This window comes from Sarcophilus harrisii, chromosome 4 (assembly GCF_902635505.1).
Source record: "Sarcophilus harrisii chromosome 4, mSarHar1.11, whole genome shotgun sequence".
Classification (NCBI taxonomy): domain Eukaryota; kingdom Metazoa; phylum Chordata; class Mammalia; order Dasyuromorphia; family Dasyuridae; genus Sarcophilus; species Sarcophilus harrisii.
This window is the reverse complement of record NC_045429.1, coordinates 322,520,844-322,629,266: the sequence shown is the minus strand read 5'-3', so window position 1 is coordinate 322,629,266 and position 108,423 is coordinate 322,520,844. Positions and strand designations below refer to the sequence as shown.

The window sequence follows — 108,423 nt, the reverse complement described above, 5'->3', positions numbered from 1 at the left end:
CTCTTATAATGATGATGGTCATGATCGCTAGTGTTTATAAAGAATTGACAGGGCATTTTGTCAGCTGAGAAGATCAAGGATAAGAAGCTCCCTAAGATGAGTCTTGAAAAAGGGGAGAATTTTGAAATTGGAAATAAGAAAAGAGTGTATTCCAGGTGGGGCAGCCTGAAATGAGGAAGACTCATCTTCCTGAATTCAAATCTGGCCTTTTACTAGTTATGTGACTCTGGACACATAACTTCACCCTGGTTGCCTCAGTTTCCTTATCTGTCTCGCCCATCTTGACTCTTCCCCAGGGTGGCAAAGAGAAGGAATGTTTCTTCGTTAGAGACTTTAGTCTTTGGAATGATGTTAAGATGATTTGAATTTAGAATAGGGGAGAAAAGATAGATCAAGGAGAATGGCTTTATTTTCTTAGTAAAACATCAAATAAAGTCTTTAATTTGGGAGGGTAGAAAGATTGGGAAGCTTGAGGAGAAAAGAGAGTATTTGTAATAGCTACTGTGGGACATGTTATACACAATCAGGGAAGAACAAAACTTTGCTTCTCTGCAGAGAGAGTTCAGGTGATATTAGATAGCACAGTTATGCCACTTTCTTTTTTTTTTTAAGCTTTTTTATTTTCAAAAATATATCAAAAATATGCATAGTTTTCAACATTCACCTTTACAAAACCTTGTGTTCCACATTTCTCCTTCCCTTCCTTTCTTCTCATTCCTTTCATTCCCTCTCCGAGACAACAATTCTTCTAAACATATTTTCACAATTATCATGCCAAACAAGAAAAATCAGATCAAAAAGGGAAAAAATGAGGAAGAAAACAAAATGCAAGTAAACAACACAAAAAATTGAAAGATGCTACAGAAAGTGATATAACTTAGAAGTTATATCACTTTCTGTAGCATCTTTCAATAGCCAATGAGTTGTTACTGTTGTTCTTTCTTCATCTTCTTTTTAAAAGTTATTATCATTATTTTTTTTTCAAGGCAATTAGGGTTAAGTGACTTGCCAAGGGTCACACAATGAGTGTTAAGTATCTGAGGCCAAACTTGAACTCAGATCCTCCTGACTTCAGAGCCAGTGCTCTATCCACCATGCCCTATAGCTGCCTCCTATTAATTATTTAGGGTCTTCTTAGCAAAGACATTGGAATGGTTTGCCATTTCCTTCTTCAACTCATTTTACAGATGAGGAAACTGAGGCATAACTTGCCCAGGGTCATACAGCTATCTAAGGATAGATTAGAACTCATGAAGATGAGTCTTCCTGATTGCAAGTTACCACATAGCTGCCCTCTACTTTATTCTGAAATCTCTTATTTTAAAAAAATGATAGCTTTTTATTTTCAAAATACAAACAAGGATAATTTTCAATATTCACCTTTGCAAAACCTTGTGTTCCAAATTTTCTCCCTTCCTTCTCCCCACCCTTTCCCTTAGAGAGAAAGTAATCCAATATAGTTTAAACATGTGCAATTCTTCCAAACATGTCTCCACATTATCATGCTACACAAGAAAAATCAGATTATAAAAGGAAAAGCATGAGAAAAAAAAAGCAAGCAAATAATAATAAAAAGGTGAAAATACTATGCTGTGATCCATATTCAGTCCCTATAGTTCTCTCTTTGGATGCAGATGGCTCTCTCTATCACGTCTATTGGAACTGCCTTGAATCACCTCATTGTTGAAAAGAGCCAAGTCTATCATAGTTGATCATCACATAATCTTGTTGCTGTGTACAGTGCTCTCTTGATTCTACTCACTTCTCTTAGCATCATTTATGTAAGTCTCTTCAGGCCTCTCTGAAATCATCCTGCTGATCCTTTCTCTATATAGAATAATAATATTCCATCACATTCATATACCATTACTTATTCACCCATTCTTCAACTGATGGGCAACCACTCAGTGAACTCTCTTATTCTTATACAAGTGTCCCACAGCAATGGCTTGACCAAATCAAGACTCTGTATAGGCCCTGCCCAAACTCAGTTCTGAATGATTGATGGCTGAGTTTTCATGATGGAAATAGGCCTTATGCAAGGCCCTAGAAGAGGCAAAGAATTCTTCTTACATAGGAAAGAGGGAGAGAGTGGGGTAATGTTCCAAGAAGAATGAAAGAAAGAACACATGCTAATGTCTTCCAAAGGCACGGCACCCATGGTTAACCATGGAAATCTTTATAAGTTCAAGGTCCAAGATCAGAAAGACACTCACTGTACACTCTGAACTGTGCCTTTAACTCAATCAGTGGATTTTCTGCATAGTTGGTTTCCATATTTTACTTTCCTTACAAAATTGGAATATGTAACCATTCTTACCACATGAAAAGAAAATCCACAGGATTTTATAGAGCATCAGAGAGTCTTCGGTGAGCAGCAGTGAGCATTGTCATTGTTGTTAAAAACCTGGGCAGAAGTTTCAGGTGAAAAATAGTGTTTACTTCTGAGCTCTAATAAATCCTAAAAATCAAAAACAGCACAAATAGTCATATAGAACAGAAGATCTATAAAGCAACATTTGAAAATGAAATAAAAAATGCATTTGAGAGAATAACACAATGTCAGCTTGATGTTATTGTTGTTTAGTCATTTAAGTTGTGTCTAACTCTTTCTGACTCCATTTGGAATTTTCTTGGGAAATCCTAGAGGGGATTGCCATTTACTTCTCCAACTCATTTTACAAATGAGGAAACTGAGGCTAATAGGGTAAAGTGACTTGCCCAGGGTCACACACATGTAATAGTTTGTCATTTCATTCTCCAGCTCTTTGTTTTGATGAGAAAACTGAGGCAAACAAGCTGAAGCAATTTGCCCAAGGTCACACAGAGAGTAACTGTGAAAGTATTTGAAAGTAGATTTGGACTCAAGATGAGTCATCATGATTTCAAATCCAGTGCTCTATTGACCTAACTAACAGAAGGTTAAATAATTGGAAGTAAATGTGGTGGTTGTTTGTCCTTTGTTCTTGAAAAGGACCAATGACATCACAAGGGTGAATTCTTGACTTGTGCTGAATTGGATTTAAGTGAGGCAGGGCTGCTCAAAGTCATCAGCCTCCCTTTCTCCTTCATACTCATAGCTGTCCAGTAACAAGAACATAAGTCAAGATCACTGGTGATGGCTCTGGGAGTAAATAAGTGATTCTTTAATGAATCTGGTCTATATGATTCTAGGTAGTCCCAATATCTCTTGGTTGCTCTATGTTAGAAAGAGCAAGAACTACCTACCAAGATTCAGTCTTATAGCAAGAGCATAAATGAGGAAGAAAATGGCCAACATCATATATACTTGAATGTTTTGCATTATATATGAAACTTTTCCTGATTCTGCAGCTGTTAGTAGGTTTATCCCAGCTACTAGTACTTTCCCCCAATCTAATCCCCACTTCAAAATTACCTTGTATGTGATTCAGGATAGTCCCAATGGTCTTGTGATGAAGAGAGCCATCTGCACCCAGAGAGAACTATGGGGATGAATGTGGATCACAACATAATAATTTCACTTTTTTGTTGCAGTTTGTTTGCATTTTGTTTTCTTTATCATTTTTTCCTTTTTGATCTGATTTTTCTTGTTCAGCAAGATAATTGTATAAATATGTATATAAGAATTGCACATGTTTCACATATATTGGATTACGTGCTATCTAGGGGAGAGGGTAAGGGGGAAAAGAGGGAGAAAAAATTTGGAACACAAAGTTTTGCAAGGGTGAATGTTGAAAATTATCTATACATATGTTTTGAAAATAAAAAGCTTTAATAAAAATTATTTATTTTTCATATTTTTACATACAATGAAATCCAACAAGCATTTATTAAGTGTCTAGGCACTGGGAATAAAAGGACAAAATAAAATAGTCTCTGCCTCAAGGAGCTTATATTTTATGTAGGGGAGAGAATAACATATATATGTATAAGTAAATACCAATCACATACAAAGCACAGGACACAGGTATCATATGACGGACAGTTTCTTAACAATAGAACAAGTGTTCCAGAGGGCACAATAAAGGATAGGAAAGAATGGGAGAGGGGAAAGGATATGGAGCTGACGTGGATGGGTATAAAGATAGAGAGAATGATGATCAGAGAAGCAAATTTGGGCTTAGCCAACCTACAACTCAAATGTCTGGGAATAGTGAGTAGCATCATAGGGTAATATCTATATATACACATACACTACTACTACTACTATTACAAGAGTTATTCCACTGAAAGAAACTGATCTTGATGGCAGCTAAAGAGAGAGAAGTTCCCTTCCCACTCAATTGGAAAATAAGCAATGGTGGGAAGTGGAGAGAAAGGAGAGGTTAAGAAGAAAAGAATGTTGTTTTTCAGTCCTATCTGACTCTCTGTGATCCTATTCAGGGTTTTTTTTTTTTTTTTTTTTTTTTTTGTTTGTTTGTTTGTTTTTGTTTTTGTTTTATGGCAAAGATATTGGAGTGGTTTGCCATTTCCTTCTCCAACTTATTTTACAGAGAAGGAAACTGAGGCAAAGAGGGTTAAGTGACTTTGCCCAGGATCACACAACTAATAAGTATCTAAGGTTAGATGCGAACTCACAAAGATAAGTCTTCCTGACTCCATGCCCAGCATTCTGCCCACTGTGCCACGTAGGGAGAAAACATAGCTCCTGATCTAGAAGGTAGGGATTATAAGAGGTGGGTGGAGGAAGTAAAGAACTAGAATCTAAGAAGGGCCCATTAGTTGGAAAATGACCTGGAAGTCTGTGACATGATGAATGTAATGGGATCTTGATTTTCTCAAGGCAATCCTGGAAGCTACCACCTACCCCCATGATAAAACATGGCCATGATGGTGCTCTCCAAAGCAACTTCAGTTGAATCCAATGATCATTAAATAATAAAAATAATAGCTGACATTCATGCAACACTTCAAGGTTTTTAAAAGGCCATTACAAATATTGTCTCATTTTGTCCTCACAACAACCCTGGGAAAATAGATGCCATTGTTATCCTGATTTTAACCAATAGGTGTCTGAGATCGACTTTGACCCAAAATCTTATATTATAAAAAATGAAAAAAAAAATGATGATTTCAGAGAATCTTGGTTAGTATAAACTGATCCAGATTGAGGTAAACTGAACCAGGAGAATACTTTTTTTTAAACTGTTAATAAATTATAAAGAAATTTATTTTAAAACAATTATTTCATATACTTATAATTTTACCATTTATTAAAGACAAAAGCAAATTTGCATACTAATGAGATACATGTGCTTGTTTTTATCAAGAATTAAATCTTGGCAGAATACCTGATAGCTTTTACTGTTGCCAAAATTTATAAGCCCCACATTCAATTATGTGACCCTACGTAGGGTGCAACTCACAGTTTAAGAAGCTTTGTCCTTCATATATACATATATTGTATTTAACATATATTTTAACATATTTATTAACATGTATTGGTCTACCTGCCATCTGGGGGAGAGGTGGGAGGAAGGAGGGGAAAAATTGGAACAAAAGGTTTTGCAAATGTCAATGCTGAAAAATTACCCAAGCATATATCTTGTAAATAAAAAGCTATAAATTTAAAAAAGGAAAATTAAGTTGAAAAAAAAAAAAAAGAAGCTTTGTCCTTGAAGTAGTACAGATATGATTTCAAATCCCATTCAGGAGAACACTTTATATGACATTAGCAGCATTTAAAAAATATTTTTCTGGTTATATATGTACATTATATATATATATATATATATATATAGAGAGAGAGAGAGAGAGAGAGAGAGAGAGAGACAGAGAGAGAGAGACAGAGAGAGACAGAGAGAGAGACAGAGGCAGAGAGAGAGAGACAGAGAGAGAGAGAGAAAGAGAAAAATAGAAAGAGAGAGAGAGCAAGAGAAAGAACGCGCACGCCTTATGAATCATATTGAGAGAGAAAAATCAGAACAAAAGGGGAAAATCACAAGAGGAAAAAAAAAGAAAAAAAAAAAGATTTACATTCAATGTCCATAGTTCTCTCTTTGGATGCAGATGGCGTTTGCTATTCAAAGTTTATCAGGACTTTCTTAGATTACTGAACTGCTGTGAAGAATCAAGTTTTTCATACTTGATCATCACATATTTTTTGATGTTACTGTGTACAATGTATTCCTGGTTCTACTTGTTTTGCTCAGCATTAGTTTGTGTAAATCTTTCTAGGCCTTTCTAAAATTAGTTTGTTCATCATTTTTTATAGAACAATAAGATGCCATTATTTTCATATACCATCCAGCCATTCCCCAATTGATGGGTATTTTCTTGTTTTCCAATTCTTTGCCATCACAAAGAAAAGCTGCTTCAAACATTTTTGCACATGTGGGTTCTTTTCCCTCCTTTATTATTTCCTTGGGATACAGACTCAATAATGACACTGCTGGATCAAAAGGTATGCCCAGTTTTATAGCCCCTGGGGTATACTTCTAAATTTGACACTATTTTTTATATATTTTAGAAATGAATCTGTGGAAAATTTCCCCCAGATTTGTGCTTTTCTTTTAATCTAAATCTTTGTGTTGGTTTTGTTTGTTAAAATCCTTTTTAATTTAATGTAATCAAAGTTGTTCATTTTGCATTTCATAATGTTCTCTAGTTCTTCTTTGGCCATAAATTCCTCTTTTCCCCAAAGATCTGATAGGTAAATTATCCCTTGCTCTCCTGATTTGCTTGTGATATCACCTCTTCTGCCCAAATCATGTACCCATTTTGACATTATTTTGGTATGGGTGCATGATGTCATTTCTGACATATTATTTTCTAGTTTTTCCAGCAATTTTTGAAATAATGACTTCTTTTCCCAGAAACTAGAGTTTTGTGGTTTACCAAACACTAGATTTCTATAGTCATTGATTATTGTGTCATGTGAATCTAACCTATTCCATTGACCCACTACTTTATTTCTTAACCAGTACCATATGTTTTTGATGTTTTATAATATATTTTTAGGTCCGGTACTGCTAGGCTACTTTGTTTTGTTTTCTTTTTATATTAATTCCCTTGATATTCTTTTTCCAGTTGAATTTTGTTGTGTTTTTTTCCCTAACTATTTAAAGGACATTTTGAAAAACAATTTTGAAATGCTTCAGAGCACTGATCATTACAGTGATTAACTATGTCTCCTGAGGATCTATGATGAAGTATATTTCCCATCTCCTGATAGAAAGGGTAAGGAACTCAAGGTATAGTAAGAAGTACGTATTTTGGAAATGGCTACTGTATGGATTTATTTTGTTTAACTGTGCTTATTTGTTACAAGGCTTTTGTTTTTGTTGCTTCCTTTCTTTGTCTCAATTTTTATTTAAGGGAAGAGGTAGACACCATAATTATGCCCCCTTCCCCAAAAAAAGGTCATTGAAATGTATTTTTTAAATGCACTGAAGGAAACTGGAGAAATTTCAAAAGGAAGCATAGAAAAACAGAACAATTTTGAGAGTAATGTGTGGAATTAGTTATTTTTATTTTTTGTATTCAATAATATTTTATTTTTCCAATTACATATAAAAATAGTTTTCATGATTCATTTTTGTAAGATTTTGAGTTCCAAGTTTTTTCTCCCTCCCTCCCTTATTATTACTATCCCTTATTATATTATTATTATATTATATTATATTATATTATATTATATTATATTATATTACTACTATCCCTTCCCAAGACAGCAAGCAATCTGATATGTTATGCATGTACAATAATTTTAAACATATTTTTACATTAGTCATTTTGTGAAAGAAAAATCAAAACAAAAGGTAAAAACCACAAGAAAGAAAAAGCAAACAAAAAAAGGTGAAAATATTATACTTTGATTCACATTCAGTCTCCATAATCCTCTCTCTGAATGCAGATGGCATTTTCCATTACAAGTCTATTAGAATTGCCTTGAATCACCTCATTGTTGAGAAGAGCAGTCTTTCACAGATGATCACATAATCTTGGTGTTACTACTTACAATGTAGTCTTGCTACTGGCTCAGTTCACTCAGCATCTGTTCATGCAAGTTTCCCCAAGCTTTTCTGAAATTAACCTGTTCAGAATTGATTATTTTTCTTTTTTCTTTTTTCTTTTTTTATTTAATAGCCTTTTATTTACAGGATATATACATGGGTAACTTTACAGCATTAACAATTGCCAAACCTCTTGTTCCAATTTTTCACCTCTTACCCCTGCACCCTCCCTAGATGGCAGGATGACAGTAGATGTTAAATATATTAAAATATAAATTAGATACACAATAAGTATACCTGACCAAAACGTTATTTTGCTGTAGAAAAAGAATCACACTCTGAAATATTGTACAATTAGCTTGTGAAGGAAATCAAAAATGCAGGTGTGCATAAATATAGGGATTGGGAATTCTATGTAATGGTTTTTAGTCATCTCCCAGAGTTCTTTTTCTGGGCATAGCTAGTTCAGTTCATTACTGCTCCATTAGAAATGATTTGGTTGATCTCGTTGCTGAGGATGGCCTGATCCATCAGAACTGGTCATCATATAGTATTGTTGTTGAAGTATATAATGATCTCCTGGTCCTGCTCATTTCACTCAGCATCAGTTCATGTAAGTCTCTCCAGGCCTTTCTGAAATTATCCTGTTGGTCATTTCTTACAGAACAGTAATATTCCATAATTTTCATATACCACAATTTATTCAACCATTCTCCAACTGATGGACATCCATTCAGTTTCCAGTTTTTAGCCACTACAAAAAGGGCTGCCACAAACATTCGTGCACATACAGGTCCCTTTCCCTTCTTTATAATCTCTTTGGGATATAATCCCAGTAGTAACACTGCTGGATCAAGGGTATGCACAGTTTGATAACTTTTTGAGCATAGTTCCAAACTACTCTCCAGAATGGTTGGATTCGTTCACAACTCCACCAACAATGCATCAATGTCCCAGTTTTCCCGCATCCCTCCAACAATCATCATTATTTTTCCTGTCATCTTAGCCAATCTGACAGGTGTGTAGTGGTATGTTAGAGTTGTCTTAATTTGCATTTCTCTGATTAATAATGACTTGGAGCATCTTTTCATATGACTAGAAATAGTTTCAATTTCTTCATCTGAGAATTGTCTGTTCATATCCTTTGACCATTTTTCAATTGGAGAATGGCTTGATTTTTATAAATTAGAGTTAATTCTCTATATATTTTGAAATGAGGCCTTTATCAGAACCTTTGACTGTAAAAATATTTTCCCAGTTTATTGCTTCTCTTCTAATCTTGTCTGCATTAGTTTTGTTTGTACAAAAACTTTTCAGTTTGGTATAATCGAAATTTTCTATTTTGTGATCAGTAATGATCTCTAGTTCTGCTTTGGTCATAAAGACCTTCCCCTTCCACAGGTCTGAGAGGTAAACTATCCTATGTTCCTCTAATTTATTAATAATTTCATTCTTTATGCCTAGGTCATGAACCCATTTTGACCTTATCTTGGTGTACGGCATTAAGTATGGATCAATGCCTAGTTTCTGCCATATTAGTTTCCAATTTTCCCAGCAATTTTTATCAAATAGTAAGTTCTTATCCCAAAAGCTGGGATCTTTGGGTTTGTCAAAGACTAGGTTGCTATATTTGTTGACTGTTTTATCCCTTGAACCTAATCTATTCCACTGATCAACTAATCTATTCCTTAGCCAATACCAAATAGTTTTGGTAACTGCTGCTCTATAATATAATTTTAGATCTGGTACAGCTAAGCCACCATCATTTGATTTTTTTTCATTAATTCCTTGAAATTTTGACCTTTTGTTTTTCCATATGAACTTTGTTGTTATTTTTCTAGGTCATTAAAATAGTTTTTGGGAGTCTGATTGGTATAGCGCTAAATAAATAGATTAGTTTAGGTAATATTGTCATCTTTATTATATTTGCTCGCCCTATCCAAGAGCATTTAATATTTTTCCAATTGGTTAGATCAGACTTAATTTGTGTGAAAAGTGGTCTGTAATTTTGCTCATAAAGTCAGAATTGATTATTTTTCAAAGCAATTTAAAAGCAATTTTAAAAGCAATCTCCTTTTATAAAATGGAGATTGATAGTTTCATATACAACTTTCTTTTTGTGTTCTGCCATATATATGAAAGTGCTTTTGTGTGATGGTTTAAAGTTTATTTTTATCTTTAAAAATTTGGGGTTTTTAAATTTTATTTTATTTTCTGAATCTTTGTGGCTCCAATTGGAATTTTCTTGCAGAGATAGTGGAATGGTTTGTCATTTCCTTCTCCAATGGATTAAGGCAAACAGATGTTACTTGATTTGCCTAGGATGATACAGGTCACATTTGAACTTAGGTCTCCCTGACTTCAGAACCAAAGAGCTTCCTAGCTGCCAACAGAAGTAGTTAAGAGATGAAAGGCACTAGAATTGTTGTTGTTGTTATTTGTTGTAGTTTTGGTGTGTGAGGCAATTAGAGTTAAATGACTTGTCCAGGGTCACACAGTTAGGAAGTGTTAAGTATCTAAGGCTAGCTTTGAACTCAGGTCCTCCTGACTTTAGGGACACTGCTCTATCCACTGTGCCATCTAGCTGCCCCTGGAAGGAACTAAAATTAAGAGGGGTTGGGGAGGGCTTCCAGCAAAAGCTCTTAAGAGAAGGTAGGGAGGTCAGTAGGCAAAGCAGAGGAAGGAAGGTGTTTCAGTCATGGGGAACAGCCAAAGAAAATGCCAAGAATGGAGAAATGTAGAATCTTGTTTCTGGAACAGTCAGGAGATCAGTGTTAACTAGATAGAAGTATCTGACAGGGAATGAAGTGTAAGAAGACTGGAAAGGTAGGAAGGGGATAAGTTATGAAAGGTTCTGAATGCCAAATGGAGTATTTTTATTTGATCCAGAAGCCAATGAAGTTTACTGAGTAAGGGGGACAGAATTTGATGTAATCAGATGAGCTGTTAACCTAGCCCAGATAACAGGAACTATGAGTAAAAAATGGGCAGAAATTCAGAGTCAGAGATCACAGGATTTTTGTTGGTATATGCACCTAGGGGAAGGGTCATAGAGTATGACTAGTTGAGTAATAACTGTCAAGGGCAGAGCCATAACTCAATAGGTGGGGCCAATAGGGATTTTTGTCCTAGGACTCAAGATTTAGAAAGTAATGATAGCACTGAAGCACTTCAGCAATTCCTCTGGAAGCATAGAAATAACAAAGCTTAGCTCCCAGTTGGCAAAAGTAATCACTTAAAATAGAAACTTATCAGGTGGCAAGCTAGGGCGAATTCTTTCCCTGTCTCACCCTGTTCCTTCTTTAACGGATGGAGTGCTTTTAAGTGTGGTTTTAATACCTGGGGGGAATTACAGCTCTGGTTGAGAAAAGAAATTAAAACCTAATAGTGGAAGTCCTTTCAAATGCCCCCTCCTTTCACCTAAACTCTTATTAGTGAAGATAGAGATTAGACATAATTTTCCTATATTATTGAGAGAAAAATCCAGGAATGTGGCCACCCAGCTGCATGAATTTGCTTATTCCCCTCTTCCTTAAAAAGAAACCATTCAGTATCTACAAAAAAAGAGAAAGAAAAAAAAAGAGGAAAAGGACTCATATACAAACATACTTATAGGAACTCTTTTTGTGGTATCCAAGAATTGAAAAATAAAGAGATGCCTATAAATTCAGGAACTGGCTTTTTTCTTTTCAGTCTTTTGCTTTCTCTTCTCCTCTGAAAGAACGTGATAAATGTGGTATTCGTAAATAGCTATTTATTATGCCAAAAACATGATCTGTTCTTGGGCATGAACAGAGAGCAGCACCCATGACTGCACAGGCAAATAGATATGACTGAACAATCCTATTCACTGCACCCCTGCTACTCAGAGATGTCAACTACAGCCCAGTCGACCAATGTGAGGTCTTGTCAGTGGATACTGGGTTGGATATGGTGGGCCTTCCTGTGTACCTTATATATGGCAGTCTTCTTGCTTCTCTTCTCCCTTTCTTCCTATATCAGGAGACCTAAATATCTCCCTTCCAGGTAAGAGTCAATTTTTTTTCTTCTTTCTAAAGAGATAAGCAAAGCTGTGTGGCTTCCAAAAATCTGGGTTGGCAAATACCTGGGGATCTCCCTTGGGTTATATGAGCATCTAAGCAGTCATGAATACCATAGATTTTCCTGGAGAGGCCTGAACAAGCAGTAAGAAAAAGGCCCAAGGAACTAAGGACAAAATAAAGACAATAGTCCCTGCCTTTGAGTTACTCATGTCCTACTGGGAGCCTAGAGAGATTTTAGGAAACAAAGGGCACAGATAAAAACTTTTCTTCTGAATGTATGGGAAAGAATTCCAAGGTAAATCTACCTATGCAGTACCTGGGATGTGTGCACATTGGCCTTCTAGAGAAACCGAATGAATAATAAATAAAACAATAATAATAAAAAAATAACAAAAATAATAAACAAAAAATAAAAACAATAACAATAAAAAAATTGAGACAAACCATGCTATCTGAAACCTCAGTAGGTCAACAACTATGTAGAAAATGGATGAGAGTTTGGATTAGAGCACTAAAATCCTTTGACAAAATATACTGTCATGATAGAATTTAATAAAAGTAAATTGAGGCACAGAATTCCAAGTTTTAACAGTTTATTAGCAGAGTGTTAATAAAATAGATCAGGCCAGTGACCCAGAGGAGAAGGTATAGCCCTTTTTCATAAGCATAGAACGAATAACAGAACTGGGTAGGTGAGGAAAATGATTCAGTTGATTTCAGGACTGGCAGCATTATAGGGTTGGGAATGAGAGGCTAGCAACTCCCTCCTTCCTGCCTGTGACTAAGAAATGTTCATTTTTTGAGTTCTTCTGCAAGATTAGAGATAATGGACGAGATTTATTTATTTAACAAACCAGACATCATTGAATGATAGATGGATGGTGTAAAGGTAACAGATATTAGATTTCTTGGCACCCACCTGCAATCTCTCAGAGATAACAGGAGAACTAAACTTGTAAACTTAGTTTAGACAAAGAAATATGGCTTCAGCAATCATAAAAAATGGGGTAGAAATACAGAATAGGATCAATTACAGATGTTTTTAATAATATTTTATTTTTCCCAATTGTATATAAAAACAATTTTTAACATTTTTAAAATTTTTGCATTCCAAGTCCTCTTTTCTTCCTTAATCCTCAGTAAGCAATTTGAAGTAAAGCACAATACACATGTGCAATTATGCAAGATGTATTTCCATATTAATCATATTGTAAAAAAAAAAACAGAAGCCAAACATACACACACACACACACACACACACACACACATACACACAAAGAGAGTGAAAAATAGTCTGCTTCAATCTGTATTCAGACTCCATTAGTTCTTTCTCTGGAGATGGATAGCATTTTTCAGCATAAGACCTTTAGAATTATCTTGGATAGTTAACACAGAACAGAATTAGTTATAAAATAATACAAAATCAATGATAAAATGATACTAAATCAATTTAATTTAATCAATACCTTTGATAATGTGTATGGTAACTCTTTCTCTTATTGTGCCAGATTTGAAATTTGACTCAGGCACAAGAATAAGGGCAATTTATATTTCTTCCTACCTGCTTTAACCTAGAATCTTGATATTTTGTTTCATGTTTTCTATCAACATGTTAAAGTGGACCCTAAAGAGAGGCTGTCAGCATTCTCAATGAAGGTCAAGTTCTTTGAGCCAGGAAAAGGAAGGAAAAGGAAAGCAAGGGAAGAAAAAAGGGAAGAGAAGGGAAAGGAAGAAAGAAAAAAATTATTAAGCACCTATTATGTGCCACAAATAAATCAGTTAATCCTCACAACAACTCTTGGTGGCATTATTATGCCTATTTTGCAGTTGAGTAAACTGAAATAGATAGAAATCAATTGACTTATTTAGGGTCACATTGTTGGTAAGTATCTGAGGCTGAATTTGAATTCAAGCCTTCCATCTTCCTGACTAGGTTCAGAGCTCAATTCATTGTACTATCCAGGTGGGAAGGGCCCAGTCAGGACAAGGGGAGAATTACAGGTTGAAATCCTGCCTTTTTCAGGAGGTCTTTCTGCATTTCTCCAGCTTCCCCTCCCCTATTACTTTCCATGTATCTCATTTGTACCTAGTTATTTCCAAGTTGTTCCCTTATTAGAATGTATGCTCTGAAGCCAGGAACTATGGCCAGGCCATACACACTTTCTTTGTATTCCTGGTGTTTAGCATGGTACCTGACACATGTAAATGTTTAATAAATGCTTGTTTGACTGACTCATTAGTCAGGATGAGGAGATACACAGAACAGAAGTCCAGGAGAAGAAGATATTGACAATTCTAACACCGCTGCCAACCAGCAAGAGTGCTCAGATCACCAGTCTAGCTGCCTCCTTTCAGAGTCCCAACCCCATGAGCAAGAAGAGGCTAAGAGTAGAATATTTCCAGGTAGAACCCCGCTGGAAATTTGAGGATGAATATAGATTGGAAGAAGGAAGCCTACAAACGGTGAGTCTTCCCAACAGCTTCTGAAATCCTCACATACTTGTTTATGTTTTATTTTCCTGACTGCAGCCCAGGATTTCTTTCTTAGCTTTTTAGGTCTACCATTGTTTGAGTGTATCTCTAGTGTTCCTTCTGCCTTTATCTGTTTTTCCCTTGTGATGATATAGATAGCTACATATAAAAAAATTTAAATAATATTTTATTTGTTCTTCAGTTACATGTAAAAACAATTACATGTTTTTGTTTTTGTTTTTTAATTGAGTTCCAAATTTTCTCCCTCTCTCCTTTTCCTTAGTTACTTTCCTCATTGAGAAAACAAGCAATTTGATATTGATGAAACATATGCAATCACACAAAACATATGTCCATGGAGAACATCATTCTATCAGGATTCTAAGCATAACGTTGGTGTGTGTAGTGGTGGAGTTCCTACTTCTCTTTTGCATGAAATCAGTCACCATAACACCATTAACTTCAACATAAATTTATTAAATAAGGCAAATGAAATAATAACCATAAAATTTATTCAGTAGAAAAGAAAGACAAGAACAATTATTAATATTTACTCAATCTAAGGTAATAGTAATTAGCATAACATTTAATCAATAAAAAATAGCAGGAATTAGCAAAAGAAAAAATTTTCCCCAAAAACCTGGATCACACTCTCCCATTAGTGTACATGATAAATATGTAGGAGAGTAGACACACATTTACATAAACTTAGCGTATGAGTATGAGTATGAGAGGGGCAACCAATATACTTGGGGAAACTCATGAGTCTGAATAGCAAGCCTTGATTTCCTTAGTTTTTAAAAGAGAAAACATCACTTGCAGGATAAAAATTTATTTTCTGCTTCCTTCTCTTATAATCCTCATAGCTTTTCTACTAGCAAAACTACTTCCTTACTAACCCCAGGCTGTTGACGCAGTTACAAACTCTTTTAGAACACAATCACCTTTGGCAGGGTGCTGAAAAACTATTTCCGAGACAAAGAGTTCCCTTAAACTAAATAATTGCTAAGCTCCTCAAATCTGTTTTTGGCAGATGTTTCTTTCCCCCCTTTGTTTCTCCCTCTCAAAGCAGAGGACAGTAGTAAACAACAAAGCCCCCCAAGCTGTCATTCCCCCCCCCTTTTTTTTTTTGGCTCTGGAGGGCTCTGGAGAGCAAAAAGCCCAGATACTTCACAGAGCAACATTGTTGTTGCTACTGCAGTGGTTGCTGCAATTTGTTGAAGAACTTGAAAGGGCATTGCTTCAGCAAACTGAGGTCTCTTCCAGTACATCTTTTAACAGCTGCAGAATCAATCAGATATTAATTAAATTGCTTTCTACTGACCTCTCATTTGAGAGGGAGAAACAAAGGGTGGGGGGAACTATCTGCTATAGGCAGATCTAAGAAATTAGCAGTTTTTTAAGGAAGCTGCTCCTCTCTGAAATACTTTTTTACCCCTTATTTCTTGTTGTATTCTGTCTTCTGCAAGTATCTTCTGTCATTGCCTTCTATGCCTTCTGCAAATTATTTTTGCTATACTCAGTCTCTTCGTCCTCCTCTCCTCTTCTTTCTTTTCCTGCTCTGCCTCTCCTCCTCTCTCTCTGTCTGTCTCTTTCTGTGTCTCTTTAGCGCTCTCTTTCTGTTTCTTTTTCTCTGTGTGTCTCTTTGTCTCTGTCTCTTTCTGTGTATCTGTCTGTAAGTGTGTGTGTATCTCTATCTCTCTTTCTCTCCCTTTTCTAAATCAGTGCCTTTTTACAAGCAACAACCCACCTTTAACTTATAATGAGATATTCAACAATCCTACTTACATGACTTGAGCAACCCTTACATAATCATTCCATAGTCTCCAGTGATTTGATTTATAATTCCTCATTTTGGTTTGGCAATTGTTAATGCTGTAAAGTTACCCATGCATATATCCTGTAAATAAAAGGCTATTAAATAAAAAAATATATATATATAATTCCTCATTTTAATATTGTAAAAGTTAACTTACATTTTTATTCTGAACAAACAACACCAAATAGAATGATCATTTACAAACATTTAGTAAAATAGGGGGGAAATTAGCTATTGTTGGCATTTGTATAACATCCAAAAATTTGCAAAGCATTTTACCTAGGTTATCTCACAACAACCCTGGGATATAAGTGTTATTATCATCCCCATTTTGTAAATTAGGAAATTGAAGCTGAGGAATATACTTGTTAAATGATTAGTAAGTGTCTGAGGCAGGATTTGAACTTGTATCTTCCTTACTCCAATGCATATCCTATCTGCTTATGTTGATCTGATCAGCCAGACACACTATACCTTGACCCCAATATAGTGATGTCATTTTGATCCTCTATGAGAATGAAGAACAACAACCAACTACTTAGCTGATACTCTATTTAAATTGCAGTTTTTCATGATGCACAGCTTGCTTTCCATTTGAAGTTTATAAAATCAACCTGTAACTTTTAGAACTAGTCTAATTTAACCATTAAAAGTCACATGCAAATGAACTATTGGCCACAATGCCCTATAATCAACCTTCATTGGGCCATTCTTCTGTCTTCAAACAAGTCCTCAAAAGTATATTTACCTGAGAGAGAGTTCTCTTTCAAGTCTTCTTCCTTTTTTTTTTTTTTTTTTTTTTGGCTGAGGCAATTGGGGTCACACAGATTGCCAAGGGTCACACAGCTAGAAAGTGTTAAGTGTCTGAGGTAAGATTTGCACCCAGGTCCTCCTGACTTCAGGGCTGGTGCTCTATCCACTGTACCAACTAGCTGCCCCTATTTCAAGTCTTTAAACAGTCTGGGTCTTGTTGGGGTTCAAAGGAGTCCCCAAAAAGGTTGGGGGTTCCAGACTAGTGGCATGAAGTATTCTCAGAAGAATTTGCAGGCTCGGATCCATCTCCAAGTCATGGATCAAGGTTTATTGTAATTATAACACCAATTGAAATGAGCTAAATTCCTAAAGAATTTAGCAAAGAACCAAGAGCAAGAAGATAAATTTATAGGAAAAAGAGATCTGGTGCTTCATGTCACTGATAGTATAATTTTGTGGTTCAGAAGTATAATTGAGGAGTGGTCTTAGAGATGAAATTGAGGAATGGGCTGGTATGCACCTCATTATCTCAGAAATTTTGTTATTACTGATCAACAGATAATAAACTGATACCTTGCAAGGTTTGTGGAACTACAGCATTCCCAAAGCCATCTGGCTTTAGGATTAAGGTCAAGAAGCCTTAGGGTTATTGCTTCATCCTCCCTAGGAGCTACATCATAACAGGTCTCTTCAACATTTTAGCTTGAGAGGCTGCTTCTTCACAAGTAGATTTTTATCAGTCTTTCTTACACAAATATTCATTCTCCTCCTCCTTTCAGCAACTAAAATGTCCACACAAGAAAGAAGCAGTGTCTTATCCATAGATAAGGGGATCCTAATCTTTTTTGTGTGTGTCCTGTATCTTTCTGATAATCTGAAGACTAGGAACCTCTTTTCAGCATTCACCTTTGCAAAACTTTGTGTTCCAATTTCTTCTCCTTTTTTTCCCCTCTCCCTCCTTCTCCTAGACACCAAGAAATCTGATATAGGTTAAGCATATGCAATTCTTCTAAACATATTTCTATATTTGTCATACTATGCAAGAAAATTGGATCAAATTGGAAAAGAAAAACATAACCAACCAAACAAACAACAAAAGGTTGTTTGTGAAAATGCTATGCTTTGATCCACATTTAGTCTCCATAATTTTCTCTCTGGATGTGGATGGCACTTTCCATTACATCTATTTTGTAATTGTCTTGAATCACCTCATTGTTGAAAAGAGCCAAATCCATCATGGCTGATCATCACATAGTTTTCTTGTTGTTGTGTACAATGTTCTCTTAGGAACCTTTTCTTAGAAAAGTGTTTTTAAATCCATAAAATAAAATGCCAATAATAGTGAAATAGTTATCTATATATGTACGGATATGTTTTTCTATAATCTCCTCCTATTCTCTCTGTATGTATGTATTATGTATTTGTTCCAAACTCCAGATTAATTTCCTGAATGAAGGACATGGTCAAATTTAAACCTTGCCCATCCCAAGGAAGGCCCAGAGCTTCAACAAATTGGGTTGCTCTATGTGGCACCTGGCTTGGGCTTTTGGTTATAAGAAATATCCTTTTTGTGATCAGTGGGAAATACTTCAACCTTGTCCCCAAGCTTCACCTAATGAATACTCAACCTTTATTTCACAAAGTTATAACCCTAAAGCCCAAGTTATACCCTCTACTCCATTCCCACATACTGAGTCTTGGCACTCTGATTCTATTGATATCTATGACCACACTTATGCATTTTTATTCATGCATATAGTTGATTGCTGTCCTTACTTCTTGAAAAGGACCAAAGGTGACATTACTGTGTTAAAGTCAAGTTACAGTGTGTCTGACTGTGGCTGATCAGATCACTACAAACTCAGAATGTTCTGCCACAGGTTCATATAAACATTTGAAGTGGATTCTCTAACTGCACACCTCGAGTTTCTTCTGAGCTAATTCAGTTCTGCTTTGCTCATAAAGCACAGTACCTTTTCTGAGAAGGGCACGCCATGCTGGGTGGTCTTGTGCCAGTGTCTCCCAAGTTGTACAATCAATCTAAAGTTCTTAAGAGAGACCTTGGGAGTGTTTTTGTATTGATTTTTTTTTTTTTTTTACCACCAGGTGAGTGCCTCCTCTGTGTGAATCTCCATAAAATAGTCATTTTGGCAAGCATACATTTGGCATTCCAACATTGTGGCCACATAAAACCCAATGTTCCATGCTGATTTATTCCCATGTGTACTCATTTTTAGGAATATACTAACCTATCTCTATCTCAAAGCTGCCTCTTCTCTAACTATTAGCCAACAGGATTTTTAGTGGATTCAATACATTCATTCATTCCCTGAGCATTTATAAAGTGCTTATAGTATGGAAGATATTTTGTTAAATACCAGAAACACAAGGACAAAGACAAAATAATTCTGTCCCCAAGGGACATTTTATTGGTAGAGAACAAGTACCCAGATAAGTACATTTTATATTGGTAGATAGATTATATAACATATACACACATACATACAAATACACACACATATAAAACACACATATACATATGACATGTGGGATACTAACTACTTGGGGGAAAGAGGGAATCATAGGTACTTTACTGTAGAAGGTGACATGAGCTGATTCTTGGGGAAAAAAAACCTAGGGATTCTAAAAAATAGAGAAGAAGGAGTGATTTACAGGCACAAAGATGGAAAACCAACTATCTCATTTGTAGAATGATAGATCAATTTGGTTGGAATACTGAGATTATGGAAGGGGAGACAGATGAAATAAACCTGGTAGGTTAAAGTGTGATTGAATTTAGATTCTTTTCTGGACCTATACAAATTGCAAAAAGAAGATAAATCCTTAGATTCTGAGAATAAAATAGAAGCTGAGCCCCTGGCAGATCAAGGAATAGGAACCAATTCCTTTCTCCAGTCCAAGAGCCCCTCTCCCTACCTTCCTCCCCATCCCACCCCACCCCCACTGGTCTGACATTCTGACCCTATCTGCCTCCTTATGCCTTTTCATGCCCAACTTCGATCCTGCTGCTCCAGAATTGTCCTGATTCTGTGAAGGTCAAAGCTGCTCAGTCCTCTTGGCTCCGGGAACTCTTTCTACCCAACCTCACGCTCTTCCTGGATTGGGAACATTTCAACCTCAGTGAGTGGGATCGGCTGGAACATTTTAAGCCTCCATTTGGCTTCATGGGCCTTAATTACTCCAGTGAGTTCTTAAAAGGAGGGGTTGGGGGAAGTAGTAGGTCTGGGGAAAAGAAAAGCTATGACAAGGAAGGGGAAGTAATTGTATTGGTAAGGGACTGGCAGATGACAACAGATGTGTCCTTTCCCTGGTACCTTTACCAGAAATTTGTGAAACAGCCTCTTGGGTCTCATCAAGGGCCCAGAGTAGAAGCTCTCACTCTTCTAGTCATTCAGGAAATCCTGGAGAAGTTCCCACCTGTCTCTCAGCAGCAGATTCTTTTGGCTGCCCACCCCCAACCCGGGAGCTCCCATTGTGTTAGCTGTGCTGTGGTGGGGAATGGAGGCATCCTGAAAAGGTCTCGCATGGGCCAGGAGATAGACAGCCATGACTATGTATTCAGGTGAGAAGACATCTTATTCCCTCTAGAAACCACTCGTAATCCTGAATCTCCAAGCACCTCTTCTCCATCTATCCTGAAAACTTTTGGGGGAGAAGATTCTAAGCAATGGCATATTCTCCCAGGGCACACAGCAATACCCTATTTCTGAAGCAGTAGATTCTTAAAAGGTAGAGACTCTGAGATTCCATCAAAACTCCAAATGGATGATGATGATGAGGGAGACAACAACGAGGGGCATAGCATCTGAGATTTAGAAGGGGTCTCAGAGTTCACTTCATTCAACTTCCTCATTTTACAGAGACCACCTGATTTTTCTCTGCTCCTCTCTTTACCTCCAAATGTGTTCTCAGTTTGAAATGGTCTCTCTGCTCTAGGGTGAATGGGGCTTTGATCAATGGCTATGAGCAGGATGTAGGTGCCCGGACTTCCTTCTATGGTTTCACCTTCTATAGTCTGGCCACATCACTCAAGTTGTTGAGGAATCAGGGTTTTCACCAAATGCCAATGGAAAAGGTGAGCCAGGTGGAAAAAAAGACAAGGTCTTCAAGGGACAGGGGGAAAGAAGTCAGACCTGGTCCTGGTGTCGCAGATACTGATGCTTCATGAGAGTCTGCTGCTAATCCAGAGCCCCAGACATCTGATGAAAAAGATGCTGAGATCACAGATTTATTTTTAAATACTATTTTATTTTTCCAAATACATGCAAAGATAGTTTTCAACAATTCACCTTTGCAAAACCTTGTGTTCCAAAGTTTTCTCCCTCTCCTCTCCTTGGGGAAACCCTTCCCCAAGACAGTAAGCAGTCCAATATAGGTTAAACATGTGCAGTTCTTCTAAATATATTTCCATATTTGTCATTCTGCTTAAGAACAATCAGATTAAAAAGAGGAAATAACACAAGCAAACAAACAACAATACTATGCTTTGAGCCACATTCAATCTCCATAATTCTCTCTCTGGATGCAGATGGCTCTTTTCATCACAAGTCTATTGGAATTGCCTTGGGTCACCTCATTGTTGAAAAGAGCCAAGTCCATCACAGTTGAAGATCATAGATTTAGATTATCAAAAGTGATCACAGAAATGATCTAGAACCATCACTCATGTGACAGATGAAGAAACTGAAACCTGGGGAAGTTAGAGATATACCCAATATTACACGAATAATAAGTAGAACAATATTTGAACCCAGGTCTTATAATTCAAATCTAGTACTCTTTCTACTATGCTATATGAAATAAGGCAGAAAAACAGACTAGAGTTGGGGAAGGTGGGGTAGGAATGTTGGGTAGTTACTCATTAGAATGTAAACACTTTAATAGCAGGGACTATTTTAACTTTCTTTTGTGTCCCCCAAACTTAGCACAGTGTCTGGTACACAGTAAACAATATAAATTTTTGTTGACTGACTGATGGAATGCCTTGGGATCTAGTCTCCAAGGATGAAACTCCCCATTAATACCCTGTATCCCTAGGACATCCACTACTTGCACTTCCTTGAAGGGCATAAGGATTTTGAATGGCTGAAGCACATGCTACGTGACCAGATAATGGAAAAAGCTGTCATGGAAAGACCTTTACGGTAGGAACCTTGACTCCTCCTCTTTTTCCATGGGGTTACAGTAGTGATACTCGGAAATGTTTAACAATTGGCTCTCTAGATAAACATGAAAGCAGAACAGTTTTAAATTTAATCTGAGAGGGAGAGAGAAAATTTGGAATTCAAAATTTAAAAAAAGAATGTTTAAAACTGATTTTACATTTAATTGGGAAAAAATAAAATACTATTTAAAACAAACAACAAAGCAATAAAAAACCAAAATAAATATCTCAAAACAAAAAATAGATTTAATCTGCATTGTTAACATTTTCTTCATTACTTCCAGACAATAAGCAAAGCAATCAATCAAACCCTGATTTGTACCCCTTTGCTGATTTCTAAAGTGTAAATGCTCACACTGAAAATGTAGCAATCAGTGTTTATTAACTTTGAAGAGTTGATTTGCAAATACTCTCTGGGCTGGAGAAGTAGGAGATTGGTTAACTTTCATAATGCTTGTTTGAGAGACGATTGGGAGAAAGTTTTGGTTGGAGGAACCAGCCCGCATTACCTCACTTTACCCAGCTAGATGCCACTCTGTCCATCTCAATTTCTTCATCTATAAAGTGAGAATAATAATATTACTTATTGCCCAGGGTTCTTATGAAGACTGAAAAAAATTACAATTTAAGACTTTTGGGACATCATATTTCTAAGATTTTAAAACATTACCTAAATACCAGTTATGATTATCAGTATTTACAATCTGGAAGTGGCATGAGCTCTCCCACACTAATTTCTCCCAGGGAACCTCACTGTACTATAAGAAAGTAAAATGCAAGCACATTCTTGTCACTTTCTAGATTTCAGTTTTTCATGTGTTAAACGAGGGAACTGGGTTAGATGACACCTAACATCCCTTCTTACCCTATCTGTGATCTTGTGAATCTTAGCTTCTCAGTGGTCAGTCCCTATTTCCAGCCCGAATGGCCTGATCCTGACCATAGATTCAACCCCCAGGATGCTTTTTCTTAATAAGACCTTTTTCTTTGGACAGATATCTACTGATACACCCAGACTTGCTTCGATATGTGAAAAACAGGTGAGAAAAAAAGGCAACTGGAGGACAGGGCCATGGTCCTTTCCCTTCAGAAATTAAGCTGTCCCTGACAGTGTTGAGACTGACTTTGTTCACAGGTTTTTGCGGTCAGATATCCTAGATACTATCAACTGGACTTTGTACCGCCCCTCTAATGGTGCCTTTCTGCTACTCACTGCAATCCAACTGTGTGATCAGGTAAAGCTAAGATTTGGGGTGGTGGAAGGTAGATCCCTTCAAGCCTTCCCAGCTGAGAACAGCTGTTTGCTCACACCTAAGGGGAGGGGTGTGTGAAAGTGAACAGGGGTAGTGTACCCAGGGCAGGGGGAATTGAAAGAAGGGATCAAGGCAAAGGCCATCCATGACATAAAAATAAAACCCAAGGAATCATAATCTGGACTCCCTTTCTTTCCTCAAAATCCTCTTCACAGGTGAGTGCCTATGGTTTCATCACCAATGATTTTCATCAATTTGCTGACCACTATTATGACCCAGAGTGGAAAAAAATGTTCTTATACCTCAACCATGACTTCATCCTAGAGAAGAGATTGTGGAAACAACTACACAATGAAGGTATCATCCAGCTATACCAAGGTCCCAAAGCCATTACACAACAGAACTAGGAGGTGCTCAGAAGGGGCAGGTCTGCTTTGTCACAGTATTGGTAGGAGAGAAGGTATATTATGAAAGAAGAACAAGGGGAAAAGTTCCAAGCCTTGGTAATTATTTTAACTGTCCTCCTCCCTAACCAAGTAGTAAGGGCTCACTTCAGCCCAAGACCATGAGGATTGAACTTTATGCATCTTTTGAGAAGAAAATAGGAGGGTCTGATGGGTTCCTGGATTTGACCCAGATGGTGTTATAAATAAAGAGTTAATGCTAAGATTTACTGCCAGAAAGTACACTTACACTTTTCTTCCCTGTGTATATTCCCTCCCCTCCCTCCACGCATACATATCATTTCCTTTCCAGAGCTTAAAGCACAATGACACAGATAATCACACTTCCAGGATCAAGCTGAAGTGCTTCAGAGTGTTGGATCCTGCGACTGGAACAAAACATGAGACTGACAATAACATTCTACCTCAGCTCGGAGAGGAAAGTGAGGCACGTGACCTTTGCACAGCCCTCCTTCACTTAAATTCAATTTACTTAGACGTCATGGTATCAACTCCTCAAGGTCATGGCCTTCTTAGAGAAGGAAAAACAACATAACGTTTCTACATCCAACGATAAAATGCCTCAGGTCCCAGGACCAAGGCCAGCGGGAAGAGGGGGTGGGAACCGAGGGCTGGAGATTTATGTGGTGCAATACCAGGATGAGGCACGAGGGGTCAGCATCTCTTGGTCTGAAAGCCCATCCGAGTACATCAGACAGCCCCTCTCTCAACAATTTCCAACTTCCCACAAGTAGAGCAGAATAAACTATGTTCAGAAGAGCCCCTCGGAATCACCCTTGTTCTGAGATTTTGGGAAGAGGGGTAAAGATAGACTGCTTAGGGAGGACAGAGCGGAGAGCGAGCCAGGGATTTCCTGGGAACTCTGCTGGAGAAGGGCATGCTTAAGGGGCACATCCGCGGGGAGGGTGAGTCGAACTGGGTTACAGTTCCCTCCGACTTGGGCCCCTGGTTTCGTAAATCAGAAGCGCCTATTTCCCGTCTACCCCACTCCAGTCGCGATCCCAGTAGCTCCCTCCTTTTCCTCCTCTCTCCGCCCGCGGACTCACTCCCTCAGAGAAAGGATGGAGACCCAGGGGGTTGGGGTGCATGGGGAGGGGCGGAAGGTGAACGCCTTCAACTTGAACTGCTCTTTTTCCTGAAAAAGTCCGCCGAGCAGCCAGTCCAACCCCCTGAAGTGAAGGAAAAGGAAAATGGGGAGAGGAAGGGAAGACTAGGGAGCAGTCCAGCAGAGGGCGGGGAGTGGAGGTCAGCACGGGAACTCCTCTCCCTCCCTGCCCACCTTGTGCTGGCTACTCCCTGGCTCTGAGACCAATCCCAGGAGAACTCTACAACGCAAGAAGGCAGCCCCACGGAGCTCCCCCGGCCTGACGGGATGCGGACTTCAAACGGGATGGTCCTCTGGCTGTTGCTCCTGTTCTCAGCCGCCTCTTCGGGGCTGCTGTTTGCCTTTTACTATTCAGCCAAGCATTTGACCAACATCCCCGCGCGAGAAACCAGGTAAGGAGATCCAGAAAGGGAATCGCTGAACCCGGGAGTACAAAACTGCGACCTGGCGCTTCTTCCCAGCATCCTTCCACCGGGCAACAGCCTGCCTTCCTCTGGAGACCCCTTAGAACTCAGTCTCTTCTGTTTTCCCTGCTCCAGTGTAGGTGGTGCCCATTCATCAAATTCTTCCCCAAATTCCATCTTTTCAACGTAGCTCCCCGGAACAACTTGTAGGATGAAAATCTGACTTGCGGAGGGTCGACAGAGGTCAATGTGGGAGTGGGGGGCAGCCTGTGCCCATGGGGATGTCAGAAGGTGAGAAGTCAGAGCTGCTCTGATCTGCTCAAGAAGAGACTGAAAAACAATGTTTTTGAGTGTTTCTTGATTCCTGCCTTTTTCTATCCCTTTCTCCCCCTTCCCCCATCTCAATCTCCAAAATTCATGGGACTTTGCAGGACATTGTGACCCAAAGCTCTGGACATATGCCATCCCGAAAGAACACAGCCTCACCTCACTTCCCCTCACTTCCTAGGGAGCAATAAATATCTATATCCTAGAATCTAAGAAAGAGGAAAGACATTTAGACTGGAGGTGAGAATCCTTGTTTCCTACAGTCTTCAAGATTTCAAGCCCCTACAGGGCCAGGGCCCACTTCTTTGTAATCCATTCAGCATGTAGGCTAGTGCATAGGGCTCTATGGGTGCTTAACCAATATTTATTGAATCTTTATCCAAATCTCCGGAGTCTCTTAATCAGGGAGGCAGGAACTGCAAGCTCAGCCTTCACAAGGTTTGGTTTGGGAAAATTCCCCTTGGTACTTACTGATTAGAGATATTGCTTTGAAGATTGCAAGGAAAAAAATTCGATTTGAATCACAGAATCACACAGAGCTGAAAAGGACCTTAACAGCACTGACTTGTACATGGATAAGGGTTTACCCAATCTCTGCTTGAAGACTTGCTAGGACAGAGGAACTCACCATTTCCAAAAGCAGTCATTTCCACTTCAGTTTAATTTTTGTTGTTGTTGTTGTTATTGTCTCCTATTTTTTTCCTGATTCTGTCTTTTGGGGCTAAAGAAAATAAATCAACCCCCCAAACATTGGAAAATCTCTGCCACAACCCTTACAATTTTATACTAATTTTGAAACAAAGGCAAATTCTACAGTGACATAAAACTAGACTCACAAAGAAAAGTTTTAGTGTTTTAAAATGTTAATTTTGAGAGCTATACTCTTAAGAATGTTATATTCCTAGAATACCAAGTTCTAGTCAAAGGGTGTAATACTAAACTTAGTACCAACTCCTTTAGTTAACAAAAGTTCTTGGCTACCTCCTTTCGTTGACAAAAATGCTTTCCCTCTAATCTTGATTTCTGGGGATCCCAGTCCCTCCCTGAACTTAATTGTCTTATAAAAAGTAAGTTGGTTAGATCTTTCATTCAATTGAGATTTAGGATTTTACATTAGAACCCTGAAATATTTTTTTAAAAAATACATTTATAAAAGGCATATATATTTCACAATCATAATTGAATTTTTCCCTGATATGAACTTATCTCAGCCAACCTGCTTCAAGTAAAATCACTCTATATCTGAAGATACAAAGAAAGGAACTAGATGCTTGTATACCCCTGGTTTCTAAAATCTGATTTTTTTCTGTCTTCAGCATCCCCATAATTTCCTTCCAGAGATTCCCCATGTATCCATTCTTCCTTCATTCTTATTGCATTCATTTCTGAGACTTCATTCAAATGCTATTGCTGATTGATGAATTCTTTCACTTCCTCCCCCTACTAGTTTCAGTGGCAGGAGGGCATGGGTCTCAGTCTATGGATCTAGACTCAGTATCATTTTAGCTTCTTCTTTGCCTTCACCATTGCTCGTATTGTTCACAAACAGGTTATTATAGAGCAGAAGTTCTTAATCTTTTGTGGTTCATGAACCTTTCTGTCCCCTTGGCAGTCTGGTGAAACTTAATACTACTGTAGTTTGTTGCCTACATTCATAATTGAAGAAAATGCTAAATTTCAGTTAGAGGTCAGTGAAAATAAAGATGTGGGTTTTTTTCTCTCATTTAAATTCATGAAACCCCTCCTGAAATTTGTCCAGGGAAGAATTCCTTTATACAGAAATAATCCCTGCTCTTAGGGAATCTATCAGACTAAAGAAAAAAGTGCAAATATATGCAAATTAATAAGAACAGATGATAACAGTCTACAAAACACACATATGTGTTGAAACGCTCCCCTTCCTCCCCCTCTAATATTAGGAATCTTTTTTTCACTCAGTATCCTAGTCTGAAGCCTAAAAAAAAAAAAAAAAAAAAACCTAATATTTTCACAAGAGGAAAGGTGAGGGGAGGATGTTAGTAAGCTCACATACATTTTTGAGTCAATATAATACAGAGTAGAATGTCATACAGGCAAAGGGGAGATCTAGGCAAAGTTCTCAAGGTAATTTGAGAAGGGAAAATACATTTTCACTGAGAGAATCAGGGAAGGCTTCATGGAGTAAGTGATACTTCAGCGGAGCCTTGAAGGAAAGAAGCTTTTAACCTTGCAGAGATGAAGGACTACAGACCAGCCATGAAGAGTGCATTGATGGAACATAGCCAGCTAAGATGAGGTGATAACTAGTAGTACAGTTTGACGGGTCTCTAAAACAGAGGAAGAAGACCCAATGTGGTAGGTTGGAGCAATGCTTAGAATCAAGGAAAAGTTTCAGTGGGGAAGTGTATTTTGAGCCAAAGGGGTAAGAGATTGATTGATTGGAACAGAGGGAAGAAACTGTTCCAGAGAAAGGATATTACATGTTAATACAAGTGGAAGTCTTAGAGCCTTTGAATGTGGGGTGTGATGAGCAGGCTTATCTCTTTGCAGTGGGAATTACAGAGAGGAATAAGAAATGTGAGAAATAAGATGACAGAAGTGACAATTTGCCATGAGACCCGGAGGCCAAGTTGGCTGCTCCTAGTGCCAGGCACAGGGTGAGGTCCAAGTAAAGGGAAGTTGACTGACTTCTCCCTGGCAGCAGCAGCTTCCCATAGGGGTTAAGGTTTCCAAAGGCATTTGTCCTGGGGTTTGCATTTGCTTGGAAGCTGAGTTGGCAATGAATCCCAAAGCGAGTGCTGAAAGTCTTTGGGAGCAAGTTCTGCATTACCTGAGTTAAAGTGAAATGCAAGCTGACAAAACCTAAAGAGTTAGAAATGCCTCCCCTCTCACGCCCTCCCCCCTACCCCCCAACTGATCCTTTCTTCTCCTTGGAGTCTTATCTCCAGGTCTGTTAAAATATTCTTCCTTATTCCTTCCCAGAGGGCACTGCCTTTGTTCTTAAGGAGAGGGATCTGGTTTCCAAGGACAGATTCCCTGGCTTATTGCTCCACTGGTCTCAACCTGCTCCATCTCCTGGAGGCAAACTCCAACAAAGCAGTCTTTGTTTCCCTGACAATAACCTTTTCATCCAGGCAGCTGTTTCAGTAAAACATTTTGGAGCATGCACCTACAATAAATGCATACTTAGTTACCAATATATTATATTCATGTGCTACTGTAATCATATATTCTGCACATTATAAGATATACCCACAAAATAACTTGAAAGGATGAGATATAGATGAAATAAATAATAATTTAAAAATATTTTTACTTTATTAATGGAATAAAATGCCTTTTTGCTTTCATGAAAATAAAAATAATAATTTTTGGTGAGAGCAATGTGATATGCTTCATCACATAAAAAATTGTCTTAACACTTTGTGACACCGGAGTCAAATGTCTGATTCTAAGTTTACTGTTTCAATAGTTGTAATGACTATAATGACTGAAAAAGATACATAGATCCAAATGGAAGAAATGCATTATTTGCTACTAAATCATGATTTGAATTTTTTCAACTCCATTCATCAATTATGCAAAGATTTATTTTGAAATTCTAATTAGCTTTCATCTTTCCTGATTTCAATGTTGTCCTGTGTAAAAGAGTTGAAGTGTTACATTTTGCATTGTTAACAAAACTGTTCAATACCATAGAAACTTTCTCTTTAGAAAGTTTTTAAATAAGTAAAAGTTTTTTAAGTGTATAAACATAAGTGTTTTTATTGGTGACATATTTACATTGCTTTCAGCAACAAAATCCTAGTTTTTAAATGTTTTCTTAACTGTAATGACTTCATAGTCTCATTAGATAATATCTCAAAACACAATATACACACTTAGAGCAAGATTTATGGTTAATAATAGTAGATAAAAAATTATAGTTCAAATTTTTTTTAAATTAACAAGCATATCTCTTCTCTCTCTTCTCTCCCCAACTAAACAAAAAAAAAAAAAAAAGAAAGAAAGAAAGAAAGAAAGAAAGAAAGAAAGAAAGAAAGAAAGAAAAGAAAGAAAGAAAAAGAAAAAAATTAAATCTAAAATTCAATATGTAGAGTCAAGCAAAGCAAAATTCCTAATTTGGCTGCATCCAATAATGTATATCATTGTGTCTCTTGAGTCCTCACCTCTCTGTCATGAAGTAGAAAGCATGTTTGATCACTGGTTCTCTGTAGTTGTGGTTGTTTATTATATTGATTGGTGTTCTAAATTCTTTACAAGTTGTTTTTCTTTTTAAAAATTAAATTAAATTAATTTGGGTGACATTTTAAGTTTCCTTTCCTCCTCACCCCTTACCAGAGAAGAACACCATTTGACATATATAGGTAAAACTATACTGAGCATACTTCTTATAGCCCGAGGCTTAGTCCTCTGAGTCAATTAAGTTATTAAAAAATAATTTTATTGAAAAAAAAAACAAAAAAAAACTATACTGAGCATACTTCTTTTTATCAGTTCTTTCTCATGAGGATAGCATGTTCCTTTGTAGTTGATTTGTGGATTTATAATATGCAAAATAACTTGGTTATTCAAAGCTATTCTTTGAATAATATTCCCATTAGAATATACTATGTTCTCTTGGTTCCACTTATTTTTCTCATCATTATTATTTCTTGAAAATATTTCCATGTTGATGCTGAGTGAAATGAGCAGAACCAGGAGATCATTATACACTTCAATAACAATACTATTGATGATCAATTCTGATGGACATGGCTCTCTTCAACAATGAGATGAACCAAATCAGTTCCAATTGTTCAATAATGAAGAAAACCAACTATACCCAGAGAAAGGGTATATGGGAAATGCGTGTGCACCACAACAGCATTTCCACTCCTTCTGTTTTTGTCTGCGTGCATTTTTGTTTTCCTTCTCAGGTTATTTTTACCTGAGAAGTCCGATTTTTCTTGTGCAGCAAAATAATTGTATGTATATGTATATAATATTGTATTTAACATATACTTTAACATATTTAACATGTATTGGTCTACCTGCCATCAAGGGGAGAGGGTGGGAGGAAGGAGGGGAAAAGTTGGAACAGAAGGTTTTGCAAGGGTCAATGCTGAAAAATTATCCATATATTTTATATTTTAATTTTATTTTTTATATATTTTATATAATTTATAATTATATATTCTATATTTTATTTTATTTTTTATATTTTATAAATAAATTTTATTTATATTTTATGTTTTATATATTTTATATTATATATATTTTATAAATAAATTTTATAAATAAATAAAATAAAATATATTTTATAAATAAAAAGCTATAATACAAAAAATAAATTTCCATGTTTTTCTAAAATCAACTAGTTCATCATTTCATATAACACAGTAATATTTCAATTGTTTTTCTTTATAATGTTATCATTTCTTATATTCTCCTGGTTGTATTCATTCCATCTTGACTCACTTTTCATGGAGACTATCCATTTTGCCATTTCCTATGATGCAACAATATTACATTACATTCATGACCCATAATCTGTTTACCCAGTCTCTAAAAGGTGATTATAACTCAAGGGTCTAATTTTTTGCTACAATGAAGAGCTGCTCAAAACATTTTTACTACACATAGACCTTTTCTTTTTCTGATCTCTTTGTCAGCCTATATGCTTTGTAGTAATGCAATGGGTCAAAATCTATGCACATTTTATGTACTTCAAATAATCTTGATCATTTTGAATTATTTACCTACTTGTCAGAATGGATTAGACTGTAATTGTGGCTTTTTTTTATCCTCATGATATGGTTGATGAAGAGTTTATATTGGGAATAGAAGCATCAACTGTTCCATGTTCTTAAAGCCATGATTTCTTTGCAAGAATCATTTAAAATCATTTTTCCATTTTGTGCAATTGGTTTAGTTGAAACTAGGTAATATAATCTTTAAATCTACTTACCTGGACAAATGTGAAGTCTGATATGCTATAATATGGTGAAAACCAATGAATAATTAAGGGTCTAAGAATTAACCCCAACCATATTGTGGAACTTCTACCATTCCCTCAGAATACTTGAATACCACACATGACATAGGACCAACTTGGGTACAGAGCAAGAGAGGGTACTGACTTTGATTCATATATTAAATATATACTAGTAAAGCTAGCACTTCCAGGTCATGGGACCAATAAGATTTCATACCAGATGCTTTCCTTAGCCCCCATTAATTAAAAAAAAAGACTCCCCCAAACCCAAGAATTATGCAACTAATATAGAATAATTATAGTTTTTGTTCATTGTTTATTTTAAAAGAGGATCAATGACATCACAGGGTGATGTTTTTACTTGTATGTGAATTGGGCTTAAGTGAGGTAGAGTAACACAAAATCAACAGCCTCAAGCTCTCTTCCTGAGTCATAGAAGTTCAATGGTAAGGCAAAAGGTCAAGATGACTGGCAATGGTACAGGATACAGTGGATGACTTTAGCATCTTTAATGACTGACAAAGCTCAAAGAACTCCACAGTGTCTACTTCAACTGCCTTCATGGTCATTAGAACAAATCTCATCTGCTCATTCCACCAAGGAAAGTTTTCATATGTTTGAGGTAGAAACCTTTTTAACTTATCAGTGGGCTTGAAACCTCTTGGTTATCCTCAGGCTGGGTTAGTCCATCTGTGGACACAGTTTTACCAGGGTGCAGCCATAGTCTTGCTACAGCTTTTTGGATAATGGTGAGACAACATGCCAAAATTTCTGTGATGTGGCTAAAGGCAGTCCTCAGGAAAATTTACATCCCTAAAACATAACTGCCAAAATAGAAAAAGAAAGGATCAAAAATTGAATATGTATTTTAAAAAATTAGAAAACCAACAAAGAAAACTAAATAATTACAAAAGAGGAAAGCTTGAAAATTAAAGGAAAAATAGATTAATTGGCTAGTGAAAAGACTATCTAAAATTCTTGGATGAGAAATGCTTTGTACCAATGCATGTCAGCATCTTCTTTGCAACCTACAGTCTTAGAAAAGTACCCAGGGCACTGAAAAATTGCATAGGGACAGGACTTGAAAGCAAATCTTCCTGACTCTGAGGCCTGCTCTTAATCTATTAGGTTAACACTGAATCTCAGAACTGATAAATTGACAGAACTAATAAGCAAAATTAAAAGCTGATTCTTTGGAGAAAAAAATTAGCAAATTTAGTCAATCTAGGTATTGACTGAAATGAGGCAAGGAAATTGAATTAACAAAAAGTTTTTTAAAAAAGGAACAAGGTGATATCACAACAAATAGAAGTAAAAAGAATTACCATAATTTACTTTAACAGTTTTATACCAATAAAATTAAAATTCAAAAATAAAGGATCATCTATAAAAATATAAATTGAGAGTACACCAAATAGAAATTTAGCTATAAGGAGTTAGGGGGTGGGGAGACATGAACCCTGGTTTAAATGGTTTTATGGGATAATTCTATCAAGTTTTTAAGGGACAATTAATATCTAGAGTACAAAAAAATTCTTTAAGAAAGTATTCTATCAAATTGATTTTATGAATCAAATACAGACCTACTTAAGTTGGAGGATAATGAAAAGAAAGAGAACTCTAGGTCAATAACTTTAATGTATATCCATTTTAAAAATTCAATAAAATCCTAACAATGCATGGAAGAAAGTAAAGTGTAAGAAAGGAAGTGGCAGAAAAGAAGAAAAAAGAAAAAGAAGTCTTTGTATCAAATATCTTTGATAGAGATCAGATAACTGAGATATACATTCAACTAATAGAGATAAACAGAGATTATCCCAATAAATGACCAAAGAATATTTTAAAAGTTCTCAAAAAAATCATAATCTATTAACAACTATATAAGTAATTGCTCCATCACATTAATAATTATAGATGTGCAATTCAAAACAACTTTAGGTTTCATTATTCAATCAATCAATAAACATTTATTAACCCCTTACTGTATGCCAGATACTATACTAAATATTATCTAGCAAATGGCAAAGATGACAAAAGATGGGAATAATCAATATAGGAGTTATAGAGCAATACTGGAAGCAATATATAGAACAAAATGGAAGATAAAATGTGTAATGTCAGTTTCCAAACATCTGTCTAATTACTTACATTTTTCACTCTATTTTTTTCTCCACTTCCATACCAGTACTTTGTTAAATCTATGAATTGGTTCAACAATTTTGAAAGCAATATGAATGAGAATCCAGTGCTACACAGTGGTGTTGAATTAGATAAATGTCAACAAGAAAAGCTTCAATACACAAAAATATGTATAGTAGCATTTTGTGTGGCAAAGCACTGGAAAAAAGTAGATGTCCATCAATTAGAAAATGGCTACATAAAGTATGGTACTCATGAATATAATGAAATGTAAATGTACTGAAAGAAATGATAAATGTAATGAGCACTGAGAAACATGGGGAGAAATTTGAACTAATGCAAAATAAGTAGAACCAGGAAATAGAAAAAGCAAAATAAATGTAATGATTGACCACAAAATAAAAAGGAAACAAGCATTTATTAAGTACCTGCTACATGCCAGGTATTTTGCTAAGCACTTTACAAATGTTACCTCATTTGGTCCTGACAGTAACCCTGGGAGGTAGATACTATAATCATGATGCCCATTTTACAGTAGGGGAAACTGAGGCAAATTGTAGGTAAGTGTTTTGTCCAACGTTACACAGCTAGAAAGTGTCTGAGGAAAGCCCAGAGCTCTACCAACTCTATTGCCTCACTGCCCCTGTGCAATATGAGAAGGTACTTTCCCCTGCTTCTTTGCAGAGGTAGGAGATCATAGGTTTGGAATGGCAGATTTTTAAAAATATATATTTTAGCTAGTTTTGCTGGACCTTTTTTTAAATTCTTTATTATGAGATGATTTTTCTGAGGAGTGGGGAGGAGGATACAGTGAAAAATCATGTGATTGTATACTTTAACATATTTAACATGCATTGGACTAACTGCCATCTAGGGGAGGAGATGGGGGGAAGAAGGGGGAAAGTTGGAACAGAAGGTCTTGCAAGGGTCAGTGCTGAAAAATTACCCATGCATATGTCTTGTAAATAAAAAGCTATAATAAAAAAAAGAAAAATCATGTAATTGGACAGATATTTGGAAACTGACATTCTACTTCTTACTTTTTAATTTGTCTTATTAACCGGGGTTGTTCTCCTCAGACAGGAAGGTCTTTTGCATCAAAGTTGTGATTATTATTCTTTTCTGTGTAACATATCTATATGTAAGATTCAAATAATTTTTCTAAAAACTTTTGAATTATTTTTATTCATAGATTAATAGCTTCTAACAAAGTTAAAGATAAAAGAAAATAAAATGTAGGTGATGCAAAAGGTATCAGCAATCATTTTAAAATACAGCATTTCCCAAAAGTCTTAATGCATATTTGAGCTTTAATTTGGACTAAGACATCTCGGATACCCTGAAAATAAATAAGCCTTATTTTCTTTCTCTATTTTACTCCAAAGTAATTGAATCAAAGATACATCTTATCTTCACTAAAGGATTGCCCCCTTGCCACTTTTACTTATCTTAAATCTCTCCCTATTAATCTCTCCATATGCAATCTCTCCCTGTTGCTATGCTGCCTACAAGCATGTCTTCTCCTATCATAAAAAAGTTACTTGATCCATCCATCCATTCCCATTAGCTATAGTACCATATCTCTCCTACCTTTTGTGGTAAATTCCTTGGGAAGACTATCTACAATAGATTCCTCCATTTCCTCTCCTCTCATTCTTTTCTAAACCCTCTATAATCTGGCTTTTGACTTTATTGTTCAGTTGAAACTACTCTCTCCAGAAGCATTCTCAATGATCTCTGAATTGCCAAATCTAATTTTCAATCCTCATCTTTCTTGACTTTTCTGCAACTGTCAGCACTGTCAATCATTGTCTTCTTGTTACTCTTGTCTTTCTAGGTTTTTGTAACACTGCTCTCTCCTGGTTCTCTTCCTTCTGTTCATTCTTTCTGTCTCCTTTTCTGTATTTTCGTCCATGTCTCTTTAATGAGAGTGATCCACAAAGCTCTGTCCTGTGTTTTCTTTTATTCTCCCTTTATACTATCCTGTTTGGTGGTTTCTCAGCTCCCATGGATTTAATTATGATCTTTATGCAGATGATTCACAAATCTGTTTATCTAGCTCTAATCTCTTCTGTGACCTCCAGGATTATATCTCTAACTGCCTATTGCACATCTCAAACTGGATATTGCAAAGATATCTTAAAACCAATATGTTCCAGACTGAACTCATCTTTCTTCCCAAATCCTCTCTTCTAAACTTATTACTACTGAGGACACCACCATTCTTCCAATCACCCAGACCCTCAATCAAGATGTCATCCTCAATTCCTCACTCACTCACCATCCCCTCCATCTAATCTGTTGCCAAGTACTGTCAATCCTACCTTCATAACATCTCTCATTTATGCCCCATTCTCTTCTTTCATATAACCATTACCTTACACCTGGACTATTAAATTAACTTTATAGTTTTTCATCCAGACTCAAGTCTCTCCCCATTTCCATCTATCTCTCAAACAGTTGGCAAAGTGATTTTCCTAAAAATAAAGCATAAATCTGATTATGTCATCTCTCTAACCTCCAATAGTTCCCTAATACTCCTGTAATCAAATATGAATGCCTTTTTTTTAAGCATTTAAAGCTCTTCACAACTTGGCCCCTTCCTACTTCCAACTCTTCTTCCATAATATTCCTGTCTAATTTTTTATTTTGTTTAATAGTTCATTTGATGTTTCTCTCTTCCCCATGCTTTTGCCCAGCCTTTCCTCCAACGCTTTTCCTCTTCACTTCTTAGAATCACTAGCTTCCTTCAAGATTCAGCCTACATGCCACCTTCTGCCCTCAACTGCTAGAGACTTTTCTGACATTGCCTTGCTTATATCCTGTATATCTTGCATGCACACACCCACCCACTCACACACACACACATACACACACAAAGAGAGAGATATGTGTGTGTATATGTGTGTGTGTATTTCATATGTATATATTCTCCCTTATTAGAATTCAGTTTTCTTGAGAGCAGAAATTTTTTTTTGATTTTTCTTTGTATAATTATTGCTTGGCACAAGGAAAGGTACATAAGACTTATTGGTTGATTTTTAGATAAATGATAAATAGAAATTCTATTATTTTCTTTTCATAACCCAATAGATCATCTTGTATGCTCCATTTTAGGAACCATTGCTTTAAAGACTAAGTGTATTGAATTTTACTTATATTTGTATTGAAGTGGGGCAGAGAGAGGGTGTATGTATGTTTGAACTGGGAAAGTAAAGCAGATGACTTACTTCTAGTTATTTACCTAATTACAGTAGTCAGTGTCTTTGAGTTCTGGTTCTTTACTTTGCACCATTTCTCACATGTCCTCTCATATTTCCTTGTATTTTTAACATTTGTCATCCCCTGGTACAATAATATTCTATGACTTATAATCCATAGTTTGCTCAGCCATTAACCAATGTTGGATATGGACCATGTCCAGTTTTTTGCTATTACAAATAAGGATGCTAGGAAAATTTATGTAGATATCATGGGAAATTAATGAAATCTCTGACAAGTTTAGCCTCCCCACTCCCAATCCACCTGATGAAATTATAGGGTGTGGACTTTTGTCATGTTGAATAAAAAATATTAACACTAATATACTCTGCATCTTAGGCACAAGTCTACCAGAAACAATTTTATCTGATTTAACATGAATCTAAATCCAATCTAAACTTCTAGTTTGGAAAAAGAAATGTCTAAACTGATATAATCCACTCATGTTTTTAGACATTTCTTTCCCTGAGAGGATTTGAGGTATAATTTATAAAGATCTTGAACAAGGAAAAGGTCATAAAATGTTAAAATATAATTTGGGGTTAATATACTAATAGTATATTTAGAACAATAGTAATTTAACTAAAAATATTCAAACTAATGAATTTCTTCCTAAACTATTGCCCTCAAAGATTGAAAGGGCTTCCTATGATAGGGCAACTAGATGGCAAAGTGGATAAAGCACAGATCCTGGAGTCAGGAATACTTGTGGTCAAATCCAGTCTCAGACACTAGCTGTGTGAACCTGGGCAAATAACTTAACCCTGATTGTCTCTGTTTCCTTATCTGTAAAATGAACTGGAAAATGTAATGGCAATCTGCTCCAAGATCTTCACCACAAAAACCCCAAATGGGGTAGCAAAGAGTGAGACATGATTAAACAACAACTTATACAAAATATCTTCATCTTTAAATGCAAAAAAAAAAATGTACTTCAGTTGGATATTAGCACCAATTTTCAGAAGGCAAAGATCTAAGGAAGATCATAAATAAATTTGGTTATTACCATTAAACCAAACAAAAGGAAGATGTTAGTTATTACTGTACTTTTTATGCATTTTTCTAAAAGTAATGCCTGGAAAAGGCTTTTAGACTAAGGAAAATAGTATTTATTAACATTTCCAGTTGAACTAAAAATGAGGGTTTTTTTTTTAATGTGCCATAGCCCAGAAATGGGCATTTCCTGTGGAGCTAGATATCAGTTATGGCTCAGAACTAGGACATGCACTTTGGGATGACTCCTAATTAGCATCTATGTGGCCCCATGCCTTGAGACTGAATCAAGTGAACCAACCCACTACAAGAAAAGCTCCAGGAGTGGCTATAAGAGGATCTGTTTAGAAACAGCTAGACTCCTTTTGGAACATGCTCAGTGCTGACTCCCTGTTGGGCCCCCAGAAAGGAAGGAGGAGAAGAGGATTTCTCTCTCCTTGTCATGCAGGGCAATGCTGCTATTAACATATAACAATTATCCTTGAACCAGGCTCCATGGGAAATGCATCTTTCTGACAAAGGCCCATGCCCTCTAATTTCATCAAGTAAACTGGGGAGCTTAAATGAACAGGAGTTATCTGATCAACCACTTGGCAATGTACAGATACGTCTTTATTTTTTTCTTTTATCAATAACATCCTTAGTCTATAGTCCTAGAAATGAGATCATGGGGTCACAGGTTATAAACAATCCTCCAACTTGTATTATATAATTTCATATTACTTTTCAAAAATACTCTATCATTTCAAAGCCCTACCATAAGAAACCACTTACAAAATATTGCATATTGTCTCCTTTATCATCAATAAAGTAACAAGAGACAAGAGGAGGGATAATGACTTCCACTGAGTCTGGGTGCCTCAATAAGGGTAATATTTCAAATATAAATAATAATATATTTATTATACATAGCACAACTATAATACCCTTCTAGTGGTCCTCTGCCAATTTACTGCTGGCAATTGGTTGGACCCCTAGAAGGTGAATGATTATTTTCAAAGTTTGAGGAGTAACCTTGTAAAAGGCTATTCCTATTGTTTTAGCTCTTGTGCTTCTACCAATATGTTTTCCTTTAACAATCAACCAGCAAATTCAATTAATTAGTAGCAAAGAGATTTACAAAGATGGTATAGTTAAAACAGTTGGTAAGATACATTCTTTCTCTCCCATAAATATGCACAGCATCCATGAGAACAGTAGCATCTCGTGTAACTCAAAGGGGTAACATTGCTGGAAGTCCTTTTATCCCTTCAGAGTCCTCACACAGCTTATTTTGGGTCAGTGTTTCCAGCAGTACTTTCTTGAAGGAAGGAGTCATATTCTCTGAAGCTGCTGTCCACCATTGAGCCTGAGTGTGCCTTTCTACTTCCAGTGCAGACACTTCCACTACCATTAGCCACTGTCACTCTGGAAACATTGAAATTTCCCTTTGTAGGACTCCCCACATGTTCAGACCTTTTGGAACTCACAACATCACTTAACTACTCCTAATTCAGGATACTTATTTGTTCATCTAAGATCAGGAAATAATAAAGACAGAGACAGATGTTCTCATGACCACCGTCTCCAGCAGAGAGTATGGAATCAATTGTCCTCCTCCCAGATGTTCAAAGACAGCTCAGATAGAAGGCTAGTTTGCTCCTTTTATATATCTAATGAGCCCCACACCACTAAGCAATTGGAGGCCTCTTCATTATCATTTAGTGTAAGCCTCTTTCATCATGGTCAGAAACAGATTCCCTTCAAGTTTTCACTGGATGGACTAGAACTATACAGGGAATATCTTTGTATGCCTTGAGAAATATCTATCGTCCCCATAGACCATTTCACCCAGATTGCACAGGCATAAAAAATAAAAGAATATCCATTATCTGCCCCTAATGACTCTTGACACTCAAAGACTTGAAGGTCTTCCACAAAGATGGCACAGTTTGAAAGAAAACCAAATTTCTCAAAAATACTCTTCAAAAGGTAAAAAAGAGAATGAACCAAAAAACAAACAAACAAACAAACAAAAACACCATTACTGGAAATTCAAGGAGAAAATTTAAATCTACAAAAAATATTTTTATAATAAGCAAACCAAAGAAGCGCCTCCAGCACAATTGAAGAATAATATATCATATAGTAAATGAATAAAAGGGAAAAAAACATCAGAAGAAATGAAAACTGAAAGAGAATGACTTAAGGAAAAAAATATGTTTTATAGCTGTATCTAAAAAATACTTGTCCAAACCTACACCCTGAATTAATCACCTTTGTCCCTTTCAGGGAGTGGATTATGTATTTCATAATAGGTCCTCTGGAATGTGATTATTCATTACATCTTCAACATAAATTAGAGAAGAACTGAAAAAAGTGAAACAATATCCTCTGCTCATAGTTAGGTTGAGCTAATATATTGTTGGAATGGACCAGGTTTGGTCCTTCTCTGAAAACTCACCTGCCATCAGCCATTTTTGAATCAGCTTATAGGTACAATACAATACTAATCAAAATAATTTTCTAAAATTAGGTAAGACAAAAAAAACTATATATTAAAAAACAGATTTGTGAATAGCAAGAGGAAGACTTCCTGATCAATTCCCATTGTGCTGACTGTGATCTAATCTGGCCATCATCCTCATTTCTCCCACATACACCTCCCAGCCCTGCTAAATCCTGAATTCTTGTATTCTGTTACTTACCTGAGATTTCTTCTTTTCTCCTGCACTTAGCACAGTGTCTAAAGCATAGTAGGTGCTTGATAAATGCTTATTGACTGACTTTTGCCAGGAACTGGGCCTCCATGCCATTTCCCAGCCATCCCTGGTTGAGAAAAATCAAATTAATTCTGATTCCATTTTGTAACCAATTCTATTCTATATCACTATCAACATTTTGTATAACTATCCCAAGGCATATTCCTTTATCATTAAGTTCAGAAGTTTAGAAGTTCAACAATGACACAGAAAAAGTTTGAGAATCATAATTTCTGGGTAATTAATTATTTTATTAATTATGCTAGTGAATGATTAATAAAAGGGGTCAGTGGCACATTTGAATGCCTGAGACTCTTCCTGGAACCCACTCAATGCTTATATGCCTTTGGAAGAGTCCCTGAGGGTGACAATCAACTCTAATTGGTTAACAATTTATGAGAAAAAATGAATATTTTTGTACATGCAGGTCCTTTTCCCTTCTTTAGTATCTCTTTGGGATATAAGCCCAATAGTAACACTGCTGGATCAAGGATAAGTGCAGTTTGATAACTTTTTGAATATAGTTCCAAACTCCTCTCCAGAATGGTTGGATCTGTTCACAATTCCACTAACAATGCATCAGTGTCCCAATTTTCCCACATCCTCTCCAACATTCGTCATTATTTTTTTCCTGTCATTTTAGCCAATCTGACAGGTGTGTAGTGGTATCTCAGACCTGTCTTAATTTGTATTTCTCTGATCAAAAATGATTTGGAACACCTTTTCATATGAGTAGAAATAGTTTCAATTTCATCATCAGATAATTTTCTATTTATATCTTTTGACCATTTATCTATCAATTGGAGAATGGCTTGATGTAAATCTCTTTTAATTGAGAGAAATCCATTATCTCTATATCAACAGCTATCCTTGACCAATGAGAGGAAATCTGTTCTCTTTCTAACATAAAAACATAAACAATTTGTCCCTGTTGAGACTTTTGAAATTAATCTTTGATGGTGGGGTTCTTCTTTGCTGGCTTATAGTTGTCCTCGCCAATTAAAAAAAATAAGTTATTATTCTTTTTTAAAAAATATATATTTATTTAAAATTAAATGCAAAATAAGAAAAAACAAAAGAGAAAAAAAAGACAGAAGAAGAAAATAAAAACAAAACAAAACATTGTCATGCACCCAGAACATCAAGGATTCAAAATATATAACAATAAATTTCCATTTCAAGAAATCATATATAATAATAGAGATTATATTATAATAACAAGAGATTATATCATGATTGTCCATATTTTCTTTGCTTCCTTGTAGATTATTCCTTTGTTCTCTGATGTGCACTTTTTACTTTATTCTTTTCTTCCCTTTCATCCCCTTACCTCCCCAAACAAGTTATAATTAAGCATGAAAATATATGTATATATTCACACCCACGTATATATCTTTATGTACATACATACATCAACATACATATTTATACCTATCTAGACATTCATCTAAAACAATTTTAATATGGCTGATATATAATGTAGATTTCTCTCTTGATTGAATATTTAAGTTTGATTTTGTCTGAGATCAATGATTACTAGACCTACTTTTTATTCTCTAATAAATTCTACCCTAAATGCTTGTTGTAGTATTTCTCTTCTTTCCTATTCTTTCTAACTCTTCTACTTTAATTCTACTCTTTAACTTGCCTTGCTATTATTACTTGATCTCCCTTATCCATGGATCCCTCCCTTATTTTCTACCACCCTTTCTTTCCCTTTTTATCCCATTCCCATTAACCTACACACTTTATCCCCCTGCTATAAATCTAAACACCTTCTGTACCCCACTTTATGCTAAACCACCCTTTCCCTCCTTCTTTATCCTTTTCCCATTAATCTACACACCTTGTTTCACTGCCATAAACTTTCTACACCCTTTTATACCCCACCTTATTTTTTATTACTTTTATTACTTTATTACTTTTATTACTTTCCACTTTATTATTTTATTACTTTATTACTTTTATTACTTATTTATTATTACTTTTATTACTTTATTATTTTATTATTACTGTAGATTACTATTAATCTACACACCTTGTTCCCCTGCATAACTCTACATGTTCTTTTAAACCTCATTTTATCCTATTCCCTCCCTGCCTTTTGGCAGGTTTTGGAGGGTGTTATACCCTTCACGGTATACATACAGAATACATGACATACGTATATACATACATATGTGTGTATGTATGTGTGTAGTGTCCATTATTTAGCCTATTCCTGATGTGATTAGGTTTTCAGATCTACTAGCCCTCCTCTCGCCTCTAATGCCTCTGCGTACCTCATTTGTATAGCATAATTAGTACTTTTACCTTTTCCCAGTTTTGTTTTTTAGAACCAGATTGATGGGGGAACCCTGAAACTGTCCTATTTGACTTTTGGGGTGAGCCCTGAAACTCTCCTGACAGGGACCCACCTTTGGGTCCGTTAAGTGGTTTCATTAAGATTGTCCCAGGACCACTCCCTACTTAGCTCAAATTTAAGTGGTCTCATTTAGCTGGAGATCTAGATTTCTATCAACCTCTATTGAGCTGAAAATTGGCTCAGGACCACTCAGTAAGTGGTCTCATTCAACTGGAAATCTAGGCCTGGGACCAGTGACAACATTAAAGTAATCTCATTCAATTAAACCTTCAGATCTCTTTTAAAAGGCAACTTGGGGCTCATTTCTTTGCAGAGGCCCAAAGCAGGATCATGCCTTGTTAAGGAACCCTTCTCTCTCTCCTTGGCATAGCTGCCTGCCAGGACCCTGCCCATTGATAAGACACCCTCTTCTCAGTGTTAACACCCCTCTATCTCTCTCTTTCTCTCTCTGCCAGGATTTCTCTGTCAGGACCTTGACACTAAGGAAATCCACCTCCTAGCAAAAGCTGACTTCTCAGTGCCAATAAATTTCTTTTTGCCAGTCTAACTTTTTGGGTTCCTGAATTCTTTCCAAAGGACCTGCATCAACCAGAAGGGCAACTCTCTGCCCTGCACCAAACCTCATCAAGATCATAACGTGGAAAGACTGTGCCAGTCTTTCTTTTGAGCTAACCAATTAGTGATGTCAATCTGAAACATATGGTTTATCTTTCCATATTAAAAAAAAATAAATAATTTGTCCTTGTTAAGACCTTTGAAATTAATCTTTGATGGTGGGGTTCTTCTTTGCTGGCTCATTTTTAAAATTAAGAAGTATTAGTGTAAACACCTCTAATTCTAGTTCCTCTAACTAGGAAGCCCAAACCAAACCAAAAGTCCCACTTTCCAGCAAGTGCCTGCAGCCAGCAGCATTCCTGCCTCCCTGCCTCTACACTCATGTGTGTGCTGGTTCCTTCTCACCCAGGGCTAAGTCTCAGCAGTATAGCTGGTCCTGACATTCCTAATCAGCCAAGGTTCCCTCAGTCTTCCTGGACTCAGATTCTGACCCCACAAACAATCCAGGAGGTGAAAGTTTCTGTGATTCCTGCTGAGGCTCCAGCCACACCTAGCTTTCTGTAGGGCTCCCCATTTGGTATTTCTGTGAAACTAGCCCAGAGGTATTTGCGCTTTACATGGATTAATCCTGACCCCATGTTTTTAGTCAGATCTTCTCTGGTTGTATATAGAAGACTCCTGTTCTACCCCAAGTCTAATTGACTTTTCATGAGTTTATGTTTGCCCTGACTTGCAAATTTGTTCTATTTGTGGGGGAAATTGGGAGAGCTTGAAATTTACCAACACACTCCACCATCTTCCCAGAATCTTCCCCCTGTTGTTTTAATAAGGTATTTCACATTCTGTTCTATTTTTTATTCTTTATATATTTTTTTAAGTCTCTGGATCTCCTTTTCTAATTAACTCACTTTCTTTACATAATCTTCTGGGTGTTTTCAGCTGGTTCTTATTTTAGTTTAGTTTAGTTTTTCCTCAATGGCTCTCATTTGATTTTTTAAATCTTTTTTGAATTCTTCTATAAATTCTTTTTGGGCAGGTAGCTATTATGTTGGAGAGTGACTCTTACCCAAATTAAAATCAGAGATTCTCAAAGTAAAAAGCACAAAAGGATTTATTATGATCTCAAAAGAAAAGAGCAATTGACAAATTGTCAGTGGATAAGTGTAAAGCACAAACTTCAAAGCACAAGAACACCCTAAACCAGAAGTCTCCACCTTGCTTCTGACATTTTCTTCCATTGGTTGGAGAGGTTTAATTTACCCAGACTAAATATCTAGCCAGAAACAAAAAATATTACTCAATAACACACTCTTTACTGTATTAGGTACTTAATGCTAATGAAAAGATCAGATATTTGGGGGGTTGTCAAATACTAGATTTCTATAGGCTGTGCTTATTGTGTTCTGTGTATCTAATCTATTCCATTGTTCCACCATTCTGTTTCTTAGCTGTTACCAAATGGTTTTGATTATTGCTAAAAACTATAATATATAAGTTTGAATGCTAAGCTACCATCCTTTGTATTTTTTTTCATTAATTTCCTTGATATTCTTGACCTTTTGTTCTTCCAGATGAATTTTGTTATTATTTTTCCTAATTCTACAAAATAATGTTTTATATATTTGAACATATTTAATGGGTATTGGACTATCTGCCATTTAGGAGAGGGGATGGGGGGAAGGAGGGGATAATTTGGAAGAAGAGGCTTTGCAAAGGTCAATATTGAAAAATTACCCATGCATTATGTTTTGTAAATAAAAAGATTTAATAAAAAATAATAATAGTTTCAGTGGGGGGGGGAAAAAAAAGCAGATCTCAACCCTTAAAAAAATGAACAAAAAAAAAAAAGAAAAAAAATAATGTTTTGACAGTTTGGTTGGTATGGCAACAAATTGGTTAGTATAATATACCATATTGGTATAATATAATATACCTTAGCTCATTCTAGACATGAACAATTTATATTTTTCCAATTGTTTAGATCTTATTTTATTGTGTGGGAAGCATTTTGTAATTGGATTCAAATAGTTCTTGGATTTTTCTTGACAGGTAGACCTCCTAGTATTTTATTTTGTCTCCAGTAATTTTAAATGAAAATTTTCTTTTTATTACTTGATGATGGCCTTTGTCAGTAATATATAGGAATGCTAATGGTTTGTGTGGGTTTATTTCATATCCTGAAACTTTGCTAAAGCTGTGAATTGTTTCCAGTATATTTTTGGATGATTTTCTAGGATTCTCTAAGTGTATCATCATATCATCTGCAAAGAGTGATAGTTTTATTTCCTCATTGTCTATTCTAATTCCTTTATTTTCTTTTTCTTTTCTTATTGCTAAAGACAATATTTCTAGTACAATGCTGAATAATAGTGGTAATAATGGACATCCTTGTTTCACTCTGATCTTATTAAGAATTAGTCCAGCTTTTCACCACTACAAATAATGCTTGTTGTTAGTTTTAATTATTTTAAGGAAAGCTCTCTTTATCCCTATGCTCTTCGACGTTTTTGAAAGGAATGGGTACTGTATTTCATCAAAAGCTTTTCTGCATCTATTGAGATAATCAAATGATTTCTGTTGGCTTTATTATTGATATAATCAATTATGGTAATAGTTTTCCTGATAATTAAACCAGCCCTGCATTCCTGCTATAAATATCCCTTGGTCATAGTGTATTATCCTGCTGATAAGTTGCTGTAATCTCTTTGCTAATGTTTTCTTTAAAATTTTTGCATCAATATTTATTAGGGAGATTGGTCTGTAATTTTCTTTCTCTGTTTTGGTCCTTCCTGGTTTAGGTATCAGTACCATATTTGTGTTATAGAAGGAATTTGGCAATATTCTTTACCTATTTTTCCAAATAATTTACATAGTATTGGAAATTTTTCTTTAAATATTTGGTAGAATTCACTTGTGAATCCATCTGGTCCTGGAGATTTTTTCTCAGGGAGTTCATTGATGATTTGTTCAATTCTTTTTCTAAGATGGGGGCTATTTAATATTTTATTTCCTCTTCTGTTAACCTGGGCAGATTTTATATATATATAATTTTATTTTATTTTTATTAAAGCTTTTTATTTAGAAACTATACGCATGGGTAATTTTTCAACATTGACCCTTGCAAAGCCTTCTGTTCCAAATTATCCCCCTCTTTCTCCTCCTCCTCCCCTAGATGTCAGGTAGTCCAATACATGTTAAATATTTTTAAAATATATGTTAAATCCAATATATGTATACATATTTATACAGTTAGCAGATTACATTTTTGTAAATATTCATCCATTTTGGTTATATTGTCAGACTTGCTGCCATAGATCTGGGCAAAATATCTCCTAATTGTTTCTTTAATTTCTTTTTCATTGGTGATAAGTTCCCCCATTCATTGTTGGTGATTTGGTTTTTTTTCTTTCCTTTTTCTGATCAAATTAACCAAAGATTTATCTATTTTGTTAGTTTTATTATAAAACCAACTTTTAGTTTTTTTATTAGTTTAATAGTTTTCTTAGTTTCTCTTTTATTAATCTCTCCTTTGAGTTTCAAGATTTCTAATCTGGTATTGAATTGGTTTTTTTTAATTTGTTCTTTTTCTAACTATTTTAGTTGCATGCCTAATTCATTGATCTCTTCTTTCTCTATTTTATTTATGTAGCTATTTAGAAATATAAAATTTCCTTTAAAAACTGCTTTGGCTGCATCCCGTAAGTCAGGTATGTTGTTTCATTATTGTCATTTTCTTGGATGAAATTATGGTTTGTTTCAGTGATTTGTTATTTAATCCATTCATTCTTTAGAATTAGATTATTTAATTCCCTATTGGTTTTTAGTCTATCTTTCCCTGGCCCTTTATTGAATTTAATTTTTATTGTATTGTGGTCTGAAAAGGAAGCATTTACTAGTTCTGCCTTTTTGCATTTGATTGTAAGGTTTTTATTCCTAATATATGGCCAAATTTTGTGTAGGTGCCATGTACTGCTGAGAAAAAGGTATATTCCCTTCTGTCCTTATTCAATTTTCTCTAAAGGTCTATCATATATAGGTTTTTTTAGGATCCTATTAACCTCCCTAGTTTCTTTCTTATTTATTCTGTGGTTAGATTTGTCTGATTCTGAGAGGGGAAGGTTCTAGAATAGTTTTGCCATCTATTTCTTTCTATAACTAGCTTAAAATCTTCTCTAGGAAGTTGCCTGCTTTATAACTTGGTGCATACACATTTAGTATCATTACAACTTCATTATTTATGATATCCTTTATCAAGATGTACTTTCCCTCCTTATGTCTACTTCAGCTGAAGCATAGTAAATTCTGTTCCAGTCTTTTACCTTTACTTTGTATGTGTCTTTCTGTGTCAAGTGTATTTCTTGTAAACAACATATTATAGGATTTTGGTATTTGCTTCCATTTTATGGTAGAGTTCATACCATTCACATTAACAGTTATGATTACCTGTTCTGTATTTCTCTTCATTCTATTTTCTCTCCTTTATATACTTTTGTTCTCTTTTCCCACCCTGTCCTTAGTCATGTTTTTTTTTACCCACTCCACCTACTGCCTTATTTTCTATCAATCCTTCCTCCCTTTTCTTATCTTTTCCGCTAGTATTTCTTCCCTCCCTTCTATTCTGTCCCTCTCTTTTCTTTTCCTCTTCCTCTTCCTACATCTTTATAGAGTTAGATAAATTTCCATAGCTAATTGAATGATTAAGTCATTTCCTCTTAAAGTCAAAACTGATGAGATCAAGCTTCAGACAATGCTGTTTCCCTAGATTGTAATAGGTCTTTTGCACCTCTTCATGTGAACTAATTGTCCCATTAAACCTTCCCTTTCCTCTTTTTTCCAGCACAGACTGTTTTCTACCTCTGTCTTTTTTTTTTTATGTCATCACATCAGAATCTATTCACAATCACACCCTCAGTCCATCTGATGCCCCCTTTTGTCTGCCCCAGCATTATGTACAGTTTGCAAGAGTTATAGATATCATTTTCCCATCTACGGATATAAATAGTTTAACCTTTACATATATATTTCACACACATACACACACACCATTTACCTTTCTATGATTCTCAAGTCCTGCTATTGTGGATTAAATTTCCTGTTTAGTTCTGGTTTTTCAATAGAAATGATTGAAAGTTTCTTCCTTCATTGATGATTCATCTTTTCCCTTGAAAGATGATGCTGAGTTTCACTAGGTAGTTAATTATTGGTTGTAACCCTGGGTCCTTTGCCTTCCAGAATATGGTATTCCAGACTCTTGGGCAATCCTGACTGTTGCTCCTTGATATTTGAATTGTTCTTATTTGGCAGCTTGCAGTATTTTTATTTTGAGATTATAGTTTTGGAGTTTCGAAACAATGTTCCTTGAGTTTTCCTTGTGGATCTTTTTGCAGAGGTGATGAATGGATTCTTTCAATGAGTATTTCCCCCCTCTGTTTCTAGAATACAGGGACAGTTTTCCTTAATGAAGGAATTCTTGTAGAATGCTATGTAAGCTCTTTTTCTGGTCTTGCTTTCAGGTAGGCCAATAATTTTTAAATTGTCTTTTCTGGACCTATTTTCTATCTCCTAAAATAGATTGGCTGTTTGCCAATGAGGTATTTCACATTTTCTACCATTTTTTCATTCTTTTTAGTTTATTTGTTTGATTCTTACTGTCTCACAAAGTCATTAGCTTCCATTTGCCCATTTAGTTTTTATTGTGTGATTTTCTTTAGGTATCTTTTATATTTTTTCCCCATTTGGTTTATTCTACTTTTTTAAGGAATTATTTTCTTTAGACAATATTTTCTCTTCCTTTTTCAAACTGTTGACTTTCTTATGCATACCTCTCATTTCTTTTCTCATTTTTTCTCTTATCTGTCTTATTTGCCTTTTGAAGTCTTTTATGAGCATTTCCAAGAAACCTCTTTGGTCTTGAGACTAATTTATCTCACTTTTTGAGATTTCTTCTGTGGACATTCTGTCTCAAATGAGTTTGTGTTTTGATCTGCCCTGTCACCATAGTAGCTTTGTATGATTAGGGTCCTTTTTTGTTTCTTGCTTATCTTCCTTTCTTTTATTTTGGTATTTCCTCTTTTTTACTTTTAAGGTGGAATTTTGCTCCTGAGGTAAAAGGGGAATTGTTCCAAGCTTCCTGTGTAGCTCTGAGCCTTGGCTTTGAGTACAGGGGCCTCTTCTGTTTGGAAGGGGTAGCTTTGCCTGTTCTTTTCAGGAAACAGCTTGGTTTTCCAGAGTTTGCCTTCTGAGCTGGGACTAGAAGCTGCCCTCCCCACCCCACCCCCTATTTGCTCCTCTACTGAGCCAGGGCTGAGGATCCTAGTTGCTGAATTTGCTGTGATTAAGACCCTCTTGCCAGCTTTCCCAGTGATAATCTGACCTGGGCTGAGTACCCTTTTCATCCCAGTGAGACTGATCTTTCTTGAAGTTTTTTCAATATTGAAGTGGAAAGTGGTTTCATTCCTTCAGATTCTGTTCAGAAGCTTGGTTCATGTGGTTTTCAAGGGAAACTGGGAGAGCTCGATCATCTGCCATCTTGGCTCTACCCCCAAAACTCCCCCAGGTTGTTCACTCTTTACTATCCTGACCAGTGATGTCTGAAGCTGATTCACACAGAGGAGCCAGACAGGTAGTAGTATGACTCCACTTAAAGCTATCATCAGCAGGAACCAAAGAACCCATTTCTACTACCTACCTTCAGACCAAGACCACCAAGAGTTATTAAATGGTGAAGACCAGGTCTGGAATGGGACATGGGCCAATTTTTCTGATGTCTTAGGCAATTTCCTTCACTATCTGTCATTAATTTTCACACAGCAAGTGGATAGATTTAATTTCCCACAAACTCCATCTTTTTCAGCCTACAGGTAGTCTAAAACCAATCTGTGTTGGAGTACTGCTTCTCTAGTTTGAGTAGTCTGCTCTGCTAACAAAGCCAGTACCTCTGTCATCTGGTTAATAATTATTTCAACCCTGGCCTGGAGTCTAATGAGCCTATTCAGCATATAAATTGGAGTTCTGTACCCCCAATTCCCATCTGGAGCCATCTATCATCCCAACCATTTGTGTCCCCAGTAATTAGAATAGGTAATCCTTCAGGAATAAAGATGTTTATCACAAAAGTCACCAACAACAGAAATGCTAAAAGAAACAGGCAAACATATGCATCTAGTCACAGATCACCACATATTTTAAAATAAGAAACTGCAATATCTTACATCCTTGAATCGTACTCATAGCTTCTACTGACTACTGCTATATTAATTATACAAATTTGCTATAAGAGGAAAAAACAGGCACATGATTATAATAAAAAACTGGTCCTTCAGGCTTCAGCCTGAGAGCACATATATGACAGGATAAAACATCTTTAGTTTAGTTTGACTTTAGGTAATTGTTTGCAATAACAATTCCATCTTATAGCCAGACTCAGGAATAATCGGGTGGGTTTTTATTCAAAGGAATACTACTGGGAAACTGACTCAAAAGAATCCCACATTAAATGGAGGTTAAAGATTTCCTCCCAATTCTTCCCCAGATACTAACAGTTCAGAATCATATTCCTTTATCTTATGGCATATTCCCTTTACATGGTGATTTTGATGATCCATCAGGCAATTATACCTGAATTCAAAACTCCAAATAATATCAGCTATAGTCCCAAGAGATTTTATTTCAAATAGCAAGTCTCATTAATCAAAGTTTCAGGTGAATTTAGCTCTCAACAATCACATACCCTAAATAAGTATTGACTATAATCTTAAACTGATAACAGTAAGATATTCATCCTAGAAAGTTCACAGCTTATCTTCATGTCTAAATAGATGGTTTTAAATTCAATATTACATAAATCATTTTATTTTAAGGTGCTCAATAACCAATCTGTATCAAAACATTCAGGTATTAACCATGTTCAAAGGGACAAAGACATAGACCACTGTGTAAATATTCTTCTCTAAAATGTAAAACACCTTGTTTCAAATTCTGGCCCATAACACCACTGTTCTAAGAATCCCCCTAAATAATAGGAACAGCTTTAAAATGACTCAATATAACCAATTAAAATTCACATAGAACATACTGTTCTAATTTCACATTAAAGAACCCTCTCAACATTAACACTAGTGATTTAATTTCTTCATCCTAAAAATGTTAATTCAATTTCCTCCAATCAAGGAATCCCTATAAACTTTTCTGAAAATATAAATAACAAGTATAACACCAATATTGTTAAAATTTCTCTAAGCACAATTAATTTCCCCTTCCACCAAAACATTCCTAATTGCTCTGGTGCAAAGTTAATTTTAAAGGTTATAAATTGTCCTTAACAATCCATTTTGAGGTTCCTCCACAATTCCCTCATCTTGGTGTTCTCAGCCTCCAGACTGCAGTCTAAATCATCTGTAACTTCTTGTAAGGTCCTTCTTCCAGGACTTAGTAAGCACCCATATTCCTGGAACTGCAGACTCTAAAAGTGTTGTCTGGACCAGCAATCCTTGCTTCCTAAGACCTGAAAGGAATGAGGACACTGCCAGTATATAAATCATTAAGTACTTATCCTTTATGTCAAAAGAGGGTTTTTCCCTTTCTCCTCCCAAATAAAATAAACCAACCTCATATGGAAAAAGTCCCACATCACTTCTGGGGACAATTCTAATTCTTTAACAAAGCAATAAGCAAACATGTGGTCCAAGACAATTTAGTCTCTAATGTTAATTTAGTAAAACATTTCTTAAGAATCTGATTTATTCTTTCCACTTTCCCTGTTGAGGACAGATGCCCAGATGCATAGAATTGCTACTCAATTTGCAATCCCTCCCCATTATTTCTTATAAAACCTTAGAAGTAAAGTATGTTTCATTATCAGAATCATTAGTCTACCAATTCATACTTAAGTACAATTTGTTCCAATGTTATTCCACTAACCCCACTTAAGTTAGCAGAACTCAGGCCAGATTCCACAAGCCTCTCCAAGAGAGAGAAGCATGGAAAATCCCAGAAAAGGCAGATTTTTTTCTTTTGCAATTTTTCTGTTAAGCCTGATTCAAGTCCTCAGAAGGCTTTTAGTTATATAAATTAGACCTACTTAAAAATACAGTAAACTAACTCAAGTTAGCTGATAAGAGTCAGTGCCAAGCATTAACTTGCTTTGTTTAGTTTTAAATGCTTAGTTTTAAAAACTATCTGCAAAAATGTTTTAGCAGTTCTACAGACCCAAAAAGGTTTTACATCTACCGCAACATGTCAGATTTTTAATTTATTTTTTCTTCTTTTTGATGTGGCAGTTAAAAACTTTCCCTATCTCAGGAGCCAGTAAGGGAATGAACAGTTCCTCCACAGGGCACCTCCCCAAACAAAACAACACTATTTAATCCTTATACATTTTGGTACTTCATTCCAATTCTTCTTAAAGAGCTATCTTCCCAGGACATTAGCTAGGTTTTTAGAGCTAGCTACCTTAGATTGTTCCTTTCCCATGGTTCACAGAATCTTGTCTTCTTTGATGGAGGATTCACCTGATCTTGCCAAAGGGAAATACTTATGGACTCTAATCACTTAGAGTTTCCCAATAGCAAAGGGAAATAGGAGCCTTTTATACAATTTCATCGCTAAAGTTTCCCAATCCCAACTTCAGTCACCCAGTGGACTCACCAGTTCTTGTCAAAGAAAAAAATACTCTAATGGACTCTAACTTGCTTAGAGTCTCTCCCCCCTCACCGGTTTCTTGCCCTACCTGAGTGGTGCACAAATTTCAAACTTTTCTAATATGGATTAATCTCCAGAGTTGAATTAATCTTCTCTCTTTGCTAGCCACTCCATCTTTGCTTTCTCAGAGTGTCTCTCTTTGGGAATTTACCCAATGGGAGTAAAAGTTATCAAACAGAGCCCAAGGATCCCTGGAAAACTCTCTGGAGGACTTTTGCCCTAGGATTCTGCTTGGGAGAGACCATTCATGAATAGGAAATATCTTGGAACAAACCCCCAAAACTGTGTGGAATAGCAATCCTTACCCAAACTAAAATCAGAGACTCTCAAGGTAAAAAGCAAAGAAAGGATTCATTATAATCTTACAAGAAAGGACAACTCTCAATAGACGAGATATCAGTAGAGAAGTGCATAGCACAAATTGTAAACACAGAATTATATAAACCTTAACCCAGAAGTCTCCACCCACTCTTGCGATCTTTTTTTCCTTTGACCAGGGAGTTCTAATTTACCCAGAGACTAAATATCCCAGAGACAAAGAATACTAGTCAATAATACACTCTCTTTTTTTGTTTTGTTTTTTATTATTATTATAGCTTTTTATTTACAAGATATATGCATAGGTAATTTTTCAGCATTGACAGTTGCAAATCTTTTTGTTCCAACTTTTTCCCTCCTTACCCCCACCCCTTCCCCCAGATGGCAGGTTGACCAATACATGTTAAATATATTAAAGTATAAGTTAAATACAATATATGTATACATGTCCAAACAGTTATTTTGCTGTATAAAAAGAGTAGGACTTTGAAATAATGTATAATTAGTCTGTGAAGGAAATAAAAAATGCAGGCAGAAAAAAATAGAGGGATTGGGAATTCTATGTAGTGGTTCATAGTCATCTCCCAGAGTTGTTTCCCTGGGTGTAGCTGGTTCAGTCCATTATTGCTCTATTGGAACTGATTTGGTTCATCTCATTGTTGAAGAGGGCCATGTCTATCAGAATTGACCATCATATAGTATTGTTGTTGAAGTATATAATGATCTTCTGGTCTTCTAATGATCTTCTACTCATTTCACTCAGCATCAGTTCATGTAAGTCTCTCCAGGCCTTTCTGAAATCATCCTGCTGGTCATTTCTTACAGAACAATAATATCCATAATATTCATATACCACAATTTATTCAGCCATTCTCCAATTGATGGGCATCCACTCACTTTCCGATTTCTGGCCACTACAAAGAGGGCTACCACAAACATTCTTGCACATACAGGTCCCTTTCCCTTCTTTAAAATCTCTTTGGGATATAAGCCTAGTAGTAACACTGCTGGGTCAAAGGGTATGCACAGTTTGATAGCTTTTTGAACATAGTTCCAAATTGCTCTTCAGAATGGCTGGATGTATTCACAGTTCAACCAACAATATATCAGTGTCCCAGTTTTCCCACATCCCCTCCAACATTCTGCATAATAATACACTCTACTATATTAGGTGCTGTGCTATATTAATGCCAATGAAAAAAGGGAGGAGCGTGAAATAGAAGGGCAATGTTTGTTTATCTAAGATAATCTAACACCTGCAGCTTTTAACCATAGTTCAAATTGTTATTGCAAAGTCTCAAGTCACAAATAGGGTATAGGTAGAAGCCACATTTTTATGAGAGTTGCTCACTCAGTTTATTCCACTCAATATTTAATGCTATCTTTGGGGTATAAGAGGCTTTTTAAAATTTAACTTTCCTCCTCTGAAGATAAACTCTAGTTTTTCCTATTCCCATAGTAAGTTTCTATGGTTGGATTCTTTCTTCTTTTGTCTGTTCATATGTTTAAAATGAGAAACTAACCACTAGGGCAAGCAGCTCTAATCCTTGGGTAAGGGAGAATGTTGCCTCTAGATTCAAGCCAGCTCTCTCCACTGACATGGAACTCCAAACCAAGAGTTCCACCCTCTAGCAAGTGCCTGCAGCCAACAATATCCCTGCCCCACTGCTTCTGCACTCACCAGATGTCCTGGTTCCTTTTCACCCAGAAAAGGAACTTGGCCACCCAGAGCCAAGTCTTTGCAACACAATTCAGCCTGACATTCCTAATGAGCCAAGTCTTCCCAGACTCAGACCCCTGACTCCCTCGAGGTAAAAGTTCCTGTGGTTGTACCTGAGGCTATCTCAGAACTCACTAACTCCAGAGCTCCCCCCTTGCTGTTTCTGCAAAGATGATCTGGAGGTGTTCCAGTCCAGTGGGGAGAGGGGAGGGTCTGTAGATCTTCTTGAGTTTTCCCAAGTCATATTTGTTCTGCCCCAAATCTTATTTGTTTTTCATTGTTCCAAGTTCACCCGTGGCACAATTTTATTCTGTTTGTGGGAGAAAACTGAAGAGCTTGAATTTTTCTGTTCTACTCCACCAGATTCCTGCCCTATACTATAAATTATTCTTGTAATATGCAGGTGGGCTCAATCAATCGGTAATTTTCTCCAGGATAGGAGCTGCAGGACGGGGGGAGAAAAGTTGCTTACCCTGTATTTCCAAGGTCAATCTAATCATATCATCCCCCACACCTGGTTGGTTAGTTGTTGTCTTTTGTTTTTGAAGAGAACCAAAATGACATCATTATGTTAAAGCAGAGTTACAGTGTGCCTGATGGTGGCTGACCAGACCAATATGAACTCAGAATGCTCTGCCACAGGTTGGATACAAATAGTCCTATGAATTTGGGGTAGAGTCTCTAACTTTATGCATCTTGTGTTTGGGTTAATTCAATTCTGCTTTACTTATAGAGAATATCACCTTCTCTGATAAGGATACACCATCCTGGGCAGTCCTATGCCAGTGTCTTCCACGTCATACAATTGATTCTAGAGTGCTTAAAACAGATCTTGAGAGTGCCCTTGTATCACATTTTCTGACCATCTTGTGAGTGCTTGCCCTCTATAAAATCATAAAATCCTAAAAGATCAAGAAGATCAGAATTCAAATCTGGCCTCAGTAATTTAGTAGCTGTGTCACCCTGAGCAATATATATACATGTATATATTGTATATGTATACATGTACATATATACATGTGTATATACATATATTATACTTACAATATACTTCAATTTGTACTCAACTATATCCCTCACACCTGTAATGCTTTTGACTTGGTACCCAATCATATTGTTTTCCCTATCTATGTTGATCCCTTTTAACTTTTGGATGTTCTTCCTTTTGTTCATTAAAATTCCTATTAGCCCTCTTAGCTAATTGGGGAGGTTGAGACCCTGTTTATTAGTAAATTCATGCTTTGCTAATAAATTGATCATGCTTGGAGCTTTGAACTTCAGCTTACCTTAATTTCAACTATGACATTGTTCTATATTTCTTGCATAGAAAATTTTAACTGTTAAAAAATATCACAGCATACATTATAGAATGATTAGAACAGAATTCAGTAACAGCTTATAACTACTGTCTCATTCTGCTAGGAGGTAAATAGGTAAACTTCATTATGACATAAGACAATTTTATAGTACTGCTAATTATCCATTTTACATTTCACTTCCAAAGGACACTATCTGATCAACTACGCTGTTGAAATGGATTGGGTTTGATCCCTCACTGTCACAGAAATCTCCACTTTTGTTCTGGTGGACATTACTGTTGCTATTGTTAGGCTGAGGGATGCTATAATCCTTCAGAGTTTTCAAAGTCACAAAGTTGCCTTCTTTAGATACTTGTATCTCTGGATACTTGTTCAATTAAGATAAAGAAAGAACAAATTGGAGGAATCAGCCCTTTCCCCCACCCACTTCTTGGGAGACAACTTGAAGTAGTCCCCTTGTGTTGAAGTAAAAAAGATGTGGGGGAGTAAGTCAGTTTTTTTATGTGTGTGATGGAGGATTGTTCTATTTAAGCCTCAGCCCTTGGAGCAAGCACAATACATCCTGCCTAGTTCTGATACACATGGAGGCTTGTTGAGCCTGCTTCTTGGCATGAGCAATGGAGACTTAGCAGGGTCAATAACAGAGTCTGCCAACAGCCACAGTAGCTAAATCCAGTAAACAACTAGATCTGAGAAGTAACCTGCTTGATTTAGCCCAGCAATTAATGAATCCTACATAATACAAACAAGGGAGAGACTTGTCCATCAGTTATGTCATGTTCCCATTTTGTAAGGACTTTGCAGAGAGAGAAGGGGATTTCTAAAGTCAAGGATTATCATCTCTCCACACAAGCTGTTGATGAAATGTTTTGTTCTCACGTATTCTCTTCAAAGACAGAGTGGACACAAAGGAGAAAATATGCCCTGGCTTGAGGGATGTTTTAGCAAATTGTTTTATCAAAGAAAGTATTTATTTGAACCCTTAAGTTCTGGGTGATCCACTATACCAATAGTAGATATAGATCATGACATAAACATATAAAGTATCATAAGAATAATTATAGATGAATAAACTAATAAAATAACATCATATGGGAATAATTATAATAGGTAAATCAACTTAAAATTATTATATTAGGATAATAAAAATAAATAAGGAATAAAAAATGATAAACCCTAAACCGGTTTGAAAAGAACCTAAGCCAAAGTATAGGGTAAATACTTCTGCCCTTTAGAAGCCTTCCTGAAGTATTTGCAGCCACAGCACCAAAGTCTCTTACATCTGTAAAGCACTCAATTCATTCCAAATGCATACTCCTCTGCCTGGCATTTAAAGTCCTTATAATCTGGAATTTAGCCTATAATGCCAGATTAATCACATGATACCGCCTCACACTTCTACATTCTAGCCAAACTGGCTCACTTACATGAAATTTCAACTTTTGCTTTTGTGTCTTTAAACAAACTATCCCTCAAACCTAGAATGCTTTTCCTCCTCACTCTTGCCTTATAGAATCCCTTTGTTGTTCAGTTATGTGTATGACTCTTTTTAACCCTATTTGGGATTTTCTTGGCAAAAATAGTAGAGTTGTTTGCCATTTTCTTCTCCAACTCATTTTATAGATTAGAAAACTGAGGAAATCAATTAAATGACTTGTCTAGAATCACACAGCAAGTAAGTACCTGGATTTGGATTTGTACTTATGTCATTAGGAATATGTAGCAGGTACCTTATGCCACTGAAATCATATTGTCCACTGTGTCCCATATGTCCCAATTGGCTACTGAACCAGAAGTCAGTATATATATATATATATATATATATATACAGCCCTCCCTCTGAGTTTACTGTCCCCAATTTCTATTCATATTAGCACTTCTTCCTTTGTAGTCCGTGGAATAACCTTGAAGGATTGGGGGTTTCTAATTCTATAATTCACAGTTCACCTCTTGTGTGCTCTCCAATATCAATTAGCCACTAAACATTTCTCCAGTGCTAATTAATAAGTTGCTCAATTAGTTTTTTAAAACAAATACAAACTCCCAGGTGAAATCAACATATAAAATGATAAAAAGCAGTCCACAGGAAGGCATAAAGACAGGTAAAAGCTACTGGAAAGGAGATCGAGAAGCAGGAAACCTGTCTCTATATGCTCCTTGTGTAGAGGGCCCATAGTTGGGTCCCAGATCAATCCACCTGGGATAAGACTAATTCAAGTATCCTCAGGTTTGCTCTGTAGATTCTGATCCTTTCAGTTGACTAAGGCTCAAATTGCTTCTGGTCTCTCCAGTTACTGAAACTAAAGAAAAACTGAAGTTTACCCTTCATCCCTTCACCTGCAGTGCTTGCAGCCCACAAGCCCCATAGCTGAGACCTACCCACAGCTGGGTGGGCTTTTTGCTATTGTCTGCCTGGCCATCTGCAAAACAGAATATTACTGCCCTTTCTCCTCTCTCTCTTGCTGTTTTATCATGAGTTGCTGGATGGGCAAAGTGGGCCCCATCTAGTTGAATGACCCAGAGCAGATAGATCCTAGACAGCTGGATGGACCAACAACAGGAGTAGTCCTTTGCTGCTATTTTAAAGGGAGAGGGGGTTCAGTTTTTCTGTAGAATGAGTAAGAGGGAGTTGTAGGATAAAAGTGACATTTTCTGGATGGACCTGGATGCTCAAGTTATTGGTGGGTTTGGGGATGGGAATGGACTATTGTGGATGAGAACATGTAAAAATGGGATAGCTTGAACGCTTTTCTACCATCATCCAGCACTGTTATGAAATAAGGCTCTGGAAAATCCTGGGTTACTTTGAGTTAACCCTGCCTTCAAATAGTTTGATCTGAGGCCTGCTGTAAACCTTTTGAACAAGAGATATGCAAAGACAGGTTTAAGACTTTGGCAGGGAGCTTCTCAGACTTTTAAGGGACTTATTGTCAACTGTTATTTATTGTTTTTAAAAATCTCTTTGCCAATGGCTTTTATCTGCTTTTACCTTCCTGTGAACTGTTTTTATTGCTCTGGAGATTGCTTTTCTTTGGGATTAGAAAATATATATTTAATAAAGGAATATTCATCTGAACCCTCAGGCTCTGAGTAATCTATTGTACTAGATATAGAATCATGACCAGGACATTTTGTATTTTATATCTATCCCAATGAGATTATTTTCTTTCTTAATTTGTGTGATCCAAAGTGAAGACAGACACATTATAAATTTAAATACATTTGCTTCATGAAATTAGAATGACTAAATATAGTATTAAGATTCCAGGTAGCTACATCCTGATCAGTTAAAAGGTCAATCATCCCCTCTGCTGAATTCAGAACTTCACTTTTGCCAAATGGACCAATTTATTCAGGAGATTCTAGAGTTCTAGAACCTGAACTCTTCACTTCCACATTTGAAAACCTTAGCACCTATAATTATCTGAAGTTAAATATTTTTGAAAAAGAAACTCTTCTCTTGCTCTTCAAAACATTTCAAGGAGAAAATAAAGGAATGGTTTCACTAACATCTACTCTAGTTCCCTCTCTTCCCTCCAACTTAGGATTTTATGAACTCATAGTATAAGACTACTGCCCATATTGCATATTAAGTATAGTTTCCCATTTAGGTATCCGGGGCACTACCCTTACCAGCAATATGTCAGCTGCTATCTCTGACCAATGGAAGAGTGGAAGAAGAGAGGAAGAGGAAGAAGTTCTCCTACTAATAAAAAAAAAGCATATCAAAGATTGTGAACAAACAATTTTCAGATGAGATTAAAGGCATCTATAGTCAAATGAAAAAATGCTCTAAATCACTATTGATTGGAGAAATACAAGTTAAAACAAGTCTGAGGTACTACCTCACACATATTAAATTGGCTAAGATGACAGGAAAAGATAATGATAAATGTTGGAAAGGATGGGGGGAAACTGGGACACTAATGGATTATTGATGGAATTGTGAAGTGATCCAACCATTCGGGGGAGCAATTTGGAACTGTGCCCAAAGGAATATCAAATTTTTCATTACCATTTGATCCAGCAGTGCCACTACTGGGTCTATATCCCAAGGAAATCATAAAAGATGGATAAGGATCTACATGTGCAAAAATATTTGTAGAAGCTATTTTTGTCATGGCAAAGAATTGGAAAATTAATAGATACCTATCAATTGGTGAATGGCTGAATAAGTTATGGTATATGAAAGTAATAGAATATTATTGTTCTATAAAAAATAATTAACAGGTTGGTTTTAGAAAGGACTAGAAAGATTTACATGAACTGATGCTGAGCAAAACAAGCAGAACCAGGAAAACATTATAAACAGCAATAGCAAGATTATATGATAATAAACTATGATAGACTTGGTTCTTCTCAGAGGTTCAATGTTCCAAAGCAATCCCAATAAACTTTGGATGGAAAATGCCATCCTCATCTAAAAAGAGAACTATTCTATGTTCACCTGTTTTCTTCTGTTTTTTTTTTCTCTCATGGTTTTTTTCTTTTGTTCTGACTTTTCTCTTGACTATTTAAAAAAAATTAGAATATTATTGTTCTATAAAAAAATAATAAACAGGCTGGTTTTAGAAAGGACTAGAAAGATTTACATGAACTGATGCCAAGCAAAACAAGCAAAACCAGGAAAACATTGTACACAACAATAGCAAGATTATATGATGATAAACTATGATAGACTTGGTTCTTCTCAGAGGTTCAATATTCCAAGGCAATCCCAATAAACTTTGGATGGAAAATGCATCCTCATTTAAAGAGAGAACTATTCTATGTTCACTTTTTTTCTTCCTCATGGATTTTTCCTTTTGTTCTGATTTTTCTCTTGACTATGCTAAAAAAAATTAATACCTCAATCTGTACTCTGAGTTCATTACTTCTCTATCTCTATCTATCTATGGGTAGCATATTTCATCATGGTGTCTGTGAACTTATGGCTGAACATTATTCCAATCAGTGAACCTAAGTACTTCAAAGTTGTTTGTCTTTAAAATATTGTGGGTTCTTCTCATTTCACTTTGCATCAGTTCATACAAGTCTTTCCACATTTCTCTGAAACTATCTCATAATTTTTCAAGCTCAATAGTATTCCATCAGTCAATAAACATGTATTAGTGGTCTATATGTGCCAGGCATTGTGATAAAATTCTAGACCTACAAAGAAGAGCAAAAGATAGTCTCTACTTTCAAGTAGGTCACACTTGAATGGGAATCCTTCAGGAGAAAAGATAGATATTCAATGAAATAGAGGACTTTCAAGCATTTGTAATGAAAAGACCAGAGCTGAATATAAATTTTGATTTTTCAAATACAGGACTCAGGAGAAGAATAAGGAAGTGATCAGGAAAAAGATATCATAAGGAACTTAATAAGATTTATCTGTTGACATTCCAACATGGAAGGATAATACTTGCCCTCAAGGTATACCCATTATAGCAATTAGAAAGAGTATATATAGACAGAGAGTACAGGTGTATGAAGAGATGATATCCAAAAAAAAAAAAATAATTAAGAGGTGAAAGAGGAATGTACTGCAAGGATGGGAAAGGGAGAGATAGAATGGTGTAAATCATCTTCCATAAAGAGACAAGAAAAAGCTTTTACAGTGGAGGGGAAGATGGGAAAGGGAGGAGAAGTAAGTGAATCTTATTCTCATCAAAATTGGTTCAAAAAATAAATAACATACTCAATTTGGGTATAGAAATCTATCTTATCCTGCAGGAAAGTAGAATGGGAAGGAGATATGGGAAGAGGTGATAAAAGAGAAGGCATGGTGATCAGTAGTAAAACACTTTTGAGGAGGGTCAGGATAAAAGAAAAGAGAGAATAAAATAAATGGGGTGGGGGAGGAAAACAATTAGCAATAGTAATTGGGAAAAGAATTTTGAAGCAAGAGTTTCTCTGATGACGGCTTCATTTCCCAAATGTATAACAGAGTCAAATTTATAAAATAAAAAAAGGCCATTCCCCAATTGAAAGGGAGAGGGTTTGTGAGGAAAGATGAGTTTAGTTTTGAACATGAACTATTTATAGGACATTCAGTTTAAGATATGTAGTAGGCATTTGGAGATGGTTAGGATTAAGTTTAGGATTGGGTACATCCAAGAGCAATCCTATCATAAACTCCTTAGCAGTTTCCCAATTGATAGACAGTCTTGCATTTTCCAATTCTTTGCCTCCTTAAAAAGAACTACTATAAACATTTTTTGTTCAAATAAGCTTTTTTCCTTTTTTTTTTGATCTCTTTGGGGATACCAACTTAGTAGCAGTAAAAGATCAGAATTTGTACATTTTAATAGAGTTTGGAAATAGTTCCAAATTGCTTTGTAGAATGACTAGTTCATTTCATGGTTCCATCAACTATAAACCAATTCACTGATTTGCTGTTTCCTGAAACTCTTCTAACATATCATTTCTCATTTTTCTCAGTTTTGACAATCTAATACATATGAAATGGTACCTCAGAGTTGTTTTAATTTGCTTTGTTCTTGTTATTAGGGACAGAGCATTTTTTTTCATGTAGTTATTGATAGCATAGATTTCTTCATCTGAAAACTGTCTGTTCATATTTTTTGACTATCAACTGGATTTGAAACAACACCCTAAATCTCAGAAATAAGACCTTTATCAGAAAAACTTGCTAGATATATTGCCCTCTCTACCTTACCTCATTTGCCTGCTTCCAATTTTATTTAGTTTTTTGTTTTGTTTTGTTTTTTGGTAGTTGGGTTAAGTGACTTGCCTAGGGTCACACAGTTAGTAAATGTTAAGAGTCTGAGGCCAGATTTGGATTCAGGTCTTCCTGACTTCAGGGCTAGAGTTCTATCCACTGTATCACTTAATGTCCCTTCTAATTTTAACTGTGTTGATTTTGTGCAAAAACTTATTAATTGTATGTATTGAAAATTGTCCACTTTGTCTCTCTATCTCTTGTATGGTCATAAAATCTTCTCCATTCATAAATCTTGGCCTCAGGCATTTTGGCCTATATTGGCTCAGCCTATTGTTGAACAATTGATATTTCTCCAATTATTTAGATATCTTTATTTAAAGAGAATTTTGTAATCATGGTTTAATAGTTCCTTGGCAGGAAGGACAGTGGTCTTTTATTGTGTATCTTGGCAGGAAAACTCTCAAATATTAATAAAATTTCTCTTTCTATCTTTTCTTCTGGATTTTGTTAGTGCTAGTACATGAAAATGTCAATAATTTATGTACGTTTATTTTATTACCTGCCACTTTGCTGAAATTTTTGATGGCCTCAATTAGTTTTTTAGTTAATTCTCTAGGATTCTTTAAGTAAACCATCATAGTATCTTTAAAAGTGATGATTTTTCCTCACTCTCTATGCTTATGTTCTCAGGGCTTTTTTAAAGTCTTATTACTATCACTAGCATATCTAGCACTGTATGAAATATCAGTGATGCTAATGGACATCCTTACTTTATCCCAGTGTTATTTGAAAGACTTTTTGCTTATCTCCATGATAAATAATGCTGGCTCTTGGTTTTATATAGATAACACTTACCATTTTAAGGAAAAATCCATTTATTCCTATGCTTTTTTTTTTCTTGAGGTAATTGAGGTTAAGTGATTTGCCCAGGGTTACACATTAAAATTTTGTATTAAGTGTCTGAGATCAGATTTGAACTCAGGTCCTCCTGACTTCAGGACTGATGCTCTATCAACTGCACCACTTAGGTGCTCCTATTCCTGTGCTCTTAATTTTTTTTTTTAACAAAGCTGAATGTTGTATTTTATCAAAAGCTTTTCCTCCATTTATTGATATAATAATTTGTGTTTATAATTTTCCTCATAGTGAATCAGTTCTGTGTTCCAGTGAAAGTTATAGTTAAGAGTACATAATCTTTGTTATATTTTATTGTATTATGTTAATATTTTATTTAAAATTTTTGCATATCATTAGGGATACTGGTCTCTAGCTTGCTTTCTCTGTCTTGACTCTCCTTGGTTAAATATCATCATATTTTTGTCATAAAATTTGGCAAGATCTCTTTTTTTACCTATTTTTTTCAAACAGTTTATACAGCATTAGAATTAGTTGTTCTTTAAATGTTGATGGAACTTATTTGTAAATCCATCAAGTTCTATAGTTATTTTTTTGTTTGTTTTGTTTGTTTTTTTAAATGGGAATGTGAGTTTATTTCTGACTTGTTCAATTTCTTTTCCTAAAATAAAATTTAAATGCTCCATTTCCTATTCTGCTAGTCTGGGCAATTTATATTTGCATAACTATTCATCTCTTTCACTTAGATTTTCAGTTTTATTGGTAAATAATTAGATGAAATAGTTCCTAATAATTTTTTGTTTCTTCTTCGTTGGTGGTGAATTCACCATTTTCATACAGCTAATTTGGTTTTCTTTTTCTTTTAAATCAGAGTAATGGTTTATCTATTTTATTTTTTCAAATAGCTCTTAATTTTTTTTTAATTCAATGGCTTTCTTTGCTTTCATTTTTAAAATTTCTTCTTTGATTATCAGGCTTCATATTTTGGTGTTTAAGAATTTTTGGTTTTCTAGGGATTTTTTAGTTGCATTTGTTTTTTAAAATTTCCTGAATGTCTATAATCTCTCTCTCTCTCTCTTTCTCTCTCTCTTTCTCTCTCTCTCTCTCTCTCTCTCTCTCTCTCTCTCTCTCTCTCTCTTTCTCTCTCTCTCTCTCTCTCTCTCTCTCTCTGTCTCTCTCTGATTCTCTTCTATTTCTATCTATCTGTCTCCTAACTTTCACTGGTTTCTTACACTTCTTTGGAACAAAAGAAATGTCTCAGCTGAGTTTTTGCTGTTGGGACCTTCTGGTTCCTTAGGGTATTAATTGTTATGCTATTCCAGGATTAAAGGACTATCTCAGGCTTGCTCCCAAAATAGGGCAAAATCTGCTCACTGTTCTCCTTACTATCTTAACTCTAAGTTCCTGACTCAGGTTTGAATCTGAGCAATATGCCTGTGGGCTTGTCCCTGGGTGGGAGTTACAGTGGACTGCTGCTAGACTCACCCACTATCAGTCAGCAGGAAATAAGTTAAAAAAGTTTTTGTACAAACAAAACTAATGCAGACAAGATCAGAAGGGAAGCATTTAATTGGAAAATCATTTTTACATTTAAGGGTTCTGATAAAGGCCTTATTTCTAAAATACATAGAGAATTGACTCAAATTTATAAGCCATTTCTAGTCATATGAAAATATGCTCTAAGTCAGGGATACCTGACTTGACTTTTCAATAAGAAATAATATGGAAGTCTCCTATCCTTTATCTCCAAGAAGATAGTACAAGTTGGTTTTCTAATCCTTTTTCAAATTATGAACTCTAAGTATTAAAAGTTCTCCACTGTCAATTTATGGTTTTTTTTACCTCACCCACATTTATGTCCTCTTATCTTATGGAAACAGCTATAAATATTTTTTAATTTTTTCTTTCTTTTTCTTTTATTAAAGCTTTTTAATTTTCAAATGATAAAGATTCATAATTTTTCAACATTAACCTTTCCCAAACCTTGTGTTCCAATTTCCCCCCTTCTCCCTACCGCCTCCCCTAGATCAGCTATAAATATTTTATAATTATAAATTACTTTACTTAATCAATAATCAAAGTCCAATACTATATTTTTTTAAGCATGAGAATGTTATGTATGATCAACATTCAGTTCCCACAGTCCTCTCTCTGGGTGTAGGTAGCTCTTTTTGTCACAAGGTCATTGGAACTGGCATCAGTCATCTCATTGTTGGAAAGAATCACATTCATCAAAATTGATCACATTCATCAGTCGTATAATATTGATGTTGCTGTGTACAATGATCTTCTGGTTCTTCTCATTTCACTCAGCATCAGTTCATGTAAGTGTCTCCAGGCCTCTCTAAAGTCATCTTATAGAACAATAATATTCCATAACATTCATATACCATAATTCATTCAGCCATTCTTCAATTGATGGACATCCACTCACTTTTCAGTTTCTTGCCACTACAAAAAGGGCTGCCACAAATATTTTTGCACATGTGGGTCTCTTTCCTTCCTTTAAGATCTCTTTGGAATTTAGGACCAATAGGAAACACTTCTGGATCAAAGGGTATGCACAGTTTGATAGCTCTTTGGGCATATTGCTCTCCAGAATGGTTAGATCTGTTCACAGCTCTACCAATAATGTATTAGTGTCCCAGTTTTCCCACATCCTTTCCAACATTCATCATTATCTTTTCCTGTCATCTTAGTCAATCTGAGAGGTGTGTAATGGTACCTCAGAGTTGTCTTAATTTGCATTTCTCTGATCAATAATGACTTAGAGCACATTTTCATATGACTAGAAATGGTTTTAATTTCTTCATCTGAAAATTGTCTGTTCATATCCTTTGACCATTTATCAATTGGAGAATGGCTTGAATTCTTATAAATTTAAATCAATTCTCTCTATATTTTAGAAATGAAGCCTTTATCAGAACCCTTAAATGTAAAAATGATTTCCCAATTAATTAATTCCCTTCTGATCTTGTCTGCATTAGTTTTGTTTGTACAAAAACTTTTTAACTTAATATAATTAAAATTATCTATCTGGTATACATTCATCCAATTCTTTGGACATAAATTCTTTCCTTCTCCATAGATCTAAGAAGTAAACTACATTATGTTTTTATAATTTGCTTATATATCACTCTTTATGTCTAAATCATAGACCCATTTTGACCTTATCTTGGTATATGGTGGTAGGTGTGGGTCAATGCCTACTTTCTGCCATACTAGTTTCCAATTTTCCCAGCAGTTTTTGTCAAATAGTGAATTCTTATCCCAAAAGCTGGAGTCTTAGGGTTTGTCAAATACTAGATTGCTATAGTTATTGACTCTTTTGTTCTGTGAGCCTAACTCATTCCACTGATCAACTTCTCTATTATTTAGCCAGTATCAAATGGTTTTGATGACCGCTGCTTTGTAATATAGTTTTAGCTTTGGCACAGCTAGGCCACCTTCATTAGCATTTTTTTCATTAATTCCTTTGAAATTCTTAACCTTTTGTTCTTCCAGATGAACTTTGTTATTATTTTTTCTAGATCTGTAAAATAATTTCTTGGGAGTTTGATTGGGATGGTACTAAATAAGTAGGTAAATTTAGGTAGTATTGTCTTCTTTATTATATTCACTTGGCCTACCGATGAGCACTTGATATTTTCCCAACTGATTAGATCAGCAAGTCCAATATTATTAATCACTCTATTATTTAGCTACTTACTAGGGATCCCAATTATTCATGATGAAGAAAGGGTTTTTATTTAACCAAGCTTCTCTGGACTCCAAAATAAGGAAATTCTGAGAAAAGGATGACATCATCATCATCCCTATATCCTTTAGCTTAAGTATCTCTCATTTCTTTTTTCCTACTCCCTCTTCTTCCTCTATATGCTGTTCTTTGGTGAGTTCATCACTTCCCCTGAATTTAGTTATAATTTGTTTGCAAATTATTCCCAAATATTTTTAATGAGCCCTAATTTTTTTTTTATTATTTAATAGCCTTTTATTTACAGGATATATACATGGGTAACTTTACAGCATTAACAATTGCCAAACCTCTTGTTCCAATTTTTCACCTCTTACCCCCCCCACCCCCTCCCCTAGATGGCAGGATGACTAGTAGATGTTAAATATATTAAAATATAAATTAGATACACAATAAAATATACCTGACCAAAACGTTATTTTGCTGTAGAAAAAGAATCAGACTCTGAAATATTGTACAATTAGCTTGTGAAGAAATCAAAAATGCAGGTGTGCATAAATATAGGGATTAGAATTCAATGTAATGGTTTTAGTCATCTCCCAGAGTTCTTTTCTGGGCATAGCTAGTTCAGTTCATTACTGCTCCATTAGAAATGATTTGGTTGATCTCGTTGCTGAGGATGGCCTGATCCATCAGAACTGGTCATCATATAGTATTGTTGTTGAAGTATATAATGATCTCCTGGTCCTGCTCATTTCACTCAGCATCTGTTCATGTAAGTCTCTCCAGGCTTTTCTGAAATTATCCTGTTGGTCATTTCTTACAGAACAGTAATATTCCATAATTTTCATATACCACAATTTAGTTCAACCATTCTCAACTGATGGACATCCATTCAGTTTCCAATTTTAGCCACTACAAAAGGGCTGCCACAAACATTCGTGCACATACAGGTCCCTTTCCCTTCTTTATAATCTCTTTGGGATATAATCCCAGTAGTAACACTGCTGGATCAAAGGGTATGCACAGTTTGATAACTTTTTGAGCATAGTTCCAAACTACTCTCAAAATGGTTGGATTCGTTCACAACTCCACCAACAATGCATCAATGTCCCAGTTTTCCGCATCCCCTCCAACAATCATCATTATTTTTTCCTGTCATCTTAGCCAATCTGATGAGGTATGTAGTGGTATCTTAGAGTTGTCTTAATTTGCATTTCTCTGATTAATAATGACTTGGAGCATCTTTTCATATGACTAGAAATAGTTTCAATTTCTTCATCTGAAATTGTCTGTTCATATCCTTTGGCCATTTTTCAATTGGAGAATGAGCTTGATTTTTCTATAAATTAGAGTTAATTTCTCTATATATTTTGGAAATGAGGCCTTTATCAGAACCTTTGACTGTAAAAATATTTTCCCAGTTTATTGCTTCCTTCTAATCTTGTCTGCATTAGTTTTGTTTGTACAAAAACTTTTCAGTTTAGTATAATCGAAATTTTCTATTTTGTGATCAGTAATGATCTCTAGTTCTGCTTTGGTCATAAAGACCTTCCCCTTTCACAGGTCTGAGAGGTAAATTATCCTATGTTCCTCTAATTTATTAATAATTTCATTCTTTATGCCTAGGTCATGAACCCATTTTGACCTTATCTTGGTGTCTGACGCATTAAGTATGGATCAATACCTAGTTTCTGCCATATTAGTTTCAATTTTCCCAGCAATTTTTATCAAACAGTAAGTTCTTATCCCAAAAGCTGGGATCTTTGGGTTTGTCAAAGACTAGGTTGCTATTTATTGACTGTTTTATCCCTTGAACCTAATCTATTCCACTGATCAACTAATCTATTCCTTAGCCAATGCAAATGGTTTTGGTAACTGCTGCTCTATAATATAATTTTAGATCTGGTACAGCTAAGCCACCATCATTTGATTTTTTTCATTAATTCCCTTGAAATTCTTGACCTTTTGTTTTTCCACATGAACTTTCTTGTTATTTTTTCTAGGTCATTAAAATAGTTTTTTGGGAGTCTGATTGGTATAGCGCTAAATAAATAGATTAGTTTAGGTAATATTGTCATCTTTATTATATTTGCTCGCCCTATCCAAGAGCATTTAATATTTTTCCAATTGGTTAGATCAGACTTAATTTGTGTGAAAAGTGGTCTGTAATTTTGCTAATGAGCCCTAATTTTAAGCTACAGTTCCAAATAACCAATTACATGTTGAATTGATTTCTATTTGACCCTCCATCTATCTGCATCTGATAATCTGGATAACAGACAAGTTTATTGGATCTAATTTCTCCTGTATAGAATATTAGGCCTATGTCTTTTGGGTCATCATTTGGGTCTTTTAGTCTCAAAGTAGTTAACTAAATGTCTCCATCTACAGGGAACCTCTTTTGCACATTTTTTTTTTTTTTTTTGGCATACATCTCTCTGTTTTATACCTTGCCTGATGTTGACTTTCCAAGAATCATTAAAGTTGTAGTATTTGCTGGCAGTTTGCTGGCAGTCAAGTCTGGTGAGAAGAAATCTGTGTGACTCAGTTTGAACTGATAGCTTTAGAATCCCAAATCTTCAGAGTCACCCCTAGAATCCTGAGAGATGCAGCTCATTCTAGGTGTATCTCTGAGTGGTGAGGATTCTAATGCAATTGGCTCAACCCCTATTACCTGTATATTGTTCCTGATATTGAACTACATTTAATATTTCCCTAATACCATTGATTAGTCCCAATATAATTTTTTCAACATAAAACATTTCCATTTTAGTTGCATTACTTTTTAAAAAGCAAAATAAAAGTGAGAAAATTATCACTCAATTTGCACTCAAGAATTCATCACTTTTCTCTCTGTAAGTAGAGAGCACTTTTTCATCATGAGTCCTTTGGAATTGTCTCGAATCATTGTATTGATCAGGCTAAGTCTTTACAGTTGATCATCATTATAACATTGCTGCTACTGTGCACAATGTTTTTCTAGTTATTTTCATTTCATGCTTGCTTGAATCATATATATGTCTTGCTCTGCTTTCTTTTTCTGAGGGTGAAACCCCTCACCTTGTCACAGTAGCATTTCATCACAGTCCTATGCTACAATTTGTTCAGTCATTCCCCAATTGATGAGCAACCCCCCAACTTCTATTTTTTTGCCGACACAAAAAAAAGCTGCTATAAATAAATATTTTTGAACATATACATTTTTTCCTTTTTCTTTTATCTTTTTGGTATACAGACACAGTAGTGATATTGTTAGGTCAAAGGGTATACACAATTTTTTATTGGGTATAACTCCAGATTGTTCTCCAGATCATGTTCTCTACTATGCACAGCACCATGGTACTCATTGATTCCAGAAGGCATGCTGAGTGGCAAAAATACAAAAAAAAATTTTCCCAAAAAGAATACATCTCTGGTCTGCAGTTAAACCATCCCTCCCTACTCAATTCTTCAAAGGGACAAGTGGGACATCCAGCTGCAGAGAAGTAAGTCAGCTCAGCCCACTCCAACCCAGCTGCATTCCTCCTTCTTGACCCAACTCACTTTTTAAGAGGAACCTTGACTTTTATACCTCCCCCTATCCTACACTACTCAAGCTTCCTTGAGGAGTGGGGAGTCTGTGTGTGCAGACAAAAGCTATGATTCCCTCACCTTCCTCTGCCCAGGGATCTGAGGGCTCAGCTGCCTGGGTCCTTTGCTCCTGGTGGCCCCCTCCATCTGGGCTCCTATCACTGTTACTCATCAAGCACCAGTGCTCCTGCTGTTTCATCTCCTACTGAGAACACTAGCTATCTGTGCCCCTTCAACTACTACTGCTTTGGGAGGCAAGAGACTATATGCTGCTCTGCAATCTGCCCACTAACTAGCACAACCTCATACCATAGGCTCCCCCTTGATAATCCTGTACACTGTTGCCTTCACTGGGGAGAATATTCTTATAGCCTAGGGCAGTATCCCTGGCCAACCTCACATTCCTATTGCTCAGCCAACCACATGTGAGGAGTGCCAAGAAACCATCAAGTGCTGAAGCATTTTTTTCTTGTAGAAATGTGTTGAATACTAAATTTGATAAATTTCATATATATATATTTACTGTTTTTATAGCACCTTCTTGAATTGCCATAGGATAAATGAAGTTCCTAACCTACTTCAATATCAATAGTTGCAGTATATACAGGTGTAGTTCAATTTCTTGGAATGTATAGTGCTGAAACACTAGTGACTTGGCAATGTCAGTCCCAACTCAGGCTTCTACTTTAAACTTTAGCTGTTGACCAGGCTTCATTGTGAAATAACTTTACATTATTGTTATCACTGTTGTTGCTGCTTTTCTTTCTTTCTTTCTTTTTTAGTTAGCTTATTCCATTCACATTCACAGTTATAATCACTGATTGTGCATTCCTCCCCTTCCCATTTTCCTCTTTCCTTCTCTCTCTTTTATTATTCTGTTTCTCCTCAGAAGTCTGTTTTGATTCCTGCCACAGCCTCCCCCATCTTTCCTTTCCCTTATCATTCACCCTACTATATCTCTGATCACTTTTTCTTCCTATATCCCTATTGGATATAGATTTCTATACATAACTGAGTGTGTATATGAATTCTTCTTTGAATCAATTATAGTGAGCATGAGGCTTAAGCATTTCCCCTCTCCTTTTCTCTCTACTATGAAAGTTGATCCTTGTACATTTCTTTTATGTGAGAAAAATTTCTCCTCTCTCTCTCCCTCTCCCAGTACATCCCTTTTTCTCATCTCTATTTTTTTTGAGATTATTCCATTATTGATTTACACCTGTGCCCTCTATATATGCAGACTCTAACTGCCCTAATAATGATAGAATTCTTAGTTTTACATGTATTATCATTCCAAAAAAGAAATATGAACATTTCAATTCTACTGAATCCTTTATGATTATTCTTTCCTGTTCACTTTTTTATGCTTCTCTTCGTTTAAATGTCAAATTTTCTATCCAACTATGGTCTTTTTCATCAGGAATGCTTGGAAGTTCTCTATTTCATTGAATATTCATTTCCCTTCTAAAAGATTATACTCAATTTTATTGGGTGGTTGATTTTTTTGTTATAGTACTAGATCTTTTAGCATAAAGTTCCAAGTCAAAAAATAGGCTGGAAAAAAACCAAACAACACAAGAAAAACTTGATCATAAAAAGGAACTACAGTGGAAATTTATGAAAAAAGAATTAATAACTAGATCCAGAGTATTATATTCTAAGCCCTTCCTTCATTTTATATGAAAATTGCTAAAGTTTGTGTGATCCTGACTATGGCTCTATGATATCTGAATTGTTTTTTTCTGACTGACTGCAATATTTTCTCTATGACCTGGGAACTCTGGAGTTTAATTATAATATTTCTGAGAGTTTTCATTTTGGAATCTCTTTCAGGAGGTGATTAGTGGATTCTTCCAACTTCTATTTTGTCCTTAGGAGCTAAAATTCGGCAAGTTTTCCTTTATAATTTCTTGAAAGACAATGTCTAAGCCCTTTTTTTCATGGCTTTCTGTTGTGATCAGCACAACACAAATAGGCTAGTAGAGGTTGAAAAAAAGGAAATGGGGTTGCTAATAATTCAACAGAACCTTTTATTGAAAGAAATCATGTTGCTTATATATGTTAAAATCATGTTACTATGAAAAGCATTGTTCTGTAATCAACTCTGGGTTTCTGTTTTCTATGATCTAACTCTCTGAAGCATGTTGTTAGTTTCTAGGGATTCAATCTTATGTAAAGTTCACAATGCCCCAGTATTGTGCCAAGGCTTTATGTTTTCTCATGATTTCAAGCTTAAATGCACCCTTGATTAATCTTTGAAGATGGGAAACATCCCAGTTACCAAAGTTTCTAGCTTCCTGGGAGTTCTCTACAGCTTTCAATGAGTTCAATACTTTTAAAATTATCTCTCATTATTTAACTCAGTTTCAATTGATCAAGGATGGACAGAAGCAGCTACACAACACTGGGAAATGAATGTAAACTGTTTGCGTTTTTGTTTTTCTTTCCAGGTTATTTTTACCTTCTGAATCCAATTCTTCCTGTGCAACAAGAGAACTGTTTGGTTCTGCACACATATATTGTATCTAGGATACACTGTGACATATTTAACTTGTATAGGACTGCTTGCCATCTGGGGGAGGGGCTGAAGAGAAGGAAGGGAAGTCGGAAGAGAAGTGAGTGCAAGGGATACTGTTGTAAAAAAAAATTATTCAGTCCCAATCCCTATATTTATGCACACCTGCATTTTTGATTTCCTTCACAAGCTAATTGTACAATATTTCAGAGTCTGATTCTTTTTGTACAGCAAAATAACATTTTGGTCATGTATACTTATTGTGTATCTAAGTTATATTTTAATATATTTAACATCTACTGGTCATCCTGCCATCTAGGGGAGGGGGAGGGGGTAAGAGGTGAAAAATTGGAACAAGAGGTTTGGCAATTGTTAATGCTGTAAAGTTACCCATGTATATATCCTGTAAATAAAAGACTATTAAATAAAAAAAAATTTTTCAGGCATGGGCTCTGTCAATAAAAAGTTATAATAAAAAAATTTTTAATTAAAAAAAAATCTCTCATTGATCTATTTTCCAGATCAGTTGTTTTTCCCAATAAGATATTACACATTTTTTCTATTCCTTTTACTTTATTGTTTCTTGATGCTTCATGAATCTTAGTTTCCACTTGCCCTATTCTAATTTCTATGGAATTCTTTTCTTCATTCTGCTTTTCTTTTTTTCCCTTTTTACTAATTCTGCTTTTTAGGGAATTCGTTTCTTCAGTGAATTTTTGTATATCCTTCTCCACTTGGCCTTTTTTGCTTTTTGAGTTCTTTTCTTCAATGAATTTTGGTACCTCTTTTCCCAAGCTATTAATTCTTTTTCCATAAATTTCTTGCATAACTCTCATTTCTTTCTCCAATTTTTCCTCTACCATTATCTCTTTCTTTAATGCCTCCAGGAATTCTTATTGGGCTTATATCCATTGAAAATTTTTCTTTATTGCTTTTTTAATAGTTGTTTTCATATTGTTGCCTTCTTCTAAGTTTGTGTTTTGGTCTTCCTTGACACTATAGTGTCTTCTTATGATCAAGTTCTTGTAGCGTTTGCTTGTTTTTCAGCCTATTTCTTGACTTTGAACTTTATACTAAAGTTGAACTCTGCTCATCTGGGATTTGGGAGGCAGTGTCTCAAGATTCAGACTTTTTTGTGTTGCTGTTTTCAGAGCTAGTTCTGCAATTCCTCTGTGCTTCCAGGGTGGTATGATCCAGAGGTGGCTGTAGTTACTTATCTTTTGTTCTGCACTTTGGTCTTTATCCAGGAAAGGTCCTTGCTCCCCTGTAATCAAAAGTACTAGTGCTTCTTTCTGCCTTGGAACGGCAATCAAGTCCCTACCTATCTTGTTGCTAATGAGAAGAACTCTTTGCCCTGGAATTGTGACCCAGACCTCCTTATAGGCAATAAAATTGCAAATCAGTTCTGCAGTACCCAGTATAAGCAACAGATGCCCTGTACTCTTGTGATCTCTGAACCCCTTTTATCATCTCTGGGATGAGAGCTCCTGAAGCTACTACCATTGCTGCCAGTGTCACAGCCTCCAGCCCCATGACTGACACTGCCACTGCGTGCAGTCTGGTCTTGATACAACCCCAGAACTCTCCTATCAACCTCCCAAATTTTCTTAATCTGGAAAAAATGTCTCACTCTGACCTTTCATTGGCTTTGCCTGTCTAAAATTTGATTTGATTTGTTATTTTAAAGTTCTTTGGAAGGGAATATTGAAAAAGTTCAGGGGTGTTGCTGCCTGTATTTCACCAACTTGGCTTAATCCTCCCCCTAATATAATTTAACTAAGTAATATCAATTAGCTTTTACAAAGAGACATTTACTGAAAAGACACGGCAAGAACAGAAGTTACAAAGTATTTCCATTTCACTTTCTAAGAGCATATTTTCTATTATCTCAGTCTCTGAGAAGAATGGGCTCAGATTTAAAATCATTTCTATTAAAACTTTTGCCCCATACCAAGTTCACTTCCAAATTTTGATGGACATCCCTCTTGGCTTGATCAACTGCTAATGCTGTGTCAAACACCAGGCTACCCAAAAATTCTGACATGATCTCTAGTCTTGTAATACTTATTTCCTCCTCACTCAAACACAGCCATGGAGAGTAAAGAGGATTCTTTGACCTACTAGTCCCCTTTTCAATGAACAGTTAGTTCCAGTTAATCAATAGGCTTACAATTTTAACAGACTGGAAAAAGTTATAGAATACCTGCATATATTCTGAATTATGGCAGTAAAGGAGTTAAGTCCAGGACTCTCATTTGTCTTGTCCTTCATTGCATTTTATTATCATTATTATTCTCCTAGTTTTGCTCATTTCACTGTGCATCAATTCATACAAGTCTCAATTTTCTCTGAAACTGTCCTTTTTATCATTTCTTAAGACAAGTAGATAGAATAAAGGATCTAAAGTCAGGAAAACTCATCTTCTTAAGTTCAAATCTGGCCTCAGACACTTACTAGCTGTGTGACCCTGGCCAAATCACTTAATCCTGTTTGCCTCAGTTTCCTCATCCATAAAATGAGCTAGAGAAGGAAATGGCAAAGCACTCCATATCTTTGTTAAGAAAATCCCAAATAGGCTCACAAAGAGGTAGATGCTATTATGATCCCAATTTTACATGAAACCGAGTCTGATAGAGGTTAAGTCACTTGGCCAGGGTCACACAGGTACTAAGTGTCTGAAGGTGAATTGAATACAGCTCTTCCTAACTTCAGGTGAAGTGCTCTATTCACTTCACAACTTAGCTGATCTTTATGCCAAAATTTCTTCAACCATTCTTCAAATGATGGTCACTCCCTTAGTTTCTAGTTCTTTGCCATCACAAAAAGAGCTGCTATAAATATTTTTGTACAAACAGGTTCTTTTCCTCTTTTTTTTTTTTTTTGGTATGAAATACAAACCTGGATCAAAGGGTATGAGTATAATGACTTTGGGGGCATAGTTTCAAATGGTTCTCTAGAATGTTTTGACATTCATGGTTCTATCAACAATACACCTGTGTTGTTAATAATAAAACTAATAAATACACATATAATTTATATCATGTTGTTTGCCTTTTCAATGGATAGGGGTGGAGCAGGAGGAAGGGAGAGAATTTGGAACTCAAAATTCAAAAACTTATATTAAAAATAATAAATTGGGGGCAGGGAAAAGCCATACATTTATGTGATTCTTTTTATGCAGTCTCTCTAATAACTGTCATCTTCCTTTTTTGTTGTCAATTTTGCTACTCTGATGGGGGAAAAAAAGCTTTAATTTTCATTTCTCTGATTATTAGTAATTTGGAGCATTTTTCTATGCTGTTGTTATTCTATGCCTGTTGAATATTGACCTTTTTTCTACTGAAGAAAATTTCTTGTTCTTAGAAATTTCCTTATATTTCTAGGATATGACTCTCATCAGAGAAACCTTATTACAGAATTTCCTTCCCGGTTTCCTGTTTCCCTTATAATATTAATTGCATTTAGTTTTGTTTGAGCAAACTTCTTAATTTTATGTAATCAAAATTGTCTGTTTTATCTTCTCTGATTTTCTTTATCCTTTATTTGATCAGGGATTCTTCCCTTATCCAGTAATCTAAAAGGTATTTCTTCCTTGCTCCTTTGATTTGTGAAGTTATTCTGGATGCCTTAGTCATGTAATCTTTTTGTCTAAAGCTTTTTTTTTATTATATTTGTAAGATATCTTGCAAATATATTCCTACCAGCCTTGGTTAGGTATACTTCAGTTCTGTTTGGGAATCTGTCATTTCTACATTTGACAGATTTCTGGCCAGATATAGAGTAAATCTAATTGATAGAGGAATTACCTACATGGACAAGGTCACAGATCCATCAAAGTATTATTTTTAACTGAATTTTAAATATTTTGGCTTCCGTGGTTTTATGTATATAAAAGAATATTGTTCAATACCCATGTGTAATTTGTTTCTTTAACTGGATTTGTTCAGAGCATTATTAGGTTTACGATAATTTCGTGTTCTGTCCTTTTTTGATCATGTCCAACTCTTCATGACCCTATTTGGGATTTTCTTGGCAAAGATACTGGAGTGGTTTGTGTGCTGTTTCCTTCTCCAGTTCATTTTACGGATGAGGAAACTGAGGCAACCAGGTTTAAGTGATTTGCCTAAGGTCACACAGCTGGGTAAGTGTCTAAAGCTCAATTTGAATTCAGGAAGATAAGTCTTCCAACTCTGGGCCTGATGGTCTATCCACTGTGCCATCTACTTGCCCTTTACATATCCGAAGCATATTTAAACATAAACACCAAAAAATACATATTTTAAATATAAAGAATCAGAGGTTGCTTTTCTTCAGTAATAATAGCAGCTTTCATTTAGATAGTGTTTTAAGTTTGGCAAAGCATCTCATGTGGTACTTCATTTTATCTTTACATCAACCCTGAGAGGAAGATACTATGATCATCCCCATTTATAGAAGAAAAAGTTGAGACAGGCAGAGATTAAATGACTTGTTTAATGTCTGAGCCAGCATTATAACCTCAGGTCTTTCTGACTCTAACCTGGTCCAGCTCTCTCTCTGTAATACTACCTCACAGAGAGACAGGAATATGGATCCTTTATCTGTTTTTGCTTTCTTCCCCACAGGAGCAACACATCTGTATCTTATTCTATCAAAACTGAACTACCTGAGCCTTTGACTAGAAAGGTATGATAATCAGCCCCTCTGCAGAAGTGTAATAATCTCAGGTCAGGAGAAAAACAGGGTGGGGTGGAAGGTGAGGGGAAACAAGATTAGACGATGTTCCTTATGAGGCATTCCCAAATGAGGGGACGCTTTTTGTAGCCATACCAACTTTGATACCTAGAATAGTTCTAAAAAAAAAAAAATTAGTGAGCACACAAATAAACACTCTAATGTTGGGGTTGATGCAGAGATTATACTGTGTTTGGTCACCTACTCTCTGTCCCAAGTTAGGCAACCCTGTGACCTAAAAGTCTCTTGTTTCTAAGCACCCTTCTAGATATTGAGGAAAAGATAATGGGGTCTTAGGGCAAGAACTAAAATGTTTACAATGCGGTGCATATAAATATGTCTAAGGAAACAATATTACCTGAAAATATAATGATATCTGAGAGTACAGTCAGTCTGGGAGGCAAGTTATAAGCAGAAAGGTTTCTTTTTTCACCATTAAATAAATAAATACATTTATGATATTATAATTTGCCACATCAATAAACATTTACTAAGTACCTACTGTGTGTAAAGCACTGTTTGAGAAGAAGTGGGGGGGGGAGAAGGAGACTGGTATAAAGTTTAAGAAACACAGTTATTGCTCTCATGAAGTTTATAGTTTAATTGGGAATAGTTTACTCACAGATAGTATAATAAGAAATAATGTCAAATAAATATATAAAAGAGGTGCAGAGTGCTGTTTGAGCTGGAGGCTCCAGGGAGAGCAATACTAACTTGAGAGATCAGGGAAAGCTTTGTGGAAAAAAATTTTTTTAATTGAACCTTGAAGAATGGGATTAAAAAAAGCTAGGGAAGGGAATAGCCCTGGCCTAAGAAATGATGGGAGAAAAGGTCAGGAGGATGGACCTCTCTGAGAGCAAGGATGGTTACTCATTTGTTTTTTGCATCCTCCTTATCTAGATCAGTATTTTGCACTTAGTAGATACTTAGTAAATGCTTGTTGGATAGACTGGGAAAATGAAAGCTGGACCATTTCTCAGTACATCACGGTAACTTAGAGTTTAAAAAATTATAGAGACGGTCTTCTATTTTATAGAGGAGATCCAGACTTGCCCAACGTGACATGATGAGTTAAGAGTAAGTTCAGGTGTCTCAGCTTCCAGTTTTTCTACTATGCCAAACTGTATTCCTTAGAAGAAGGGGATATTGCCATTCCTAGTGGCTCACAAATCCTAGGATGTCCAGATAAGCTTGAATTGTCTCTTGAACCACGTGGCTAGTGCCTTGAGTGGAGAGAATACTGTTCTGCCCCATCCCTCATCCCCTAGACAGGGTCTCCTGGCTCCCACCTGATTGTCCCATTTTAGTACTGGCTCATACTGAGCTGTATCACCTCTCCCCCACAGCACGAACCCTGCAATCACTCACTGGTCCTTGCCACTCAACAACACTACCTTTTCAAGGATAAGTTTAACTTCACTGTCCCAGTGCTGCTATACGGCAAGCTCTTCACCCAAGAGCTCTGGGAGCGACTGAATCAGCAGAGTGCTCCCTATGGCTGGCAAGGGATTTCCTACCAAGGTAATCTTTTGCTGCTGTCCCTGGCCCTGTGCTTTTTCCACTTGCTGCCCCCCTCTCCTCATCCCTAGTTTCTTTAGGTAAGATGGAATTCCTTTCATCCTTCCAGTTCCTTCCAACCCAGAAGCTGAGACACATCCTGAAGGAGCCACAGGACTCATTACTGTCCCAAAATTCAGACACTTCCCTTCACTGATCCATTTGCCCCCCAGATTCTATAAGGGACTCTTGTTAGAGACAGGGTTCTCCCATCTCTCTGTCTTAGGTAGTATGCCCCAGGTTTCACAGGACTGAGAAGCCTGAAAGCTTTTGCCTAATGAGAAATTTGGGCTTCTATGGTACATCATCTTATCTTTTCCTACTCAAAATGTTCTGATATCCAGATATAGATTGAGAACATTCCAGTGACCTCAAACAGCCTTGTCTATTATTGTTCCTGTCATAATTGTCATAATTCCTAGCCTAGGATTCTACTTGAGAGAGCCTACCCCAATCTGCCTTTCTCTCCCTCTCCATTGTGGGTAATTAGTAGTGTGGAAGGGAAGTGACCAGAGATGTTGGGGTCTGGCTGGAAAAACTTTGTAAGGTCAAATACAACACATCTCTATCCTGGGCTCCGGATCACAGCTGTTCTCCTCCTCCTCTTGGAAAGTCCATGAAATGCAGGTTTCCCCAAAGACAACTGAGAAGACAAGATACTCCCTTTAGGTGTATCTACTGAGCTGAGATGAGGAACACAAGCAGTAACAATGAAGCGGAAGGATCTTCATTATTGTTCCTTAAGAATATTTTTGGGGGCAAACAAGTTATTCTTCAGTATATGCTCATGACTTATGTCTACCTAAGGATCCCTTAGAATCTGGCTCTTCTGGATTTTTTAAAGGTTCAAGGGTGACGAGGAATCAAGGTATAAATTACATTGATATCTTCCCTTTCAAATCTGAAACTGCCTTCTCCCCCCAGCTCTGCACTTTCTCACCAAGCCAACCTTCTCTCTTCTTTGTCTTGGCCAATGGTCCATCCTTCCTATCCTATATTTCTGCTGGTTTTTCTTTGGGGAAAGGGCTGAGGGAAACAAGTGTGAACTTGACCATCGATTTGTTTTTTCTCTAGTTATCCCCAAGTGCCAAGTATAGCTCTTGGAACTTAGAAGGAATAGAAGTTTAATAAAGGCTTTTTCATTTAAAAGAAAAAGGGGGGAACGTCACTGAGGGAATCAAGAGCTTGTGACATGCCTTCCTTTTACCCACTCCTTAGCTCCAACCTGGCTTCCATCCCACAGATATAGTTTCCACCTTGAGTCTCCTGAATACCTCAATCAGTGCTCAGCTGTTTGATCACTCAACAACACAACACACGGGCTGCATTCGATGTGCTGTTGTGGGCAATGGGGGTATCCTCAATGGGTCCCGCCAAGGTGCGCAGATTGATTCCCATGACTTCGTCTTCAGGTATGAGAGTCTGGAAGCCCAGGTGGGAGCTAAGGCTCATGAGAACTGTGTATGTTGGGAGGGGTGGGATATTAGAAAGAATGTAATGGAGAACAGCAAAAAAAGAGAGGGAAAAAAAGAGTATCTGGTCATAGGAGGAAAAGGTTAAAGGCAGAGTAAATACTATGAATTGAGCACATCCCTGCTATCTACAGAATCTTCTTTGGCAAGAAGAGAAAAAAATAATTCCTGACTGTAAGAATCTCCCAATCCAATAAAACAAGACATGCACATGGAAAAACTTAACAAATATATGAATCAGTATGTGAATTAATATGGTAGGAAAAAATGGATATAAGTGCTCAAAGAACATGGATGAAACTAGCAATCAAAGGTAGAAAGCATTTTCTTAATTCTGAAGGAGAGGAGGGATATGGATTGTAGGACAACTTAGATAAATTAAAAATGAGTAAATAATCTGTGTTAGGGACTAATGAAAAATGAAGTTGGTATAATGGGGACTCCTTTTCGTCTCAGGCTCAATGGAGCTGTGATCAAAGGCTATGAGAAAGATGTGGGCACCAAGACTTCATTCTATGGTTTCACTGTGAACACAATGAAGAACTCCCTGAAAGCCTACAAGCATCTGGGCTTCACTTCAGTGCCCAAACACCATGTGAGTACTCCCCATGGGACTAGAGATTCTGATGTGTACAACCCCAACCCTTGGAGCTTGGTCAACAGGTTTTACCTGTATAACTAGAACCCCTTGGGAAAATAAAGGGCACTAACCCTCATAGTCTTTGGACCCCAATTCTGGGCTTCACAGGAGATTCCTGATCTATGGTATCAAGTAAGGGTTTTACCCTGCAGATTAATTTCAGGAGTTCCACAGATGGAATGGATAAAAAAAAATTACATCTTTATTTTCACTAAACTTTGGCTTCTTTTATAATATTATATATTTGTTTTATGCATTTTAAACATTAATGCAAGAAGGGATGGAGCTAGTTGGTACTTCAGAGGGTCCGTGAATTTGGATGAGAAAAAATTAGATTTGACCAGACTGCCAAAAGGGTACATGACACATAGAATTTAAGAAGCCTTGCCAAGGAGACTAAAAACTTGAGAGGGAGATTCTCCCTTCCTTAGGCAGACTTTATATCCCTCAGAAGTGGGAGGTGGAGGTCACATGGAGTAGGGAGGGAAAGGTGCAGCTATAGGATCTACCAGTAGTTGATTTTGGCACTAAGAGACTAAAGTGGAGAGCCTTCCTTTGCATGGCAGATTAACCAGATAAGTGTATCTTGTTTCCAAGTCTCACGACCCGCTCCTCAGTCTGAAGCCTTTTTCTGGGCACTGGGGACCATCGAGGATTTAAGAAACGCCTGGCATTCCATCTCCATGGGAGGGGAATTGGGAGGGTTGAAGGTCATTCTCCAGCAGTCCAGCCCAGGTTTGGAGAGGGAGTCTCAAGGCTAGATATACAACCCACATTTCTGGCTCCTGTATCTCTGTCACCTTGGCAGGACCTGCACTATATCTTCATTCCTTCAAATATCCGGGACTACCTGATGCTAAAGTCAGCCATTCTGGGTGTGCCTGTCCCTGAGGGCCATGACAAAGGAGATAAGTAAGTAGGGTCAAGTAGGTCAGGCAGGGGCAGTATAATGTTATGGGGGGGGGGGGGGACAGAAAAAGGAAGGGACAGGAAGCTGAGTAGTTACATAACAATCTGCCTAATATCCTAACATCGAGGGTGTCCATTGGTGGGATAAATGACAAGGGAAGGCTACCATCAAGATTTCTCTACGTGGGGTTGACAAATTTCCAAGGTGGGGTTTAAGACCTTATGTTCTTCATTCACATAACATCCTACTCTTTAGAAAAGTGCAGGTAACACTGCTGCCAGGCAAATATCCCACTGTTCATACTGATCGTCAACAACCCTTTTTAATGGTGAGCCTGTAAAAATAATCAAGAACTTGTGCAACATGACAAATATGAAAATGTTTAGAAGAATTGTACATATTTAACCTATATTGCATTACTTACTGTTGGAGGGGGGGAGGGAAGGTTTTGCCAAGGTGAATGTTGAAAACTATTTTTGCAGGTATTTAGAAAAATAAAAAGCTATTAAGATAAAAATAAAATGTAAAAAAGAAAAGGGGAAGGGAAGCAAGTGATCATACCAGATTTTGAAAGTTACAGAGTGAATAAAATTAAGGAAGCTAAGACTCAATTAAAAAAAAAAATCAGGAACCACTGGGGTGATGAATGGCAGGGTTCAATTCTGAATGGACCGATTATTCTTTGTTTTAAGGATCTCTCAGATATTCATCCAGCTGCCCAAAGCTAGGGTCTAGAAAAGGCTTTTCAGTAATGGATGTTCATGCCTTGATTAGGGAGTTGTTTTCAACAGCTAAAAGGCCCATGCATCTCTCCCTAATAAGCAGGGGAGCAGATTCCTTACTGCTAGGCCTACTGTGAAATGCAGGTAGGACCAAGGAAATTTTGTTTTCCTGTGTCTTCATCTGAACCTCTCTAGCTTCCTCGCTTCTTTCCTAGACCAAGCAGCTTCTTTGCTCCAAACTGAGCCTTCTCCAGTGAAATCCCATATTCCTGAACTGAGTTCCTTGAACTTCAGGGTTCTCTCTAATAACGATCTAATTTTACTTAGCACTAATGCAAAAAGAAAAAAACAACCTAAACCCTAGCCATTTTATACTCATCCCCTACAAAAGTAAGAAGATTTTGAAGCTGACCATCCTTTTAACTCATCCCAAGCATGCACAGTGGCCCTGGACTTTGTAAGCACTCAATAATTGCTAACTGATGATGATGATAGTGATAACAATGACTTTTATGACCCGGGAGGGCTTTGAGCTCCTAAGAGAGGTTCACTCAGAGGCTAAGTTTTATTAAGATAGATAGAAGCCTCCCCAACACCAATGAACTCCCCCTCCCAATCCCCCATTCCTTCCCCTACCCAATCCCCTTCCCAATCCCGTTCGGGTCACCTTCTCCAATCCCCGCCTCATGCAACCCCTAGAGGATCTAACCAACATCCTCCCCGAACACCAGCCCAAACTCCTCCCATATCTCCCACTTCTCCCTCTTCTCGAATTCCAACTCCTGCTGGAATTACTTCTCCCTCGCAACCTTCAAGGGTTCCTTCTCAAACTCTCACGCAACCTCTAACACCATCTCCCTTCCAGGCCCAAAGATCTCCCTCCCGGGGTCTTTCTCAGACACCCACTCCACCTCCCTCTAAATCCCCTTCCCAATCCTCCCAGATATCCGCTAATTTTGCTCCTCCTCCTCTGGTATGGCCTACTCGGACTCAATCTCCCCTTGTCCCTTCCCAAATCGCCCCCTTCGTTTCCCAGCTCCTTACCTCAAATCCTTATTTTCAGCCCCCTACGATCCCCATCCCCTTTACCCCTGGCTTCTCCTGTCCTGCTCCTCCCGATAAATCCAAGCCTCCTGATTCGCTTTATTATCCAGTTTTCCCGGCTCCTCCTCGCCTGCCTCCTCTTAAGCTCACTTACCCTCCGTCTAATGGGCTGCTCACACCTCCTAGTTCTCTAACTCACCAGCCTTCTCTGGACTGTTTCACTTTAACAAAGCCCTATCAAGCTCCTACCATAATACCTGCAACTTTCTATACCCCCTTCTCCCGACACCATCCTCATCCCCGAGCCCATCGTCGCCGACGTCATCACTCCCTTGCCCCTTTATCATCTACGCTTCCATTTTCTGATATTGGCTATAATCGTACTGTACATTTCTACCGTGAAAACGCCTAGGCCACAGACCTATTTTGGACCAGATGCCTCTGCGAGTAAATTCAAGCTGCTCCATCCAGAGTTCATCAGCTACCTGAAAGAGAGGTATGGAGGGTGGCCAGGGCCCTCGCCCTTCCCAATGCTCACATCCACTTCCTGACCTTGGTCTCCTGCTCCTAACACTTTCCTTCCTCCGGGGGTGGTCACTCCTTGGTCTAGGAACTAGCCATCTTCCTGCCCCCTGCCTCTCTGTACTTCCAGTGTCTGATTCCTCTCCTATACTAGCCAACACTGGCTCACTAAACAACAGGTCTCAGTGTCCATAAGGTTTGGGGCTTAAGGGAATATTGTCATCTATTCCTTTCATAGATACTAAGAGCTACAGCAGGAAGAGACCTCATAGGCCATCTAGACCAAGCCTCTCATTTTATAGGTGAGGAAACTGAGGGCCAGGTTACACAGGTTAGTAAAGGATCAGGAGAGAGGTTTGAATCTTTCCTGTCCAGAACTAAGGCCCTTTCCACTATACCATGAATTGTCTGTTCCATTGTGATTTGGGGACAAAGGACAATTTTAGGCCTGGGCTCAAACTCCTCGATAGTTTACTATGGGACTCCCTCAAATATAGAGTTAATACATTGTTGGTGGAGTTGTGAACTGATCCAACTATTCTGGAGAGTAGTTTGGAACTATACCCAAAGGGTTATCAAACTCTGCATACCCTTTGACCCCACAGTTTTTCTACTGGGCTTGTATCCCAAAGAGATCTTAAAGGAGGGAGAGGGACCCACATGGGCAAAAGTGTTTGTGGCAGCCCTCTTTGTAGTGGCAAGAAACTAGAAACTGAGTGAATGTCCATTAGTTGGGGAATAGCTGAATAAGTTACGGCACATGAATGTAATGGAATATTATTATTCTATAAGAAATGATCAGCACAATGATTTCACAGAGGCCTGGAGAGACTTACATGAAGTGATGCTAAGTGAAGTGAGTAGAACCAGAACATTGTACACGCCAACAAGAAGATCATATGATCAATTGTGATGGACGTGGCTCTTTTCAACAGTGAGGTGATTCAGGCCAGTTCCAAATAGTCTTGTGATGGAGAGAGCCATCTGCACCCAGAGAAAGGACTGTGGGAACTGAATGTGGATCACAACATAGTATTTTCACCTTTTTTGTTGTTTGCTTGCATTTTTTTTTCTTTCTCATTTTTTTTTCTTTTTGATCTGATTTTTCTTATGTAACATAATTGTGGAAATGTTTAGAATTACTCATGTTTAACATATATTGGCTTACTTGCTATCTAAAGGAAAGGGAGAAGGGAGAAAAATTTGGAGCACAGAGTTTTCCAAAGTGAATGTTGAAAACTATCTTTGCATATATTTTGAATAAAAAGCTATTTTTTTAACTTAATTTTTTTTTTTTTAAAAGGTAATGACCAAGTAGGGGAGAGGAAGACAGCGGGAAGTGATTGGGGTGGGCTCCATTATACAGCAGCAGCTTCTAATTACTATCAACAATAATGGGGTATACAAGCCCAAGAGATGGGCTAGTTATGTGTTGATATGGCTAGTAAGCTACACGTACCAAAGACATTAGGAAAACTTCCTAATCCATTTATGTTAGTTGTCACAAAAACTGCCATACCATGCATGGCCAGAATTTTTTTAACTGCCAGAGGTCTCTGATTTGCATGGATTGAATTTTTTTATGTGAAAAGTCATAACCTCTCTTTTTACCTCCAGGTTTTTGAAATCAGAACTCATCTATAAAAAATATGGGTACCTGTACATGCCTAGTACTGGGGCCCTCATCTTGCTGACAGCTTTGCATACTTGTGACCAGGTAAGGGTTGCTCCTTTTCTCCTAGAAAAGTCCAGTTATATCTAGACCAGAGCCATGAGTAAACCTGATTATTCCATGTTGATGTTTACAAGAATCATAGGCCTGGAATCGGTTGCCTGAGCAACTTCTAAAGAAGTTACCCATGGTAACCTTTCCAAGAAACTAGCTAGAGAGCAGCTAGATGGAACCGGTTAGGTCACTGGTCGTAGAGTCAGAAGGTTCTAAGTCCAAATCTGGCCTCAGACACTAAACACTAATTCTGTGTGACTATGAGCAACTCACTTAAAATTCCAATTGCCACACTAAAAAAGAACCAACTCAATATTGCTAGACAAAACTCTATTCATCCTGTGCTAAACTTCTAGGGACTTAAATTATTTTAACCTTTTCCCATATATACCCTTTCCAACTCGATTCCCTTATCTCAGGAAATGTGCAGCTACAGATGATCAATAACCATCTTCAAATCCTTTTTTTCCCCCAAAAGAGGAATGAAGTTATCCTTGCCAATTTATGGAGGTCCAAAGCCTCAACTGCTACTACTAACTGCATCTTTCTTAGTAGATATACCCAATAGGATCACCCCAATTTGCATCCTATTCTCACATCTTTGTCACCTGTTCATTTGCATATTAAATTGGTATTTATTGCATGACATAGTACTTACAGGGTGATGTTACTTAGGTTCAAATTTTCCTCTTCCACTACTTGTTACAATAAGGAAATCACAATCCCTCCCTGGGTTTTATTAATATTGGCAGGTTGTCCCCACCATAATTCAAACTTGACATCCTACCTTTCCTGATCTACTAAACCCTTTCCCAATAGCCAAGTCTTATCTCCTCAAAAACCCAACTTCCTCTCATTTCCTTAACCCCTATAAATCTGGCTTCTGACCTCATATTTGAAATTATTTTCCAAAATTTATGTGATAACTACCAAATCTAAAGGCTTCTTCTTTACCTTTGCTACCCCTGACGTTAACCTTCCCATATACTCAGCCACATTGCTCTCCTGGTTAAGACTGACTACTCTTCACTAACCTTGGTTGAAATGAACTCTTTCTCTCAAGCACCCAAAGAACTCATTCAATTATCTCTAAGCAGTCCTAGCACTTCTCTGGAATTGCCTATTGGACGTTTCAAAATCCATGTCCTACAATCATCTCAAACTCAAGGTCTAAAACAGAATTCTGCCCCTTTCCCAAACTTCCCTATTGTTTCAGCTATCATACTTCCATTCATATTCTCTAATACTTGACTGTTCTTAATCCACCCCACATCAAATCAATTGCATTCTTGTTCATCTCAGCACACAGATCTCCCCAGGAACCTTTTTCTGCTCTAAAATGTCTTCTTTGGGCCTCTCAGACGCATCTATTTCTTCTCCGAAGCTCCCCTTTTCATCCAACACCAATGTTTTATTTTCTCCCCATTCTCCAGCCATTCCCTATTGGATATATGATCAAATGCAGTATTAGCCACTTCGGCTATTGTGAACCTGACTCATCTTTGCTTTTGTACTTGCTGACCTCCAATACAAAATTCCTCACTGCCATCTCTCCTACATTCTGGTTTCCTTTAGCTCAGCTCAAGCACCTTCTTGAAGCCTTTTCTGATTGCTTACTGAAGTGTCAAGTGTCTTGAGGTCACATTTGAAATTGGGTCCTCCTGACTTCAGGGGTGGTACTCTATCCACTGTGCCTCCCAGCTGCCCCCATCTTAATGTATATTCTGTGTTTACCCCTAAGTACACGTTGATTTCCTCAGAACATAAGATCTTTGATTACGGCATTACACAACATAGTTTAATAAATGTAATTATTTTTTGAGCCAGGGACCAACTATAGCTTCCTTTTTTCACAGGATTATACATTTCGTAGGACTAAATGCTTTGAATTAATTCAACTTTTCTTTTGCAGGTCAGTGCCTATGGGTTCATGACAAGCAATTATCAACAATTTTCTGATCATTATTATGAACAAAAAAAGCGGCCTGTGGTGTTTTATGTCAATCATGATCTGCGCTTAGAAAGCAATCTGTGGAAGAATTTGCACGAGGCAGGCATTATGCATCTATATCAGCGCTGAATCCAAAGCCAAGCCAAGTCAAGCAATAACAAACAAGATCAGCATTTCCTTACAGTCACTTAAGAATTAACAGATGGTTTGCAGGAGCATTATCTTGAAATTGAAAAATGCCCTACTCTAAAATGGAAATGAAAAATATACAACATGCAGCCACAGTTAGGCAACTGCCATGCCTTGCTGCTGATTCTCCTGCATTTTAAAGCAGGTAGTAGGTGCTATACTCATTTGGAAATGAGAAAATGACATATCAAACCCCTCTTTCCCTCACAATAATACAAAAACCATAAAAAAATTTCTTAAAATACAAAATTTCAAGAACAATTCAAGAATCATTCAATAAGTTAACAGCAGGTCTCTAAGAATAACATCAATTCCTGCAAGATTAATTTCTGTCCAATAGGGAGGGGAGGGGAGGCACTCCCACCTGAAGAATGGGTGGATAATTGTAATTTGAAACATTTTCCCACTATAATTACATAAATATTAAATAATCTTTTTCTTTTGTCTTTTTTGCTATCGTGTAAGAAGACAGAGAATCTGGTGGAAAAGGGGAATGAGGGTGGAAGTTAGAAATGTGAAAATCACAACTAGCATCCAAGAGTCCTTTCAAGTTTCTCATTTTTAGATTTTTTTGGTAGCCAATTATAAGGATAACTATTTGCCTGCCAACCCTGTTGCATAAAGCAAAAACTATTATAATTATTGGCAGTCAGAACTGAGTGTCTTCCAATAACTGGCATCTAAGAAGCACATTCAGAAAGTCTATGTTGAATGGGAAAGTTTCTCATACTAACCTAAATGGTTACAAATCTTACTGAGCCTTCTTAATAATGCTAGTATTTCCCACTTTGCTGTTAATAATGTGTTTAGGTGAAAAAGATTTAGGAACTTAGGGTACTTATAATGAAACAGGTTTTCAAGTAATTTTATTTTTTCAAGTACATATACATATAGTGGACAAGCAAAAAATATAAAAATATAGTAAAGTTGGCCAGACCCAGCTTCAATAGTAGATAATACCTGTCAAAAGGGAAAAAAAAAAAAAATGAAATGTCAAGTCAATTAAATGGTTAACATATTTCTATGTTATATGTTCTATATGTCTCAGAATCTGAGAATATATAAATGAGGGGTGCAAGGAAGACATGATTTATATGGGCAGAATCTTTCAAGTAGATTACATACTACTGGGAGTACTAGACTATCACAAGACCAAGACTTGAGCTCTGGCACAACTACTTAATAGTTACATAATCTTGGAACTGTAATCAAAATAGGCAACTTTATCATGAGACAAGCTTGGAGTGGCAGGCTCAAGTGTTGAGTTTAATTTCAGTATCCTTCACCATGTTTTATGGTGAAAGACTTGTACTATCCACCTCACAAGGTCACAAATAGTATTTTATAAATTGACACTATATAAATTAGAAATGTGAGAATAATTACAGAATATTTAGGACATCCAAATAATATCCTAAATCATCCTATTAGGATGAAAAATATCCTATTTAGGATATTATTTTTTAGTCATCAACCTATTTCACTGTTTTACAAGTTAATGGGTTCAACTCTCATGTCCAAACTAAAATCAAAGTGGCTGTGGCAAAAATATGACATTAACTATAAAATGTGGGCATTTTATAGTTATTATTATATTACCTTCTTTTCTTTCAGTGGACTCTTAACAAAGTTCAAGAAAAGACATTAAATGTAGAAAATCCAGGGAGCTACAAGCACCACCCGTACAAGCTGCTTGCTGTGCTTCGGTTCTAAAGCTACCTGGAAGACTGCCACATGCCAGAGGTCCTATTCAAAAAGGATGCAGAGCCAAATAGCTAAGCAACTGAAATTGAGTATTGTACCACCCTACTGTTCAGTTCAAGGGAACTTGAGTTAAGGGAAATGGACAAAAGAGGATCAGTTAGTGATTCAGCATTCCAGGGCACTGTCTACTTTTAACTGGCATAAAACTTGACATTTAGGTCTTCCCCAGTAAAAAGGCATTCTTACTACTATACTATTTGACCAAGATCTTTTTCTTACTCTTGACTATGGTATTAAAGCAGAAAATAGTAACATCTAAGTAATTATCTTAAGGAGAATGACGTATAGGTATTCTATAGAAAATAGACCCAAAAATTAATGTGAAGGGTGGAATGAGAGGGAAATGAGAAAAATCAGGTTAGAGGGAGGCAGTGTTTACTAAGACTGATTAAGGGCTCAAGAAATCTAACCTCAAAGTTCTAGTTTTAAGATCTCAGAACTTCTTTAAAACTATCTAAAGATTGTATAACCCACTTCTGCTTTAGATATAAAGCAAGACAAAATTGGTGAATCTTACCTAATGCAAAATTTACTCAAAGGGCAGATAACTGCTTAGAAGTTGGGGTTTGGGGTGCAAGAGATAACCTCAGATAAAACATTAATGCATTGTAAGAGTAGTGATTTTGGGAGAGCAATTTGGAACTATGTCCAAAGGGCATTAAAGCTATGCATACCCTACTGATTCTAAGACGTACATTTGAACTGGATTTCCTGATTTAGGGTAGAATTTGGTTATAGGTCATTAAACAACAATGGCAATACAAAATGTACATTATGGACAAGAATCAAAGCAGTACAATTTTATTCTGATTAATTCAGAATCTTTACAAAAAGGTAAACTTCACAGTTTACATGTAAACAGACACAAGGCAGCACCAAGTTACTAAGCCTCAGAAGTGATTTGCTTTCCCTTCAGTTAAGTTTTCAGACAGGGATAACAAAACATCATTGGCTTTTGGAGCTTTCTGGGAACAAAACATTCAACAACTCATATTTCAACTTACCTTAAGGCAAAAACAGATCATAACCATGTCCAGTGTACCACATAAATCCACTAAGGCCTTTTTGATAATCTGCAGAGCACCAAGCTTCATATTTACCTGCTTTAGAATGGAGAACAAGTTTTTTACTCCTAGCATAAATATGCTTCTACCATCTATGTTGTTGTAAAATCTTCCATCTAGGAATAAAATGAATCCTCAAACCATAACCTTCTGTTCCTCATCTGCAGATGAGGAACAGAAGGTTATGTTTTGGGTATAGGCTACAAAAAAATTAGCACAATAAAACATTTATCTAAGTTAACCTTTAAATTGATAAATCCCATTCCTTTAAATATAGCATTTTAAAAACAAGCCAAGCTTCAGGAAATTCTCATTCTACATTTTTCTTTTTCAGACTGGGATAACTTCATAACATCATCAGCTCAGCTGTTATCAACTCATCAACCTTTACTTCAGGGCTCTTAACCTTCAGCCTGTGAACTTTTTATTTTGAAAATCTGATCATTTTCAATTGGCTCCCTTTGCTATCCTATGAATTTTATGCCTTTTAAAACACTTTGCTGAAGACACCATAAGCCTCAGAATGTTAAAAAGCGACCATAATACAAACAGGGCTAAAAACCTCTCCCCTTAAATAAAAAGTTTTAATACAACTAGTCAAAAATCCTTTTTTAAAATAAGCATCAATCTAGTGTGTTTCAGGAATAGATATTACATTTTTCTTTCCCCCTGGAAAACTATTGTAATGAATCTTAAGACTAGCATTAACAGTTACTTTCTATTTTAACAGTTTTCTAAGAATATAAAGGAAAGAGGCCTGACTGCCAGGCAAATGAACTGTTTTGCAAACACCCAAAAAATTAGCACAAGAAAGTTGAGTACAATTGTTCAGAAAACACCAAGTAATTAAATTATTTTATGTTTAGAGGTTATAGTCTATATGAAAAGGGAAAAAAAAAATGGTGATTCCTGTTGCCTAACTGCAAAAGGGGGGAAAACACAACTATAAGGGTATGGAGCTGAGGGAAGGGAATTGGGACCAAGGGACTGTAAGATTAGTCACACCTTAAATTAGGGAAGAGACAGGAATGCCACTGAAAAGCATTTTCATAGAGGAGTAGGTGTGTTTGCAGTGGGAGAGGGGACCTCTCAAAGACATATGGTCTAGGGGTTTGTCTTTAATAAATATATCCCTATAGGCAATTTTCCACCGCGAAAGACATGAGTTCTTTCACTTTTTCTGCATGAGTCTTTTATAGAAAATAGACCCCAAATTTTGTACAGGTCATAAAATCACAAGTAGAATGGACTTGGCAAACATCTAGCAAGACCCTTATAATTTTACTTTGTTGTGACTTATTCGACTTAATGAGAAAATAAGACTAGAAAACCTAGGGCTACTAACTCATCATTCAATACTTTACACTGATCCCATTGTCCTTAGTTATTGGCTCCCAAACAAAAAGGCCAATAATAAAATCAGTACTTAAAGAAACCCGCCATACTTTAATAAGACAATTTAAAATACTTACTCTTTGAATACAGAAGTTGGAAGATTTGTATTCTTTAACATTTCCAGAAGTCTCTCATTTGCTTTTTTTTTTTTTAGGGTCCAAAAACAGCACCTGGCAGACAAAAGATGTATACATAAGAATCTTTATACAACTTCAAGGGGCATTTACTCGAATTAAGTTTGCAGAGCTGGGCCTCAGCGAGACAGAATCCACACAAAAGATTCAGACAGGGATAACTTTAAAATCATCATTAGCTCAGCTCTCACAAAACTTCTAAAACATAGGCCAAACCAAGACAAGTTTTCCAAATATTCTTTTATCATTAGCTAGCTTTGTAATAGAAAGCACAATTCTAAGAAAGTTATTGGTATTTTCAGTGGCAAGGATCATTGATTTAAAAAAAAAAATCAGAGTAAGAAACATACTCAGGTCATGTAGTTCAACTTCATTGTACAGGTAAGGAAACTGAGGAACAGTGCCAGACTATTAATGCAGTAAATGGATCCCTCCACTTCAATTGCTGCCACGTGGAACCTTCTAATACTTTTGTGAACATGGTTTTTTCTTTTTCAATATAAGACGAAGCAAGATTTGATTAAATTACAAATAGATTTGTTGAGGATTTATTGAAGGGTCGTGCCCTAAATTGTATTTTGTCTCCCCGCCTCCTACAAAGAGAGACATTAGGTATGTCTGGTTAGTTGAATGAATGAACCCTTGGTTCTGAGGCAGGTAGGAGAAATGGTCAGAACTGGACCTAAAATGTCTAATTTTTACACCTTTACACCCACGTCAAACCTCTGGACTTCAGTTTCCTCATCTCTAAAATCTAAGGATTGTTGTGCTCATTGATCTCTGAAACGCCTTCCGATTGCAAACATTTCATTCTACGACACCCACCCATCCTCGCACGGACTCGATCGCGTCGCCATCACTTAAGAGAAAACGGCTTTTCTGTTCTTCCATTTCTGTTTCCCGTCCAATCCCTTCTGCCATCCACGCGGCCTCCCCTTTTCCCAAAGCAAACGCAATGCCTGCGGAAGACAAACGGGGAAGTTTTCGGGGTGCGGATGGGGGAGAAGGGGAAGGGAGAGTCGGCGCCCTCGTCACGCGCCCACGGGACGCCCGAGGCACAGAGGCCGCGTCCCCCCGGGAGGGTCCGAGGGGATGCTGGTTATTAGTCTTCAAGCGCCGCCCCAGAGCCAGACACGACGCCAAACGCAAGGACGTAAGGCAAGGACAGTCTCTGACCCAAATATCGGTACTTGCCAGCTAATAAAACAGACAATTCGCAAACATCCTCGGACGCGCCCGCGGAGGGCAGCCCAGCGGAAGCACGTTGCGGGGGGGGGGGGGGGGGGGGGGGTAGCGTCTGCGAGGGCCCGGGCAGCCGCGTTCCGCATGAGGCCTCTCCGAGCCTTCTTTTAGGCGCCTGACCTCTACATTCTCTCGTCGCGCCCGTCATACCCACCATGAGCCGCCGCCTGGGCCTCCGCATCGCAGCAGGCCAAGAAGAAGCGACCATATCCACGCCGTCCTCACCGGTGAAGGGCCGGAAACCAAAAAGACTCGCGCTTCCCGTGATCTCGCAAGTCTTGGCTACCAGTCTCGAAGGAAGTGTCGCGAGACTGGCAAAGGACTTTGGGAAATGTAGTCAGGAACGGCCCGTCACGTGACAAACTTAGGGCTGCTCTTTTCTAGGCCTCTTAAGAGGAAAAGATATAAACATACGTTCATTGAAGTATCCGCTTTTTTTTTCTTTTGAGGCCGGTGTCAAGAGCATACCTTCTTCCAAACCGCTTCCTCTTGCGCCATCGTTATCCGCGTTTTTAGCATACGTCATGGATACGGGGCTAGACCGGAGTCCGGAAGACCCGAGTTCAAATCCAGCCTCAAGACGCTTCCTAGCTGGGTAACCCTGGCCGGAAGGTGTGCCCGCCTGCCTCAGTTTCCCCATCGGTGAAATAGAGATAATAGCCCTTACCTTCCAGGACCTGGGGGAAAATAAAATTGGACAAAGCACTTTGCAAACTTTCAAGGACTGCAGAATGTCAGCAGTTATTGTTTTATCAATAACAACGGCTAATATTGTTATTAATAATAGCTAGTTTTTATGTCGTGTTTTAAGGTTTGCAGAGCGCCTTTTGAGCATTATTTCATTTTATCTTCACGACAACCCTAGAAAGTAGGTGACGTTGTTTTTAAATTTTTTTTAATTTTAAATTTTTTTAATTTAAATTTTTAATTTTTAAAAATTTATTTATTTTTTAGCATTCTTTTAAAAATGTTTAACTTCTAGATTTTTTCCCTCCCTCCCTCTCACCCCTTTCCCACCTACTGAGAAGATAGAGTGTAATATCAATTATATACATGTAAATCATACAAAACGTTTTCATATTAGCCATATCACTAATAATAATAAAGTGAGAAAATTATATTTCATTTTACACTCAGTTTATCCTTTCTCTCTCTTGGTGGAGAATCATAATTTTAGAACTGATCATTATATTGATCAGAGTAACAACATCTTTTACAATATTGCTATTGCCAGCAATTTGTACCCAAATATCGTACCCAGGTACAATGAACCCCCAGTTCTCTCTCTTCTTTTTGCCTCAGTTCATGTAGGTCTTCCCACATTTTTTCCCCTGAAACCACTCCCTCATCATCATTTTTTATAGTACTTCTAACACAGTCATATGCCATAACTTGTTGAGCTATCCCAATTGAAAGGCATCCCCTAAATTTCCATTAAGTTGGGCTCTGCTCTTCTGGGGGTTGGGAAACACTATCCCGTGCTCCAGACTTTTTTGTGCTGCTGTTTTCAGAGCTAGTTCTGGGGGTCTGCAAGTTTGGGGGCTTTCACAGTTGTATGATCTGAGAGAGATGTGGTCAGTACCCTCCGAGTCTATGCTCTGGTGTTTACCTTTTTCCCTGCAGACACAAGTCCTTGGAACTGAGCTCAGGTTTCCTTTTCTCCTGCACTCCTCTTAGAACTGAGACCAGGATCCATGCTTCCTTGTGATTGGTCACAAGATCTCTGTCCTCAAACTATGACCAATTCAGAATTACTTTTCCAAATGATGTTTCCAATTAACACCAAATGCACCCAGTCTCAGCAAAGAGTCGTTTGGGATGTTTTTTTGACCTGACTCCTTTTATTTTCTATAGGCTAAAAGCTCCAAAAGTGCTGCTGTTCATTCACATACAGTTAATGCAACCTCTCAATTTGAGATGCAACTAAGTATGGATCAATTCTCTGCAATTTGTGCTAATTTTGGCCTAACAAATAATGCCAAGAAAACACGGGAGCTCCATCAGCCAGCACCACACCATCCACATATGAAATCATCTATTAGAGAAAACGGAGAAGTTTTGAATGCTGTGGATAAATTCACTTACCTTGGTAGTATATTTTCCAGGGATGAACGCATTAACGATGAGGTTGATACATGCATTGCCAGATCTAGTTCAGGGTCTGGGAAGTTCTGAGAAAAATGTGGGAGAGGAGAGGTATTAGACTGACCACCAAACTAAAGGTTTACAGAGCCATTGGGCTCACTTCATTATTGTATGCCTGTGAAACCTCAACAGTATACCAATACCATGCCAGGAAACTTAACTGCTTCCGTGTGAATTGTCTTAGGAAGATTCTGAAGATTGCCCGAGATCCTTTCTTGAACTAAACTGCCAAACCTTTAAACTCTATTTCAGAGAGCACAACTCCTTTGGGCTGGCCACATTGTTCTAATACTTAATGTACATTTGCCCAAAAGACTATTTCATGGAGAACTCACACAGGGCAAGTGCTCATAAGGTGTTAAGAAAAAGCAATACAAGGTAACTCTCAAGAACTTTAGAATCAGTTGTATAACTGGTACAGGACCATCCAACATAATGTGCCCTCATCCGAGAAGATGCTGTGCTTTATTAGAAAAACAATTAAATTGGTTCACAAGAAATACAAGATGTGCAAAATTTAAGAATCCACCCCAAATGTTCATAAGGACTACGTATCTGACCTATAGCTTAGTATTCCAAGTTGGTATTGGTCTGATAGTTATAGTCAGACATACTAACTTGACTCTAACATAGTGATGCCATTTTGGTACACTTCAAGAATGAAGAAGAAAAACAACAATCCAATGTCTGCTCCTTGTTTGCTGGGGTACTCCACTTTCATCCCAGTGATACAAATCTTTCTTATCAATCTTCTAAATTGTTTTATTCTGGAAAAGTCTTTCACCCCATCCTTTTGTGGGTTCTGCTGTTCCAGGTGTTATTTTTGAGGTGTTATTTCAAAAGTGTTTGGAAGAGAATTTGGGAAAACTTGGTTCAGTCTTTGTCTATACTCCACCATTTTGGCTGCACAGCTAAGAGATTCTTTTCAATTCTTGAAGAAAATAGCCAAGAAAGAATTGAAGATTAAGTGATTTTTGTAAAATGATTATTCTGAAATATTAACCCTAAACTATATTTAACTTTAAAATATACGATCTCGTTCAAGATTTCTATAAAGATTATCTCACTCTATCTTGAAAGAGAGAAATGAAAGGCAATGGTAATACTATTCCATTTTTGGAAATTTCTCTTTCTAGAAGTGCTTGGGGTTAATATAATGTTAAATTCATTCTTCTAATAAATATTTTTAAGAGCTTACTATGTGCCAACACTGTGTTAAGTTCTGGAGATAACAAAACAAAAAAGACAAAAAATACCTGCCCTTAAAGATCTTGCAATCTAATCTAAATAAAAATTGTTTCTGCAAGATTTGTGCCTAAAATATAGGGTAGATTATTAATATTTTTCCTCAATGATAGTCCCTCCAAAAGGATAACAGGAGGAGAGGCACAGCTAAGTGGCACAGTGGATAGAGTGCCAGCCCTGAAGTTAGAAGAACTTGAGTTCAAATCCAGAATCAGACATTTAATACTTCCTAGCTATGTGACCCTGGGCAAGTCATTTAATCCCAATTGCTTCAGGGGGAAAAAAGGATACTGGAGACATTCTTCTAGGTATTTTAACAGTAAGTTGATACCAGTGCTACATACAAAATATCTATCTAGTATGTACTACTCTTATTACAGTATCTTAACTGGTTCATTTTTTCTGGTCAATTATCTTTTTAAACATCTTTTGTTTTTTAGTTCATTTACTTATTTATTATTTTTATTATTTATTTGAATATCTTGCTTCTGCATGATTCATCACTCATAATATGATACACTATATTTATGCCTGCCATATGTTTCTCCACTGCTTTTTTGCAACACATATACACAATTCATTGGAAATTATAGTATTTCCAAGATTTGTGTCCATAGAATATCAATGAAAAAATATTGTGTTTTTTTAAATGGGGTTTTGTTGTAGGCAGAAGTTTGAAATTATTGAAATCACTGTTCAGTTTCTTATGTGTACGTTGTTGTCTTCCTTCTATTCAGTTCTGGGTCTGCCATTTGCAGTATCTGTCCTGATGGATCAGTTCAGTGGGTTTTATATCCAACTGCATATTATAATTTAGACCAGGGGTTCTCAGTCAGTAGGCTTTCTATCCAACTGCATTTTATAGTCTAGACTCATAGTTCTCAAAGAGTGATTTAGGAATATATCCCAAAACAGTTTTAGTTCAAAATTATTGTCATAGCCATCTGGGGGAGGGGGTAGAGGGAGGGAGGGATAAAGTCGGAACAGAAGTGAGTGCAAGGGATAATGTTGTAAAGAAATTTTTTTCAAAATAAAAACAAAAACAAAAATTATTGTTATAATAATACAAAGACATTCAGATGTTTAATACAGCAACTATCATTAAACATAACCTTAAATAATCTCTGATCAGGGTCCTCAATAACTTTTAAGAGTATAAAGGGATCTTGAGACCCAAAAGTTAGAGAATGTCTTTATCTAGAAAACAGACATTTGTTGTCCATTTGTTATTCCTGTGTAAACTATTACAAATTCTTTTGTGTGACTGTGGATCTCATTTACAAAATTCTGAAACACCACATATCAACCACAATGAGGAGCATCTGGAGAACCTTATCATTTGTATGGAATCTCTGTTCATTTTAGACATCATGCAGGACATCACTCATTATTAGTGACAAAAACCCCGGGGAGTAAATAGGTCTCTCTATTTTATGCCTGATTTGACTTTAATAAGCAGAGGTTTACTAATAAGTTCTATTTCAGCTCTTTTTTAACTCTTTCTAATATGAATCCTTATATTTCATGTGTAAACAATAATCATTAGGTTATAGTTCCAATCCATTCTTTCATTGTCTCTCATTTTATCACTTGGTTGATTACATTCACATTCACAGATAGGATCAATCAGCATTTCCCCCTCTTATCATATCCTATTGTTTTGTTTTGTTTTTTAACTCTCCACCCCCTCCTTTAGGATGAAAAAGAAAGTAGGGGGAATAAAGATATAGTATCAATACTTGTAACTTACAATTGGAAATTAGAACAGGAGTCTGATCCTACTCTGTCTTTTTTGTTTTTACTCAATAGAGACCCAGATCACTGGGTCTTACCTTTCTTTTCTATCCTTTTAATTTCTCCTTGCTACTTGAAGCATTTTTTTTCTTTGACCTAAAAGCACTGTAAGTTATGAGATCTCTTTAAGGTAAGGAGTAACTTACTTGTGAATTCTTTCTATTTTTATTTTGTCTTCTAGTTCTAGTAGTCAGAGGTAACTTTCTTTTATGATTTCTTGAAATATGGTATCTATAGGGTTTGTTTTGGTCATAGTTTTCAGGAAGTCAAATGATTCTTAAATTATTTCATATTATTCTTTTCAGGTTAATTTTCTCTTCTTTTTAAAAAAAAAAACAACTTTTCTTTTTAGAGTCTTAAGTCATGAGTTTTTATCTTTTTTCTGAGTTCTTTCAAATCTATTCTCCTTGTAGCATTTAAAACGACTTAAGAGATATAATGGGAGAGTAGCATTTTATTAGTAACATCAGCATTTTAAGAAATATTAAGAAGTTTTAAGAATAATCATTTGGCCATATCCCTCTTAGACCAAAAACCAATAGTGGTTTACAGCTTATATGTTCTTTTGAAGAAGAGAATTGAAAAGGATGGCAATCAATTCTTATTTGTTGATAATTAAATGGATATTATAATGAGAGGCTAGAGTGGTTCACAGCTTATATGTTCTTTTGAAGGAGAGAATTGAAAAGGATGGCAATCAACTCTTATTTGTTGATAATTAAATGGATATTATAATGAGAGGCTAGACCTAAACTTTGATTATGTCACACACACCCCACCTTGGACAATCGTTCAAAGACTTTATGCCCCACCCATGCCTGAGCAGAACACTAATGGATGCCTTATCTGTGGGATCTAGATAGGGAGAAAGGTCAACTTACAGAGACTGAGGTTTTGAAATGAAGATTTTTAAAAGAGAAATCTGAATCTCCTCAAATCATTGGTTATTAATAATAATTTCTCTCATCCGAAAATCTAGAGCACAAATCAAGCTGTTTCTAATGCATTTAGGATTATAAACCCCAAACTGAAAAGAATAAGAGGTCATATAATCCAGTCCCATTGATGAAGTGAAGTCTCTCTCATCACTTCCAAAGGCAGGTGCTTCTCAGGGGAAGTAGCCCTAAAAGTCTTTGGAATTGACAGGGGAGATCCTTCTGTGGGAAAGTAGGAGTCCAAAGCAGATTCGCCAGAGGAGAAACTAGAAGCTCCAACAAACTTAGAGAGGACAACAGTCATACAAAACACATCCATATAGTCTGCAGATAAAAGCTGACAGGGACCCCTAAGCAAAAGGGGCAGCACCAAGTAAGCCCATCCAGGGGACTGAAGAAAGGGGACAACCCCTCTGTAATTGGCCTGTACCAAATTTAGTACTGGAGTGTGAAACTGTAATACCAGAAAAACTGGTGGAGAGATATACTGGGATCAATTGGATCCATGATTTGATCCCAGGACTGAGCAAGACTGTTGTTCCCAAGAATCCAGCAGTGAATGTCAGATACAAGATTCTTTTATAGGGTAACAAAAACAATGACATAATGGGGGAGATTCCTGGATGGGAATGACCTAATGGGGGCAGGTACCGAGGATGACATAATGGGGTGTACTGGAGAGGCTCCTGATATTCTAATGATGTCTAAAATGGATAAAGACCTTTATACCATCAAACTTTAAGAGGGAATGATTATAGCCGAAGGTCTAAGATATGACCTTTATCCTAACAGTAAGAGGAAATGGTTATAACCTGAGGCAGAGTAACTGAATAGGACAATTAGGGAAGCTAGGTCAGGACATTAAGAGGGAACTGTGGCACAATAAAATAAATTGAAAAAGAAAATGATAAAATATTGTTGCTCCATTTAGAGAGGATGTAATCTAAGCCCAAGTATGACTCTTCCAAGGATTGGGTATATCAAAAGTTAAATTCATATGTAAATGCTAAAGAGTCTTTCAATCCAGAAGAAAGCAGCACTTTAAGAATTTAAAAAGCAATTTGTGTTTGTATATGAGTGTGAGTCTGTGTTTTGTCTTCTATGTTTTTCTCAGATGAATGACAAAGTAAAAGAAATAGTCATTTTGGGATATGTGGAATTAACTGAGTGAAGACACTCATGGGAATATAGCCTTAAACTATTTGTTTTAATTGTGACTTGACACTTTATAATAATAGAGCTATAACTAAAAAAGTTCCAGGTATTTGTCTCCTCCTGTTTCCCACCACCTCTTAATTAGCATTTAAGTACTTCTTTTCAAGGTGATGATAGCTTTGAATTCCCTTGTCCAAAGACAGCTGCTTGTATAGTAGTTTTCTACAGAAATTAAAATTAAGAGATTATTATTATTGTCACTTATTTTTTGGTTTCTGGGATAGATTTCCCTGTTTGAATGTAAACCTGGACTCCCCCAAACAATGGGAAAAAAAGGCCAGCCTGAGGTGGGAGTGGGGGCTTTGGGGGCTTCTGTGTTCAGGCTATTTGATCTTGTATTTTACAGTTTTTACTTTGCTCCTTTTACTGACAAACACTTTGTCAGATGAGAGATGCCCTTTCTCACAAGATTGTAATAAACTCTTGAGAGTCTCTAATTGTTTTTGTGGTCAGTACTGTTCCACAAAAGGATTTAAAAGCGCTTGTTTTGTGCATAGTGATGCAAAGCAACTTGAATTTTTCTAAAGCTTTCAAACTTTCCCTAAAGCTTTCCCTAGAAAGGATAGGGAATGACCAGGCCAGCTATGTAGATTTATATCCAGTCCAGCCTCTCCAAAGAATTGTGGACTCCCCCAAAATCCCATGCTTTGCAGTCAGTCTCAGTTTCTCTCTAGATGAGTTGCTATTTTCCCTCAGAGTCACAACTTTTCAGGAGACTCTGGATTCTGTAAAAGGCTGTGATCTATCTCCACATAGTCTGAGGACAGCAGTCCACATTAGGAAGAATATAACATTTTGGGGGAGAGATAGGAACCATTGACATTTTTCTCCCAAAGGCTTGTGTCTCTATCTCAGTTCTCAAATAGTTTACTGACATTTCAGAGATTTCAGGCAATCTAGGAGAATAGTGTTTTTGAGGAAGAAGAATATTGTCATATTGCTACTAGAAGTTTAAATTTGTATTTGATTTTGATGTAAACTGAGATCTTTCCATATCTTGGAAATGATATAAATTGTGTTCTCTTTAACCTTTGGTGGGGGGAGGCAGATGTAAACTGAGTCCCCTTTGGGGAGACTCTCAAACCCTGGGAAAAGCACACCTTTCCCAGACAACGCCCTTCCTTGTTAAATTGTCCCAGACAAGCCTTTCCCAAATTAAGTGGTCTTATTCAATTGGAGATCTTGGCCTGAGGCACAGTCAACAGTCCTCTATTGAGTGGCTCAAACTGCTTCCCAGCCTCCAGGTCAAGATTTACCTGATATAACCAAGGGTCTGTTAACTCATCTTTGCTAAATTCCGAATCAGGAATTTTGCCAGCTAAGAAAGCTTCCTTCTTAGTGAAAATAAAATTTCTCTTTTTGCCACAAAGACTTGGGGTTGCAAAAAAAACTCTGCTATACCCACTAGAGCGGATCTTTCACCCTCTTTTCTCATACCTCATCAATTTGATTATAGTTATTAAACAAAGTCTTCTAGTAACTTACCTAAAAAGGTCACATGTTTTATCTCCTAATTAGATAAAACAGGTTTTCTAAATATATATGGGGTAATTTGTAAAAGTTATGAGCTATGCTTTAAAATTTAGTTAGCTCTGCTGGACAAATGTATAAATTTTATAAAATTTGATCCAAAGCTTTTTCGATATTACCTATATTGTGAATCTTAAAGTTGTTTTTTTTTAAGGGTGGTTTTAAAAGCAAAGGACAAGAAAGATTAATTGGCAAAAGCAATTGATAGTTTAAATGGAACATCCAGTTAGAATCTCACAAACTAAAGTATTTTTTTATAAATAATTTTTTTTCTCAATCGGTGTGGATGTCAAAATTGGAAACTTGATTGCAAATTACATGAGATTCCTATCCATTCTTATGATAGGCTTGATTATGTCTAGGTATCATTTATGAAAATTGTGAAGTTGCTTATTAAGTTGTTTGAGGTTGTTGTCATAAGACTGAAACCTAAAATTGTTAACAATTATTGATGTGAAAAAGTTGTTGGAGAGAGAAACAGATGCTGGAGAGCATAGAGAAGAGCAGGATGTTTTCGCTGGCACCAAAAGATGTGGTTCCAGGTCCCCAAAATGGAGAAATAACATAAATACCAGGAATAGTAAATATGAAACAGAGTGGGAGAGCATAGAAAGGGGTTTTAATAATTAATGATGGAAAGGGCAAATTCCTTAGTAGAATTTTCCATTTGCTAGGAGAAAGGAAACACCCAATAAACTCAGTGTCCATGCTCAGGAGGAAGTAGTTTCAGAAAATGAGATTATTGTCCCATATCTTAAAGGGCATTGAGCCCCATTTGTTGGGGAAGGAACTGGAATTGGTCAGTGAATGGACCCCAAACTACCAAACTGGGTGGGTTCCCTGTTACCTCCTTTATTTTTATTTATTTTTTTTTTTGTTGAGGCAATTGAGCTAGGACATGTTAAGTGTCTGAGGTCAAATTTGAACTCAGGTCCTCCTGACTTCAGGACCTGCGCTCTATCCACTGAGCCACCTAGCTCCCAGGGATGGGAACCAATAAATCAAGAAGATAGGAGAAATCCCAAAGATGCTAGAGATATAGAAGTTGCAAAATTCTATCAGATTGATATGAAAAGTTCTCAAATGGACACAAAAAGAGGAGGAATTAAGTGGGATAGAGAAGACATGAGCTCTTCTCAGAAAACTGATCCCTGCCATAGTTTAGGGCTATAGTTCCTGGAAAATCCACCTTGCTTGTACCCTTGCTTAATCTTGCACAAACTGCTTTGTAATCTATAGTCCCTGTGTTTTTATACCCTAAAGGTAGAATGAATTCCCAGGACAGAGACTGTGAGCCTTGATACTAAGTCAGCAATAGCTGGGGCCCAAGAGGTAGTAAAGTTGTTTTAGGGTATAAAAATCCTACTTTGTTCTCTGTACTTTGCCTCCCTTCACTAAGTTATTGGTGAAGGCTACGGATGCCCTTTTCCTGCAGGAATTGAATAAACTGCTTTCTCCTCTGGTTCTGGGAAACGTCTATTTGAATTATTTGGGATTAGTGGTCACTGTCCCACACAGTGGGGAGAAGCCAAGGGTGGGCTGCTTAATGAGTCAAAGGTTTTGAGAAATGGGAACCAAACCCATCTCATTAGATATAGACTCCCTCCAGAATTGAATCCAGTCTAACCACATGCCTGGATGATGAACAATGAGTGAACTCAGCCTCATCCCTGGGATCCTGCTTCTTCAAAGCTTGATAGGGAAGGACAGCAAGAAAGGCATTGTAATAAGAAAGACATAGTATTGTTTAGACAGGAATTATTGCTTGGATGGGAGGAAAAAATTGGACAGCAATTAAGAAAGAATAAAACTTGGGGTCAGCTAGATGATGCAGTGGACAGAGCACCGATCCTGAAGTCAGGAGGATCTGAGTTAAAATCTGTGTCAGACACTTAATCAGCTGTGTGACTCTGGGCAAGTCACTTTACCCCAATTGTCTCAGGAAAAAAAAAAAAAAAACAAGAACAAAACTTGTAGCCAGTGACACCAAATTATTCAGAATATCCCTGATCAATTATTGGTTCCCTCATTTCCACTTTCACTCCACCCCTTGATCTAAACATAGGAAATAAAGGGAAGAAAACATAAAAAGAAAGTTTAGGTTTTTACTTTAAGTATAAGGAAGAATTTATTTATCCTCATTGTTACCCTTTTACAAGATATAAAAAAAATCTCTAATCAAGTTTGATGAAATTATAAAACTGTTTGCCATTATCAACTAGCAGACCAGTTAATGAGGGAGAAGAAGAAGGGGAGAGGAGGCCTTTAAGAAGCTAATCAGCGGTTAAGATGACAGGAAAATATAATGATGAATATTGGAGGGGGTGTGGGAAAATTAGGACACTAATACAAAGTTGGTGGAGTTGTGAATGGATCCAACCATTCTGGAGAGCAATCTGGAACTAAGCTCAAAAAGTTATCAAACTCTTCATCCCCTTTGATCCAGCATGTTACTACTGGGCTTATATCCCAAAGAGATACTAAAGAAGGGAAAGGAACCTGTATATGCCAAAATGTTTGTGACAGCCCTTTTTGTAGCAGCTAGAGGCTGGAAAATGAATGGATGCCCAATCAATTGGAGAATGGGTGGATAAATTGTGGTATATGAATGTTATGGAATATTATTGTTCTGTAAGAAACAACCAGCAGGATGAATACAGAGAGGCTTGGAGAGACTTACATGAACTGATGCTAAGTGAAATGAGCAGGACCAGGAGATCATTATACACTTCAACAACAATACTATATGATGATCAATTCTAATGGAAGTGGCCATCTTCAGCAATGAGATGATTCAGACCATTTCTAATGATCTTGTGATGAAGAAAGCCACCTACACCCAGAGAGAGGACTGTGGGAACTGAGTTCAGATCACAACATAACATTCTCACTCTTTTTGTTGTTGTTTGCTTGAATTTTATTTTCTTTCTCATTTTTTTCCAGGTCTAATTTGATTTTTTTTGTGCAGCCAGATAATTATATAAATATGGATTTAACATATATTTCTACCATGTTTAATATATATTGGACTACTTGTCATCTAGGGGAGGGAGTGGGTGAAGGGGGAAGGAATTGGAACATAAGGTTTTGCAAGGGTTAATGTTGCAGAAATATTTATGCATGTTTTTTTTAATTTTAAAAAAAATTTTTATTAAAGCTTTTTATTTTTCAAAACATATACATGGACAGTTCTTCAACATTAGCCCTTGCAAAACCTTGTGTTCTAATTTTTTCTCCCTTCCCCATGCCCTTCCCTAGATGGCAAGTAGTCCAATATATGTTAAACATGGTAGAAATATATCTAATATTAATGTATGCATTACATTATCTAATGTATGCATATATACTTATACAATTATTGTGCTGCACAAGAAAAATCAAATCAAACCAGTAAAAAAAGAAGCAAAATAAAATGCAATATGCATATGTTTTGAAAAATAAAGTTTTAATTTTAAAAAGAAGCTAATCAGAACTATGCCAATAGGCTTTTAAAACCATGCATATCTTTTGATCCTAGCTAGGTCTATATCCAAAAATGCTCCCAAAAGGGAAAAGGACTTATTTGCGCAAAAATATTTATAGCAGCTCTCTTTGTGGTAGCTAAGAATCGGACACAAAAGGGATAACCATCAATTGGGGAATAGCTAACCAATCTGAGGTAGATGATTGTAACGGAATATTATTGTGCTATAAGAAATGACAAGCAGAATGATTTCAGAAAAACTGAAAAGACTTACATGAACTCTACATATAGTGAAGTGAACAGAAACAGGAGAATGTTGTACACAGTAACAGGTTACAGAAATATTGATTGATGAGAAGTTCTGGATGACTTAGTTATTCTTAGTAATAAAATAATCCAAGACAATCCCAAAGTAATGATAAGCAAATTTTCTGCCTTCATAGAAAACACTGATATTGACTGAATACAGACTAAATCATGCTACTTTTCACTTTTGTTTGTTTTTTTCTTTTGAGTATTCTTGTACAAAATGACTAATATGAAAAGTTTTACTTAATTGCATATGTATAATCAATCTATATCTGTTTGCCTATCTTCTCAGGAAAGGGTGAGGAGAGGGAAGGAAGATTAGAATTTGAAACTCAAAACTTTAAATAAAAATGTTTAAAAAAAAAAAAAAGCTAACTACAAAGCACTGGAGATAGGCAGGAAGCTCTGAGAGGAAATTACTCTTTACATAGCTAGTTTTCCTCTGGATCAGAGATTCTAAACTTTTTTTTTTTTTTTTTTTAATACCATGGTTCCCTTTGGCTGGCTGGTAAAGCCTGTGAACCCTTTATCAGAATCACATTTTTGAATGCATAAAGTAAAATATATAGGATTAAAAAGGATACCAGTTATGTTGAAACAAAGCTTG

At 36.5% G+C, this 108,423-nt stretch overlaps 2 protein-coding genes, 1 long non-coding RNA gene and 2 other non-coding genes across 6 annotated transcripts; 2 read left to right on the top strand and 3 right to left on the bottom strand.

The window, feature by feature from the left end:
• Nucleotides 1-14,224: 14,224 nt before the first annotated feature.
• ST6GALNAC1 (ST6 N-acetylgalactosaminide alpha-2,6-sialyltransferase 1) lies at nucleotides 14,225-24,313 on the top strand. The gene is made up of 8 exons (XM_031965872.1): nucleotides 14,225-14,443; nucleotides 20,060-20,607; nucleotides 20,982-21,120; nucleotides 22,083-22,189; nucleotides 23,205-23,249; nucleotides 23,345-23,444; nucleotides 23,678-23,819; nucleotides 24,219-24,313. Exons 1-8 carry the CDS (start codon nucleotides 14,348-14,350, stop codon nucleotides 24,233-24,235), a joined length of 1,194 nt encoding a protein of 397 aa, XP_031821732.1. The 5' UTR covers nucleotides 14,225-14,347; the 3' UTR covers nucleotides 24,236-24,313.
• A 268-nt stretch (nucleotides 24,314-24,581) lies between these two features.
• Nucleotides 24,582-90,384, top strand: ST6GALNAC2 (ST6 N-acetylgalactosaminide alpha-2,6-sialyltransferase 2). The gene is made up of 9 exons (XM_012548508.3): nucleotides 24,582-25,423; nucleotides 78,740-78,800; nucleotides 80,195-80,369; nucleotides 81,649-81,817; nucleotides 82,334-82,472; nucleotides 83,326-83,429; nucleotides 85,606-85,689; nucleotides 87,333-87,432; nucleotides 89,354-90,384. The coding sequence occupies exons 1-9, from the start codon at nucleotides 25,299-25,301 to the stop codon at nucleotides 89,519-89,521; spliced, it is 1,125 nt and encodes a 374-aa protein (XP_012403962.1). The 5' UTR covers nucleotides 24,582-25,298; the 3' UTR covers nucleotides 89,522-90,384.
• Nucleotides 90,385-90,416: 32 nt separating this feature from the next.
• Nucleotides 90,417-95,446, bottom strand: LOC100924406. 2 transcript variants are annotated; one of them, XR_004233827.1, is made up of 5 exons: nucleotides 95,335-95,446; nucleotides 94,764-94,897; nucleotides 93,882-93,974; nucleotides 92,350-92,448; nucleotides 90,428-90,541 (listed from the first exon to the last, which is right to left on the bottom strand). It is a non-coding gene; the product is annotated as an uncharacterized LOC100924406 (long non-coding RNA). The 2 variants fall into 2 exon arrangements; XR_004233828.1 differs by lacking the exon at nucleotides 94,764-94,897 and having other exon boundaries at nucleotides 90,417-90,541; nucleotides 95,335-95,437.
• Nucleotides 92,702-92,775, bottom strand: LOC111720544. Its single transcript, XR_002770189.1, has one exon. It is a non-coding gene; the product is annotated as a small nucleolar RNA R38 (small nucleolar RNA).
• Nucleotides 94,051-94,122, bottom strand: LOC111720543. Its single transcript, XR_002770188.1, has one exon. It is a non-coding gene; the product is annotated as a small nucleolar RNA R38 (small nucleolar RNA).
• Nucleotides 95,447-108,423: the final 12,977 nt, after the last annotated feature.

What these genes read in the sequence shown, in the direction of transcription:
- ST6GALNAC1 (XM_031965872.1), top strand. Translation starts at nt 14,348, where the DNA reads ATGAGCAAGAAGAGGCTAAGAGTAGAATATTTCCAGGTAGAACCCCGC. An exon ending in CTTCGATATGTGAAAAACAG is followed by an intron (nt 23,250 to 23,344) that starts GTGAGAAAAAAA and finishes CTTTGTTCACAG; the next exon opens with GTTTTTGCGGTCAGATATCC. An exon ending in CAATCCAACTGTGTGATCAG is followed by an intron (nt 23,445 to 23,677) that starts GTAAAGCTAAGA and finishes TCCTCTTCACAG; the next exon opens with GTGAGTGCCTATGGTTTCAT.
- ST6GALNAC2 (XM_012548508.3), top strand. Translation starts at nt 25,299, where the DNA reads ATGCGGACTTCAAACGGGATGGTCCTCTGGCTGTTGCTCCTGTTCTCA. An exon ending in GGCCATGACAAAGGAGATAA is followed by an intron (nt 83,430 to 85,605) that starts GTAAGTAGGGTC and finishes GAAAACGCCTAG; the next exon opens with GCCACAGACCTATTTTGGAC. An exon ending in CTTTGCATACTTGTGACCAG is followed by an intron (nt 87,433 to 89,353) that starts GTAAGGGTTGCT and finishes TTTCTTTTGCAG; the next exon opens with GTCAGTGCCTATGGGTTCAT.